The sequence below is a fragment of the Aphis gossypii genome, chromosome 2, assembly GCF_020184175.1.
Source record: "Aphis gossypii isolate Hap1 chromosome 2, ASM2018417v2, whole genome shotgun sequence".
NCBI classification, from domain to species: domain Eukaryota; kingdom Metazoa; phylum Arthropoda; class Insecta; order Hemiptera; family Aphididae; genus Aphis; species Aphis gossypii.
In genome coordinates this window covers 5,838,200-5,982,378 of record NC_065531.1, presented here as the reverse complement: position 1 = coordinate 5,982,378, position 144,179 = coordinate 5,838,200, and the positions used below count along the sequence as shown (strand labels likewise).

Below are 144,179 nucleotides of genomic sequence, written 5' to 3'. Positions count from 1 at the left end.
ACAAAAAGATTAATAAGAATCCTACTGGGGCCTGAGTATCAAATATGATACTCAGTTTAAACCGATTAATTTTATCACAGATTGAATTGTTATCATGAAATAAATAAACATGTGTAGAAATAATATCGATATTATCAGGGGTACGACACTCCCTATCTTTCCATGTTAAATAAATAGGCGACCTTGAATGCCTCCAAGTGCCGCCGGGGATACGACACTCTCTATCATTGTGTGTTAAATAAATGGGTGACCTTGAGTGCAGCTGGCACGGTTATAGTATATAACCGTGGTATAGCCTATTGGTTGTAATATAAAATATTACTATACATGTAGTTTATTGTAAACAAAAACCGGTACCAACTTCTAAGCGGAGCCTCCAATAATTCGAATATAACTTCAAGGCCGAGCCTCCACTTTGTTATCACACGGCAGAGTGTCGTTTCTTGTTTGTTCTTTGATATTATTCAAGAAAGTAGTGTGACCAACATGGTTTGACTACAATATTTCTCTAGGACGAGATTCGTCTGATAAGCGAGAAGCGTATATGATACTCAAGGCAAAGTTGGCATTTCCGTTAAAATTTATAGGACGAAATTGGATAGTTAGTTGTGTATCATATATGATACTCAAGGCAGTTAACTTGTTAAGCAATCAAGGGTGACACAATGAATGCTACGACGACAAAGACGAGCAGACGACTATAACGAAATGAAACAAAATAAATAAAAATAGTAATATTAATATCTGTAAAAAATAGTACCTATTATTTGAAAATGCATAGAAACGAAGTGGCAATCGCCGCCGACAATCGGCAATAGGTCACCTAGCGCACCAAAGCCTTGTATTCTGTGACATGAATTTAAAGGTAGGTGAAGTTAGCACTACAAAGAACTAAAAAGGTTTCCAACAAATATCCAACAACGTCCAACAAGACCTAGTAGAAGTTGTTGGTAGGTATATGTTCGATAAGTTTTTGGTACTTTGTAGTGTTGGACATGTACTTGGCACTACAAACTTCAGAGTCTTATAATATAGCTTTTCTAAACTTTTCCAACAAATTTCAACAAATGTCAAAAAAAGTCCAACAAGTCTGAGTAGAGTTTGTTGGTATGTTTTCAATAAATTTTTAGTACTTTGTAGTGCTAACTTCACGTATCTGAAATTTAATAGGGAACCAGTCAGCAAGACAAGGCGGAGAGCGAACACTGTGATTCCAGATTTCAATAACATTTTTCATTAAAAAGTTTGCACATTTCTTTTAATAACATCATTTATAAAAGTACAATCACAATGAATTTTACAAAAGGATCATCTGCACAATATTTCTGATGTCTGCAATATTTTATTCATTAATAGATTCATTAGATCATTAGTTATATTGTCTGTTAAAAATCACCAGTATTTGCATGGTTTTAATGGATAACTTCTGCTTCGAGATAAATAAATACTACCGTGGCGTCGTTATTTATTTATTTTTATACAGCTCACGCTATAATATTGGCACTGGATCACAAAATTGATTAAATTTAATATATTGTGTGATTTTATTTCTATGCAATGGATTATTGATATATTTTCAAAAAATGAGAACAATAAGATATCCAGTAATAACTAAAAAAATATTACCGTTACTTAATTGATTATTTAATATTTTAATTCTAAGTTAACAGATTTTTAATTTAAATGAAATATAAATTATCTGCTCCTGAATATTTAAATTATGTTGTTGTTTAATAAAAAAAGGTTTTGTGGTAAAGATGAAAATTTTTTTATCTAAATCATAAAATATGCAAGAAGACAATTTTAATTTTATGGAAATGTAAGTAGAAACGTGACTACGGGTTTAGAGAGTGGTTTTTTTTAAATTACCTATTTATGCTGGTCAAAACTTTTGCCCCCTTCTATTGAAACTAAAATGATGACACTGAACAAAATTGAATCTCAACGTCAAAATTGACGTTAAAAAATCTAAATTAAAACTTAAACCACAAGACGTCTTCAAGAAGACCAACCAGATCACCAATAAAAAGGATATTTCTTTGTTCATTTATATTTATTGTAAATGTATAACTTTGTAAAAATAGTTTGTACGTTGAAACAATTAATTAGTAAAATTAAAAAAAATTGAAATATCGTATAAATCACAGATAGTATTTTTATCTTTAAATTTAATAATAGATGAATTTACTTCGATATTAATACGAACTATACAAAATTGGTTCTGGTTTACTCAGATTCGTCGTGTTATACGCTTATAATATGGAGACGACGTGCAGAATAGATGTACATGACGTCCTCTTAATTCAATTACATTCGTATAATACAATACGATACAAAATATATTTTATTATATAACTTGTCATGAACATATACGGTACAAAGAACCGAATATCTCGTTTGGCGGTCCAAAAGCAGCGTTTGCGGTCGGATAAAGAGCAATTCTACCCGCGTTATTATTTTTTTTCATCGGCATCGATTCAGGTGGTGCGTGTTCTTCTGGCGGTCTTTTTAGTCTCCACGTACATTGTACCTTTGGCAGAGAAAACGTGGAAATATGTGGGTGGATTGCATAATAATATTAATAATATTATCTTTAACCCACAATAGACAAAAAATAATCATATTTTATTGGAATGCTTAGAACAACACTTATTACTAAGCCAACAGTGGTCCTGAATTCCTGATAAGCTGAAATTGGATCTAGAGAAATAAGATAAAATAGTAGTTGAACTTAGTTAACTCTAAGTGGAAAGGACAGGCAAAAAAGTTCAAGTTATTCAAGAATTTGAGCGCCTAATCAAAAAAACAAAAATAAAATTTCAAAATATGAATTTTATTTAAGACAGTACTATACATTAATTACTACATATTTATTTAACAAGTGTTTCTAATTTATTATTTATTCATGTATAATTTAAAATAATTATAAACAAAACTTAAGCTAGAAAATTCTTTTTAAAAATTATTTATTTTTATTTGAACTTTGCTGTTGGTCACACAATTTGCAGTGAATCATTCAATTTTATTTAATTATTTAAAGCTTTAAAAAATTCATCACTGACCTCTGGTTATTTTTCGATAAATCGCCTCAATTCATCATTATGTATCTGTACTTGTGAAATTTTAGGGATGAAGATTGTATGGTTCAGTATATTCTTGTACCTCTTCTTCGTCCAACGATTGAATATTATCTAATAAACCAGATAAACCATTTATTGGTAACAATAACACTAATAACCTAATTTTTGATAGTTAATTTACACATACGAGAGAAATATTAACCACGTTCAGCTGCATATTATAACCTTTTTGTTTCGGTGTTGAGATGGTTATAGGTATAGGGTACTTTCCGTACACGACTCGTATAATAAAGGTACTGTACAACATCTTTTGTAATTTGTATAAAATATTCGAACTTAACGCGCAAGGGCTGGTGGTCATGTGTCATAATCAATTAACAGCTAAATACCGCCATTAGTCTCTGATCCCTTTTCGGCCGGTCTATATGTACAAACGGCGACCACGATCCCTAAGATACTGTACACCAACTGCCCATCTATAAATATGTACCTAGTATACGACCACAACAACAGCGAGGTGACTGGTATTAACAAGAATTGCTCGGAAGATGGAAAACTAACAGAATGTTTCATATTATCATAATTATTATTTACTCGTGGATTACGTTAATTACCTCGAAAGAAGTAAACAATAATAACCAACAATCTATGGGTGTGGAACGGTTATAATATTATAAGGTATAATACACTAATACCTTATACACAAATAATTGTATAAAGATCATTTCACCAGTTTCTCGTTAGTAAGGCTTATATATTATTAATACTTCGATTTTCTTGGTTTTACTATAAACTATCTCTATATATACATATAATTCGGTAACCGGCCAATAAAACAACGAAAAACATGGAAATTCAAAATAATGAAACTGAATTATAGCAAAATATAATATATCGAATACTTAAAAGAAATAATACTACTGAATAAAATCTAGAATTAATGGAAAAATTTAATAATTGGATCATTGATGGTACATTTAAGTATTCTCTAACAATTTCCACTCAAATTTTTACACAATATATGTATTGATAACTAGGACAGTTGCTAGGAGTATATTGTCACCCTAGGCAAAACCATGTTTGGCGCCCTTTATCACCCTCACTGTCAATATTACTAAGTTTTCTAGATGTGTTAGAAATATTTTCATTTGTCAGAACTATTTCTAGCATTCGATATCGAAGTAGTATAAATTATTATTTTTCTATTTCTATTTATTAAAGGAACTGTTACCTGCTTGCCATAACTTAGCAGTTGCTTATTAATTACAATGGAACCTCAATAACTCGAACTTCTATATGCCGAATTTTCGATAACTTGAAGGAACGCCTTGGTCTCTGTCTTACATTGATGTGCTATCGTGGTTATCTGTAAGTCGAATTTTCGATAACTCAAAGTTTTTTCGCCACCAACCGATTCCAGTTATCGAAGTCCCACTGTATATTTTTGAACTTAAATTATATAATGATATTTCATCATATCATTACATTATTTTATGAGGAATTCCTATGTCTTAAAATGGCGTTTACATTTTTAAAAGTGATTTATAAACATTTTTAGTTAGTTTTAATTCAAATATCAATAAAATCCTATACGAGAATCATTAGTTATAAGTCTTACTTTATAAAAAAAATACTAGATTTTGTAAAATAATAATTGGTAATAATGCATTGTATACATAATAATATGTATAATATCATAATATGATATTTGTTAAAGTATAACAAAATATAAACATATTTTAAACAATTTAAACAATTTAAACTAGTCTAGACAATTTTGTATTCATCATAAACGAGATAATATAGTGATGCTGATTTTTAATCTGGTAATTACTTCAAATAATAGCTATTTAATAGCTAGCTGAGCACTTATTATAGGTACTACAGTTTTGGACCATGGGGTCCATTCATTTTATTAATTATAGAAGCCTATACATGCAGTTCGTACCATCACACTGAGCTAAAGCGAGCCACAGTGTCGCATAGCAACCTTTATTTATCATAAGGCATCAGCACGCTAAACGTAATGAACTTGGTTGTAAAAAAAAAAAAAATATATTAAATTATTATTATTTAATTTGTGTGCTAAGTTATTCTACACGGTAACTTGAAATCGCTTCTCTTTTCACGAAACATTTTATTTACCTTCAGTAATTCGTGTTATTATTTTTCAACGTTATTTCATATCTAACGTTTCATTAATGCCCGTTTATACTGTTTATAGGATATTTTATCTTAACGTGAACATTTAAGATTTAAGAAAAAACGTTTTTAAGAAAACTTTTTAAAAAAAATGACAAATTGTGTAATAAATTGTGATCATAGTCAAAGAAATGTTGAAATTTAAAACGAACAATATTACAAAATACGTGTAAACATAAATTACAATTGCACGTGATTTACCCCTAACTCATGCATGATGAATTTAATGTCTATAAATAGTTCAAAAAGAATCAAAATATTATGAAAATTATTTTATGTACAGAAAATTGTTCGTATAAAATGTAATAATATACGTAAAAGTTTTATGTCCCCATGAATAATGTTTTTGAACTATAACAAAATAATGAAAACCGTTATTACTCTCATCACAGAGCTTTCACCTTTACACCGCTATTTTTAATATTTTAAATTAAATTCTATAAGAAATTCTTACACTATATATGCCCGTCGTTCTTTCCTTTTAACCATTCAACTATCTTTATAGACAACAAACTCTTTGGCAAGTTTACAAAAATAATGATAAATCGGTTAATAAACATTAATTTGTTTCTACATTTAATTATAGTCGAGTTAACGATATTTTTGTACAAAGAATTTTTCTTTTATGAATAATTCAATAATAGTCACAAACCACTATAAATAATACCGTATTAATTTATAATAATCTTAACTTTGACAAAGTCGTGTAAAAATTAAAATCAGTTTTCCGTGTTACGTGTTCTTGATAAATAAAGCGAAAATTAAATTTAAACTATTATACTTATTATATAATATGTATACATATTACATATATATATATTAGAAACATAGAAATATATAACTATGTCGAATACTAAATATACCTATGAATAAAGCAAAAGCAATTTCAAACGTTAAAAACACCCTTGTATACGTTTATTAAATAATAAGCCGAGGTATGTCCACAATTGTAACGTTTTAAATTGTGCACACAGTTGGTCGGGTCCGTGCACACTGCACAGACTTATCCTGTCCTTTCAAATTTCTTCCCTCGTTCGCAAAGTAAAGTACAGGATTGTCCGTTAACAGCTTACATCATAACTGCGGTAAATGGTCAGTAGTAAAGCAAGTTATTCCTTCGGTACCAAGGGTTATTATGAATAGTTCTCCAACTGGCAGATAAAGCAAGAATTCTCCCTGACGATTTTATGTCTGTATATATTTATTGTCTTTTATCATATTGTTTAGCCAGTCCTTTCATAGATTCCATGCGCGATCAGAATGTTATTTCGATTGTTACAAAATCAAAGAGTTATAGAATCGTTAAAATATTTCCAAAAACACATATTACAAGAGTTTAAAAAGAAAGAACAGCGAAAAATATACGTAGGTTCAATAGTTAGCAGTAGAACTATCGGAAAGAGCACTAATGATTAGAGACTACTGCTGTAAAAACTGTTTGAAAACTGATGTGAAAAAGATTCAACCGGATATACTATAAAGAGTAGCTTACTACAGTAAAACAGGACAGTATGAGAGGAATTGACAAAATTATCTCAATGATAGAGAAACTAAAAAAAAATATGTATATTTCTATAATAGCATATAATATACTCGCATATTGCACTGAACTAAAGTAGTACCTACTGAGTTATCATTTAACTTTCTTTAATAATATCAACATTTTTATTTTTAATATTTCTTTTCGGAGATACATGAAAAAAAAAGTTTTTTTAAATCAAATATATTTTTAAATTAAATTTCGTTGTTAATACTTTTTGCCACTGTAGCTCAATAAGTACTTAAGATAAATATATAGTATAGTATAGTATATACCGTTATGTATTATGGTGTGTTTGCGGATTATTTTATGTAGTTAAATATTAATATTTTAATAAGTATCTACCCAATAAGTAGGTAGGTACTTTTTGAAACAGACTAAGTTCATACATTTTTAACTACATTTATGGTCTTATTATAATATAAGACGTTTTAAACGTTTATAATATACAAATACGTATTGACCACGACAAAATCGCCCAACGTTTAATAAAGTGCTCACTCTATCACTAATTCATAGGTTAGGTTTGGGTTAACCTAACCTAACCTACACATATAATATTCGCAAACAAATAATAACAATAATAATTATTCATTTTTTAACATTAAAGCTCATCATTTTATTATACATTTATCAAGTCATATTTTACATGAAGTAGATATATTCAATAAAAACCAACAGACGATGCATAAAAATATTTTTCTCTGAAGCTTGCTTTTTATAAATCTATAATAATATTCACATCAAACTAATAAATTATATATTGTAGAAGAATTTAGTTCAGGGAATCAGGGAAAACTGTTTGTAATAACCTATACCGATAAACTAAATAACAAAAATTAAAAAAAAAGTTACAACAAAATATAATACGTTAAAATAATATATTTGAATCACGAAACATTAACTCTTATAATATATATATCATTAAAAGCAAAGTTTATTTTTATAAGGTAAACATTATTAAAAACGTTGATGCATACCAAAAGACAATCTTTTATTTTTATTAGTAGTTTTTTTTTAAATCACATTGAATATTAGTTTTTACTTTTTCAAAGTTTGTTTTAAAACTTAAATTTTATTAATAGTCAAATGATTTTATACTGATTTTTCAGTTTTTTGATTTATTTTGAACTTTATTGTCATATAGACTGTTGATAATTTTACACTTGTTTATAAATGATGTTATTATAAATAAATTATATTAAACATAATGTAAATAAGTAAATTAAATTAAATTAATTTACGATAAATATATTTTGCATTTATATGCTGTTCTAAAAAATCGAAACACATCAAATTACATAACTACATCATCACGTTACCTATATGAAATAATGGAATTAAATACTAAATTTAACTTGGCATATTTTTACAGATTTCCTCATAATTTTAAAAAAGTGTACATTCGAAAGTTTTTTTTTAAAAATATTAGTGCTTTTTATTATTGCTATTAATGCATATTATTGGCTAATATCGTATTTGGATAACATTTTTTGGAAAAATAATGCCCAAAACAAATTATCTTTACTTAAAAAGTCTGTATTGATTAGTACACAACATTTCTATTGAGAATATTAGAATTCAAATTTAACTACATTCTATGTTGAATAAAAAATATAAAAAATAGTAAATGGTCGGTGTTTGTATATTAGGTACAACAATTGTTATTTTGTATTAGAGTTGGATGCTCGGCATAGTGTAACTTAAACAAATTTAACTGAATATCGGATCTAATAATTGTAGTTATTTTATTATTTATATTATTTTGTCTAAATTATTAAACAATAGTCGTAATAATTAATACATAACTATAAGTTAGGTAACGTTGAGAAATCATGTATTCATAAATTGTCAATGATGATAAACTTTATATTATTTTTTATTGTATTATGGATTTCTTTTAAAAATAAAAACATTTTTGGCTACATATGTCAAGCGAATTTATTTAATTTTAAACATTTTTAATGAAATAAGTTCTAAATTGTAGTAATATCCTATTTTAAATCTATCAATAATAATTCATAACTATTATTTTCTTTATAACTCATAGAAACAATACATATAAAAATATAATTTTTGTAAGTTATTCAAAGTTTTAAAAATAAAAAGCAAGTACACTATTATGGATTTTGCTGAATATATTGATGAAAGCTTTTTTAAAATCCATCAAATTTGTGGATTTACATAATTATCGTCAGTTTTAGGACTTTGATTTTATATATTGTATAGATGTATTTATAAATTTATTATGGCTGAACCTGCGCGGTGTGGCCCAAGCGTGATAAATTAAATAATGCTAGAGGATTCACCTTGTCTTAAATTCTGTTAGATATAAGCTACGTTGTGTATTCTATTACACATTCATTTGCTTATATAAAATACAAATCTAAAGTTATATCCAATTATAACTATTTTATTTTCTATGACCAATGGTAACCTTACACAATATTCTTTTTTTGTAAGTTCACAAGCCTTGTATGAGCCTCTCTTTAAACAGTTTAAACTTCAAAAATTTCCAAATTTTAGAACCATGATACTTCACTCTTACATAAGTGCGATTGACTTGGCTGATGGCTGTTGATCTTTTACACACACACACACACACACACACTCACACAAATATTGCCTTCTATGAATATAAAATATAGTTGATTATGAATGATGATTAAGTTTAAGAAAAATGCGTACATCCATGGGGATGCATATTATTTATAATCTTATCTAATTTACCTATTGATCACAATTCAAGAAGTAATTACTATAATAAGTATTGATTTTTAACTTCTTCCGATAAAAATATATTATCTTCATTGATTATTAAATAATAAATCTACAAATAAAGTTATTAATAGGAACACTTACTTTTGTAAATTAAATGCGTCTTTACGACCATAGTCCATCAACTATCATTTTTCAAATCCACTGCTAACATAAAAATCCTATGACTCATATGTTGACTCTGTCATTTAATCAGTTAAGTAACGTGAAATTTGAACTTGAATGGTGTCGACTATATGGTATGTGAACAGGTACACAGAATTACAACGAGACTATGTTCAGGGCTCGGATTTCATCGTTTCACGCAGTTCTACAAACTATAATTTGATTAAATTTTAATTTAATTTGCAATTAATGACACTATTACAACAAGTTCTTTAAGTATATATGTTTTTATCAGTACAGAGGGTCATTTTCCAAACCTTGTCGGAATTACCTGATACTTTATTTGGAGAATATAGGTTAGATAAAAATTAAGACTTGATGCTTTATGCCATTTTTAAAAGAATACTAAGTAAATTTCAGTAAACTGTTATATGATATATTCGTGGTTGTACGTGATTATAATTTACTTAAAAACACTTATAACTTTCATAAAACTGCTTTTAACATTTATAGATAGTTTTAAAAAATATTTTTTAAGTTTTACTACCTTTGATACGTGGCTATAATTTATAACCAATTGAATACTAAATAAATACTTAATACTCAATGGGTACTATTAATACTAATGTAATTAAAATACTAAAAAATCTGTAAGATTCTAAATCAGTTCTTCATGGAAACGTTATTACAATAAGAGTTTGATTTAATTGTAGTTTAACTACAAATCGAGAAGTAACAAGTGTCAAGTATAATAATTTGCTATAATATTATGACTAATAAGTAGTTAATAAATATGTCTATCTAGCTGTAAAAAAAACAAATATATATATGATGTGCTTACAGTTATTTAAGGCAAATACAATTATAAATAGTTACATTATATGTGCGCATAAGTATAAGTTATATTCTACACATCAATGTCTTAAAAAAAATTGAAATATTCGAAAATATGATGGTCTTCTATAGCGTTAATAGGTACTTAAGAATTTCAAAAATCATAATTTTTATGAATACATAATTAAAATATAAAAATGGGTTAACGTACTTGAAAAATTATCCTGTATATATATAATCATTGTGTGTTCTATTGGATATGTTTATATAATAGAAATTATTATTGTTGAACCCATTGATCCAAGTAGGCTCGCAAATAACTCAATTCCATTCCACAAATCCGCATTATTACACAAAATAATAATGCTAATTCTACAATCAAAGTACACGTATGGTGTATACTATCAGTATATAATTATATGATCAAATAGTGATTAGGTATATTAATAATGGTATTCAATCAAATAGTTGACAACATGCCGCAATCTTCATTATATTATAATAATATTGTACCCTTCAAAAGATATTATTTTTAAATATTTCAATGACTTCGATTTGTTGTAAAATTCATTATTGTAATATCATTGACTATAATATTATATAATACGAATGTATAATAGTATTGCTTGCAGTAATTGTAAGTTTCTCGTTTAGTAATTATCATTGCGGAGAAGGTACTTATCTGAATAGGGGCTGTAACAATATTAAAATAGGTATAAGGTATATAATAATATTATATATTATTATCATGAATGCGGAATAAATGAATTACATTTTTAACATGAAGCATAACGTGCTTAAATTTAAAAATGTTCAATATATATTATATTTTATTATACATTCATTAGTTAAAGTTACAATTTTATGTGGACGTGGAAAGGATATTTTTAATTTTGAGTAACCACTGGAATTCAATAATTATCTTTCTGGACGTGAATTATATTTACTTTAATATTGTGAAATAGAATCAAAGTTGTTATTACTTTAGAAATTAAATGCGTATAAATATTTGTCTATAATACATGACATGTAAATTTGTATTTTTATATATAAGTAAATTATTAGATATCTTTATATTTTTAGTTTTTACACTTCCTGATAATTGAACTTAATTAAGCTAGAAAACAAAACAATGGTTTTACATATTATCATTTATAAATATATTTTGTCACATAAAATTTTAATATTAAGATGAAATAAAAATATAATTATTTTAAACGGCTGCGATCATGCGATCAAAATACATAACAATAATGTAGGTACTCAACATAATTACTCTTTTAAAAGTTATACAGACATTATATATTTTATACCATCTAAACTTTACTTGATTTGCTGGCTTACAAATTAGATTATAAAAATTAGAACAGTAAGAGTGTATATTTTGGTAAACATGGAAACTTTTGATTCAGTTTCGTTATAATAAATAATTATGTACATGACTGCATAAGTCGAAATATTATAAGCTGTATTCGTATCATTTTCAAAAATCCTACTACTATTTACACAAGACATTTTTGAAACTACCCGAATTATAGTCACTACATCAGTTTTTAGTATTAACTCGTACATTTTTTCATGATAAGCCGTGCACTAAAAAATAAAATAAACTCGAATATTTCTCCTGATATGATAAAATTATGGTAACTATAATATGGTAATATTATAGTAATATATTATGGTAACTATACATAACTTATGGTATATCATGATTTTATTTATAAATTATTATTATTTATTCGTATAATAATATGTCAAAAACGATTATCGCAAAATAAACAATAGATGATCTAGCTCTATATTATAAACAGATACTAAAGTTAGTATTATAAATCTAAGTTAATAATTTAATTTAACCTAAAAGAAATGATTATAAAGATGTCGTAAAAAGTTAAAAATCAAAAATATGGTACTGACCATCGTTATAGATAATATTACTATATTCATTGAAATTTCAAAATTTTAAACTTTTTTTATTAATTATTTCATGAAACTAGGAACTTTAAAAGATATTGTACTTAATAAAAATTGTAAAAACAACAACGTCATTGTCGTCTGTCGAATCTTTATGAAACTGTTTCTCTTGTGTTGGTTATAACTTATAACTTATAATGGACAAGGTCTTTATAGTTTAAATCTCCATTTTGCAGCTAACTAAACTAAATCACGACGTTCACAATCCAAATAAAATATAGGCTATTTATTGTTGAATTTAAAAGTACGCGTTATTGAGAAAATTATTGTTTTAAAATATATTACTTTCATTATTTCAAATTGCCTTTGGCTGATTAAACAAAAAAGCTGCAAATAAATGTTTTTTCTTTTGATAGAATGTACAAAACTAATTTAATTGTATTGTTAGAAAAATAACAAACTCTCAAAGATAGTATTGTTTTTATATTTATTATAACAAATACATTTATTTTTCAAAAAAATGTCATTAAAAATAACAATTAGTTCCAGATGAAAGAAGTAACTGTGAACGTGTGACGTAAAGCACTCAGGAGGTACATTGTTTAAAATCTTAAAAAAGTGGTTTTTGTTCAAATACATTCATATAGAATATCATTAATAATATTTACTGTTAGTATTAATAAATCTACAAAACATTTGTGAACCCTGACAACTAAATTTTTCATTGTTGTGTTTCATTAAAAATGTTAAAGTTTTGTTAAGATATTATACGTAACAAAAGTATTATTTTTAGTGGTAGCGGTACAATATTATATACATTACAAAGAAATGCTAAATTATTGATAGTTATATAAAATTCGAGTAGGAAGGCATACCTACCTATCTAATAAACCTTAACTTCTCTCAGATTTTAAATATTGTTACATATTATTTTCATTATTTTTGATACAATAATATCAACATAACAATAGGTTACATTTAATTTAGTGAAGTACCCAATAATACCGATCTACTCTGATCAATCGTTTGTGTTATAATATTTATAAATAGTCCATACTTTGATGTACTCGTTTATTCTATTATTCATCATGCAAATAGAACTCACAGGAAGGTTTGGATATTGAATTCATATGTATACGTTTTAGTCGTTTTACCATCATTGGTTCAACTACATTCGTGAAATATACTAATGCTTTCAAGTTTCAATATTTCATATTTCTACATTCGACAGATTAATTTTGTTCAAATATATATGTACCTATGAACATATATAACGAGTAATATTATATTAATAATAACAACTATTATATTACATTATAAATTATGATACTCTATTAATGTATTTCATTGTCGTCGACCACATAATCGTTAGACGACTGTCATTAGCTCATTTTACAATTGTATTGCCTATGTGTTTCGAATGTTTCGATTTCGAATAATATACGTGAAACATTTAACGAAAGTGTATACTTCTTAAATGTATCAAATAATTAATAGGTACATCCGAATCCCGGCTATCCCAAACAGCTGCATGCATAAATTGTTACAAAATTGTATTTATGTTATTTAATAATATGCATTATGTAAAATACGAACGTAAAAGTACGATAAAAATTAAAACTTTGTTTTTATTTTTTTACTATTCGTATTTTAATGACTTTTACAGTTTTATACAACCAATATCTTACAGCAACGAAGTGAAATGTTTATTTTCTTTATCATTTCAACAAAAATGTAAACTATAAAAAATTATTGTTAGTTTTATTAAAAAAAAAAAAATAATATTAATTCAACATTGTTATTACTTCGAAAATTGTCATTATAAATAAATGAATAAACATGGGTAAGTGTAGTATAGTGCAGTGAGAGGAACGAATAATTTAAATTTAAATTCAATATGATTACTTTATTGTTATGTGTCAGCCGCGGGGAATTTCATATACAGCAATGTACTTTTTGGCATAGATCGTCAGAATAAAATAATATAGAAACGTACTATGTACCTACATCAGAAGTCTCAAACTCAAATTACCAACGGGCCATATATATTTATGTCAAAGATTTTTTACTCTTTTTATTCTAAATATAAATTAAACAAAACCAAAATCAGAATTTTTGAAGAAATAAATATTCATTGCGAGCCACATCGAAAGGGCTCGCGAGCTACGTGTTTGAGACCACCGATGTACATCAATTAGTGTAAAGTGAAAACTTGTTCAACTTATCTGCATGCAGTGCCTCGAGGCAATGACCATAAATGTAATATTTAATTTTCCAAGACTATAGTCGTATAGACTATTGAATAAATGATGTATGTGTTAAATGTTTTAAAAAACACGTCTCACGATATTGTGAAATATTATGGAAAATGTTCGATTAGGATTAATAATTCTTGGTGTCTACGAGGTTTAGTTGACAGAATATCGAAACACCGATTATGCGTATATACATTTTTTGTATTAATGGTAAAACTCTTTCAGTCGAATTAAATAATACCTGTAGGTATAGTATATTATAATATAGGCGAATGGAAATTGTATCGATGGTAATCTTATATAATATATGTTTATACACTTTATGTATCGATTGTAAAGTTGCTAACACCTCCATATCGACTAATAATAATGTATTTATTGTAAATTACTGAAATTGAGCCAGCAAACAAGAGTCAAAAACCTGTAACAAAAACTATACAATATTAGTTATTAAATCGGTATAATAATACACAAGGCCGCAATCATTCCATCAGGATCAGTAACAACTAACAGCTCAGGTATTCGCATTCACGATCATAAAAGTAGAATGGTGTTTTTAATGTTATAATGGAACAAATTTACAACCAATGTGGATAAAACGTAAGCAGTGTATACATAAATGCCCCATCAACATTTCGCTTAGTAATTCTTCAAGTGAGTAACGCTCTGCTATATAGTATAGATGTCGAGTGGATCTTGGACATAGAGTAAAATCACTATAATAGAGATGTGTTAAATGATTCTAAACGGAGATGATTTTCCACTGGGTGGTGAAAAAGGTGTATTATGATCTGAATACCTTAAAATTAAATCATGTACAGAAAATGCTAATTCAAATAATTAATGTATTTAACGTAATAATAATTGAACGTCGGGCCTGCTTACGAAAGGGACTTCCGATCCGTGGCCTAGACAGGTGCACTTGGTGGGACTTAATAAGCAGTTGCCCTGAAAATGGAAATTTTAGGTTTCCTCGTGAAAGACTGGTCGGGTTCAACCGTCGGCGATGAGGGATCAGTCGCTGTTCACCGTTTCGCTGTACATACCTAGTGTTAATAATGTCCGTGTCAATGCGACGTTCTTCAGGTGGTTATTGCTGGCCTCATCCGCTCCGTTACCGTTATTACGATAGTATTGAAAAGAGCTATCGTCAGTCGTCTTGTTAGTTTATCGTCTCGTTCTTTAATTCCCTTTCATTATTGTTGATATTGAAAGTTTGAAGTTGAAAGTAATACTGCCTTAAGTTACTTTAGTTACTAAAATACACTGATATTTATACTTATTGGCAATGATTCTCTGGCGTTGATTGGTCGTATCATCACCATGTGATGAGTGGTTTCCACGATGTGATTTTCCATCGTCATACTTCTATTTTATCTGACATAGAAAAACATGTTGTTGGTTGTCTTTTCTATGCTAGACGTTTGTGTTTAATTCATCATATCATGTCAGAAAGACCGTTTTCGTGTGAGTGTGTGTGTGGTTACCCTGTAACAATCACATGTAACACCCTCATGAATCACATCCCGTTTAGTGACCAGTAGATGATGTCAGATATCAGTACCGGCTACCGATTTTTAATAAGACATTTCTTAGTTTTCACGAAAACTTTACAGGATGACATGCAACAAACTTGTCGTCTAGAAAATACGAGACAATAATATATAAGTGATGTAGTCACGATAATTTTTAATAAAATATAGTAAAAATGAGACAGTGTTAATAGCAAGGTACTTTTCTAGTAAAATAATCTGCAACATTAACGAAGTAACTTCATAAAAATAGTAACGTCCCGACCACTACCGTTTATCATCCATATACACAAGGAACTTTTAAATGTAATCTACGCTGTGTAAAAACGTATAGTAATCACATAAGAACAACTTTTTGAAACGATACCGATACCAACACTTCGACGATGCTCTGCGTATCGAAAAATATCGATTGCACGAGACAACGCGTATATTATACAGAATATGATGATATTAAAATATTTTAATTTATTTTTCATTTCTAAAGTGTATATAGGTATATATGTATGTATTATGTATGTACAGCTCTACACAATATATCATTGTTATATGTGGATGTGTGCATATGTAAGTAATATATTGATTCGTCGAAACTGTCGAAGATACTAGGTATATATTATTATATTGAAGACACTACCGTACATCGCGATTCCATTGATGTGAAAATTATTATTTGTTCGACGATGCGTGTTTCATCGAAATTCCGTAGTTTCATTAGATCTCAGATGTACGTCATACACAGAGATAATTAAATATGTTTTCGTCCCAGCACAAACGAATCCATTCTTGATAACGCATAACTGGTAGTATTTACACCTATTTAATTATTATAATATTATATTATATGGATCTCTGACAGTACATGTATACATGGTTGTACAATGTACATATTAAGTACAATATGCAGCTTTATATGAGTACCTACTGTACAGCCTGCATAGGTCACTCGGGCAAACACTTGGGGGTATATATTATTAAACGAATTCGGTGCATAGACGAATTTCCTCTCAACGACGACGATCGGTATCGGGAAAGACAACTAATAATGAATTATCTAATTTAAATATGATAAATTATAGAAAACGAATTATTTACGTTGGTATTACTATAAACCTTCAACGGCAGACAAATTAACCATTTATTAGCAAAATTAGTATCTACAATGATATCTATTTATGGATAATGGATATATTTCAATCTTTTAAAAATGATTTTATATAGATGCAAAAGTCTGTATTCATTTAACGTAAATGTAAAATCGATAGTTTTAGCACAAAATGTGACTAAATTTTTAGCAAATAGACATGTATGTGATGTATGATATATCTATAACTTCAGCGATAACGACATTTTTTGTTTAATATGACATTTTACTTTTGCATGATAATTGCGAAGAAGTTTTTTTGTCCATATAAGTATTCAGTGGAATAGAACATTTTTACCTAAAACATATTTTTTAAGATAGACATTTTCAACAATATTATTAAAAAATTAATTCAAATTCAAGATTATTTATATTACTATTAATTCTTTAATTCTTTTTTATATGAAATAATTTAAATATAATAAATTATCTGTCCCTATTCTGGTAGGCAATAAAGTTTAAAATTGAAATTTCGATAAAAAAAACAACATATTATTATTATTTTATTTTGACAAAACATATAAGTATAATATTATAGTTATTTATTACAAAATAAGCCTCCATGTCGTCGGATATTTGTTTTAAGTTGTATTATATAATAAATCAGTGTCATTGATTATTGAAATGTAATTTGTTTTTCTTTGTTGAATTTTTTTTTTAAATTCAACAACCTGAAATGAATAAATTAATTTTTATTGTCAAAAATTGACACTTATAAGAAGTTTGCTGCAAATCAAATTACCTGTCACAGGACCGTTAAAGTGCCAACAGTTCTGTGCAAATCGTCAAGATTTCACAGTTCACATGTATACATTGTTGACTAGTAAAATTCAGTAAAACCACACTTCAAGATTGCATTTATGTTCACAACTCTCTCGTGTACGACTTATATACTCTCCGCAACTGTATTTTCATTATATTTTACTTGTATTTCACATAGATGGTCATTGCCCATTGGTTCTGTGCCACCACCTAGTAATTGGACTTTGTCCAATATTTTGAAAAAAACTTAACTGGATAATTTGATCTTCAGTTACTTTCATCTAATTCTCTCTACTTTATTCTTGGTGCCCGTGACAGTACGGTTAAATTCCTCTTACACGACAAAGAGTTACCAAAGATTTTGGATAACACTGATTAGGATCTAAATCATCAAGTTTACCTAACTATACGATGCATAGGTGTAATATAAAGGTAAATAAAAATCAAGAGTTTATTACTATTTTTTAACCGAGTCGATTCAAATCATAATATGTTATTTGGAATTGGAATAATTTGAGAAATAATAATTTCAGATAACATACTGCTTTTTATACTGCATCTAAAGATAAATGATTTTCGACCAAAAACACATTCCTATGTGTATAATAATTATCAATTATGACACTGTGGATAGAATAAATCAGTGTAAATTAGGTTTCATAATTATTTTTAATCTAATGATCATTTTGTTTCTAACCATCGTTGTGCAATGATCGAAAAAACATTATACTGCAGTTCATGGCGTCGATTCAAGATCATTAATTGCAATACACAGCAGAATGATTTTTTTAGAAAATATCATTTGAATTCTTTATCAATTCTTAATTAATATATTTTGATACTTTTATAGTTTTTGCTTATTGGTTTATCAATATTAAAATTTTACGGACCGTAATTATATTTTTAATCAATTTAATTTCTGCGAAATAAGTTCGACATCACTTGAAAGTATACTTGTAACCCGTACATTTTTTTGTAATAGTGACCATTATAATTAAATTAATATGAAGTAGAATTCTGTTTTCTTTTTTTTTTTGGTAACGTTTATACAAAAATGTAAATAACCACTACGCTGAGCAGTTATAGATGTCGAGTATACCTCGTCATTGATTATGTCACTTGAATAGTGTAATGTATGTGTTAAATTTGAATTAAATAATAAATCATTGCATACAAAAAATAATTCTAAGCTAACACGATTTATCAGTCTAGATTACTACATAGGTACTCGTAAAAGTATATTTCAAAATATTTTTCATGATATATGTTTATAGCAATTTATTTCACTATAATATACATACATAATATTTATATAGTATGAAAAATGTTTGTGAAATAACGAGCAACTTGTTAATTTTTTAATTCCAGTAATGACAACTAATGAGGAGCTTTGTATTAGATATTTAAATCTTTGGTTTATAAATATTAAAAAATATAGCTATTATAATTTTAAAGGATTAGAGATAGAAAGCAGTGAGATACCTAAAGAGTTTACACAGTGATAATTTTCACTCAACTATACATTAAAATATGTTCATGATTTGTTAGTTTATCGCTTAATAATATTCAACATTCATAAATAATAACAAATACGGATAAGTATTTTATTTTAAAATAAAAATATTTAGACTAGACATAATTGAATTTATTTGGCAAAAAGTTAGTATCGACGTAATAATATAGGAAAATATAAAGTACCTATACTCTATTTCAAACGACATATATACACTTTTTTTTATTTTCAAAAAAAACAATAAAAGCAATTGTTAAAACAATCCATGTCTTACAAATGTACCTTATAGATTCAATATTTATTACTTTGTAACTTTAAGAACACATCGTTGTTAAACTAAATTTAACGTTAAATAAATACCGAACCCAATAACCTACAATACATAATATTGTAGTATAAGTACAGGCATGCCGTAGAACTTGCATTCAAAAGCATATTTGTGTTCTACTGCGACACTTATGAGTGAAAATAATATAACCCTACCACTTAATAGGTATAGGTACCTACATTATAATTATTATTGTAGGATGTTCATAGAAATCATTTAACATCATATTAAACCGTTTGAAAATGATAAGTACATTATCATTTGCAGACAACTACTATTGAGGTATATAAGTTCTCTATCTATGTATAGTTATCTACATACGTTTTGGGTGGACGGGTAACTTAACAATTAATTACATACCTATCTACCCTTTGGGTAGACTTTAAAAGTTAAATAAGCTGGTCACATAACTCGATGAGTTCTCAACACTATGTAATATATTATATAACATGTTTCTCGGTTATCAATGACAATTTATAAATATGTGTAAAACTCGAAGTCTCAAATCACTCCATTTTACCACTAAGGCACACAAAATAATATTACATATAAATGGGAGTATAAAGCATTTAATTAAGTCCAACCACCAAATTCTGACTTCAACATCGTTTTTAGCATCAGAAGCTATATATATATAATATATATATATATAAACAATTTAGATTTAGTCAAGGGGTACTGGGTAGTGAAGTTCACTTTAGCTTAAGATTAGAATTACATTTAAATTATATTATATTTAAACTTGTATAATAAAAATTATAAGTGCGATATGATCATATGAAAAATATTTTAACCATACATTTCTAGTGATATTTTATAATTTTCGTTATTAACTACATATTTCAAAATGGCATATATGTAGTTAGCTCCCGCTTCACAAATTCAAATAATAAGTTCTAAAGCTTGATTTTTGGTTTTTAGAATTTGTAAATTTGAAGCTATATGGTAAAATTAACTAAAAGTAACCAACTATTTACACCAGCACTCATCTCAACATTGTCTAAATTATACCAAACAAATACTTGCAATTATTTACAAATTCGAAAAAATTGAAATGGAAATATTATACACGTGTTATAATATGAAATTATTCAATTTATTTTAAGTTTTAAAAACCGTTGTACAGCCGTCTAAGTATTTAAATAATTATAAATATCATTCCATTTAATTTGATGTAAACTATATTGTTCAGCCTGTAGTAGATATTATATTGCCAAGAAAAACACAATATAGATACATAGGTACCCACTTATCAATAGAAAATTATTATAATTTTATTGCATTACAGCATAAGTACATACATTTTAATATGTTAGGACTCAGTGGTGGATTTTCAATATTTTTGGAGGAGGGGGGAGGGGGGTTCTGAAAATAATACATATTTCAAAAGCATTGTATATTCAAAAAAAAAGTGTTTACTTTTCAAAAAATTATTTCAGTATAACTTAAATTGTATAACATTATATACCCAAGCGTCTAGGGAGTCTTGACCCTATGGACTCCTCCTCCTGTAAATCCACCACTGTACATGCGACAACTCATAGTTCAGTCCAACATCCACGTTTGTTAGCATATATACTACATGCATGTCACGTTTGTATATCAAGATATGAAGATAATACATAGATTGGTAAGTGAAAACTTAGTCGATTGTCAACATTAGAAGAACAGAAAGCTGTTTAATTGTTATAAAAAAAAATCGCAATTCATTATAAAACGATATCATTCACTGTATGTCTGTATAGTTATATAGTGTGCATAATATGATATACTTATAGGTACGGTTTTTCAAAACGATAAATTTGTTTTTAAAAGAAAACGAATCCTTAAACAATATGTACATTTCGATAAAACTTATGTTTATTTACATTTCTATACAATACTCAACTAAAAAAACTATTTTTTCGCAGGATATCGAAATTGAAATATTGAATACACTGTAAAATATATTTTATTATTACCTATATGATCGTATGTACATTACAATAATAATATATACAATATTACAATGCCTAACTAAACATATTTTTAAAATCCATTAAAACAATACTTTGTATTGCGTGAGTATATTGCGTCTTTACAATACGTACTACTCTTCCTAATTTTATATTTTATTATTATATTTTAGATTCTGAATGTAGTGAGGAATATATTGATTTTTACAGTGATGTGTGTTTTTTTGTGTCTATGTACACCATAACTTGTTGAAATAATGCTTCAATTCAAAAGTTCAAGGGGAGTTTCCGGTAGAAAATTAAATATCCTTGGTGCATTATAGAAGTCAAAAATTAGAAGTTTTCAGCAATTTTCAAAAACAAAAACAAAACAAAACAAAAAAAAAGTGACAGAAAAACAATAATTTTTACGCAAAACCAGTTTTCAAAAAATCGATTTTTTTTTTATATTATTGTAACTCAATAACGAATCATTGTAAGTACTTGAAATTTTCATTAAATGTTTAGCGTCATCTATACACAGTTAAATATTCTAGATTTTTTGAGCTATTTATAGACAACAGAAATTTTGGAATTTTCTAAGAATTTTTTTTTGAAATGTCGATAAAAATTGTGAATGAACTTGAAAATTTAATACTAGATTTTTCATAAGTTTGGCTTACAATAATTATAAAAGAATTGAGTTTTTACCAATTGAATAAAATAGTATTAAGTTTAAATTTTTACGAAATCAAAAATTCACGCTTAAAACAACGGTTTATTATCAAATAATTTTAGATTTTTATTAAAGTTAAAATTACTGGTCGTAGAAACTTAGTCTTGAAAAATTCACCAATTATTTGAATTAGCATTTTCTGCTCATGATTTAATTTTAAGGTATTCAAGTGTCAAGTCATTTAAACACCTTTTTCACCACCCAGAAAAAAATCATCTCCGTTCAGAATCGTTTTTCGTATACAATGATACCTATCATTACATTCAAATTTTGTTATTTCAAATTATTCATAAATTTATATATGAAGGCTATATAAGAAAGAATATATTATATTTAATACACATAATTTGTCATTTGTATATACCAAGTTCATTTTAAAATTAAAATCCGAAATAATATCATATTGTTACTAAAACGAATTAATATACTATTTAGTTTAATTATTATTATTATTATAAGCTATTATAACGATTACCTATTATTTTAAGATGATTTTAATGTTTATACACGTACTGCTCTAATTTCGAGCAAGTAAGTAAATGGATTGATACTTAAGTCAAAAATGTTATTGTTGAATTTCTACTAGTCGTTATAATATTAAAAAAATTATATGATACAACATTATTTGCGTATTTAATATTTAAAAACACTACCTAAGTAGGTACCTTGTCCAATTAATTTTTTGTAAATTATGTATGTGGTATGTATATGTAACACTACTGTACACATATGTTTCATTAATTGACTACATCTATTAAATTTATTTTATAAATAAAGACTCCAGCTGTTAATAGAGCAGAAAAAACTTTTTTGCCTTACAGAAAAAGTATTAAAATTAAATCTTATGAAATAATAAAATAATTATTGACGTCTTTTGTCATTTTTATCAAGCCATTCCACATTGTTTAAATAAGAAAAAACATTGAATTCAACAAGAATTTCATATTCCTTTTACTTCTAAAAATGATATCCAGTAAATATAAATCACATTATTTTCTTTGTATAACAATGATAGTTTTAAACATTGAGGAGCTATTTTTTTAATTTTTTTTTTTTTTGTTTTGGCAACGCTCATTAAATATATTATGCTACTTCAGCAGATTATCCAAGTCAAGCCAGTAAAGAAAGTCGCGCTTATGAGAAATAGTGTTTGTTATTATTTTCGTAGTTAAAACTTATAATAGATATAATAATACTATGATTAGTATTATGATTGTAATACAGATTGTAGAAACTATATTATATTTTGTTACTTTAGACATATTTATAATTTGCAATGACATGTAACATGTATTGGGTAACTCGTAAAAAAAATATTTTCACTTAACTGAATTAAATAAATATACTTGTAATAAAAATATGCTCTACATAATATAATACTAGAACAAGTTTTTACTGTAAACTTTTTTTTTAGAACACCTATTTACCTATATTATAGTAATTATATATACCTACACACAGTAAATAAAACTAATTGTTGTGTAAAAACATATTAAAACGGGTTTTATTTTAATTTTATGAAAATTTAGAATTTGCAAGATTTATATAAGTACTTCACCTATACCTGCATTATATTTTTTTTTAGACGATAACTTAAGTATTTTGTTACGTAATCTAAGGTCAAATACTTTCTAAATATGTTGATGTTTAAATATCATCTCTAACGTTGAACAGTTTTTTTATTAATAACATATTTAGAGTTAAAAATAGTAGAAATGTACCTACATTAAATTTTATTAATTCTACGCCTACGTTATAGCTAGGTACTATTACATAGTATATTTTATACTTTTATGCCAGTGAATACGAGCATAAAAGACGCTCTAAAAACAATACAAATGAACAGATTACCGCCTAATTGTTTAAAATTTAAAATGTGTACATTTATCTTAATTATAATGTAATTATAACGATAAAAAATTATAAAGATACAATTAGAATTGACTAATTTATACACTTTTAAATGTTAATACGATTGAATGAATTAGGTTCATCATTAATGACTGCATCTACATTCAGTGTGATTTATTTCAAAAGCGAACAATTATTACAAATCATATTTTTAATTAGGTATATACACTGAAGCACAATAAATTTCTAACCATTTTAATGTGTTTAAATATTAAATAAATATAACTGTTAAGATAGATACTTATTGAAATATTTATTAGATGAGTATTAAATATTTTTACTAACGTTGTAACTAGTGCACTTAAATCATATTATTTAAACTTAAAATATTTATAAAAATATGAAATATATATTGCTCTAATATTTATTTATTATAATATTTTGATACCTAGGTCTACCTCAATATTTTTATAAAATATTATAAAATTAGAAATATTAGTTGTGTTTATCAAATAATTAATCCACAAATAAAAAAACATAGGTGCAAAAATAAAGGCAGTAGGTATACAATATTATAATTGTATAGGCTTCAGCTTCCGTCTATTTCAAATACTATTTTCACCTCTGCTAATAGTAATACACTACCTAGTACCTATGTTAGATTAATTTTTGCTAAAAGCATTGCATTTATAATATTTATTAATATTTAATTATTGTATTAGAAGCATATAATATTGATATTAACTTTTGAGCCAATATAGACTTAGCATACGATTATTTGAATAAATATAAATAAGTATTATAAATTAGCATACAATTTCATTGCGATATTTTTTTTTTTTTTTAATAAACATAATAGGCACCTTACATCATAAACGAAATATTCAAAACTGAAAAATATTTTTAAATTACAACAAAATAACTAAACTAATTGATCTTCTTTGTTTAAATAACTAATTTTGTCCAAAATACGATACGAGAATAAACAACTTATTAGATATCTTGTAAATAATTTTCAAACATTCACTATAAAATTGAATATTTTTTAAAATTGTAACTACAAATCAATTTTCAAAGTTTTATAATTTTGTTTTAAACTGACCTTTGAGTTGTTTAAATAATAAAACTCCAGGGCATTTAAAAATATATATATAATATAAATAAATATATTGAGAAAATTTTAATTTAAACATTTAGTGAAAGTTTCAAGAAACTACAGTTATTTGTTTTTGAGAGACAACAAAACAAGAACCGTAAAAATTTTTCAGTATTTTCGACCCCCTCCCCGGATGATAATTTTTAAAAATAGGTTCTGGGAATTTTTAATTGTTTTCTCTTAAAAGTACCAATTATATTTGCATTTGTAGCATGAAAGGCACTCAAATAATGAATAATATATTTTATATCCACGATATTCAGTAATAAAATACAAAGCGCACAATAATTAATAATTATTAAATAAAATTCTACTCCTCCGCTAGTATCCTGCCACTTTCAAAATCACCTGGTGAATCTCACAATAAATTAAATAGACACTAGTCGATTAACATTTAAAACAAACAAAAAAGGATGGTCAAGTGGGTAACGCTCTGCTATACAGAAGGTATCGAGTACAGTATATAAAGTTTGTCACTGTAATGGGTGTGTTAAATTTAAATGTAATGATAGATATCATTGAATGCGAAAAACGATTCTGAACGGAGATGATTTGTTAGACTATAATATATATTTTCTACTAGGTGGTGAACTGGTGAAAAATATGTTTCATGCTTTAATAACCTGAATATTCCAAAATTAAATCTTCTACAAAAAATGCCAATTCAAACAACTAGTGTATGTTTCAAGTTTCTACGACTTATACTTGTTGAATAATAACAAATATTTTAAATCGTTTATGAATAAATTGTTATCGTTAACATCATCGGGTAGATTATTGACACATTAGTCTGTAAATCTAATAAATATATACTAATTATGGGACTTTGTGTTGATTTAATTTACAATATAATTATGGGGTTGGTCATTATATTATCCTATCTTCGTTATAAAATTTTAAATGATGACACTATTGGCACTGGCTCAACTTTTGTGGGAGATGGCGGTGACCAATTTTTATACTTAAACCCGCCAAATGAAATACACGTCAGCGATAGCGTCAAAAATCAAAAATGAAATCATGGTTAAATTTGAACAAAAACACATTCTAGAATATTAATAGTTCAACGTATTACATAACACATAACCAATCGACAAACAATTTTGTATACCTACTTAATTTGTATACATACAAATGTGTATCAGTTTAAGGGATAAAAATGAAAGAAATCCATTATTGGAAAATAAAGGCCACCTAAATAGATATATTAAAATTCTGAAATTACATTTTGTTTGTATGAAAAAACGTCGATGTTTAGTTGAATATTGTATTCATATATTACGTTACATACAATAAAAACGAAAATACCTACCTATCTCATCGATTTTATACGATTTCAACAAACGTCCAATAAATATAAAAAGCATAAGTATCAACTGCTGACCTTGAAACACAGATTGGTACATTGCACACAAATAATTTAAAATTATTTTCTGAACTATATAGTTTACCAATGAATACCTTCATAATAAGTATAATATTAAGTTGATAAAATATATTTTTAGTCGAAAGTTTAAAATCTCTAGGGTCATACATAATATATAATATTATACCTACATAAGATAATATAACGTTTCTCCAGATAATAGTGCAGTGCGCTGGAATTAAGGGCTACAACATTTTCCTCGAAAAATGAAATAACTGAAAGAAGTACCTAATAGTTAATATCAAATACACAATCCGATTTCGCAGAAAACCCCTAATAAATAAATCTACAATACTTATTAAAAACTTACCATCAGAGCCGCAGCTAGGGGGGGGGCTAGGGGAGTCTTTTGCCCCGGGCGGCAAATTTTTAGAGGCGGCAAAATATGTAAATTATTGAGGCTGAGTGATGGAAAGAGAGGCAGCAAAATTAGAGCTTGCCCCTCCTAGAATAATGTGTGGCTGCGGCCCTGCTTACCATACTAATTCAAGTCTATTCTATGCATATAAAATAAAACAGGATGTTGGAATAAGATGAAACACCTTGTACTCGTATTTAACTTTTTGTATGTACTACGAATATATTGAATTTATTAATACAATTTTTAATTTAGATTTTAGGTATTAAAAATAAGTTAATTATCCTAAGTAACCTAAATTACATTAATGTTATGAAAAATAATCAAGTAACTATTGGGAAAAAAGAATGTAATATGTTTCATCTTATACTCCTACTTTTTTTTAAAAAAAATAAACATGTATTATAGATTCCTAACACCTGAATATTTGTAAAAATTATTTACAAAAAATTATAATTATTTATATGAAAATAATATTTATAGTTTCACTAAATTGGTCGACCTAGGAGGAAAATAGAGTAACAGTAAATTATACTACATTAGCTAATGTCATATACGATACAAAATATACTGAAATACTTGTACAACGATAGTGTTTTAAAAATCATAATCACTGATTAAGTACGGATTAAAGAGAAATCCGTTTATCCCAATTTACCTCTTGTAGGTAGGTGCTCATTTTGCACCATAATTATTTCTAAATTATGTCGAAAATCTTAAATACGATTATAGGAATCGATTTTTTTTTTTTATATAAAACGTAAATATTAAACATCGATATCTGTCAAGGATGCCACAAAATGTGGTTGAATTACCGACATTCAAGATGCGTTGCGCGCAATTGAATACCTCGTCGTCTCGTGCGCCTCGTCTGCCGAGTAAATCAAAATTTTTTCCAAAAAGTTCTCCTCCCAGGCCTTGCCGATTTTATATCTTTAACTGCATTCTTTGGATCCACCGCCGTTTTTCCGTCGTCTTCGTGGGTTTTCGGATCGACGCGGTTGAATCGCGACACGAGTTCACATCACGCAATGTTAGGTTAGACAGGTTAGATCTACGTAGTCGATATGCGGTGTAATAATATTAAGAGTTGGACAGTGAGTCACTTTGGAAACTCACGCGATGAGTTTGTGGTTGGGATTTAATTAAATTGTGTTTAAATCGTTCAACAAATGCCCAAACTCGATCAAAGAAAAAACAACATACTATTACAATTACGACTCGTGTATAGTATTACGTTTGTGTGAGGTATATTATAATTGATATCAGTAACGTGGTATAAAGGGTTTTTAATCTCCTCAGACGCATTTGGTATGATCGAAATAATCGAATAGTGTATGAGTACAATAAGTTATATGATGTAACTATTGTAACTGATGTAAGGCAATGGCGTCCTGAGCTTATTTTTTTAGGGAAATTGCCCCAAACAATTTTAAGTGGGGTTGTAATTTTGTTAGATCGTAACTATATTCTTATATTTAACTATCATTATAATGTATAAATATTATAATGCAATATTTTTAATATTTAATAAATAGGTGTATAGGTTTTTTTTATGGATGAGTGGGTGGGTGGGTAATGGGTATCTTCAATGTTTGCCCCTGTGAAGAAAATGCTCGTGACGCCACTGATGTAAGGTATTTATTATACGTAGGTGAAGTATAAGCAATATTATTGTAGACGAAATGTCGAAATACGTTTAAACAAACAAAATAAGAATATACACGCCATTTAAAGTTTCACTACTCACGAATTAGGTAAACGATTCATTTGCGTATAAGAGTGTTTGACGCTCCAGTTCTCAACAATAAGTAAATAGATGATGGTTTGCACGATTAGAGGTAGGCACATACCAGGTACTAGGTAGGTAGTAACGAGATTGAATCTCGTTCCAGCGGATCGTCGTCTACGACACATTGGACGACACAGCGGCCTTATTTTTTTACGTACCTATTGGTAATTATTTTATTTCTAAGTTATTTTCAAACGTTGTTGTATATATTACTATCAATACGCGTGTATACATTTTCGCCCGCGTTTTGTTAATTAATGAATACAATTTCAATTTTTTGAGTAATACTCGAGCATCTCATATTGTATATTCGATATACATTTAAAATTTCACTTATTATACTAATCTAACCTAACCTACGTAGTAAGAGTTAGTTTTTATATTTTAGTCATCGAATAAAAATAGTATGCGAGCAACTTTGAGTCTTTGAATATCACTTATTAGGTTTTTTGATTATTGAACCTATGAAAGCTATTTACATGTATTGAAATTTAATGAAATTGTGACAAATGTTTAAAGTAAAAAAGTCTGAAACATTTTCCATCTCAATAAGAGCACTAATCAGTAATCCATAACAATTAATCAACAATAAACGATGATACACTTATTTCTTAATATTTTTTTTTGTTGTTGTATACATATACTTATTACAAATATATACTATATTACATATACTTATATACTTGTTACAATACTTCATCTAGGTATAAATTCTACTTTGATGAATATTATATACAATATACCTACCAAACTTGTATTGTATAGAATCGGCATATTGGAGTTTATACAAAGTTATGATTTTACTTACTACGCCCGCGTGTCCGTAATCCAACGTAGTCGTTACCTGTGGGGTCTTGTTGCGTGTAAGTTGATTTTCGTCGGTGATTCGACTGCAACTTTTTTTGCTTGCAAAACAGCACCAGGCTTATTTCGACGTCAGGAGGGGTACAATTAGCCATAGGTGAATAGCATTGTCGCCCGTCGGGCACCTATTATAACAATGGACACTGGTCTGGTTGATGACCGACTACTAGATAGTCAAATTCACATACTTTTACGCGTTCAAAACAAGACCGCCAAAGTATCGAGCCACCAAATCAGTGGAGCCAACATCACAAACAACGTTATCACTCACCTCGTCGCGCTTTTGGCCATCACAAAACTAAACTTCTTAGTTCTTACTAGTTAGTATAGTTGGTACTGTTAGGTGTTAGTACTTCACTGACTTCACTAGACGTTCTCTCAAGTCGTGTCTTCGACATAGGGGTAGGTACATCGAATAAGCGAGTTACACGGCTGTTATTATATTATAATGATAAATTAGCAGTATTACTAGTATATTATTAGTATTAAATATTGTACAGCATTTACCTATCTAAACGACGACCGATGATAGAATAGGTATATTTATTATTTATATTACCTAATTCCTTGTGTTCTATACCTTTACAAGCGGTGGGTAACTGGATCGTAAGTTCCACCCAATGTCCATATTAGAATTTCGAATAAATCACCATTAATACTTAAAAACTTTATAAATTAATTAGGATATTAACTTAAAATGTTTAAATAATGTGGAAACAAACCTAAATATAAATGTTTAATATAATATATACCTATTAACAAAGTAAAAGTTACATGTTAATAAAAAAAGGTTGGTTTTTTGTGATAATGGCGATAAAAATATTATGATATAAATTATATTATTTAAAAAATAAAAATATATTAATAACTATATTGTATACAGTATTTGTGTTTTCTTGAAGAGCTGAATATTACATTCATTGAACGTATCCAGACCTAAACTTTTAGCAATAAATACATAGGTAATAATATGCCAACGACCCAGTCGATAATGCTAATTTTTTTAATAACGATCAATAACAAAAAAGAAACAACGTTGATTTATTTAATTATTTTTAAACAATACGTAAGTATTCAAATATAAATATACCTACCTATAAATGTAACTTACCATTAAATTATCAAAATATAACAAATTAATAGTTTTATTTAATGATTTTAGCATTTCCAACTAATGTAACTCTGGTCTCTGGAAAAACACTAATAAGTACTTGGAATGGAAAGCATTACATTCTTAGCATCAAATGGAAAATGATTTAAAGTTAATCTTATTTATTATTCTAAATTACATTTTTTTTTCTAATTAAGTAATAACATTGTTAGTAAAAATCTATGTGTAGTTACCATAAACCTTAGACAATGCTAAGTACACATGAGAGAGGAATAGAGATATAGAGGGATCTAGGGTATTTGGATAGCATAAAGCTATAATAATAACAACAATTAGACAAACAAATATATAATATAATATATATATATTATACATATACATACATACATACATACATATATACGATTATTATTTTATTTTTTAAAATTTTTTATAACTAGAATAATTTAATTTTTTTCCCATGGTAGAAAAAGGAGACTGTAACACAGCGTTCACAAACACTGGACACTTAAACACATATTAATAAAATGCACGTTTGTATACAAAACAAATAACAGCGCGCGAAACGTCGTCAAAATTAAACAAGAACAAGATAACCGAATACATAATAATATCTCCGACACATATATATATAATAATAATAATTCATACAAAATGCAACGTACGTAAATAATTATCTTAGTCCTGACTGCATGCATACACAGATATTATAATTCTATTACAAACGATACATTGGATTCATTGGAAAAAATGCACTCAACGGCTGATGGACAGATTGTGGAAAAAAAAACTGCATATCTTATCGCCTAACATCACTCCCCCCAATAATAAAAAATATCAAAATAATATATACTCCTGTTGTGTCCGGGTGAGGCTGTCGTGGTTTTTTTCCCTGCGTTTTACTTAGCTCTTTCTCGGTCTTAATTTATTTTTTGTTTAAATATTATATATATTTCTTATTTTTATTTAAATTTTTTTACAGTCGGCTTACCTACCAGTGGTGTTATGGAAATATAGTTTATAAATCATTATTTATATTTTAATTATTATTATTCGTTTATTTAATTTTTTTACTAACCCTTTCACCAAACTATTCTATGATAAGTTTTGAAATAAAAAATTTAATTTTTTTAAGAAAAAATATAAAGCGTACAATTATTCTATAAATATTATAATGCTAATTTATGTGTTATTTTATTTACGGCTTATGGGTGATCTAAATACATACAAAAACATATTATTTTTTTTCTTGTTTTTTAATTTTTATCTAATGACTTGAACGCCTCAAAATGTGTTAGAACCCGAAATTATTCAAACAGAACTTTATGGAACAACCGATTATACATACAATCAACATGTGTAGTTTAAATTATACATTATCGTTGTTTTAAAGAGAACCAAGTGTTATATTTTGTGTAAAAAGTATTTTTCTTTAAATTAAAATTAAAATCGACAAGTACATGGGTAAAATATTAAACAATTGGGTTTTCTTGTCATGAGCTTGTATTAGTTTTTTCTTATGTAATTCTAATTAAACAACTATTACAAGCTATAAAAATAAATATTAGACATTTATAAAAAAAAAATTTCGTCTATGCGTTCATGTCATAAATACAGTGATTATTTTGTCCAAGAAAAAAATAAAGCCCAAAAATGAGATTATTAACTATAAAAATGAAGCACTCAAAGATATAATAATAATAAGAAGAATAAAAACTAAAGACAAGCACAATAAAGTTATTTTCATTATTATCTTGTAATATAAATTTTTGGTTAAATGTAAAATAAATATGACGTTATTTTCACAATTTTAAATAGCCAAAAAAAAAAAAATTAAAATAATATATGGTTTATATTATAGTTCTAAAATACACATAAATATTGAATAATCCATAATTTTTTTTTTTGTTTTTTCTTTAAGTTGTAAAACGTGTATAATTATTGTAAATAGGGATTGGTGGATATTCAGCAGTAGTAAATAAAACCCCATTTACGTTTTTGTACAATTAATATAAAATGTGTTATCATATCAATCAGCCGTTTTAATTTCTACTATAACTAATATACATTTGTTGATATATAATATGACAACATCGGTAATGGTTCAAGATACAAACGGCCGTCTGTACGGTTGATTTAACTACTATTACAAATACAAAATGAATGTATAATTATTATAAATTTAAAACAAAAAAATAGATACGGGAGGAAATATGCTCACGAATCTACAGATACCTATTCTATAATAGTAATAATAATGTTTAATAATCAATTAACTTTCAATTATTCTGTATAATTTTTTTTTGTTTTTTATTACATATTCAAATGCCCATGAAGTTGCTTTAATAATAATAATTAGTGTTTCACGACATTTTTATAACCGAATAAATTCAAATTTTAAGTCAATAATTGTTTATATTTCCCCCAGTAACCGAGCTATGTATAATGAATCTTTGGTTAAGCGCTTCGTAAAGCTTGGGGTTGCTTGGTCAGAGCGTTCTTGTTCTAAATATATATCATTAAATTTAAGTATAACAATAAAACTGTATATAAACTATTGTGTAGAGTATAAAATACAAAAAAATATTCTATTGATGTGAATCACAATGTTTTAAGTCACAGACAGTTATTTTGAATTATAATTTTATAATTATATAATGCCCATAATAAATTGAGTATGTGTTGATTATTAAGTATGTAAGTCTAGAACAAGATGCTGGAGACAAAATTGTTAAATGTCAACAATATATATTTTTTATATTATTATTTATAATTAAATATAGTATAACAATTATGTTATGGACTAGACCTCCTACTAGTCCATTTAGAAATGCTACTGTGGCATTGTTTAATTTATGTAAGTGGGGGATGGATGGATTATCGCTAAATTTGTAGCCAGGTCAATTTTTCAACCTAGTAAAAGAGCAAAAAAAAAAAAAGGTAATAATAGATTGCGTTTTGTTTTTGTGGGAGAAGATGTTATTTAGAAATAGCAAAAAATGTTTTAATTTGTTTTTAATTTTGAGGGGTGTTGTAACTTAATTTGAAATTTTGTATCTCCATTTTCTATGTAACCCTCCTGGGAAGGGAGTGCTACATCCTACCATAGTTATTTTTTTTTTTTTTTATAAAATTTTTATAAATATATAAATATATATATAATATATACTTTTTAAATATAAAAAAAAATTAACAAAAAAAAATTAATAAATTAAAAATTAAATAACTTTTAACAATTTATCAAAAATAAATTTAAGGAAAAAAAGGTATTTTTTTTTCAAAATTTTGTCTCCCTCTTTTTAATTAAAAAAAAAAAATCCCTAACTTTAATCATGTATAAAAAGAGCCGATTGTGAAAGGTAGATAGAGGCAAAAATCGTCTCTGTCTATACCCTAACAATCGTTTGTACTCTTGGTCACGCAATCAGTCACATCCCCTCCTTTGACCTATAAGGTCAACAGTAGCTCTTAATTTGTTGTGAGGAAAGACAGCCATTAGTTCCTATAGCAAATAAACCGACAAAAATAATGTATCATGCTAATATCATTATTTATAATGTAAAAATATTTAACGTCGGTGGAGGAGATATATTTGCTAGGAACTAATGGTAACTGTCATCGACTCACTGTTGTGGTGTTTCTGTGGGTCTGCTGTTGCGTTGTTGTGGACGTGGCACCGGATTTGCTCCAGATGCAACCATTGAACGAATTCTTCTTTGAGCCGACTAAAAATTAAATTGTAAGCATATTTAATATTTATTAAATAAATGAATTAATTATTCAAAATATAAATATGTTATTTACTTGCGTAGCCAAAAAGTGGCCAATAATGTGTACAGTAGTAGTATCTTCTGTACCATCAGTTGATCCTTGTGTTGGCAGTTTAATTATGGATCCAGTTACTCTTTGTAATTCTCTAACATTTGATCCTCCACGACCTATTATGCGACCAACTTGGCTACTAGGCACCAATATTTCTACCGTCAATCTAACTTCTTCATTATTTGGGACAAAACCTTCATCTCGCAATTTGTCAAATATCATACCTTGAGCCTAAACAAGAGCAACAATTAATTATTTGAAATGAAATGTAGTGTATTATAGGTAATTATTAAGACTACAAAGTTGATGACACAAAAAAAACCCAAAAAAATAATAATCTATACATAAAAAAAAAAAGAAATATGACCTCAATATGTTGTAAATGTAAAATTCAACATTAATATCAATAAATTATAAAAAGAAAAAAGTTGTCAATTTTTTTTATATTTGTAAAAATAATAAAATAAAAATGGTTATAATTAGATTCTATAGTATTAAAAATACATTTTTAGTTAAGAAAGCATCAACTAAGAGCTTCAAAAAAAAAAAAAAATGATCCATCAAGCCTCAAGATAGTAATTTATCATGATAAAAATATTTTATATTATACCTTCCACTGAGAATCAGCTGTACCAACAATTGTCACTTTTCGGCTAGCTTGCTGTGCGCTGTTTGCGTCACCTGCACTACCAGTTGCTCCTTGTTTTTCATTTTCTGTGGATGCAACTTTGACTGAAGCGCCACTAAATCTAATCATACTACGGATATTAGAACCCTTAGTACCAATTATAGCACCAACGGCACTGTTTGGAATAAACAAAAATGCTGTTTCCTAAAATTAAATAATATTTACATGAGTTAAATAAAAATAAATCAAGTGTTATAAACGTATTTAAAATAATTTATAGGTGTACCTGAACATCTGCAGCCAAAGCTGGATTAATTGGTGGAATGGTAGATGGATACATGGGAGGATATGGTGCTGGTGCAAATTGTTGATAACTAGTTGGACCACCGCGGCCTGGATAAGTTATACCTGTTGCTGACATCATTGCCATTGGATGAAGTCCAGGGAACATAACAGTTTGAGGCTAAACATAAGTACGCAAATATAATATACAGTAAATTTAACCATACTAATATTTAAATAATAGAATAGTAAATACTTACAGCCATAGATTGTAGATCGTTTTCAAAACTTTGTCTGAGCTTAGCGCTAATTTGAGCTTCTGCTTTAGACATATTCTCTATTGAGCCTTTGACAGTAATTATTCTTTCGTAGTTGAAGCTGTTGATGTCATTTATGCTATAATTATTTTGAATTGTTGATTACTATCTAATTAACATGTTTGTACTTTTTACTTACCTAGATACAGTAATTTTTGTTTCAGTCTCAGACATAATTCTCTTGATCGTATTACCCTCCTTTCCGATTATTCTACCAATCAGATTATTATGAGCCAAGATCTTCAGTATCACATCGCTAAAAAAATTAATTAAAAAATCCATATTAGTTTATAAATGTGTAACACATTATTTCTTGAATTTTATACAAAGAATTATTCATAACAATTATAACTACCTTTTATTAGTGTTTGTCGCTTCTTGTTGCATGACCTCCAAAATTTTACGACATGCATTAGTGCAATTCTCTGGATTACCATAGATGGTTATAGCTTTTTCCAAAGATCCAACATTATCTTTCCTATGAACATCGACCCTAGAACATAAATTAATATTGTTATTAACTGATTTACTTAGACAACTTTATATTTTAAATTAGGTAATAAAATAATACTTAATAACATATATTTTACCTGGCTCTTGTCTGTTGTGTTATTTGTCGGATTGTAGAACCACCACGGCCAATGATTGCACCAACCATATCGCTATGCACAAGTATACGTAACGGGAACTCTGTTTGTCTATTTCCAATAGTAGGAGTGGCCCCAGGAGCACCATAGGTCCTTTGTCTTATCGCACTACGATTTCTCCTTTCCATGGCTGGTTCAACTTTAACTTGGCAACCCTCAAGCTCTAAACCTGGCAAATTGGCTAATGCGCTATAAAAATAAAAAATACACTTAATTAGTACCTAGATATAAAATGACTATGTATTATACCAAATGACACATTTGAAATTGGAAATTAGAATACCTAGTTTAATAATTGTACAATTCTATAACATTCCACAATCATGTCATAATCATTATAAAAACAAAATTTACGATCGATATCATATTATAAAATAGAAATCAAAAAGGCAAAAAATATGAAATATCGAGGAGACTACTCCAAGTCCCAAGCCCAACGTTTCTGGACAGTACACGATGATATGGTAAGATGGGTAGTAATAATTTGTATGCTCACTTGTGTGCTTGTTCGGTGGATTCGAATGTGATCTGTATGACCTGTGTAGGTCCATCGCGTTGACTGAGCTTCTCGATGTCTTTGACCTGACCAAACTGCAGGAGTATCTGATCCAACTGTTCGAATCGAACGGTGCTGGGCACGTTACTGATTACGATCTTGTTAGCACTGTAACGAGAAAAAACACAAGACTGAAGATTATTGAGTGCCGGAACGAGTAAACTGGAAGGTGGTGGATCACGTGTGTCCGCCGGGGTGTATATCACAACGTGTTGTGAAATCGTGTCTAGGGCGCGGGAGGTTGACGAACGACGGTGAAGCAAAAAACGTCGAACATGTACCGAAAATAATGGTCGACATTGTTGCGAAACGACGTCCTCCACCGCCGCCGCCGCCGCTATCACAACGACTTGGCGCAGTACTACACCTCCTTAATCAGTAATTCATCAGTCCTACCCTACACCGCCCTTACAGTGTGACGGTTTCTGAGTTTTTTTATCAACTACCGTCCCGCACGAAATTAGACATTGTCACATTGACTCTAGGTCGTTGACCGTTGTGCATCCGTGTTACACTTTTATTATTGTTTATTTAATAGCGTTGTTGTTCAATAATCGTTATTACTAATAAATAGGTATAGATACTGACTAGTGTACTACAAGTCTACAACTGACAGTTTTACTACTGCTATATTCGCATTGTACATTTATACACATTATACGGTTATCGTCGTCATAATGTATGATGATATTATTGTTATTATTATTTGTGTATAAAAATATCATAAAACGACAAAGTGTGCGTGTGTGGTATGTGTATTCGGTCGTATTTTTGTGTAGGCGTACGCTACTGTGTTAGCGTTATCGTCATAGAGTTTTCGATTTCGCAAGCGTCGGCGCCCGACAGGCCGACGGAAGAGACGAAAAACGAATTACAGGGCGGAGGGAGTGTAGGTGGCGGCGCCGCGAATGCGGTCCGACAGTGTTGCCACGTCGTCGCCGTCGCAGGCACTCGGCGTTTACAGCCAGCCATAAGTACACGTTGCCGGTGTTTTTTATTTTTACGTAACCCACAGCGCCGGACATGGATCCGCAGTGCCCAACAGTGTGGCCGGCGACCGCCGATTCCAGAACGCTCCCGTTGGCCGTTATCCATCAATCGTAAATACTAAATAATAATAATGCTGTTTCGTACCATCGTTGTTAATGGCATTACCGTGATTCGCGGGGTATAATAAATTAAGTTAAATAAGGATACTAACGAGATTAACGAAACGAAAAGTAATTGACGTAGAAGAATTTAATAGCCCCCTCCGAGTGTGGCGGATCGAATCGATCCACGGACGAAATAATATTATAATATGATCGTGGTAGTAGTAGACAGCTGGTACTACTTTTAGGACAGAGCACGGTTTTGTTTGTACGCCGGCAGTGGTGTGTACCGTGTAGATACCATGTTAGCGGTATACTATGTTTGTGGCAGCCCCGGTATGGCGGTATCAGATGTCGAAAACCCTACCCAACATAAACCGCCGTCCTTCCTTCAGTAGGTACTTCCGTCAGTTTACACAAGTTTGTTGTATATAACGAGCGGGACATACGACTGTACAATTTTGGTCAGACAAAAATGAGAAATTAGAACGATCGTTGTGAAAGACGAGTCCCTGTCTCATGTTCATCCGTAATAACGCATTTATAAGGAAAATTCAACGGATTAGCAAATCCGCTATACAAGCAACACAGTAATCCACCCACAGATCGAAGAAAATTCTACTTACCGATTTACAAAAATAATTGTTACGATAATTGGACAATGGACATACATAAACATGCTCGTATGAGTGCGGAGGCGTAGGAGGAACGAAATTATTTTAAACGACTGCTTCATAGTTAATTAAATACCTTTCAACGAAGACGCAGACAGTTTACATCTCTAATTCTTAACGAGACAGATTAGTAGACAGAGAAAGAGAGTGATACGACGAGTAAATAAAAAATTATATAACGTAGCGCTTAGGTCGTATGATGACTCACTCCTTACCCAGGACGATATCCTTAGATATATAAAATAGGTATATCTTAGACTATTACAAATCTTTTACGTCTCAGTATGTCACCGAAACAGTGTGAAAAAAGTGCATGATATGTTGTTATAACGCAATTAGATAGTAATCAGACTACCCCAGTAGAAATTATTAAATACAGATATGTGTGTGTGAGTAGTGTTTTGCACATTACTCACGCTCAAATACAAGACTACCAATTCATAGCGGAATTAAAGCTATGGTTTTTTAAATAATGTATTCCAATCCCCCCCATTTAAACACTAAATATATATGTAAGATCAAATCGAAAATCCGATCAAACCCACTATAAACGACCATCGAATTTAACGATGTCAGTAACTAAGTGTCGCGTAGTAAGGCTTTTTTAAACATATATTTTTTCTTGTACATTCTCCTTGATTATTCATAAAACATGTTTAATTCTATCAACGAGAAATAAACAATAACACCTATAGTTTTTCTATATGAAATATGATGATTATAACTACATTAATCTTATATTCTTATACATTAAAATAAAACATATTTTTTATGTTTCTTGAAAAAATGTATACGAGTACACGACTTTTCACCAAATTATAAGTAGTTTAATCGACGGATTTGAAAAACTTTAAGTCATAAAACTTTTTAATAAATCGCCCTAACCATATTTTAATGAAGGTAATTATAGATTTGTAATAATGTAATTAAGTTTTTGTCCTCTCTATATAAAAGAAGAGTTATTAATTCAGCAGATATTAAAAATATATTATTGATGTAGAAAACTGTACATATTAGATAATATAGACTTACTATAGTACTCAAGGTATATATTACATATTATATAGAGTATAGACTATAAAATCAAAACAATTATTAGCCTCATACCGAAACATTACACCAGAACATATTATAAGGTATACCAATAACACTTTATTTTCAAATGACAAAATACATTGATAATACCTAATACCGTAAGAAAAAGATAAACAAACAATTACAGTTGCAGGCGAGGAATGAAACTCCAAGTAACAATATAATCTTTTAACTATATTGTCTGGCAAAATAGCACATATCCAGTCAATAAATGAAGAAATTGTAATATTTCGCACTACTCCTATGAATCACACAGAAACCGTCGCTACGAACGTCGTCTAACAATTGGACTGGTTTACTCTAGTGACTTATACACCAAGAGTAGTAAGATAGGGTGGCGCTACCGAATCAACGAAGTCTGATTTTTAATTGATATTAAAAATTCATAGGAATTTGAGATCTACAAGAAAAATTAATACTCTCATCTCGAAACGAATTAAATACTTATTATAATTAATTTATGATTTTGATCACGTTCATAAGTAATTCTCGTAAAGTTGTATTATCTGATCAATGAATTTTGATTTTGTATAGGTAATATGTTAAATCACTTTAAACTTTATAAATTGACAATACATCGCAGCTATACGTTGACCACTCATTGATTATATTTATTATTAATTATTATACAATATTATTATTGTGTCGAATCAAATTATGAAATTCAAAAGACGTAGGGCTGGAGCTACATGTTTACCCAAGTTACCCTTCACCCCATCACGCACACACATACATATTATTCAATCGTTGTGGATTTGACGTTCGCAATAAATAATAATATAAAAAATCGAGAAGTGTATACAAACTATAAAAAAAAATATCGATCTATACCTACATATCGTATTATTATATGTTGGCGCGTTCAATTTCGGAGGCATATTATATTATGATGCTCAAACTTATAATATATACAACATAATAACGTCATTATAATTGTATAGCTATAAATACATAATATTATGTAATAAGTTGTGTCAAAACGTGTTATTATATATAAAATTCACAATACTGAACAAAAATTCATAATCCATTTATCCCATTCAACACTGCATCACACGAGAATACGCGTAGGTAAGGCATTAAATATATGGGTATGCTAAACCGCCATTTTGCGACTCGTTTATCAATGATAAAATAAACGCGGCAACTTCGTAATTCCATAATATTATATATGTGATAAATGAGTCGTAAAATGGTGGCTTAGCATACCTATTATCTATAGTGCCCTAGCGTAGGTAACTGTCACCTAAATAGTTGATATCAATACATTTATAATGCGTTTAATATGTGCCTAGGAAAATACACTATTTTAATTTGATTCGTTATAATTATTTTTATTCGTTTTGAAATGATAATATCACCACCACCCGTTAGCAAAAAAACTGCCAAAAACCTTCATCACGAATATGCGAAAGCGTTTTTACGAAATATTATTAGGTGTAGGACGATTTGTATGTTAATATACTCGTATTATGTTTCATGTTCAAAAGCATTAAAAACAAAATATTATTGGTTCAAATTTTATCTGGACTGGATATTAAAAAAATCCTAATGATTATTTATTATTTATACAATATCAGATTTGTACTGAACAATAAAAATATATCGTGTTCCCTGTATCCATTATAAATAAATTATTCAAATATTCAATATTTGTTCTATTTATTCACATAATTGCTCGCATAATTGTTAATACCTAATTAAAATGTACTAAAACGTATAATTCGCTATAATTTTTGTTTTTACTGCGTACAAACAAATACAACTAATATTTATTAATTTTTTTTAATATGAACTATATTTGTCAGCTCAATACTAGAGATAATATAATATAATAAATGCAAGTAAATGTTAATGTCATGAAGCCAAAAATAGTTTGAAATAAGAAGTATGATTTGAAATGTTTGTCATAGTCTATAATATATGGCTGTATAGAATTTACGGGAGGAAACGTCCTTATATATACGCGCCGATGAGTTCATAAGCTTCATCGTATATCAAATTTCAATAGCTCTTCAACAAAATAGCTTATTTATAAAAGCTCTCGAAATCTCTATTTAATAATAAACGCAAGCCATATGCATATTGTTATATAATTCAAGTATCTGTGCGTTTCTAACAAAAACGCAGTCATTAAAAAGTTGCAGAAGTTACGCCCATAATGATTTAAGGGTAATATTTATTTTTTTTAACTGTAAAAGACAAATCAATATTTATTAATTTATTGGCAACATGCACAATATATGGTATGTATGTATATTGTATGTATGCGCACCATACCGTCATACAATATTATATCAAATACATTTACCGCTGAGGTTGGTTTTATTTAATTATAGTTATATCACCTTTAAAAATATTGTCGTTATCGTATAAAAAGTGACAAAAACGAAGTATGAAGTTATATAAAATTTAAATTTAAAAAAATATAATCACAAAAATATACATAGCGGCGACAATAAAAGTTTATATAGGTACTTATTTGTTTTAGGTTCAAAGTATTAATAAAATGTATAATAGTTATTAATTCTATTTAAAATTAGAGATATTATAAATAGCTAGGAAGTAATTTACATTTATCAGCTATTTCTATCGTATCCTGTATATTAATCTTACCGATTGCAATGACTTCAAAAACTTATAATAATGATTTTATCCATGCGCATACACAAAACAAAATAAAGATAAATATCGTGTTATTCGTCTTGTATATCTTTAGATATTATATAGGTTATAGTATAGGTATAATGTATAATAATTTTAAGTATTTATGTTAAAATTTCAATAAAAACATAAAAAAAAAAATGAAATAACTATTAATTCATTCAGTTTGATATAAAATAACTAGTATGCATATATATTGCATACATACATTTCAGGGAAAATTATCGTACAGATTAAACTACATTAAAGTTTGTAGGTTGATACTATTGAAATATATAACAGGAAAATAAAGATACAAATATATATATATTTATTATAAGTATATTATAATAGGGCGAAGATCAAAAAAAAAGCAAAAACCTTATATTTTGGAAAAATGACATAGTATAGCCGGGTTAATTAAAAAAATTACATTATATTTTATGTAAGACTGGTTTCTTTCGATTTCAATTTTTGTGTTTAGTTAAATGTCAAGGATATGTATATTATATCATATTCATTATACCTAGAATATGGGCTATTGTATTGAGAAACGAGGCAAGCTAAAAGACATAAATGGGCGGATCAAAAAATAGGGGGATATTGTAAGTCGACCTTGAAATCTTATAGGCATTGGGAAGAATTTGTTTTGTGCACATGCCGCCAAGGGTCATTGCCTAGCATTAGAAATAAATACTGCCTACACACGCACACGCTGGATATATTATAGGAAAAACAATATTCTCGATAACGTTCGTTTGAAAATTCGAAAACTATATGATCCAAAATAACGTTTTAATAAAATATGTATTTATAATACTGCAACTCCAGAGGTGAAAATTAATATTAAGCTAACTAAACCAGATAACTAATTGAAACTAGCAGAATTTAACAAGTTAAAAATGAGGGAATAATATTTAAAATACCGCCATGTAAATGTTATAATGTTACATATTTTATTTAACTATAATAAGTATAAGGTAAAGACATTATTTTTCATAAAAACGGTAACTTGATATAGTTGTTTCATATAAATACATAATACTCTGAACTACGTATATAATAATTCACATTTATATAATGCACCTATATACCTACATTAAAAAAGAAAAATAGTTTATACTTTATTACAGAAAAACATGACTGCATCTTTAGGAATTATGAATCGAATTTTTAAAACAAACATTATTAAGGAAAACGTCTTATTTTTTCAAAAGTCAAAAGTCAAATATTTAATATTTTTAACAAAGATCCTATAAACGTTAAACGACGGATTTAATTTTTGTTTTTTAATCGTTTAAATTTTATTATCTTTAATACAGTTTACTTAATTTAAAAGATTAAAAGTATAATCTATATACATGTATAATGGTATACTGAAAATGGTGGTGAAAACAATTCGAGATATGAGTCATAACTCATAAGTCTAGACTTTAAATACTTAAATGGCTGTGTCGATTAATATTAAATATATTGCTTCAAAATAGTTTTAGAGTACTTTAAAAAGGATTTGTTTTCTTTTCGTTCAATCTTTAATATTTTGATCTGCCTGTGTGCTATGTTTCATATGTTACAACTATAAGTCACGCCATGTTTAAATAAGCCACAGCGCACACTTTTAATAGTATAATTTTATAATACTCTTGGTCAAAATCATTCATGTTATGATTTTAATATTTTAAGTTATTTATAATACAAGTACATGGTACATATATACGTCATGTTAAGTGTATGTATTTGTGAGTAAAGAATAAAACTAAATAGATTATTGCTGAAGAGATATTAAAATAACTTGGTGGAAAGATGGACTCAAAGGGTTTTAATATTATTAGACGAACTTGATCCAGACATTTAGATTTTTTAAGTGTATAAAATATTACACAACATTTCATAATATTTTGAAAACCGTTTACATAAAATTTCAAGTTACTAAGAAAAAAATATACGTATTATACATTTACCAATTATGAAAAAGTATAATTTTCGATACTATAAATTATACATTTGTAACAACTAATTCATTGATACGAAAATAGTTCAGAATAAGGGTTAAAAAAATTAATGTTAAACAAGAATATTAAATACAATTAGTTTTAATTAAAAATTACAAATATTTGAAATAGTTCTATTTAATTGACAGTTTTCAATATTTTAATCTAAAATAACATTCATATGGATTCGATTAAATGCTAACAAAAATAAATATTTAATCAACAACAATATAATTAAACATTCATATCTATCTGCTCAATTATTTATTAGACTTCGATCACAGCACTATTTTTTTTTGTTATTTAATTTTTAATAAATGTATTAAAATTAATGAGAAATACACTTATACAATGAATTATGTTTTTTACTAATGAAAATTTGAGAAAATAAATGTAATAAAAATAGTGAATTTAATAAAATTTTAGTTATATTAAAATGCAATTTATACATCTGAACTTCACTTATTAAACTATTAGTACATTATTAATCACATTATTGCAATTCTTCACCTAAATATTAATAGAAATTAATAAACTATTAAATATTGTATGCTATGCTATAAAATCAATGCTTAGTTACCTAACAAGCGATGGTAATCCATAAAAAAAATCTATTTTAACAAGTATGTACGTAATTATAAGTTTTAAGTTAGATATTACAATTTTTGGACGTACGTTATACTATATAAATAATTTAAATATTAAGAAAATGCCTATTTTTTTATTTAAAAAAATATGTTAGGTATATTGAAATAACAACGTTCAAAAATCCATAAAATATCGTTAAATAATGTTATAATATTACGTAATATTAATATATGTTAAAACTGGTACTTTATTAGCTAGGTATCATAATTGTACTTGTCAACTCAAGAATTTTGTAGGGAGAGCCAAACGTTAGTGCTATAGGTAACTATAATATTGTTTGTGTACAGACTACAGAAAATGGCATGCAAGGTTAGGTTAGGTTAATTATGTCTCAGAGAAAACAAGGTAAGTTTTCTCCGAGACATAATTAAAATTTTAAATAATAGTAGTATGCCATAATCGATGAAATAATGAACCATAATACCTCTGTCCTCCATACTGGCATACATATACCTATATAAATATTCTGTTTTAGATGATTTCAACTTAAACAAACGAGAAAATTCGAAAATTTATTGTTATGATGAAAGCCGAGAAGAGAGTTTCTGCAATTAAAACCGTTACTAGACACAGACAGCTAATAAAATACAGACTGTTTTTAAAACAGACAATAAATTTGACGAGATCCAACCACCCAGGCCACGTCGATAATATTTGCGAAACGAAATAGTTTTTGATATAATGAGTGTTTCGTGATTAAATAATCATCATGTATTATAACCGTTGTTTGATTAAAATTATAATTAAAAAAATAAAACTAATCAATAAATTAAAAAATCACGTTTGAGAAGCATTTCATCGTTACTGATAAGTATTTCAAACTTATAATAAATAATATAAGATTTTATTTTATGTTATTCGGCTATAATTATGCAGTAAATTCACTAAAATCAAAATAAAATATAACACGAATTATAAACAAAAGTTGAAAAAAAAAATGCAAAACAAATCTATAAACAATGTAACATAGTTTCTTTAATACATGGTTTAATCTTGAAAATCCGATTAACTGTTTATATCTCTTTAGCGGGTTGCGCATAAATTTAATATAATTATTTAATTATTTTAATAATTATTTACTGGCCCCATTACGAGTTAGACGTTAATTGGACTGTCAAATATTTGAAAATGTGTTAAACTCCATTGTATGTTTATAGAACCTCTAAGATATAAAATAAATAATTTTATACGTATTATAATACACAGATAATATTCTAACTTCTAATCGCGATTGTTTTTTTTTTTTTTTTTTAATTTAGGATATCAGAACTGAGAAACAAATATCATACAAAATACAATACAAAATAAATAAAATATATATAACGAACTAACGATATAAGACAACGAGTAAAAAGTTATCTATATAAAAAAAAATTTTAAATCTGGTTGAACTGTGATAACTCAGATAAGTAAATATAAATGACGAATGGTGTTTTCAAATAGAATAAGACGTATAGTTTGGTGTATTATAACACGTCTCCAAATAATAAGTATATACCCTTCTATATAATATGAACTATAAGAAATATTAAGTCCCAATAAATATATTATTCTACAATTTAGTGTGGAGGTGGCGATTAGTATAATAATACTATCTCTAATAATAAATCATAAATACGATAAACGGGCGCGCAACGACTATTTTGTAGTTACTGCATGCGCGTATAGTACAATTATATAGGAAATATGAATATTATAATACGATCTATTACTCCTTGTGGCGGCGACCACCATATCGAAAACACCGGGCCGTGGCAGCAGCATCGTCCCACGCGCAAAAAATTACCTCCTCCCCCACGTCATATTATTCGCTTACCCCTTTCACCGTCCGCCCCCACATTCAAGCACACGCGCTGTCGAGACACACGAGCTATATGTTCGCATATATAGTAGGCGGCGCGGGCACGTGATTGTCCAGCCGCCGGTCCATCCCGTACGCAGGATCCACACCCCCGCGCTGTACAGATTATTGTGGATAAAACGCGTGCCCCATTGTACGCGGTTTGCACGCACACGCCAGTTGAAATTATAGACGGGATGATAAAAAAACGCGAAACACACGGAGGGCACCCGCACTGTATATATACACACGCACATAACTATATGACATACATATATATGTAGATATATACGCACGGTAATGAAATATAATATGCGAATCCGACCTCCTATATCGACTTGCTACTGCAGTCGGAGTGTTTTTTTTATTCCTATATTTTTATTGCCACACCGCCACTCACCTACTATTATTTTTCGTTATTTCATCTTTTAGCTCTTTTTACTCTGTTTTAGTGCTCGAAAGCTGATTAATGACTACATATATACAATTTGTGAATATTTTAATATACACACAACATTAATATATATACTCCTACACAACTCGCCATAGTATACATAGGTGTCTATATAGACATATACCCTCCCCTTCTCCTGGATTGGAGGAAGAGGTGATTAAAAGTTGACAACGGGGATACCACCACCGTTGCAATATTATCGATTAACGTGATATATATAATAGGTATACATATAATATATATTATATTGTATACATACCTTGACGTACCCTCACCCAAACATCACTACTGTGCAGCGTGTATGTGACGCCGACTAGGTCGTTATAATATTATACCTGCCATCCCGATAAATTTGTATTTTTTATTATTACTCGAGCAATTGCAGTAAAATCATATTTTTATTACGCGTTATACTTGTTATTTTACCGTAAACGTACATTTTGCTCATTTAGGCAGGACTGATGATTTCAAATTCTAATCTGTTTAATAAGTGTGAATAACGAACTAGAAAATTGGGACAGGCTTAGTAGGTTGTCGATACGGCTAATTGGAGGGAAGATATTGGAAATCTAAGGATCATTTTATATCGACTGTTCTAAAACCACTTAGTTATCCATTGAAAATTATGCGACGAAGCATATTATGTACCTACTATGCGCCTGTGTATAAAAGCAAGCTAAACGTGGTATGAGATTTGATATCATCATTCACAATTCACAATTATTATAATATACAACGACAAGGATCGTAATGTAATTTAAAAATCAATAACAATGATGTTTATAGAATACATATTTCATTGAGTTATTTATAAGACATCGTCGCAGTTTCTTTATCGAAATCCATGTAGAAAGGTGGTGTAATAATGTACTAACCGAAATATATTAATTTATCATTAATATGAATAATCATACCGTATGCATATTTATTCGAAAAAATAAAAAAAATATATAATATATTATACTTAATATACAAATAAAATTTTTTTATTCGAATACTTTTCTATGACAATTAGTGGCATTATGTATAATAATTATTTAAATACAGATAGGTAGAATATAGAAAATTAAACTGAATGTGCTTAAGTAATTTTAGTGTACCTAAGTTAATCAATCATATTTAACATTTGATTAAAAAAATATTTTACTCGATGCCAATATAAATTTATATTATAAGTAGGTACTTATTAAATTTTGGATCGGATGGTATTAAAAAGGTATGTACGTTTATTATTGACTACTTTTTCAGATCTTAAAATTTATTAAAATAACAAACAGTAAGATACATTCAGACACATTAACAGGGGGGTGTTTTGAGTGTTCAAACATAATTTAAAACTTGGTTTTTATGGTTATTTACTTATTCTATATTTTAATATTATTAAATATTATATATTATTATAACATTACATCGCGTTTGTGAAAAACCAGCTAAAGCAAAATAAAAATGTAATATCAACAAATTAAAATAATTAAAAATGTTGTACGTTTATACTTAAGTTCTACTTTTCAAAACCCCCCTAAAACTTTTTTCTGTGTACGTCATTGCCCATTGGATACATTATACATTATACCTATTAATTAAATAAACATATTAAGCAAAAACATTAAAACACAGTTACGAAGAATAAATAATGACCAGTATAGTAAATAATAATTAACGATTATATAGTTTTGAGAAATTATAATCATTAAAAATTAATTTACCTATTGTACAAACAGATATGTATAAATAGTGCTACACATTAATATTTTTACAATAAATTATTATAACATTTTATGAGTTTTCATAAGGATAATGAATTTTTAATATTCTATTCAATAATCTTCTACTAATGAATTCAAAGTGCAAATCATTTATCAATCACATATATTTTTCATACCGGACAGAAACCGGACAGTGTGTTCCCAGACTTAGCCAAGTAGCTAAGTTTGGTGATATATTTTTACCCGAGAAACCTAAATGAAAATGAAGAATATATTTTGTAGACTAGATATTTATTACGAAGAAGACCTGAATAAAATATATTATAGTCCTACTTCATAGAAAAAATCGTTAGTATAATCATGTCGTTATAAGATTAAAAACTAAAGTAAGACCAAAAAAATCGGTAATGATCAGAATTCAAATAGCATTTTGAATTCAAAATATAAGTATTCCGTTTGCATTCGAGCACACATTAGTTTCCAAAAAACGTATCTACGTATATAAATAAAAATAAAATAGGTATAATATAAGTATAATATAAATTTTATTTTATTTACACATATATGTGTACATAAATATTGACTTTCAGTTATTAAAAATATTACAATTATAATATAACATATAATATTTTTTATTTTAAAATATTGAACAGTAGCATTATTAAAATGCATACAATAAAAGAAAGTTGTTTACTTAATATTATTGATTAATTTTTAAAACTTATTATTTTTGTCATGTCAAAATTAGATATTATTGTTTGCAATCTTTCAGTTAATCGGCTTTCTTATCATTAATATAGGTATGCTAGAAAGCACCATTTGCGCCAAATATTGTAGCTCGTTCAAATGCTCTATATTCAATTTACATTAAAATATATAAGACGAAATTAGAATATTTATTTAGTTTCAAAAACCTCCAAAAACAGTACTTCATATATACTTTGTATGGGCCCTAGCAATCGAGCGACACCCAACTAAAAACTCTAGTCCTTTTTTAAAAACGTGAATTGTTCGACATACTGTACAAGGACGAACGCCAGCAACAATAGACGGATAATATTTGCTTTGATATAAACGGCCAAAAATTCGAAGATTAAAAAAACACTATTTCCAAGAAGCCCTGCCAAGAATAAAAATACACCCCGTAAAATCACACAACAGCATGGGCATACTACCTACAACGAAGGTATGGTACACCGTATTCCTTGAAAATACTACAGAAAATAAACAAGTTGACACCACCACTACCACCATTACTACTACCCCGGAAACGTATGCTACAAATTTCAAGGAAACGCGAAGGCTTGGCGTGCGTGGCTCGATGCGTCCAGCGCATGCACGATAATGAAGGCAGGGTTATATTAGGTATAATGTACATTTAGATTTTCACGCACAACTCGAAATAGACGTAAATAAGGGCCATTAAAGAGAAAGGTCGGGCGGAAGACTATATAATTTTATATTTTTTACTGCCCACACTATAGTCGTGTGCATCATATCGCGTACACACGCGAGCGTATAATATATAATGTATGCACGAAAAAACTAAGAAAGCACAGCTGCAGCATTCTACCACGTTTCATATATTACCCGAGTGTTATACATTATATATTATATCCATTGCGAGCGCGTCAATTACGGTCGCATTTCGAAAACGACTTCCGGTCATTGACCACTGCCGAAACGCGTATAGAGTACGGTCAGCGCAGTGCGCACGGGAAAACAGGTTGTCGCAAATCCTGCGATTCAGTATATACGCATCAGAAATTTGAAAGCTAACACGTAATTTTTTTCATCTTTGCCAGTTTGTGAGTTGAAACGATCTAGAAGAGCTTAGTAGACGTTCATACGTTCAAGTACTCCACACCTGTCTGGCCGGCGTTAATTGCATAAGAAACAAAATTAAGTCACAGCGTATTAAATTGCCCGGGCCTGCGCGTCATTGTATTTTGTCGGCACCCCAATTTCATATATAATTATTTTCGAAGAGGAAAAAACCGACGTGCTGCCGCCATGTTTCACGGGGTGACGAGAACCCTAGCTATACGAGTAAAAGCCTCATTCATTTGTCCATCACGAGCCACGCACACGCAGAAGCGGTCCCCCTCATTGACTACTGTTGCCGCCACTGTCACGACCGCCATTGGTCCCACCACGATAGCGTCACGCGTGATAACCGCAATGCGATCCCCGCTGCGGAGCGACAAAATTATTGAAAAAATAAAACCGTTTACTACTCGTCTATTAGAGAACGCGCATCTATTTCCACAGTACGTAAGTACATAAGAACCAGACCTGTACATTAATCGTCGCAATTTGCCTCGCAAAAATCGAACGATAAACATAATCAAAACTACAGCAGCAAAGGTTCAGATATTTATAAATTATAATATAATAGTTTACCTCTGGACGGCCGGCTGTCTCGGTTGGAATTGAGAACTAGGTTGGCCGAACGCGTAACCGTTGTAATCTTGAGTGTTACCCTGGTTGGCTTGCTGTTGACTCTGATCCATGTCGTTCGGGGTCATAATTACGGAGTGCGCCTGGTTCGAACTAAATACACACACAATGTTACACACAACACAGCCAACAGTAAATTACTTTAATATTCTATTATATGTTCTACTCTACTACAATACAATTGGGAATATAATGTAATCATTTATCAGTTATCACACACAGCTCGCTGTTACTGTAGCTTAAAGGAGCACGTGTCGCAGCGGCAATCATCGTCACCGTCTCCTATCCGAGGAGTTCATTCACGATCTCAATGACCTTACTCGTATATATTATCATATAAACGAGAGTATATAAGTTAGAGTCAGCCGGTATTATGGACGTGTAACGATGCAACCGTGTCCATAGCAGTACACGACATTTCAAAATAACCTATAATATTCTACGAACGTACATAATATCAACGTATCGCTCTGGAAGATCGACAGACGATTTTTACGACTACTATAGACCCACCAACGGATATACTTGTTGGTTAGAGAGGTAGGCGACGGAAGATTTTACCGCGACCGTGCTTCCACGTAAATCGATCCCCGTTCGAACGCGGCGACGGCAGCGTCGACGACTAATATAAACGCCCGACCGCCCGCGCGCCTCCCTCTGCCACCGCCGCCGTAAACGCATTACACGCGTACGATAAACTCGGCACGCCGCACACGCAGCCGGTCGTCGTCGCGCGTTTGCCCTTCTCCTCCAACGCGGCGCGTCCTCTACACGCACGCACACACGAGGAATGTGCGGCGAAGGCTCTCCTCTGTCGTAGCCGGTTAGAGTGTGTGTTGTGAGTTTAAGTGAGTGAGTGTGTGTGTGTTGTGAATATGAGAGAGAGAGATATATATAAGTGTGTGTGTGTGTGTGTGTGTACATCGCACATATTATAGTGCACGGCAAGAGGTGTACAAATCGCATAGTATTATTATATTTACGCCACAATGTCATCCAATATGCACGAGACGTTTGAAATGAGCGCGTAAAAGTGTATAATATTTTTACCTTACACGAGAGCAATAATAAAAAAAAAAAATAATACAGTAATAACATCGCGTACACGCGAGGCAGGTATGACGAGACAAGGGAAGCGTTTTTTCCCCAGACTTCACCTGTGAGCGAAGCGCGCCGTTCGCGAGGGGGTGGAGACGATCGGAATGTCCCGGCGGCGGTGAACGTCGTAAGCCACGTGTGGGAAATGTGACTTGTCGCGTGCGTAACGCAACGGAAAACCGCTACTGAGGGTGTAATACAATAATATTATATTGGACGGAAAAAAACGGACGACGACGACCCATATTATATACTATTGTTTTACCGTTTTCTTTTTATACCCGAAAAATATATTTAAAAAAAATGTATTAACGTGAGACGGAGGAACATAATATTATTCTAGTACCCGATCGACCGCGGTGGTGTCCACATATTATGTAGCAGCGGTGGCGGAGTAAACGTTTTCGAAATCGATCAAAAGCATTTACACCGCCGACGCCAGCGAGCAAACAAAATATTAATAATAAAGATAAAAAAAACTACGTACTGTTGGCTGTGTAATACTAATACACCAAGGTAGTACCTCTGGTACCTTTACATACACACAATCGAAGATGACGACGGCACAAAAAACAAAAATTATTAATCAGCGTTCGTTTTTTATTTTATTTTTTATATAGAAAATATATGTTTTTATTCCGGCGATGGCGACGTAGTTTTACTGAACCGCTTTAAACAGCGATTATCACAAAACGCGAACGTCACTTAATTAGACGACAAAAAACTAATTTTTAAAATAAACTATTAAAAAAATATATATAAAATATTTATGAGTCGGATATTATATTATTTTACAATTATAATATATACTGAGATACTACACTATATTATTGTTGTTAATTTACGTTACTATATTACCGGGTTCGTGAACAAATACCACTAAAACAACAACTGACGGTACACACTTAATGACGAAAATTTAATTTAATTTATATTTTTATTAAAATATAATAAATAAATGTACTTTAAATTTTATGATGTGATGGATTTTGGTCGGAGCGCACGGCGCAAAAACAACGTTACGGACGGACGGGCCGCGGTAGACAGAGAGGGAGAGAAAAAAAATACTTAAAACTCGTCCGAACTACTACATAATATATATATATAAAACGCAGTGTGGCCAACTACGGCGGTGTGTAGTCGGCCGCCGCCGACACCGCCGTCGACGACGTATGATGTCCCGAACGTAAACGTGTTTTTTTTCCTCTCTTCCTTGCTCGGTATTTTTTTTCTCTATTTCATTTATTTTTTACTATGAAACTCACGCCATTCATTATCGGCGTATACTTTGAACGGGATAACATCGGACCATTTCGGGAACGTCACACGAACCATGGTCCGATTGCTTGCGGCGTGGGGGTTCAATCGGTACAAATACAATAATAATATAATACAATATACGTATAATTATGGTATATTATATTCGTAATAATATTATTATTATAATAAGATGCACTTGTGTATACAGTATAATAATAAAACGCGTATAGATATATTATACAATATATTGTTTATTTAATGGCCCCTCGCGATGTGTACAATGTTTCCACAGTAATATATATATATATTTTTTTTTGAGGGGTGGGGGTTAGTTAAAAATTCGAAAATCCTGTAGAATAGGTTATTGTTTTCGTTCGAACGTCTGTTATAAGAACGACGCAATAAAACACAATAATATAGTAATAATATTAATTTATTATAATATATTATACTGTGTGACAGTGAGCGGCGACGAGTTTCGCGTGCATTATGTATTTGCAGAGCAAAATATTGCAGTTAAGTACTAGAATTATAAAACCATCTATAAAACGGTGCTCCTCCGCCGTGACATTTCTTTGACCTTCCGTGCGCGCATTTGTTATTTATTTTTTTACGACACTGGTTTCTTGCAAAACGCCGGCGACAACGCTTTCCCTCTGAACATTTCTCTCGGTGAGTTTATTACTCCTATTCTAAGACTATGAAATAAACGCAAGTGAATTTACGCGTATAAATAATAAGTAGATAATATATGTATAGACCAGTAAACTATAATTATATAATATATTAGTTGATAAATATACGAGAATTGCCATCGCCAGTAGCATTTTACAAACACAATAATAATATTGTAAAACCAGAAAAGAGCGTCAGCAATAGAAACTGCAAAGTGACGGGCTGCACGTCTGCGTGCAGGGATACTAGGGATAGGTAGTACTTAGAAACTGTGTAAAATACAATTTTCACGGTAGATATTTCTAAGAATGGTTCCAAGCTGGATTTACCTGAACCTCTCCTACACCAAACAAAATAATAAAAAAAATATAAATTCCATTAATCAGGTCAGAAGGCTCACAAAGCAAGACGATTTCGTGTAAGATGTTATATGAGTCTTTAGAATGCGATATTCTCCTCGGACACAATGAATATATATATTATACTATATATGTGAACGAAATAACGTACCTATATATTGTATACCGATGTACAGGACAAGGGCAAACGAGTAACGACGACGTTTGATAAACATTATATACATATAATAAAGTAACGTGGTGGGGGTGATGGTGGTGGTTTTGTGCGCATAAAGTATAATAAATATTTCGTATATTTTGCAGGTCAGGATTTTCAAACTACCTGCAGGCTGCAATAGAACGAGGCAAAAGACCTTGCGCCCGGATTACATCAACAAGCAATATCGAGAATCAGACGACAGACATCCCGTCAAACCTTGCGTTTTAATATTTTATACCATTCATATACACATACAAATATAGTTTGCAATAGAGTATATAGGTATTATAATAATGAATTATAATAACATAGATGTGTTGTTATTATGTTATTGTTATATACTACAGAGGAAGTGGATTACGTATAGATAAATTCTCATTAAATCATTGAAATCACGATTAATGGATAGTATGTAGCCCAAATGTATAGCACAAGAGCATATTATTATAAACAATGATTTCATTCAAAAAAATAAGAAAACAACTCATTCAAAGCACAACGGCGGTCATGTGTTATTACTTATTATTCGATTATGTAATTATTTAATATATATATTACATTGTACTTAATATTCCCATAATAAATATGTACTTAGCTGTATATAATTTGTAGGAAAATAAATATTTTGGACGTGGCGTTCCGTGCCTAAATGTTTTAAATGGGATAGGAATACCATCTGTTTCCGGTAGAAAATTACACGGGGGTATACGAAACACAAAAATAATGCCAATTCGCGTACATAATTCATCGTACTAAATTTGTATGCCAATTAAACGTCAAACATAAGAGTTGAAAATACTTTGGTAAATTTATGTCCATACAAATACACAATACGTATGCGGTTGTATCATACGTGTGTGTAGAAAATATTCGTACATAGAAAAAATTAATTCAATTTACACAGTCACAAACAGCACCACAAGGTATTAAGTAAGTAAGTAATTTATTTAAAGAGTAGTAGATATTTTTTGAAAATGTCGAAATTATACCGACTAAAATTCGAATAGCTTATCATTTCGAGTACTTCGACCCATTGAAAAAAAAAATCGTACACATAATATATTTATGTAGGTGCTGCACGCGTGCGCGTACACTCACACGTGCATATTATTATTTTGTAGTAAAGACTGGATGACACACGAGTCAAGTATTTTAATGAATATTTGTCATGTACAATGTATATGTGTGTGCGTGTGTGTGTTTCATATATATATATATATAATCATTATATATAAATATGTTCTCTTCTTAGGTTGTATACTAACAACAAATAAACATGTACATTACATTAAATAGAAAAGAGAACAGTCACTTAAAACGTATCATTCTTAAAATATCAATACACGTTACATATTATATAGGTACACAGAAATATTATTGTAAGTATATACTCCATTAATGGGTAACACAAATATACATCGCATCGGAATCATAAGAGAAAAATATGAACGAATAAGACATAAGAAAAATAATCTGTTTTTAAAATTATTTCAGCTTAAATTTCTAATTAATACGTGATAACAAGATTACTTAGTTGCAAGCTTATTGAAACATAATAAGGCACACTAAATACATTAAATTTTATTTGTAACATAATTTACGTTCAACCAACTATTCCTAATTATTATAAGTAGGTAGATATCAAGAATCATTTATATTCAAATTTATGGTAATAATTAAGTCGAATTAACAAATTTTGTTGATTTTACAACAGACGACAATCATTTATGATCGAATTGAACGCAGATAAAAACAAATTCAATTTTCCCAAATTAGATACTACTATATTCAACTATGGTCAACTATATTATTATTGTATATATGTACCTATTTTAAGCCAGTATTAATTTTTACACTCTAATATTGTAAAAAATGTATGCTTTATTACATTACGCAAACTTATATACAAGACAAAAGTATATAAGTAAAAATATATATTCATTATAATATGCAGAAAGTTGTGTAATGAATTAATAATACATATATATATAATAATAATAATTAATAACATACATAAAGAAAACATTAATATAAATGAAACTGCCATCGATTTATGTTTTAAAAAAAACCAAATTGAAATTAAAATAAATTTATTCCCACTAAGTTTTGAATCGTTTATCATACGCGCGCACGCCGTTGCGTGCACCCTGCTTGAATCAACCCTCATGGAATATACTCGAACCATATATATATTTATATATCTATCTATATATATATATCATATGCAAAGCACTCGTCATCGTACAACCCATCCGACGGATATATACACGGGGAATATAAAATATATATATATTATGTGTGTGTGCGCATACAGACGCGAAAAAAATGCCATATAATATAATACGGCCGGTAATGAAATCCGTTCCGTTCGCCATTTTGAGTGCGTATAATAATTGATGTTTTTTTTTCATTCTTTTTTATATGTGCTTTGCACATTTCACCACGCGTACATTGTATGCGCAACTACGTACATAGAAAATGGCGAATTCGAATTAATTTTTTATTAAAATCAGTAAAAGTATTACATGTTATAAAATTCCATATATATTATTTCAGATAGGAACGTAACACAGTATAATATACAGTATACAGACACCCTCATACAGTGCAGCAGCCTATTTCATAAGGTCATATAAAAAATACATTATACCCGATAACATACCTATACCTACTATTTTTTAATGCATTGAATCTGTTCAATAACTAGTATTATACATATTATATAATATATATACAGAGTGATTCACTAAGCATGCTTAATGCTTATCCCTATTTTTTTCCAATTAATAATAAATTTATAAAAATATTATTTTTAAAATTGTTAATCAAATATGAGAATTATATTAAAGATTTTTTAGTTATAGAGTATTCTGTGGTGATATAATTTGCTTATATTAACACATGATAACCACCCTTTTTTAAGATTTTTTAAAAATGTTGATGTTAATAAATAAAACTTCAAATGTTTATAAAATTATGCAGTTAGTATTAGAGTAACAGTTTTATAAAAGCTGCATATTGTACTTGTATTATAATAATTTCAAAACTAAAGTGATAATAAACACAAATTTTCCGAGTGGAATAAGAACTATAAGCTAAATAGTTAACCTATTTTATATTTTTTATAAAACGATTACTGTATATAAGGACTATTATCCATAAGGTACCTACATAAAGTTTAAAAACGCAGAAGCTTTTTGTTCGAGTATACATTTAAATCTGACAACGAAAAAATATCATCAAATCAACATCTTACAATAGAATAAGTGTGTTTCCATTTGGAAAAAAAAATAAAGTTTGTATTGTCACAGAATACTCCTTTAACGGTAAAAAAATCTAAGTATTTTAAAACATGTACTTTCAGTGTATTTAAAAATTCTAAAACTTAGAACATTAATTATTATTTAAGATTAAAATGTTAAATGAGTGAATATGCTCAAGCCAGGTATATCGAGTAGAATTAAGTTTGTTTTCGAATATCATAATTTATATTTTTTATTTAACAACAAACAACAATATAAAAAGACAGCGATTAGATAAAAATATATTTATCACATTGACTACGTAATTATTTTAAAAATCGCAATTTCATTCAATCGTTAGTACCTAATTATGATACCATCTCGTTTAAAATAAATGTTATTCATTAAATACTTAATTACATTCTCCCGTTGCAACATGCATCAATAACTATGTGTGAAAAAGCTATTTATTTAGTCTTTTCGACAATTTCAAATATTGTATACGGTATTTTTTTTATACAAATATGAAATATTCTGGTAAATGCGCTAGCGAATGATATCATTGAGCTATTGTCTAAATTCGGTTAATTGCAGTCAAGTGAAATATACATATAAATATATTATAAATGAAAACTATATTATTATCGTTCACAATTTTACAATTAGGTATTTTATTTTTAAATTTATTTGAAATACAAAAATATATACATTATTTATTGCAACAAGTATAATTGAACCGTGACATTTAGTTTTATACGATTAATATCTATGTATATATATATTTAACCCTAGTTAGGATAGATGGAGTCGCCCGACTTTCAAATTATGCAGTAGGTATTTATTAGTTATTTACATAATATAATAGTGGTTTTGGCATATATTATACAGTATAAGAAATAACTAAAAACTGTATAATATATTTAAAAATATATAAATTAATACATTAAAAAAGTATACGGGAATATAATATAATGTACATCAGATTAATGATGTTTCCCATCGACTTAAATTATTTTAGACAACAAAATGTGACAAATTGTATTAAATTTATACTTAATGTTTAGCTAGCTAAATATAAATTATTATTTGATAGAATTATATTATTAGCTGATGGTCTATAATTAAAAAAAAATTGTTATTTTCACAGCTGTTAGTATTGCCCAAAATTCCATAGATATCTACCAGTATTTTTGGGAATTCCTGCTGGAAAGGGAATATTCTATCTAAAAATTTCTGGGAGTGCTAACCCTAAAAACATCGAAAAGGGCATAAAACAATTCACTATATCATGTTTCTAGTATACATGGATTTCAAAACAAAGTATATTCTAAAAAAAGTCAACCATACGAGAATTAACATTATGAAGGCATGTAGGTATTAATACAGTGATTAGATACCAAATTATCTTTGTTAAGTCGTCGTGATTCATAGTTATAACTTATAACTGAATTATAAAATACAGATCGTCAACTAATTCACTCCAGAACATAAATAAGTAAACTTATTATATGTTTACTAAAATATACAGTATACTTATTACTTACTATGCTTATATAAGCAGGTTATAAACATTTTTTACTGTTTCGCTTTCGTCACGAAACCGAATAAATTGTACTTAAACGTTCATCACTGCACGCAAAATACACATTATAATTATAATCATTGATAGAAAAATTTGACATTTTTAGTTGTGCTTGTTTTGCAATGCATATATATTAGGCACTTAAGTACCTATGGGCTATTATACATTATAATATTCGTCGACGAATACATAGGTACACATATACATAAATATATTATTTTGATAAAAATAACAATAACAGTAAATGTAACGTAAAACGATATGAGGATAATATACATTATATATTATTATTATATTAAAACATCTGCACGTCGGGACCGCGCAAGAATATAAAAGATGCGATCGCTCAGGAATTATATACCTAAACGAACTACTCGTAAGTGCGTGCATAGGATATTCCGTATATTGTGTATACAATGTAGGTACCTACATGCAAACGTCACACGCAAGATATGATATACAATATAATATTATTATACTGTATAGTGTATAGGTACATAATAACCATGGCGGTTAATGTGTGAAAAACCGTTAAAAAACTATACACACGCGTCAAAACACTGAATACCACGGTTGTCTTCTTGGCGAGTAAGACGGGGAAAAAAAAAACACCGGAAAAAGGCTCGTGCGTTTCGACACACGTGTTAAGATACATAACATCGTCGCACTACCCCGTCCGCGCACGTACCTACCCGAAATATATTATTATCATTATTATGTACCCACAGTGTATCGGCCAGTGCTGCGATGCACGTGCAAAACAAGAGCGTGCGCTTTTTTATTTTATTGTTAAAAGGGAAGTGGGTGCCCCCCACACATAACGCATTATCCGACCGGAGCGTCCAGTACCGGTTCGGCTCTTTTATTTTTCCGTTTCCAAAATCCGACCACCAGTTTTGTGGTGTCCGTCGGGCACTATATATTGTATATCATTACCACCCCCGCGATTGTCCTGCGCCCCTATTTAAATGCCTCGCGCACACGTCATGTACACCGTCATCCAAATATAATGGTCAGGGATTTCCGCACGCCCGCGGTCCCCTCGAGTGTACGAAGCGGGCACGTTCTCCGACGCCCCCGCCACGTCCCGTCCGGCTCGAGCCCGACCGGTCGGCTCGTACATATACGTACGACGCCGCCGCCCACGCACGTACCCGAGTGACGGGGACGGCGCGAGCGAACAATGCGGAAAAATATAAAACGGATTCGCGCCGGGACACAATGGCCGCACTGACTGCACACTCACACACGGGCATATTATTATAATACAAACACAGACGGTGTTATAAATTTATAATATAATAATAAATAATACACACACACCACACACACACACATATATACATATATATTATATTATTATAATAATTATTTTAATATAAATATATATATCATGACGTGTAAATGGCGGCGCACGCGAACGAAAGGGGTAAACCGGGGCCCGACAAATTTTCGCGTATAAAATAAAATGGCGATTTGATACCGCGGAGGAAGCGCGAATGTTGCTTTTTTGCTAGAAAAAAGTGACTTCGACCTGTGATATATAAGTACATTGTATAATATAGAGCTGGAGAATACATTATGATTGATCGCACACAAATCTACCCGCTTAAACACAAAATATTATTATGACTTTGTGTAGTATAGATCATCATCACAATATATAATGTTATAATACATATCAAGTATCAGTACTTGATCACTAGGATCAAATCATAGTTTTTTCGACCATCAAACTTTTGGCGTGACGCGGCGAGCATTTTAAAATAATGTAATAATAATAAACGACGATAGAACAAAATATGTACATACATATTATACACGCGTGACTGCAGTCTAGTAACTGCGACAACAGCTCGTGGTCCCCGGAATTTTTGTACTTGGTTTACGGTCGTTTTTTAGTAACGATTGTGGTTCCGGTGGGAACGCGCGGGTTCTCAAACGGTTGAAATTCACTTCTGGACCACTTATATAATATAAATAATATAAATGAGTGTTATTTGTAAATTTCGACTATTATACGAGTACACGCCACACAAGCTAAATTATGTAAATTTACGACATTATTTTTTTCTTAGCAGTACGGACTATGCAACTTGCTTTTGTATGATATACTGGTTATACTATATAAGTCGTAAACATCATAATGTATACCTCATAGGTCTAGCGGTCGCACACATAAATATCGAAGGAAATCGCGCGTGAAAATTGCGACGGGCGTGTGGACGACGACGAATGTTTTATTATAAGCGCCGCGGCTGTATATTATTTACACGATATAATGAATATAATGGTAATATTTTCGTTGAACCAACCGATGGTTTTCGTGAGGTGGGCCCTGTCATAGTTCTGTAGCAGGAGCGGCCGAAACGAATCGACGTTCCTTTATAATATACTCGTATACAATAATAATATAGTAGGTATAGATATGGTTTGCTATTTAATTCCGAGGGAACGACCACCGCCGCGGCGCGGTCGTTATAACTACGGACTGTTATCATCACGCGTGTATAAATTGTTCGAATTATCAATTTATTTTTATACATAATATATACTATACCTACTGCAGCTACTTAGACCACACATATATTTAATGTGTACCTATAATATATCTAATCGGACGAGTATATAATATAATGTTTACCAGGCGTTGCTCAACGTACACCACTTCACATTAATAACATTAAATTATCTCTTTAATTTCTTAATTAGGTACTAAAATCACAATTAAATTTGAACATCAGTGTAGTGAAACACTTATATATAAAACGATCAATATAGAAAACAATTTTAATACACTTATACACGTCTTACTACCTATAAATACAACGGACAAGTATAAATAATAGATATAATATAATGTAACCAATATAATTCAGTAGCGAACTTATGAAAGTTTCTACATTACTATATCAATACGAATTTGATTGAAAAAGTCAGGCAGTACCTTATAGATATAGATCATAAATTATGAATATAATACACGTATGTAATATGTCTAACATTAAAATGCAAGGCTGCTGATGCTCGGTTAATAACAAATCCAACACTGACTTAAATACTGCATGCACTTCATGCATATGTAAATATAAACTAAATGGTTGATATACAATGATACAACTTGTGGCAAAACAACTTTTCATAAAAAGACTATTCTTTTTCCCATTTTCATTTGTTTCACGCGTGCAACAAGTCAATAAAACACTACTGGCCTTGTGTGCAACAAATATAACGAACAAGAAAATAACTTTTGAAAGTCTCATGCATCTGGTTTAACTTATTTGATTTATTTTTCGAGAATATTGGCACTAGGAACACTAACAGATAAAATATAAAATATCATCTTACACGCAGGAAAAGACTAGAGAATAAAAGATTAATAGCATCTCGGTAGACACATAAGTACTGCGGTACAGATATAATATGATATATATGATGTATACTTATAGACCATATAAAATTGCAAATTAAACAATATATACATGCATATGATAGATTATAGTGATATTATATCCGCAAGTATAGAATTTCAAACTATACGTAATGAGCTTTTTTATTATCTATAAATAAAATAGGGAGATAAAACTCATTTAATTGATGAAACTATACAAGAACATATGTCCGGGTAAAGTAAATAATGATTAGTTTTAAAAAACAAATAATACTTTTCGTTAAAAAAAAACTGTTTCATTCCAATAGGTATTTAATTTATGAATATTTTAATTCATCAACGTACAGATATTTATCATTTTAACAAATATATTTATATACAATATACATTTACAATCTACATACATATTATTATACCGTATTACATACTAAACTTGAACACTCCATAATAAACTCGCGTACAAAACATTTGTATTATATATATATACTTAAAATTTATATATATCAACACATTTACATTAGTTTTTAATTACAATAATTCATTTTTATGATTATATAATATACTTTAACAAATTTAAATGCACTAAAATGTTTAAATGCATATACAACAGACAACTCAATTTGCAGTGCACAACTAAACGCTGTAGATTAATTATAACTTTTAAAATAATTATAGAAGTCAATATTTTTTTAGTAATTTTTTCAGTTATTTTAGATACCATGGGTAATTAGTATTTATATGATTATACTCACTGATATGTTTTGGTGTATACTTATTGAGTTCCAGTATGAAAGAAAAATATACCAATTGGGAAGTATAGTTAATAATTAAGTACCTACCTATATCTCACTTCAGAAAATTAAAATACATCAATAAATTGTATTCGTAGATTGTTTATTTTGTATGTGTTGTATTGTGAATTTCTATAGTTCTGTTTGAAATAGGAATACTATATAATAAGTACCTACAGTTTAACACTGAATTAGTATGATAACCAAACCTGACAGAAAAAAATAATATGTAAATAACAACTATTAAATTCATCTGCTGATGAATGAATTAGTAAGTACAATGTAAACATTTTAAATTTTAAAAATTTCTAAAAATTAGAGTAGGTATTTTATATAAAAAAAAATATATCGTGGTAGAAAAACATTAAAATATGAGAATCAATGATTCGATTGTATTAACCAATACGTGAACATATCAATAAGAATTCCCCTTTAAACTCAATTTCGATTCTAAAATCTGCTTGCCGAAATAAAGAAAAGGAAATTATCAAACTTAAGGGTGGCTAGCTAGCCTATAACATGCATTGACGACTTTGCATCCTATATAAAATTTGTATATAATTTTATAAACTGCGGTGCACTAAAGCACTAATAATAAAGCATACCTACAGCGTATTAACTCTATGCATATTGTATAGTTAGGTAGGAAACTATAAATGGCATTGATACGTTCGTAATTTATTCGAAGAAATTGTATTACTGGATTTTTTTTTTAAATCGTTAACCTTTGAAATCTTATATCCATGTCCAAATTACAATATGAATTATAATAAATGCCACTAAAAATACGTAAATGAATATATGTTTAATAATATACATACAATTATAATAATTAATAAAAAAAAATAGCAAATATGTTAGTTGTACAAATGTCTCCCCTTTTAACACAATAATCATAATAGATGGTTATTATAACATAATAACGCACGTGTAAAAAGAATAAGTGCCTTGTACGTCAGAATAATAAAATAAAAAAATTACTTGTGAAATTATATAATTTAATTTTTTTTAGATAATATACGTGCACACTGCACACATACTTCTAAACGGTGCTTTATATATAAAGACGGAGTAAATACAATAAAATTTCGACCGAAAAAGGGCAAGATTTCACAGACACGGAGTTTAAGAGGGACAATGACGAGAGGGATGTATTACTATTATTATATATTCTATGCACGTTTGTGTGTGCGTTCCTTCTCCCAGCTTGTATTCACGTATTCTTATATAGTATATACATTAGACATAACACAATAATATATAGTTTCAAAGAACGATAATCGGGGTGCATTTTGGTATACATATATCTATGTATGTACGACGGTGACAGCGTCGTCCTATGTGAAGATGACTGTTGGAAATTCAATGGTTCCCAAAATGTACTAAATTGTTTGTCACCTTACTAATAAACAGAACTTTTTTAATAATTAATAACTAATAAGTAATGAATAACGTAATCATCTTCTTTCTGTGTATACAATAACGACGAAAATTAATACTTGTTGGGAAGATGAAAAACAAGTCACGACTCACTGTGTATACTATATCACCTATTTATGGAATGACGAAGTTTGTGAGGAAAAATAATAAATCATGTAACATTTTTTTTCTTAGTGTACAGCCACGAGGTTGGTCTGACAATTGTCTATTATTCTAACACTTTAAACAGTTGTATACGAGGTAAGGTATGCTTAATCTGACTTTACGTTTAACTATAATAATATGTACCAATATAATAGTTCATTCACGCGTATAACAAAATAATATAAAGTACTTAATTAATGAAATAAGTAAAGCTGCTGTAATTGTATTAATGAGAAATATGAAATATATATAAATATATATATATTACTTATAGGCGCAAATAGACCACAATTTTTTGAGAGGATTCAAGTTTCTTACAATATAGATGACAACAAATATAAGGCATATAGACACACTACCAAATATAATTATCGGCAAACAAATACACAACAAATATTTATATTATTCTATATATGTATTTTTACATTTAATATCTATTTCATATTATATACTAAGAAAATGGAGTAGCTATTAAAAAACATGGTAGTCATATTCTTACCACGGTTATTATCTTTGTTTATATCAATTACTGTATAACATAAATAAAATGCTAAAGATTTTTTTTTTGTTTTAGAGTAATTATTATTGTTGAATTACAAAATTATAAAAATATTACATTTACTTAGTACTTAAAGGTACTTGATGAAGACCTGATAAGGAAAAACTTTATAGCTTTGAGGATGTCTCAATTCTCCAAAGCCTCGCCAAACACCAAGCATAGCTATATATAATTAATGCAATAATTTCTTTTACCTTGTTAAAAAAAGGTCGTTAACATACTAGTTAGAATAACAGTCCCGAGTGTAAATTATATTTTTAGTTTTTTTCTTTAAATAAGTACAAGCAAAAATATTAGGTGGGTCTTAGCCAATTTACTAAAAACATAATTTAAGAATGCACACAGGCATTCGTATTACCATTTATTTATAATTTTTAAAAACTGTCAACGGTTAAAAATTATAATATGTATACAATTTATATGTATGCATATAGGTATTTAAAAATATTTAAACGAGCAGAGGACGTAGTTATTTAAAAATACTTAAATATCATATTAAATAAGTTTAAAATATTATTTAATTTTGTCTATATTATTAAATACCACAGTTATTCTATAGTAATAATATTAACAGTAAAAATATTTAGTTTTAAAATTCAGTAAATTATAAATATAGCTCAAATACTAGTAAAATATTTTTATATTTTATAAAATATAACATGGCAAATTGACATTATAATATACTTGTAGCGTTAATCGTAGAATATGAGCCGATTTATTTTGGTACCTAGTTTATTATACATTACTTAAAATTGCTTAGATTAAATGGATTCTTATTTAAAATATTGCTAATTATTTAACATTTGTAAATTACATAATTAATGTGCTTACTAAGATAATATGCCATAGAACTATAATAGCCATACACGTAGACATACCTATTACGTTAGATTTGAATAGTAATTAATTACTAATTATAGTTTATAAAATGTAAACATAAATATTAAAAATTCCATACCTAGTGGTTCACATTTATTGAACTCAAATATTGCGATGTTATAAATGAAAGATACTGTGGTTGCTTAAACTTAATTTCAGAGAGGATGAAGAGACACGATTTTATTGTAGTTTAATAACATGACAAATGAATAGTGTCTACATTGTACCTATCATATTACAAATGAATAATTTAAATTTAATTAACTAATATATTATTTCATTTTATTTTAAGTACTCTGTGGTATTATATTTTATAATAATAGTATATACGAGTATACTTTGAACCTTATTTGATGTATAATTAAAACTGCAAGTGTACACAAATTACCAATATTATACCACACCTAACTTACGATATAGTTTACTATAGATACGCTATACTAAGTATACTGACTATAGTCAATTATTCAGTGCAGCATAGATAAAAGTTACTCACTTTAAGTAAGTAATTAATTTTAAAACCAATAATTTGCATTATCGTAGCTCAGCAGCTATATAATAGGTACTTATACAATGCAATGATAAAAAAATAAATGCAACAAATACAATATTGAAGATTGAAATCTTTGGACCTTTACTTTCTATTTTATATACATATTTACATGGCTGATATAGAAACTGAACACATCTACACTTTTAAGGCTTTATGAGATAAAAAGCAGAATTAAGTCTATAATATTAGTTGAATGTATAGAAAATCAAAAAATACAAACTAAATTTAGTAGATGTAAAATTATTAAGAATAATAATTTCATTTCATTTCATTGAGTAATATATATATATATATATATATATATATATTATATATACGTATAGTGTCCACATTATTAAACTTATATTCTTATTTTTAAGGTAACCAATTAGAATTCAATTAATTTTAAAAGAAATTTTTTATAGACACTATAATAGTATCGATAAAATTCCTTCGTATTCTTTCAAGTTATTCTATATTAGTTCAAGTATTCTGAGATTCCAGATAGACGAAATAAATTCTGGTTTTGAATATTTTTATAAGTTTTTAATTTTTTATTTATTAAAGTAAAAAAATTAACAATCTATAAACAAATAATACAATAAGTAATAATTTTATTGTAATGACATATTTTTACTAGGCTGGGCGGCTTGAGGGAAAGGGGCGACCATTGCTACTACTTCCAATAAGAATTCGATTTAGTTTGTATTAATGATAAGGTCACGAGACCATTTTCGTTTGGTAATGGGGAGGGTTGTCAGGTATTGTAAAAGAAGCTAGATTGGCGATGAGAGGATTAAAATTATTTAGGACGTTTTTGGTGGAATTTATTATATTATGCCAATGCTGATACGTTTGAACATTGAAATCATGATGTAGAGATCTATTGCTGTTGTACCAAGGAGAATTAATTAAGTTTTGATCAAAGTTAAAAAGAGTAAATTTAAGAATATGTTCAATATATAGTGCCTTCCTTAAATATTTAATTCATAAATCCATTTCTATCTTATTTGTTATTTTAATAAGCAATTATATGTATAAATACTTTTTATTATATAATTATTTAAACGTCCCATATTGTAATACATCTATAATAATGATATATTTAAACTATTTTAGACTATATTTACGGTAAGACAATAATTGAACTTAACCTTTTAGAAAGTAACACACATACTATATATATAGCTATAAATAATGACGGAATAATAATTATTGAGTTATCAGAAATTGATCCATATAATATATTAATATATATTATAATTTACGAAAGGTAATATGTTTAAATAATGTTGCAATAATATCAAATGAGTTTAATGATTAAGTTTAAAAAAATTTTTAATTACATTATGCTAATTGAATATTACTGCTTTAATTAAAACTCTAAGTTGATACGAATACAAAAATATGACTGATGCATTTGAAAAATATAATATACATATATATATATATGTATATAGGTATATATCTTATATATACTGTAATACTGTATAACAGTAGATAGCATAAATGAAATGTTTATATCATCTGTTTTTAGTCGATATCGGATAAAATAATAAAATAATAATAATAGAAATTTTAAGAAGAGTACTTAAGTCTAAAGTTTAATCAACCACAAACAAGATATTTTAATATTAATTGGTAGATAGCATAATTAATATATGTAGCTATAGGGCACTGTTCAAAACATTATATACAACACAAACGGAAACACTTTTATACAAGAATTAAGTCATTAAAATTCGACAAATCTATATTAAATATTCATATTCATATAATATAAAAGTGTCTACTCGTAAGTCGTAACTTACTATACAACCAATGGGAGCTGTATACAAAAATATAACGGACCATGGAGGGAAAACACCACATTTAGAACATGGTCAGCACTAGAACCGAGTTAATACGATATTGTTGCACGCGGAAGTTGTTTAGTATATATAATATACCTAGTAAATTAGTATACTATATTATAATCAAAGATAGTAAACCGAGACATTTTTTAAATCTTGAATGGGATTCAGTGATTCACACACAAACACTTACGAGCTGCAAGCTTATATAGCAGATGCTAACTACGTGTATAAGATTTCTAGTCGAGGATAAAACATAACATTTTATAACGTAACATAATTTATAGTCATAAATAAGTGTATTTAAATCCTCATACAGAGGATTCGTGTAAGTAGGTACGCGTGTATATGTACACAAGAGATATGCCTATTTTAATAATAATAGTTAATTCCGTTATATGATATATATACCTACGCGAGTATTTATTTATAACACGTATAGAGGAATGGGGCCGTAATAGGAGGAAAGAAAAAAATAGGAAAAACGTATACAGGAAGAACACACGCACAAACACGACGGAGGGTGAAAAACGACGTGTAATTTTATTATTATTTCCAATTTTTTCCCCGTCGTCGTGTGTCCGCGACCGGTGTGTGCGTGCGCGCGTCCGATTGGGGTGTAGAAACAAGATGGCGACAGCGGCAGATGCGGATTGAGTCGCGCGGGGATTAAACGCGCGCACCGTCCGCCGAAGGGTTGCTGACGCCCAAACCCCTCCTCTTCATCCCTTCACAAAGCACACGACTCACCCCCTCGCACATCCGTCTCACACAAATACGCGACTACCGCCACACATGTACGTATAAACACGAACACACGCACACACATCGAATTCCATTGTCACGTTTGGCAACACAACAGACAGAAATATGATGCGCCGGCGTCGACCCCTCCGTGCTTCACCAATACAATATTGCAGTTAGTGCATGTGTAAATGAAATAAAATGATACACGCGTACCTATATATGTATATTATTATTATTATAATAATAATGTATATACAATATATACTTACTTAAAAGTTACAACATTGCGCACCTATTATAAAATGTTTAGTATATATAATATAATAACATATAAAATGTGAAATAACTATTCGGACAGAGATATCACACTTTTATGTGGAAACAATACCTGCGCCGGAATTTCTTCATCGCCGCGGTCATTACTTCATTCGGAATAACTTAACACACAACACAAATAGGTATATACATCGAACGACCGATTTGTATATACATTTCACATTTTTTTTTATATGTTTATATAAAATACGCACGTATAAGTATAATGTAATTTGTATACACGTTTGTGGTTGTCTGTTTCTTAATACGGAGATTTGAGGAAAAATATAGCGTTAGATGATGACCCAGCTAGGTATATTTTACAATCTAATATAAGATACTTAGATACACTATATATAATATATTATATACTGTTACTATTTAAGTAAATACTATTAATAAAATATTATATTGTATCTTTATTTTAGTCAGTGCTATACTCAAAATGTTTCATCAATATTTATGTATATTAATTATCGCGCGTATACAACTTAACGTCAACTTCAAAACAATAATTAAACAAAATAAAAATAATCCACAGTGAGTTAAATTATTATCAAATTCAACTTCAATTCCAAACAATATATACTCTTTATTTATTATTTTAATGACGTGGGGTGGGTTATCTGAGATGGATTCACTAGCTTAGTTAAATATTAGTGGATTTGCATGATGATTGATTTGGTGTAGAATTTTTTAGTAGTTTTTGTCAGTAATCTGTAGTCAAAACTGTTTCAATTTTTAAGTCTATATGTGTAATGCAATTTTAAGACCTACCATGTCAAAGATGTTATTTGACAAAGATTGAATGAAAGACATGGATGGTACGTATTAGGAAAAACTTGAAAGGACTTATCCGAAATGATTTTGAACCTCGACTTAGAGAACAATTACGATAAATTTGAAAATGTTGGTATGCTATTGTGAGATCAGGATATTATATGATGAGAGAATTGCCGTTTTATCAGTGTATCTATATAAGTATATCAATGTGTTTTATTTTAATTATTTATTTACTTCCAATTTAAAAACAGTTCTTAGTAAGCTTTATTTAAAACAACTTATAATTTATAAAATGAAGATTATATATAATGACCGAATATTATAAATTACAATTATATCCATATTTTAGATTTGTACCTATTTAAATATAAGCTATCCAGTATTAACTACCAATAATCTAAAGTATACGAAATTCAAATGTTCAATAGTATTATAGTTAATGTATATTATGAACTGTACCTAACCTATTGTATGGTAATATAGGAATTACTGACAATTGGCATAGTAAATCGCTGTACCTATGTTTAAACAGTTGTACGACAACTTTTTTTTTATATTTTTAAAATAATTTTAAAGTCTTTTGTAGTTATTTTTAAATATTATTGAAATACAAAGGTTTCCAATAGTTTATAATTTTTACAATCCAATTATTTACTTTAATCTTATTATACACAAAAAGGATTTCAAAAGCATTTTTATTTTGTGATTTTTTATACAATACATAATTATAATACAACTCAATAAACATCTAAACTAAACCTTGAAGCAAAAATCGTAAAATTGACCCATTTCAACAAACAAAAAGATTAAATACTTCCGTCAAACCAGTGGTTTTTTTTTTTTTTTAATAACGTTTTAAATATTGTTTGGAAATACCTATTGAACACAAGTATTTGTATGCCAATTATAACTTATAAGTAAAAACTGGATAACGCTGCTCTGCTGTACAGGAAAGGTATCGAGTGGACCTCGGACATAGAGTAGAGTAGGTAGATCCCTATAATAGATGTATTAAATTTGAATCCAATGATAGGTATCATTGTATAAGAAAAACGATTCTGAAAGTAGATAATTTACCAGCCTACAATATATTTTTCAGTGGGAGTGAAAAAGGTGGTTTATGTTTTAATGAGCTGAATACCCCAAAATTAAATCAACTTCTTTTATAATTATTGTAAGCCAAACTTATAGGTAGAAAATTTTGTATTACATTTTTAAATCTTAGCTACTTATACAGATTTTTTTATAAATTTTTAACCACACAATAATTTGCAAATATTCATGATAATGACGAATTTTATCAACATTTAAACTTCAAACGATAATAAAATAAATTATGCCTTTACTGTATTCTTATAATTTTTAAATCACTATAAGATGTTGAACTTTGTATTAAATTTTCAAGTATATTTACTTAACCAAAAGTTTTTTATCGATGTTTATAAAAAAAAAAACTAAACAAAAACGAATACTTCAAATACCCATAAATATAGCCTTAAAATAAACGAAATATTTTAAAAATTATGTAAAGAAAAAGGCAATTTAAATAACTGGTGACATGTTCACAAATTTTTGAAAATCATTATGGTTAGGTTAAATTCTGTAAAATTCAAACACTCATAACATTTTTTTCTAGAATTACACGCTTCGAGTTTTCTCTATATAGCGGTTTGAAGGAAAACTTAGTGTTGGGGTTTTTAACCTTAGATATAAATACAAAATTTTTTACAAATTTTCAACTACGAAATTACTTGTAAATTCTCGCGATTTTGACATATATCGTAAAACTTTGAACTTTAAACGCTTATAAAAAAAAAATTATAACTAAGGATTTTTTATTTTTTTTTAACTGTAATAAGAACAACTCATAAATAACCTTGTATTAAGTTTACAAGTTTTTTTGGGCGCCCAACATTTTTTTATCGAAATTTAAAAAAGAAAATACTTAAAAATACGAAAATTTCAAATGTCTATAAGTAGCTCAAAAAAATTCAAATATTTAGATACAACTATACATAAAAAATCGATATTGTCGAAAACTGTTCGTTTTTCCGTCACTTTTTTATGGTTTTTTTGCGTTTTCTTTAAAAAAAACTACTGAAAACTTGTTATTTTTATGTATTATACTGTATAATACACCAAGGATATTCACTTTGCCATCAGAAACCACCCCTGAAGTCTTAAATTGAAGCATTATTTCATTAAATTATACGGTGTACACAGTGTACACATACACAAAAACAAAAAACAAAAAAACATATCATTGTAATATCAATACATTAATCACTTCGTTCAGAATCTAAAACAATGTATTTCATAGATTATAATATAAAAAACTTAAAATTTAGTCATTATGTTTTCTATGTATAAGAACATTTTCTTAAATTATTATAAGACTGTATACCAATAACGCAAGAAAAGGACTACTACTAAATTGTGACAAATTATTTTTTTAACGTTTAAAGTAAAATCATGAAAACTTTCGAAAATATGGAATACAGCCCTAAAAAAACCTAACCTAACTTGATACATTTAATTCGGAATAAATAAATAGATATAACGATAAGAAATTTATACTTGATTCACGGTCGCACGTACTTTTATGAAACGCTCGATCTAGGTAACGTGCTGATAAAAAAGGTAGGTATAGACACGTATTATCATACGGCTAGTTCTCAGTTTTCCGCCGTTTTGTTTCTTTGTTTTATTCACCACTTTTTTTTTTTTTACTTAAAAAATTAAATTATTTATTATAGTTATTACATATAACAGTTTTAATTCAAAAAATCGCAATATAAAATTGCGTACATAATTAGGTACCTATATTATAAAATCATAAATAAATCAATGCAAAATAAAATTACAAGTCCACTAAGGTATTACATTATAATTTATAATACACATAAACTAGATTAATTCAAATTTGTAAATGCATATAATTAACAATATTGTATGAGTATTGCCATTTTCAAAATAAATCATATTTGCAGCACACCATATCAAACAAAACATTTTAACTATTAGAAATAATTATTCTTTTTATTAGTATCGATATAAATAATTGCATTTATACCAAGACGTAGATAATATTAGTACCTATATAGATAATAGGTAGGTAGTACCTAAGTACACTACAACATTAATCATTATATTACACCTTGACATTGTACATATATGTCATGAAGTCAATAATCGATAACCAAATAATAAAAATAATAATAATAATAATTAATTATATAAAATAACAAATAAATAAGTTAGGAAATAATTATAACAATAGACGGTGAGGTAGTACACGGTAGTAAAATGAAACGGCGGCAAAACGAGATACGAACCACCTATACATTATTGTCCAGCGTAGGTATATGAAATACTTCAGTCATACAAAATAAGTGTACAATCTTTATAATTCATAAAAAAAAAATAATGTCTTATTTTTTTTTTTTACAGGTAAAATACACACAAAGAATTGTTTCTATTTATATTATCGGAAAAAAAAATTATTAAATTAATGCATGAACAGTTTTATATTCTAAGCGGGTCGAGGAATGTACAAGTAAATTGCAGTATTTTAAATCAAAAGATTATTTCTATCTAGTGAAACTTGTAACTTAGTCTTATAAAACAGAAATAAAACTTCAACATTAAAAGTAATTTATCGAAGATAATTTGATGAAATTGTTACTTTGAAGGGTCAAAAATGAAAAATTTCTGCATTTTGCTTAATAATTGGGAAAAATTAACAAAAAGCCACGGTAAAACGGGAGTATATACGTCACAGAAGTTTTCGGCAAAATTGGTTTTCTATTTTTGATTTAATTGAAAAACCTAATTCAGAAAGAAATAAAATAACCGTAAACTAAATGTTCACTAAAATAATATACATAGGTACAGGCATCAAATATTTTTTAGATTAGAAATAAAATTCAAAATATTTTTGTTCATTTTTTAACTTTTTATAGATATAGGTACACATTTATTTAAAATTGTCTGATGTTTTTTTGGTATTTTTACGAGCTGTATTAACAACCTTTTTTTTTTTGATCAAAAACTCAAAAAGTTTGACATTATAATAAACAAGATTCCTTAAACGTTGTTCTTATAGCAATTTAAAAATATCGAAAAACATACATAAACACAATTTGAATTTATCCATTTGACGTTCAAATTTTAACGAAATTGATTACATAAAAACATAATTTTATTAGGACAATTTAACATATAATTCATTATATAAAGTGTCCTATAATATACTAATACTATCAACGACTAAGTACCTACACTTGAAAACTACTTTACCGCTTATAAGCGAAATCCTCGATTTCAGATTCTATGCGTCTTCGATAAATGTATTAGTTATTTTGTAAACTACGTGGTATCCTTCATAACTCATTTTTAGTTAATAATTAAAAATATTTTTTTAACATATAGCATGGTTCCTGGTAGAAAATCTTGCTGTACTTTGGGAAGTTAAAAATAAAAAATTCCTCATAGGTACCTACTTTTCTTATATCAGGAAAAACGATAGGTTAAGCACCGAACTTAACCAACTTCATTCGGATTCAACAACGAATGACTGTTGAAACTTTTTCTTAAAATACTTAAATTAAAATAAATCGGTACTTTTTAAGTAATTTATAAATATTTAAAAATGTTTTTTATAAATGTTTATAAACCATGTTATGTTCAATAAAATAGCTTGACAATTAAATAAAATTATAAAAGGTTCTTCAGCTTAGACAACGACATTGGTATTAAGTTGTAATTCAACAAATATTAAACATTCAACAATCACCTAAACTATTATTTTTTATTTAATATAACAAAATTTTTTAAATATTAAGAATAATTTTAAGCTATTAATAGAGATTTAAAATTTTTTTTTATTATTATTCGAATGTTAATAAAAATGTTCTTGGTCAAAAACTTGAACATTTAATACAAGATAACTTGTAACAATTTAAAATTTAAATATTTCGACAATATATTCGCACCCTCTTTTTACATAGACTTTTGAAGTACAAATTTTAGGAAAATTGGATAATTAAAAGAAAAATAATGATTTTAATTATTTTTTTCTAATTCAAAAAAATATTATACATACATAAGAACCAAATAATTTCCCATTTTATATATTATTATTAATAATACAATCATATCTTTAAAAATATAAGTGCAGTCTACAGTATAATTTATAGAAAAATAAATAAAATATCTCTAGAAAAAATACAGGCTGATGGATCTTAGCCCTGAAACGTTTATTATACAAAATGAATTTATTCATTTAATTCAAATTTAACTTATCCATTATATTGAACTATTCAATGGCATACATACTGAACACCTATTACAAAGCAAAATGAATTCCCAACTTTTTTTTCTCTTTAAATTTATTGTTATATATAAAAGTTTTTATTTTCTACATTATGACTACTATCAGCAGAATACAACCATGTGAAATTGTTTTTCCATATTAATTATGAAAATAATAACACATAAACAAAAAATAAATTACTTAATAATGTGTAAATGGTCTACTATAGCTATAAAATTATAACTCTTTGCTATTAAAGTTGCCTATTTAAAACTCCTTAAAAATCAAGTGTATGAATTTGATGAATTATAATATTATATCTACATACACATTTAATTTATATAAATTATTTTAATTAAAATTGATTTATAACTTATGTTGAGTGATGTATAGTATATGTGATTTTTTTACATTTTTTAATGTGAAAGCACATTAATTAGTTAGAAAAAATTAAAACATATAGCTTATTAACCATTTAGAATTTAAAGAAAGATTTTACTCTTAAAAAATGATATCATTTAATTTTTAAATTATCTTTAACATTATTAACTAAAATAAGGCAAAGAAGTGTAAACTAAGTTTTAAGTTAAACACTTAAACAATTTTTTTTCATTAACTCAAAGTTAATATGGTTGGCTCACTGCAATTTTTTTAGTAGCTCACTGGTCTGATAGGGCTTGACTTAGTAGTGCTTAATCACAAAACCCATACTTATAAATATCAAATAGATAAAAATTTTAGTTTATTTAATAACTATAAGTTAAGTTGAATACTCAGATTTACTGTAGGTAATACATTCATATACACTAACCTACCCGTGTACAAGAATACTATTGAAATTTGAAATTTTAACATTATACAAAATATGTGGTATTTGAAAATCAAATATCACTAACATAAAAATAAATTTTCAAATTTATATGCAACTATTACAGAAGCATTCAAAATATATATCAAATCACAATTTGTGTTGTTCATAAAAACAATTTAAGTCTCAAGTTTGATTCAAAGATATACAGAATTCACAATTTTAATTTTACTATTAATTAAATTTATTATACCGTCATAAAATAAGAAGTATTACATACAACAATGTTAAGTACCTCTATTTTTAATACTAATATTTAAGATTTAATAATACTAAATAGATTATAAAACATTAAGTTAAAACAAAATATTTCTGCTTATTAATAGATGAGTACCTATTATGTATTATCAAACTTTTAACAGAATATTTTACGATTCCAATCAAGCTATCGTGATTGTATGGCATAATGTATGTAATATTTATATAGTACTTCAATCAATGTAAAATATACAGATGACATGAAATGATATTCTTGATTTGTAGTATTCAATTTAAAATACTTGCTTAAGGATTTTATTAAGTTACATTGTTTTATACAGGTAAATCAGATATAAAATATATTAAAATAAAAAATTGTTGGTATGATTCTTAAAATTTAACAAAATCGTTTGGTTTCAGAGTGCTTAAATTTTACTAACGAAATACAAAATATTTGCCATATAATTAAGTGAATAGTTAAACAAGGAGTATATTATAATACAAAGATAATTAAATACTAAAAGTAGTCTTTGAATAAATTAACAGTAGTTAATAAGATTTAAATAAAAGGGTGCTTAATGTAACTATCAAATAATATGCCAATTGATTATTACACAGATATCATTATCACCATACTTAAAATAGGTATTTATCATTTATGAAGACCACGCCTAATATATTTAATAAAACTATGACTTACCTTGCCTTTTTCACCATTTGACTATGCAGGCCATTGTAAGGTTCTACAGCCAGAGTTTGATCTCGAAGCGGCATACCTATAATTATTTAAAAGAAAGTCATATCAAACTTGTTTTTCATTCATTCAAAATACTTACCGTTAAGCTGTGTCAGAGCATACTCGGCAGTGGACGGTTCCATAAAGTCAACCGTTGCACATGCTCCACCAGACTTAAACATTATAGTACCACAAGGCAAATTCTTACTGTTAATAATCTGTCTAAGAGAAGGCTCGTCTAGGCCACGAATATTTCGAATAAACAGCAATTTACTCATAATAGATGAAATATTGTAAACTAAGTTTAATGTAAGAAATTTATGAAAGGACTTTAGGACAGAAAACAAAAAGGATAAAAGAAAAATTAAACAAAAAAAAAAAAAAACACTGAATAATAAAATTTTTTAGGAAAAATGAGATTAGTGGAAATAATTTTTACAAGGATATCGAAACCGCTGATAAGAAAACGCAACGTTTTTCAAATATAACCTCAAAAGTTAACATTTTCCTAGGAGATGGTGTTAAGACGAGTTGTACATAATCACTGAAATTTAACTATAATAATACGCTATACGCGATAACATACGTCATATTCGAAGAGGATAACGCCACAGAATTTATTTTGTGATAATGGGAATAAAAAATAAAATTAAGTTCTGTGTTCAATAGATTGATAACGTTAAAGAAAATTTTAAATTTTGTTTAAATTCTAATAGTTTTTTTATTTAAACGTTTGTTGTTGTCGGGAGATGTTAATATTTGTTTAATTTTCAGATTTATGAATCCTCATTATGGAGACATACTACGTGTGCAATGGAAATCTAGTTAAACGAGACACTGAGATTGGTAAATAAATACCTAAATTATAACATATTCTATTTTATAAACCAAAGAAGCAAGTACATTATTTAATTTTCAGATTCTAAAGATATATTTGTAATTGAAGAACCATTTGAAACTTATGACAATAATATTATTCAAAATGAACCACCACAACTTGAAGCTGATATTCTTGAAGAATCTCGTAATTATTTTAAATTATTATTACCTAATTAACATTCATTGCGTAATATATTTGAGTATATTCAATAGTTGAGTATGTTAAATTAATTGGTATTTCAAAAATACATTTTAAAAAATTGAGAAATGAAAAAATGAATGTATAATTTGCACTTATAAAATAATAGGTGTAGGATGTTAACAAAAAAACGAATTGTTTAATTGAAACCCTTTACAAATTATAATGTATTTAATAACAAGGTTGATGCCAATTAACGCCATTCATTATAATCGAATAATGTTAACTGACATCATTTGGTGTCTCATGAGGGAAAATCAGAAAGTCAGGAAATATTTTTTACCCAGTGATGTAGTTATTACTTGGGATATAGACAGAATGTGGACAAGTTATTATGTTGAATATAATTATTATCATTAAATTGAAATACATTCTGGATATAATAAAATAAAAATTTTAAATGTTTCTTTGATTTTGGTTGATTTATTGTATTTTCTAAATAGCTGGTCTTTTAAGATTGTTTTTTACCCTTCTTAATAAATTAAATACTTTTGTTACAAAACAAAAATTAATACAGAGTACCATACAAATGCACACACAAAAAAAATACAATAGTATTAGTACTTATTATATTTATATTTTAGTTGCACATTAAATCCTGAAATGTTCATGCCTGATATTTACCAAGTAACTTGCATTTTGTCATTAATCTTAAATTTAGTTGGCTTAATTCTTAATTAATTGAAACTAATGAAGACATAGTTATTAAGAGCTGGTACACATTTCTGATATTTCATCATACAATTAATTTATTGCATGAAAATATTATCGTACAATATTATAAATAAAATGGTTATAAATTGAGCTATCCATATGATCGTGATAAAATGTCGTACAATGCCTCGAAAACTGCCAGAAATGTTTTCAATTTCTGCACAATAACAATATCATACACCAAAATATTTCAATTAAAGTGTACAAAAATAAACTGATTAGAACACACAAACGATAATTGTCGTTTTAAAACATAGAAAGTTTTTAGTATCTATTATGTCTTATATTAATCTATAGATCGTATGATAAAATTTTGGTCATATGACCTAACCAACGCCTTATAGTACAATAAATAGATTATACAATAAAATATTGATCCATTTGTTCCGGCTCTAACTCCTAAATTATTGCAATATAATAATTACATTAGCTATGCATATTCTAAGCAACTAAAAATGTGATATTTTGTTGGGTTAGAAGTATAAAAATTTATTTATTTGTTTTTATAAAGGTAAAAGAAACTGCCGAGAGTGGAGTCAATATGAAACAAAAATTCTTTTAGATATGTTTAGGCGAAATGTTACTCAAGTAGGACCGATGAAAAAATTTAAAAGTAAAAGAGAAATGTTCAAATATATAGCACAAACAATATCTACTAAGTTAAACATCACCAGAAGTGCTCATCAATGTGAAAATAGGTAGGTATATTAGTTATTATTATTTTTTTTTTTAATAATTATAGTATAGTTGTTCAGTATTTTGAAAAGATAAACTGAATTGGTTTTAGGTATAAAACGGTAGTAAATCAACGAAAAGTAGGATGTTCAATAATACAAAAATCTAGATCTATTGTTGAAAATAAATTAAATGAAGAAGAAAGATCTCAAAATGACGTATCAGCTTCAGTATCAGCAGATCATGATTATAATGGACAGAACTCTGAAACTAATGGTAACATACCACACTCAAGAATATATCTTTTTAACAAGTCATAATTTTCATCTTTCAAGAATTATGATTTTGTAAATACTAATGAAATCATGAAGTAAATTATTAATTTTTTAGTTCAATGCACAGTAAAATCTACAAATGAATGGGGCAACGAGGATACTAAGCTCCTAATGGAATTGTACAAAAAAAACATTTCCAAAGTTGGACTGGAAAGAACATTCAGGACCAAATTAAAAATGTTTGAATATATAGCAGATACCATTAACAATATACTAAACATCACAAGAACTGCTGAGCAATGTCTAAATAGGTATTTTTTATTATTATGTCATGTGAATTAAAAATAAACTTGGTTAATTTAAAATAAAATATATGTTTAAGATATAAAACCATATTTAGAAGAAAAAATTTTAAACAGAATAGATTAAACAATGATATGTCCACTGTTATAGAAGATAATTTAAATAACAGTGATAATTCAAACTGTGATACACATTTTGTTGATGGTAAGTTTATCACTAGTACTATATAAATTAAGTTTTTACTAATAATATTTTATCCACAGATTTGTATGAGTCTGAATTTAACACTCACATTTATGATGGCAAAACATTAAGAAAACTTGTTAAGCAGCCAAAGATAATTCCTAAACTATTACCTAAAGAGCCTAATACTAGTCAAGACACAGTATTGACAAGAACTCTGAAGGAGATTGCCAACCAAAAAGAAAAGACGCTATTAAAAATTGCAGCAAATCAAGAGCGTGCAGAAGAACGAAGGCATCAAGAAACTCTGACACTTATCCGACAACTTGGTTATATTTTATTATATATATAATTTCAGGAAAAAAATCTTTAAAGTATTAAATATTATAAAAATTATATTAAATTTTTTTACAAGTTTAATTCAGTATACATACAATAATACAATAATTAGTATTCAAGTTTTTAAAAATAAATTGTTATGTTAAAACAATAGGCTTATAAGAATGTCATACCCACTGTATTACCTATTATCAAACTTAAAGATTAAAGGATTATTCCTAGTTGTATATTTATTTTACAATATTTTAATTTAAAACAAATTATTAGATTTACAATGCCTTACATACTCATTAATCTATTAAAAATTAAAATATTGTTAAAAACTTACCTTTAAAGTTGATAATAAGTCAATTCATTCTGATATTAAAGCTCACAATGCAAACTTAACTCTGTTAAATGCATATTTACTCAGCTATATGTTTGTAATAAAAATAATTAGTTAAAATGATATGCTATTTAAACCCTTCATTTTATTAGCATGCAACTACACAGTTTATATTCTTTAGAAATTATAATTTTTGAAAAGAAATGTATTGATTATATTTGAAAACTGAGTTGAGTGTGCAACTTGAACTACAAAGATTTTTTTTCTGACTAATATTATATATAGTGTATATCATAAATACCTAACAATTTTACATAGAAAATAGAAATTATATTAAAATATGATCTTTATGATATACTCTGTATAAATAACATTGCCTAAAATATTATTTATTAACCTTAATAAATAATTTGTGATGTTTATTGTAATTTAGGTGAAACTATAGTTCGATTCATTGGAAATCAACAAGGTGTTACATCTGAACAGCATTATTAAACAATAATTTATTTTAAAACTTGACTGTTATTAATTCATTGCATATTTAGAACTTGAATATTTTCAAAAAAAAAGATTGTGGCCTACACATTTTAATTTTTACTTATAAAAGCAATACAGAATTTAAAGTATTATGTATATTGGCACTAATATTTTATTTTTCAACAAATATAAAATTTAATGTTTTGATATTAACTAAAAATCATATAGTATAAATCAAAGTTTTTCTAACAAATACTATTTTGAATAAAAATAAATGAAAAATAATATCAACTATAACCTAATATGCCCTACCTAAATATGTATTTAATATTTTTTTTATTTTTATTTTGTAGAAAAGTTATATTTTTGTAAATATTAGATTATTAAGAATTCAATTGTTAATTGTTAAGTTGTGATATTTATGTCATCTCATTGGTTCTAATTGGACAAACGTTTGATTTTATTTTTATATATTTATAAATTAAAAATGTATTTTGTTTTCCTAATTTGTTTTATTCGTCATCCATACTAGATTTTATTTTATTATTTTTAGATCAAAAATATTATTTTATCCATAATTTAATCATGCATTTATCGAAAGACAAAAAGTTCCAAAGTTTAAAGTTAACGTAAAATCAAAACTTATGATAAAAAAAAAATCTATCATCAAAATAAAATACAATAAACATGTATGATGCCATTTTTACAAGTTTCCATTTCAAGAAAAATTAAACAAAATAATATAACATAATATAAATTACGTTCTTTTTTACTCATGTTTTGTTACTAGATACTAGTCAGGTATATAATCCTTTATAATTAAAGATGTATCAATTAAGTATGTTATAAAATTACCTATACAGTTTTATATAATAGTAATATATTATTTATTTTAGTCTCAATAAATCATTATTTTAAATATTAATTATTCATTCTTTTTCCATTTCAAATCAAATAAAAATTCTCTTAGATACTAAAGTCATTGAATATATTAATTAAATTTTATAAACATGTTATTTTAATTATATTAATAATGAATATTATGTCATAGGTAATTAATTGATTGTAGTGCTTCAAATAACAACTTGGTCAGTTTCAAGTCATTTATATAATAATTAATTATGATTTTCATAAACAGATCAACTTTCATTTATTTTTTTCATTATTTGCCACATAAATTGTATCATATATATCAGTTCTTCTCTGATTTTCTGTGGGTATTTGCTGCCTTATGTTTGCTCGTATACCAAAGTCTGTAACATGTTTTGTATGTCACAATTGAACTAGAAAAATTAACACTACCCAAATGAACCACAAGCTATATAGTTAATATATTTACCAAGATCTATGTATAAATCCATATCCTTTTCAGTAGCTTCGTCTATAACTTTACCCCATGGATCCACAATCATTGAATGACCCCATGCTACATAACTAGAATCAGTATTTCTGGCCGGAGAAGCAACAGCTACAAATGCTTGATTTTCCATCGCTCTAAACCTAGTTAATAAACTCCAGTGCAATGGTCCGATCTCCGTACAAAAGGCACCAGGGTATATTAACATATCACATTCTTAAAACAAAACTTCTTTATAATGATAACTCCCTTTAATAATATTTATAACTCAACTAAATAACAAACTTTGTTTTCTATACAATGCTGCCATCTCTGAAAATCGTATGTCGTAACAAATGCCTAATCCAATCTTAAATTTCCCCAATTGAAACGTATTAAGTGAATTACCTGGAGAAATGGTACTTGATTCTTTAAAGCAAGTACTACCAGGTATGTTGACATCAAATAAATGCACCTGTCAAAATATCTATTTAAATATTCTGTAACTTAATAGAATGTATAATATATAATAATAACATGTACAATATATAATAATATATATTTATATATATAAATAATAAAATACATCCAGCGCCACGGTCGTGGCGCGAGCTAAGTAAAAAAAATAAAAGCGGCGGCACGACAGTGTATATTATCTCGAAGCAGGAGTTTCACATTAAAACCGTGTAATTTCGGTGTTTTTTGTCAGATGAGATAATTAATTATCTACTGAATCAATTTATACCTAGTAAATTGCAAAACATGAGGAAAATCATGTAGATGATCCTTTTGTAAAAATCATAAAAATCGTACTGTTAGAAATTAAGTTATCAAAGGAAACGTGAAACATTTTTAATGAAAAATTATATTGAAATCTGGAATCACGGCGGCCGCTTCTCGCGTTGTCGTGCCGACCGGGAATAAACACTAATATATGATATGATAAATAAACATTAATATAATTAATATTAATTAATATATTTATTATTATTTAGGTATAAATGATAAAATTGGTGATATCAAAACAAAAACCCTCCGTCTAACTCCGTGTAAAAATTAGCTAAGTAAAAAAAAGAAGAAAAAAATCAAAAAAAAAATCATTGTATAACCAAAACTTTTTTCGCTTCATATAGAATTTATAAAACCAGTAATTTCAAAGCACTATAAAGATGTGATATCATAAATAAATGCTAAGTAAACTGAATTTAAGTATATTTAGTCTGTTTCGATAATTTATTTACTTGGCGAGGAAATTTTTTACTTCATACGATACAATGATACAATATAAGAACCGTGGCGCTGGATGAATAATTAGACAATAAGACATTATAAATTAAAAATATTACAGTTAACATTTCTATACTAATCAAAATAATACTCTACAACCAATAATAACACTTTACACTGTATACTCTATATTAATACTAAAATTTCCTCGCCAAGTAAATAAATTATCGAAACAGACTAAATATACTTAAATTCAATTTACTTAGCATTTTTTTATGATATCACATCTTTATAGTGCTTTGAAATTACTGGTTTTATAAATTCTATATGAAGCGAAAAAAGTTTTGGTTATACAATGATTTTTTTTTTTGATTTTTTTCTTCTTTTTTTTACTTAGCTAATTTTTACACGGAGTTAGACGGAGGGTTTTTGTTTTGATAATACATATATTATGACTGATGAATATTGAATTCAAACATAATAAGTTACATACGTATTTAATGAAATTTATTATTTCAATATAAGTATTTATTTTTACTTAGAAGAATGTTTTTTAAAGTTGTAGATAATTTGTTTCAAATTTCTCAATAGTCAACTAAAGATATATTGCAAAAAATATGTTTAAAAGTTAAAAAAGAAAGTTACATTTCGAACAAGTCACCAAAAAAATTATATTATGATAAACTTACTTGTAAATTATAAGTACCTATCTATATGTATTAGTATTTACTATTCTTTTAATGTGTCGGTATCTAATAATTTTTAACAGTCAGTTTAATTAATAATACCTATTATTCAGTTATATAGTTATTTACTTTAGAAGTTTAACCTTTGTCATCAATTACAATAATTCAACTACAGTTCTACACTATTGAGTTATTTGAATTATGAAATCATCTAAAATTTAATTCGAACCTTTCTATGTTTGGCTATCATATTTCCATCAGGATCCCAAACTGTACATGTATTGTAAATTTTTTCATCACATATCTCTGGAATTGAACCTCCAACAATATACACTTTATTTGATTTGGCAGCTTGAGACAGAGCTTTACATGTTTCACCACCAGGAATAGCTTCAGAGTATTGCCTGAACAGAGCTAAAAATAAATAGAATACAAATTTAACTAAATCTCATAAACAGAGTAAATACCTATCTATAATGTATCTAAATAAATAATTTAAAAAATATTCAATTTAATTTAGGTAAGTACCTACCTAATTACTGAAATCATTTTTCACAAAAATTAATTTTATTTTAAAAAAAAAAAGCAAAATAATATTTCAGATTTCCTTATAAATATAATAGTAGGTACATAAATTTCACTTATTTTAAAAATTATAAATGTATTATTTTACTATTTTATTACCTACACAAAAATGTGTATATAATAGATATAGATAGTGAAGTAAATAGATAGCTAGTACAGCTTACTTTAAATTACTTTTTATAATTTAAGTTAAAAATGTATCTTTTTTTGTAAATTATATAGGTAGGTACCTAATTTCTTTAAAATGTGTTTAATTATAAATTTAAAATTAAACACAGGGTTATGAAATCAAAAAATTGGTGTAGAGTCTAGACTGCATAATAATTATAATTGTAACATATTAATCATATACCCTAAGTAATTGTAATACCTAACTGAGTAGTGAGTAGGTACAATATAAATTATGAAAATGTTTTTGATTAAATTCAAAATTTTAATCTAGATTATTGGTGAATCAATTTTTTATAAGTAGGTAGGTATCGGTAATTTGTAACAATATATAAACTCACAAAATCTTAGACATGGTTGATAAAGTTAATATTATTTTTTATGGTGTAATATTAAACATTTATACCAGTATCATATGGAGAATTGAAACATTCAGGCAAAATGACTAAGGTGCAGCCATTAATCTGTGCTTTTTGTATTCGTTTCACTGCAATGGCCACGTTTGTTGGTTTGTGGGCTACAACGGTCAGTTGTAATATGGCAACCCGAAAATCTAATGTAAATAACAGATAATTGTAAGTTCCTTTAGCTACCTATATTATTAGTTTAAATATCACCTGAATGATTTGTAGAAGTCATTATTCCTCTGGTAAATAAATGAAGGAATAATTATTAAAATGACATTAGTAGATCTTAAAAAGTCAAATGTTAGTCATAAAATGTAGACTGGGAGTATTCAATTCTATCGAATAGACAACTCAATTGAGTAAATGCAATATTATTAAAGGACATCTCAACGCTAAAAACAAGTTTGCTTAGATTTAAAGTATGTCATTATCTAAAAAATATGGTGTGGGTCTCATACTTAACACTATTTATTTAATGAAGTACAGGCGTTTGAAAATATGCGTGTGACGTCATAGAACCGAAGTCGGAACAGCAGCGTATGTTTTACGTGCAAAAGTGTCTAGATTAACACAACGATTTCAAACTATATTATATTTTTACATTTTTTTTCATGTAACCTCAAGTGTTTTTTTGTGTTTATGACACTGTAGGTGCAATTAAAATGTTGATATACTTTCTAGTTTTTTCATAGCAGATAGATAAAACTAATATCGTAAATTTTTAGTATGTATGCAACAACAAGATATGTTCAATTTTAAATCACACCATCGTCTTAAGCACATAAACATAGTTAGGGTTATGAAAAAAAAATTTTAAATTCTATTTTAACTCATTAAAATCATTGTGTAAATCAAACTACTTGTTTACACGTAAAACAAACGGCTACTCAGTCGTTGGCTCTATATGACGACACGCGGCTATCCATCAACTCTCATTATCTCGTAAAATAATCATTTTTTTAACTTCAAATTTTTTCCAAAACGTTTTTAATTGTGTTGACTACAATAATACACTAATAAACTTAAAATTGAAAAAATAATTTGTGTTATGTTGTTTTTAATTATTATACATAAGGCATTACAGATTTTAGCAATATGACCTTAATTGCTTGATTATATAGGTCATGGTAAGAGATATACGTATGTATATTTATGTATAATATTGTAATGGTGAGGTCCGGGGAAAATTATCTGATAAATTATGAAGAACTAATGAATAGATAGAGATTAAGAGGGGGTTTACTCAAAAACTGATTTGACCGAGTACCTACCACTTAATGCATAAAAAATAGATAGATGATAATTTAAATAAAACATAAGTAGGTACCTACTTACCTGCAACAGTTTAAACACTGAACTAATTAATATTACTTCAGAGTCCTCACTTATCAATGAAGTTCCCTTCTGTAGTTCTATAAATTTATTCCAAATTAACAAATAATTAAATAATATCTTAAATAGTTTTAATTATTATACTATAGTACTGCACCTATAATTCAGTAGGTACCTATTATAAGTTTTTTAATACAGGTTATAATAGGTTTATTTTTTTTTTTCGTATAAAATATAAATAATTATTTATTTATTAGAATAAGTCGGTAACTTGTGAGTATTTTGATTTTGAGTGCAGTGATGAAATAGTAATTTTATAATGATTGTGTTGTGCTTATAATATGTATATAAGTTTACAATAACACAATTGTCTATAAATTGTTTCAATTTTTTCCTTTGATGTTGGTTTTGAATAGAAAATTGGATATAGTTTATTTTTTCTAAATCAATTTAACCAAATTTTGATTAAATTGATTTTTTTCTATTTTTATAATTCAAAAACGAGAAATTAACATAGGTATTTCAATTTTTGAAAGTTATTAAATCAGAAAATCAAAAATATGGTAAAGTTTTTCTCAAGAAGACTTAACGAAAAATTCAAATCTATTTTCAGAATTCTTATTGCTTCATTAAATCAATTGGTACCTACGTTGGAACTTGGAAATATAACATTTCTATAATCCTAAAGTAGGTACACGTGTGTTTGATAAAAACAGAAAATTACCGCTTCAACTTCAGAAGAAATATTTAATATATACAAAATAATTTGTTAATTAATTACATAGATTTACAAAGAAAATGTATTTCTGTCATATATAAAAAAAAAAAAATAGAATTTCCTACAATATCCGAGATCTATAGTGACAAATTTTAATGTCCTCTGATTATCAATACTCAGCCTTGACGTAGCCGGTTTGAGGCAGTCGAGAAAAATTGATAAGCTGATTAATTTACTTATGAATTTAATAGTATTATAATATAATAATTTACTTATACATGCATCGAAGAAAACTTATAGGAGAAGTGTAGTGAAATAGCCTAACTATAACGCCGTGTAGTCATCATTTTTAAGTTTCCATTTTTCATTACAATAGGTACCTATATTTATATAAATGTATTATTGTCCTGAACTTTTTATTTAATTTACCTTGATAAAAATAATTTTCATATTTATAAAGCTTGAAATTTAAATACAAATTTTATATTTTTTTTAAAATCTACATAGCTTGTTCAAAAATTTAATGAAATAATGAATAATTTCTCGTAAATTGTATTACTTTTGGAATCTAAAATAATTTTAATTTATAAAAATATGTTAATTTTTTATAATGATTAATAAGATGAATATAAAATACTAGGAAGTGGATATAATACTGATCACTTATAGTTCTACAAAACTATGTCGTATTCCGGGTTATAGTGTTAGGCTAGTACTTTTGAATAGAAAATAATAATTATAGGTATAGTAATTCTTAAATTTAACACTCGCATGTTGTAATTACCTAATGATTCTTTTTAAACTGAAAATGAGTTAACAATTTTTAAGATATTTCACTAAAAAAATTTAAACATCATTATACCTATAGAAAGATTTTCACGGGTTTTTTATTTGATTAAAATATAATATAATCTGAAGTACCTACATGAGAAATATATTTTTATACTCTTTTAACTATTTCTATATAAAATAATATTAATGCTATAATAGTAATATTTGTAAATTATAGTCTATGAATGGAGTAATAACAGTCATAGTATAGAATTTGATTTAAAATTTAATATTTTGCTATTCAATTTTGAATTATTTATTCATATTATGATTACATTATGGAGCTTACGGTATGTCTGGTATTATCCCGTCTTTTAGAAGTTTTCTTGAGGTGAATTTTGCAAGTTTCTATACATTATTTGTACCAACGGTGATTCACTCAACTTCATAAAAACCATATCAGTCACTTTGTTAAATTGATATATTTATACTATTTAGCTTCTGAATATTTTACAAAATAATAGATCTTTACCTACCTACTAACAGCAACTACCTACTTGAAAATTTGTGACTAAAAGCTCAGAGTATCATTACTAGCCACCACATGTGCACAATAATCAATTAATGATCACTTATGCTTTATAGATACTTATTAGACACATTATACATTCCTATTCTTTCTATTACTTCTGTGTAATTATTTTATCAATTAAGCTTATTATTCAAACTCGAAACAGATAATTAACAAAATAAATAATTTTTTCAGTATAACTATTAATAACCAATAGATAAGTATAAAGTGCGTAAACTTATACACACAAATAGAATTTTAGGTATTCAATTCAGCTTAAGTATGTATATGAACATATTAGTGGCGTATTTTCAACATTTTCTGGGGAGAGGTCCACAGTTTACATAATAATATACATAATTAAATAATTTATATTAACTATGAGAACTATATACCTATTGCCTTTATCACACATTATATTTAGCCGTAACTTGGAAACTGTCGTCAGAATACACAGAATACCAATTTCTATACTTATTACTTTACTTTACTGTAGGGCTATGTATAGGTTTTTTTCTCTGGGGGGGGGGGGGGATCCAGTAACCCTGGACCACCCCCGTAAATATGCCACTATATATGTTAATAAAACAATATTATATTATATTACAGCAAACTGTATTGAAAATAGCAACAGCTCATTCATAAAACGGACTGATGTCCAGGTGATGCAGTCTCTTAATAGTTAATAGTAATAAATATGAACAGATTAAACTTCACAATTTTTTTAATATGCACACACTGTACAACAGCTCTCATAATATTGTTGAGATATAAAATTTAGACAAGATAAAATATCAAAGAAATAATCCCCAAATTATAATATAGTTCCTAAGTATAATACACAAATAAATTTTAACTATTTCTTCCAATTTCGATAGAATTATATAAAATTTAATTTAACAACAAATACTTAAAATTAAGTTATACAATAGAAAAAAAAATTATATTTTTTTTTAATATGTCTTAGTACTCATTCATATGTCTAAGATAGTGGTTCTCAACCTTTTTTTTTATTCATGTCACCTTTAGCCACTAGAATCAAACACTGCGCCACCAAAACATCAAATAATAATAAGCAGTCTTGGCTGTATATTTTGAAATTATTCTTTTATTAAAAAAAAAATACAGTACACAGGAAAAAAAAAGGTTCAAAAGGTTGATAATAATATGGTTTTTTTTTTCATAAAAATTAATTTTTTTTCCTTTTCCCGTTGATATTTCGTGTCATCCCTAAGCAGGGTCCATGTCCCCCCAGTTGAGAACCACTGGTATAGGAGTAACATATAAATCATTATTATTCATTTCATTATTGTTCATGAATAAATCATCATCATAGTTAACTAAACAAGCAGTTTTGGAAGTTTTTTTTGAGCTTTGCAACAAAAATATATGTATATATAAATATGCTTATATATTATAAAAATGTTATTATTTGTATATATATTACAGTGTTGTTTTAATAATATGACTATAGTAGAATAAGCAGATATCAACGCATACAACTCCTTTAAACACAATTTATGTGTGTCATTTATTGATATATAAAAAACCGTAATTAGTAACATCAAAATTAATCACAATTTAATAAATACACAAAAAAAAATTGAACTCTGAACTCATAAAAAATGTAAGAATCAATATTTAAAAAATATAATATATATCATAATAACCCATGAGTATTTATGTGTGACTTATGTCTGTAAAATAATATCACGGGTCAAATAGCGCAGCTGGCAACCAGAACACTTAATTCAAAACTTAGATAGAATTAGGTTACCAAATTGAAAAGTATAAAAGTTATATTTTCTACAATTATACAAAGAAACTAAACAAAATAATAAAAGTAACGTAAATATTATACTGTAAATAAGTTTGACGTATTTTTTTTTACAAATGAGACATACTTAGGTTTTTTTTAATTAGGAATGAAAAGTTAAGGCCTTAAAAAAACTGTTGTTTAACCATCTTCTTTAGGAGGGGTAAACCAACCTATATATAAAAAAAAAAAAAACGAAAATATTATTAGTTATTATATTAAGAATAAATATTATAAATAATAAATATACTATTAAAATCAAGAATTATTTTTAGATTTGTAATAAATTATTTACCATTTTTTTCATGTATTTGCACAAGAGATTTAAAAGATTGCTGTGCTCTGGCTAGAGAGTACTGACCCTAAAATAAAATTAATAATTATTAAATATGATTGTCTTATAAACATTTATATTATTTAAATTAATAATAAATTTTAGTTTTAAATAGATTTTCACATACTACTGGATATGTTGCATGGGCTACCTGGTTCATAGTTTTTGGAATACCAAACTGTATTCTTGCTTTTCCTTTAACCAAAGTAGCGGCAATTTGCATAATCACTGCTTCAACAGTATATGCTGAGCTCCATCCTTGTTTAGTAAGCAATTCCATACATATTGCACCCCCAACTAGGACATAACCACCTTGTATGATAGGATGAACTACACGCACAAATGGTGGCTCAAAGGGATATGTCTCTTTGAATGTAATATTTAATAGCACAAAGTCTTTTCCTTCTTTCTCCTTTAATTTTTGTAAATCATGGTATAAAGAAGAATCTGGATCAACTGTCATTAATTTAATATTCCACTCATAGATGCTGTCGCAAACAAGTTCCACGCTATACATTCCTAAAAATAATTATAATTATTTATTATTGATACACAACATATTTATTTTATAGTTGAAAAAATATGATACACCAATTCATTATTTTTGTCTATCACATGTCACAGTTTACTGGCTTTATAATACATACAGTTAAACATATTTTTAGACTATAACAATTTTTGTAATCTGTTGGTATATACATAAAATAGTGTTTATATTACACACTAGGCATTACCGGTGGGTTTAAAGTTCAGTTTTTACATTACTGTTTGATTTGTTATAATGTAAATAATATTATATTACATACATAAGCAAATAACTATACACAATGTATTTAATGTTATTTAATTTAAACAATCAATATAATTAAAATATCAAATCTGATAATTTATTAATCTGTAAAATATTGTTGGTGTCGCTTAAAATGGGTACTAAGAAGATTAATGATCATTAAACTAAAGAACTAAAATTTAAAAAATATTATTGAATTCTTTAAAAACATTATTTAATAAAAAATGAATTGAATCATACATAGATTTAGTATATTATGAACTGTATTAGATTTCATGTGTAAGTCAGTGCAATAATAAAAATATGTAGTAGTCTGCTTCCCCCATGTTTGGGATGAATTAAGTAAGCAACTTGAGATGGTGGATCGTTGTTGTTTAGATACATAGCGATTTGTGCTCTTTTGGTATGGGTAGTATGAAATTTTATTCTATAATTGAAGGGTTATTAAGAAGTTAATTATGATTTTTATTCTGATTGAAATGAAGAATGTAGTGGTTTTACAGTACATATCTGTTGTTATGCTTTGGAATAGCAGTCCATAATCATAAAGTTGCAATCTCATTTTGGGTCATTAAAAAATTAAAATATTGATATAACACTTTTTATAAAAAGGGTCACATAAAAAATTAGGTAAACATATTGAGTTGCCAATATACAAAGATTGAGAACCACTGCTTTGGAACAGCAAATTTACTCTTATCTTCTACATGGCGTTTATTAGCATATTTAATGAAGTTGGTACTTAGAGACGTCAAAAGTAAAAAATTCGAAAAATGTTAGCATTCACACTAAATATTTATACTAGTTGATTACCTTTACAATATATGTATATTAATTTTAATATAAATATAATATAATAAATCCATCACAATAATCTCCTATTAACTATTTGTTCAGAATCTTATTTTTGATTACAATAACTAATCATTGAATTCATATTTAACACAATGATCCAATGACAAGTTACCTTTAAAAAAACATACAATATAGTTCTCTGGTTTTAATTATTATCATTATTCTTTGTAAACATTTTACCATTGTTTTGTTATATATAAATTGTATCTGTAAAAGATTTCAATAGTCAATGATAGCAAACACCATCTTAAATAAAAGTGCTGGATTTCATAACTTAAGTTATGTTTAAGTGGGGCAATAATAAATTGGTGTAACAATTATTCTTTTAAACAAATGACCTTATATATAACATAAATATTTATTACCTTTTTTGAAACTATCAGATCTGTATATATCTCTAAGCTCTTTCATAAGACGATCAGTAGCTTGAACAGATCCAGTTACAGCCCCTTTTAAGTAATCTTGACGTTGGTTTTGTCGTAATCTTTCCAAAGTTTCCAAGTGTTGAATTTCCATATCATCAACCTTAAGTTTCCACAGTTAATATTAAAAAAATAAATAAAACAACAAAATGGTGTTATAATTAATATGTAACACTGACTTGTTTTTTGGTAGATTCGGGGGTAGATTCTTCCATATCAAGTTGAATATATTCTTCGACTTCTTCTTCTTCGTCATCATCATCATCTTCTTCATCTGTAAGTTTACTAGAGCAAGAGGTAGAAGTTGATGCCCCAGAACTGGAGGGCATTTGTATCAGTCTTTGTAACTCGGACGGTTCAGATAAACAATATGTACGGCACAATTCACTAACCAATATTCCAACTTGGTTAATAACCTATGGAAAAATTGCATTTTATAATTGATATACCTTACAAATTTTCAAATATATATGAATAATATATTTTATAAGTAATCTGTATAAAATTATGTAGTTATATACTTATAGTATAATAGTATAACTTACAGAATAATTATAAGGGATGTGATCTCTAGCTTTTTGAACCTTCAAACTTTTAAAAATTTTGAACAGTGAGCATAATCAAGTTTGAAATGTTCAAAATATGTTCAATTTTAATTTTATATATTTATTTAAATTTGCCATAGTAAATCAAAAAAAATTAAGTTTCAAGATTACAAAAACTTAAGTTTGACTTATCCCCTATTGGCCTATTATACTACTTAAAAATTATAAATTTCATTGACTCATATTTACAATTTTTATTTTTAGGTAAATATATTTTAATCTCGATTTTAATGCAGTCCAAAATTCACAAAAAATAATATGGGCATAATTAATATTATTAATGATATTAAATAAACAGCATCTGATAAAAATCTAGTAAAATAAAATAATAATGATTTTACCTACTAGATAAAATATCAATATTGATAAGACTATGTGGTTTAAAAGCATAAAATAATAGTTGGGAAACAGCTACAAAAACTTAATACAAATTATTGTGAAGACTGTGTTTCTATAAAAGAAACAACTCTAGATTATTAATACTAATTAATTTTATTATTTTATTAATTAATTTTTGTTTGTAATTTTGAATAAAATGTTAATTTTATTATATTGAATAATTTACAATACATTTTTAAACATTTTATTCTAGTTTATTTCAAAATAATATACTGCTATATTTTCATTATATAACATTAAGAATAAGAAAACAATAGATAATGTTGCTTTTCTCTTTTTCTGTAGGGGGTATGCATTCAGATTTCAATAACTAGAAGATAGATCTAATATTGATTATAATTCGTCAACAGAGCTATACAATAGGTACTCAGTTCATTAGTTTTATTTCAGTATTCTTCATACGTCATGTGAATTACTGATGATTTGAATTTCTAATATTTATTATTGCATACAATTTTTATAATTGTTTTATTGGCTATATCCCAATATGCGGTTTATCAATAAATGTGGACTACTTAAAAACACGTGTATTTAAAATAAAAAAAGTAGTTTGGCAAGCTTTTTTTTTTTAACTTAAAACTTCATGTACTTTTTCTTGGTCATTTTTTTGATACCATTTTATTTCACTACCACATTTGTGACAATATGTTGCACAAGATAGCAGGCCATAATCTTGTAAGTATTTAACAGTGGATATAAAATTCTTTTATATACACATTTTAAAAAGCTGCCTATAAATTATAATCTACTATACTAGGCGAGATACTAGGTATTTATTTATATACATAACAAACAACACTAAACCATTTAAACAATTTTTTACTGACAGTAAACTTTCACTTTGACACGGCTCGCTTATAACTGGCGACGTAGATTAAGTAAATTATCTTTAACTATTAGTCTTATCGATGATAGAAATAGGGAAGTATAAAAATGTATAAAATGGTATAAAATATTAGTGCAAGCATTTTATCTCTGGTAAAATACAAAATATTAGTAGACCACATACTATACTAATATTTATAGTTAGGTAGGTAGAGCGTATTTTGGGAGATATGTTTTATTTGTGTTTTCATGCATTGGTTAACAGGAAAACATCACAAAACTCAACATATTATAATATAAATTAAAAATAAAATAAAACATTAACATTTGAAGCAACTACTAAGACCTACATTCTTAACTATAATTATTTGTTGGTTAATTGACCAAAATCTACTACTCAATTTTTAATTATAATAATTTTATTGAATTAAGCAGTGTTGAATATGTTTTTTTAAAGTAAAATATTAATAGATAACACCAGAATAAAAATAGTTGTTGATATCTATCTCTTAATACACCTACATTGGGATATTATGAATTAAAATATAAATAAATAATAATTATGAAAAATAAATAAAAATTTTTGGTCTACATAATATGAGTTATTAATTTTATTATCTAAAACCGGATTTACACTAGGACAAACATGTTTGACAAAAATGTTTGTCCTAGTGTGTACCCAGCTTTACCTTTTCAATATTTTATTAAAACATAAATTAGTAGATATTTGTTTTACAAGCATTCTATTGATGAACCACTTTTACTCTAAACAACATTAAGTGTTTAAAGTACAAGAACTAATAATGTTCACCTGTTATTATAAAATATACAGTCCAGGTACCTATTAAATTATCCTTGGAATTTTATGTGAAAACATATGTTTAACTAAATGATAATAAATATATTTTAGTCTGGGAAGGATCGATAAATGAAAAAATCTTTGCATATTTAAGAAATAAACTGTATAACATAGAATGTTAGTATTATCTTTATCCACAAGCAGTATGTCGATTAAGTATTAGACAAATACTAAAGTGTACTCACATGATTATTGAGTCCGGAAGTCTGACCTAGCTTTTCGATAGCATTAGTCACCTTACAGTCATCGGTGTCAGCAAACCAGACAGGTGGAGTGCCAGGATATGTCTCCTATAGACAATTTAGTGTATCAAAAAAAGAAATGAATAGAACACGACAGACAGATAAACATGTATAGAGTTTAGTCTGTTCTGTTTCAGTTTAATGCTTACTGTGATGTTACCAATGATCTCAAATTGTCGCCCGGCTGGGCCAACAAACTTGCATATTACTTCGTCAACGGTGGCTGTATGCACCTGGAATCGATCATGGTTCTTGGGGAACGTAGACTCGATCACTTTGATCTCCTGTTTCAACACGTTCAGGCAAGCCATTGTAAGCCACGCATCGACACCTGGTCGAGCGATAAAGACGATCTATTGCCCGAATATTGACCGGATTACCGGACGAACGTGGTCGTGAACCATGTCCGGTTCGTGAAAGGTTAGCTTATTATACAATGGTAAACGTTGTCCGAGAAAATGAGACTAGCACGGCGGAGATTTTAAACGGTAAACACAAACGAACGAAGTATTGTCGTTATTATATTGTCTTGGTGGCTGTATCCATCGGCGCGAGAGGCAACAGAACGCGGCGATGACGAGGACGACGACGGCAATATTACCTGCGGCAACGAATGGACCGCGGACGAAAAGCAAGTTGAAAAATATGCTGTGCACACGGTATCGGCGGGTATGTTACAATAATATCTGATATTTTATTAAACAGCAAAATGTAATGAAATAACAATATTATTATTATTATTATTATTACGATGGTGGTGCGAGCTGCAAATGATAATAATATACTTTTTTAACGCGACCGTCTGTGTCCGGGAACGTAAAAAAAAAAAAAAAAAAACAAACAAAAACAAAAAGAAAAACGTGGAGAAGAGATAAAGGAACGCAATATATTATTCGTGAGCTATTATAGTATGTATGTATATATATTTATTATTATTAACGTATAGATATATTATTATTATCGTGAGCGTGTGAGAGTGTATACGTACCGCCGCCGCGTAATATTTTCCTTTCGGGGAAAATATAAAAATATATTGCGTTTGCGATCAGATGGACAGCCGCTGCCGCGGGTATTGGTGCTTGGCGGACGGACAACGGTGGCGGGCGGCGGCGACGGTGCTACAGGACGGTCGGGTGGTGGCGCCTTCGGGACGGTGGCGGTGGGTTGTTGTTGTCGTCGACGTCGGTCGAGTTCGGCGCTCGGCGGTGGCTGTAGACTGTAGTGGTACCACTATAAACCAACCGTCCGGTTTGCCGATAGAGAGCGTTACCCCGCCACTCACGAGACAGCCTCTCGTCAAACCGGACGGATACCTTCCGAACACCAGCAGCTCCGTAGGTACTATTCCATACGAACGAAGTGCGGCCAGCGAAATTAAAAGTGTGACCGTCACGCTTCCGGTGGCAAATTTCCTTCAGGGTTTCTACAATATCAATGTCTCCCCTGCGTGACTGCGTATAAAATATATCATACAGGTAATTCGTAAAACTCTTAGAGCCCCTGATTTTCACGAAAACGGCCACTAGATGCGTGACGATCACACTTCCAATTTCGCTGGCCGCACTATATAACGTATTAGAGTATACTTTAATTCGTTGTACTAGGTATCTCGCTATAATCTCTGTACAGCGTACGTTAGTACATCCAACAATAATAATCGCGTTTCACACATAGACCTTAATACTAAGTACAGGGCCGTATTACCGCTTAGGCTGTATAGAGCTTAGAGCGGCAAATTTTAATGGTCGAAACGAAATAGCAAATTTTACCTATGTAAATTTGGTGGTAAATTAATTTTAGCTTATGGGCGGCAAAAACCTTAATCCGGCCCTGGCCAAGTATAGAGTAGTATGAGTATACTATTTTTTTATAGTAAAAGGTCTATGGTTTCACACACCTGTAGTGCTGACAGCTATACCGCACACCTGCCGCCGCTGTGGTAATGGTAAACATTTCGAATATTATTAATTATTATGTTTTACTTATTCTTGTCGTCCTCACTTACGCAAGATTATCTTTAAACTTGTTAACGCCGTCTGACGACCTCGGCTAGCACCTGACTCTAGACCAAGCAGACCATTTTTTAGTGAACCGATATCCACTGCGCGTAAGGAATAAGGATGCGCAAAGTATATCGATATTATCGTTTCATCGATATCGAGTGTTCGACATATCAAAACTAAAATATCGATGAGATATTTATCGATATATATAATTACAGACTACCATTATTAGCACAGGTCTATCAATAACCGAATATAGTTATAGTACATAGATTATAATATTATGCATAGCCGCATAGGTAATATTATCGATATACCTAAATCATAGAGTAATATTATAGTGATGTCTATTTAATGAAAAAAAATAATGTACCAAATCACAATGTATACGATAATATTACCTCATTCATTATTCACGCCATATTATTATTCTATGAATTATGAACTGTAAGTGGAAAAAAGAAATTTTTTTATTGATTTTCTATAGATATTTTGATCTGGAGATCATGCAGGCCAATCTTATCTAATAGTGGTATAGAATTTGGTCAAACCATATTAATTTTAATAAGAAAAATTTTTATAATTATTTAATAATGAATAACCGATACTACTTTACAAATTATTTTAATGCAGCAAATAACGTTTTGGTGGGGCGCACAAAAGTTTAAGCGGCCAGCATCCGTGAGGACATTTGTCGGGTGTTCACGGCTAGTATTTAATTTTGCGGTTTTTGCCGATGTCGTGATAGGGTAGAAGTGGACGAAAGTTGTACGCCGAATAGTTTCTACCCGAGTCGGTTGAGGCGAACACCCAGATCGCGCTACGCACCTGTGCGCGGAGTGAATGTAGCCCGGCGACAATGTAATCATGTTAAGTTTTATTAAATATAGTAGAGTATTACATAATGATAATTTGATCATATAACCGCTAAATACGCTACGAAACCGACTGCCTTTATGATTTTGTCGCAAAAACTACGACTTCTGGTCGGTGTATTTTATCGGCCCGCTTGCTGCCCAGATGCCAGATGGTACCTACTTTGTCTGCTTTGATGACGATCGTATAGTTGTAGTTTTACAGTCTGTTAGAAACGGTATTGAACAACTGTACCAGCTAGTTGGGATTTTGTAAAAACGATTCTAAAATTTTACATTATAATATATAATTCATAAAAATGTTTGTATAAGTAGGTACCTAGCTAAGAGCTGACAATTTAATACAAGATTTTCTATAAGTTTGGCTTACAATAATTATAAAAGAACTTAAATTTTGGTGTACCGGTGTACGTGTACCTATTCAAGCTATTAAAACATAAACCACCTTTTTTCAGCAACCACTGGAAATTATATCCTAGGCTGATAAATCATCTCCATAGTCCATTCAGAATCGTTTTTTGTATAGGTACAATGAAACCTATCATTGTATTCAAATTTAGTACATCCATTATAGTGACCTACTATTTTACAGCAGAGCGGTACCCACTGGACCACTCTATTTTTATATTATTGTAACTCAAAACGAATCATCGTGTATATATATATATGAAATTTTCACCAAGGTTAGGTTTATATTAATGTTATTAATGCGCGGCCAATTTTTCAAAATAATCAGGATATTTCGAGCTATTTATAGACAATTGAAATTTTCAGTTTTTCTAAATATTTTTTTGTGAAATGACGATAAAACGTTTTTAGAAAAAACTTGAAAATTTAATACAAGGTTTCTTATAAGTTGTTCTTATTGTAATCAATAAAAAAAAATAAAATAAAAAACCGTCACAATTTTTACGAAATATGTCAACATCGCGAAAATTTGGAAGTAATTTTGTAGTTGATAATTTATAAAATGTTTAGTATTCTTGTTGTATTGTATGTTTAGTAAAATTTAACATAAAGTTTTCCATTAGTTTTCCTTCAAATAGCTAAAGAGAAAACTCGAGCGTCATTATAGAAAAAAATGTAATGAGCGTCTACATTTTAAATTTTTACGAAATGAATGCAAATCCAAGAAAGTGCATATTCAACAGATTGAAGAGTATTAGCACCAGCCATACAGTATTGAGTATGAGCCTGCATCTTTTAATAACATTTAATCGTTGCTTATTATCAGTGGGTGGATTTAATAAACATAATACTACAGCAATTAGTTCATACTTTTTTTTAATATTAATATTTATATGCTAATACATAACTGTAAATAACACGGAAATGGTAAACTTTTGTTATGTCTCACATAGATTCTTGAGAAGAAAGAATAATATTATTTCTTCACATATAATACATCGATATGACATACATTTTCAGATAAAATATTGATCAGTTCATTTTAAGTGCATTACTAGAAAATTGAAATACTTAATTGGTAGTGAACTGGAGAATAGTACTCATATTAAGAACATGGATGATTAATAAATACTAAGTGTAATGAAAAATATATTATAAAACTTTATTGTTGAAAAATTAGATCTATCACAGCAATATCTATTTATAATTAATATATTATATTTATATTACTTGGTAACTACAATCCCTGAATTTATTAAAATCGAATAATTACAATCACCAATTTACAAACAAGTACAATTTTTATAACAAATTTATTAAAAACCACTCATAATAGAAGACATGAAAATTTGTTGAATGATTTGTGGGATGTTTTTGAGGTCCATACATACAAAACTTTTACCGGCTGGTAAACTTTTAGTTAACCTGAAATTCATAAAATATAAATATTTTTATTAAAGTGACTAACTCTTTAGTATTTATTATACTAAAAACGATTATTTATACTTTGCTAATAATTACAACATACATTAAAAAAAAATTAATAATAATTATAAAAAAAGTGATGCGCAGCAAACGAGTTAAACGTGTTAAATAATATATTACTTACACATCAGCTTGATCACCAAGTGATCCAATGAAAATTGCAAAAGATTGAACATCTTGACTCAGATTAAGTGCGGCAGCCAATCTTTCAGGACTTATATTGTATCGTGATAAGTTAGCATCCGATAATAATATAATTATAGCTTCATCGAAATCAGTGCGCTCAGCTTCCAAGGTTTTTTGTGCATATACAACAGATTGAAGAGTATTATCACCAGCCATACAGAATTGAGTATGAGCATGCATTTTTTTAATAACATTTAATCGTTGCTTATTATCAGTGGGTGGATTTGATTTATCAACAAATTTAAGGGATTCAGTCTCGCCTGAATGACCAACAATATCATAACTAATTTTGTCTTCAAAACCACTAAGTGCTTCCATCACCATTATAACAGCTTCAAGTTCACGGTCTAAACGTCCATCATAGCTGTTGAATCTATACATACTGCCAGAAACATCTACGATGAACCGTAAACGTTTTGGTTTTAACTGAGGAGCCCCAATCTGTGGGTCAACATTACCTCGTTTCCGATAAATAGAACGTTCGCCAATAACACCTAGTAAATTAATAAATACATAAGTTAAAAATTAAAAATTAAAGTATTTTAATATTATTACCTTCTATTAATTTAGTATCATCCAATTCGCCAGATGTTTGATGCTTAATCCATTGTCTTTCTTGGGATTTGGCTTGTAACGAATTAAGTATCACTCTCAACGCCTGGACCTAAACAAAAAATTTATTAATTTTAACAAAATTGATTTTATAAAAGTAACAAATATTTTTTTACTTGGTTTTTAACTGGTAAAGAGTATTCATTATATACTTTATCATCATATTCAGTCATTTCTATTTCTTTGAGACGTTCTTTATATGCCTTTTGACCCATTTGTCTTGCTGCTTCTTTGACATGTTCTGGTACAGCATCTTTTTCTGCATCAGACACCTGTTGGTATATATAAACATACATTTTTTTTAAAAAAAATTGAAGATGTTTATAATAAAAATACATTTAAAACTATAGTTTTAACCTACTTGAAAAACTTTATGTTTTGCATCTAGCCTATAAGGACCTCCTTTTCCACCTAGTCCAGCTGTGTCCCTACCACCAGTACCACCAGCCCATGTGTTTCCACCTACATGAGGTTCGTTTTTTTCATCTACTTTACCATGTTTTGGGCTGGAAACATCAAGACCACTTTCTTTTTCCACAGTGATTTGTAGATTTTTTTTTTCTATAACAACATAATTCATTAAAAATTTAACTATTACAATTAATTGGATCACTTACGAGTTGGACCTGCCCAAGGTGATAGCTTTATTGGTAATTTATGTTTATTGAGAACATTTGTGATTACTTCTTGCGCTTCTTTTGAAAAGCTGTCAAAATCAAATACATTTCTAATTGCATCTAATAACGAATCTTGCGGATAAATTTGCAAATGTTTGATTATATTAACTGCTTCTCTAGTTGAATATGGATACGAAACTAGGTTTTGATCAAATAGCTGTCTCAGATCTCCAAAAGCAGCAATTACTTGATCAATAACTTCTGGAGAAACATCAGGCCCATAGCTTTTCAATAACTGTGTTTCAGATTCACGGCTAGGATTGTCAACAATATGGCAACTAAATACATCACCTAGAAAAAAACATTCAAAAATCAGTTTATTTTTAATTTAAATACAATAATAAGTATGTACCAAGTGTACTGAATAAATTATTTCCCAAAAATGGAAATCCAGGTCGATTTGCTAAGACTATCATTCGAAAGTCTGGATGAAGTTTAATCACAGTATTGTCATTTACAATATTAGCATTACTGATAATTTGTCTACCATCAGCCAGTCTCATATTACCAGTTTCTACAAGATTTTTTAGTACACATGTGACATGAGCTGGAGCTTTGTCCGCTTCGTCTATAACTAAAACATAACCATCCTTAACAGCTTTAACTAATGGTGAATCTTCAATTTGCAATACACCATCAATTACTGTTTGTTGACTAGTCAACGATTGTACTGTTGTATCCCTAGAAAAAAATTAATTTCTGATAAATAAACAAAAAAATTAAATTAATAAACTCATACCTATGAAGTTGAATGTATTCTCTAGGCCTATTTACTAGTTGTAAAAATCGGTCAACTAGTTTGTTTTTACCAACACCTTGGTTTCCAACTAACAAAAGATGTTCCCCCAAAACAAAGTCTTGTAGCATAATTTCTAGTTGTTTCAGATGCTAGAGAAGAAGTTTTATTTAATTATATAGACATGTTTTAATCAATACTATTTTGGCGAATTGTATTCTTACTTGAGGTAAATCGTAGAATAAAATATTTGGAACTTTACTAGATGCGTTAGTTTTATACCGAGCAATAGTTGTATTACCAATAGTTAAGTTGTCATTATCATATTTACAGTTTATTGAAGAGTCCTGTACGTTTTCAAATATTGGTTGAATACTGCAACTGTATAATGTTTTTTCCAGCATTTGTTTTGTTAGTTGTGGTAAAAATCTATGGTCAAAAAAAAAAAAAAAAAATAATAATAATAATAAATTTAAAATATCAAGTACAAAAAAAAACATACTGAGATAAACAAGCTTTGTTTACAATACTGTAAAAGTCTGAATCAGGATATTTGTCAAGCCTTTTCGAGATTCGTAACAATTGACGTGTAGATAAAGATGGTGCCAAAGAATTCAAATAAATATCAGTTGATTCCCGAAGTTTTTTTGTAACAGCAACTAGTTTTTTCATTGGTTTTACACTATTTGGATACTTAAAAAGAATTGTATTTATTTTTTTATAACTTTATAACTTTTACTAAATTATTCCAAAATCTAAATCTTACAAGATGTTGTACAATTTTCAGTTCCTCTACAGCAGACAAAGGTCTAAGTTCATGAAATATGAACATGTTTAGTACTTCTGGGGTGATCCATTGAGGAATGGTGCCACCTAACACATACAAAATGATTTAAATATTATAAACAACACATTTTTTTTTTGCCTTAAAGTAATATTAACCAGGTGGTTCTGCAAGTGCCATAATTCTGAAAGCTGGATGTATACGAATAATATTTGATTTGTTCATAACATCTACTCCCAACTTGTTTGCCAGTTTGTCATATCTGTCTGATCTTAACAGCCTAGTACCATCATAAAGTTGAAGATCTCGATCTTGAACAAGTCTAAAAACATAACACATAAAAACTACTATTTTGTATGTACAAGTTGTCAAGAAATATGTTTAAATTAGGTACGAATGTACAATATAACTAACCTGTGTAAAACGGATAATGTTGATGAATGCAGTCTATGAAGGCCGTCGAGGACAGCTAATTTTCCCTCAATGGCAGCAACCACCAACGGACTATACTTCCAAACAGTGTCACCGTTTGGTAGTGTGGTTCTTTGTTGGATTAAATCTCTTGCTGTTAAATCCTATAAAAAAGTATAAATATATTACAAGAAAAAAAAAAATTTTGTTAACCCAAACCTGATATAGAGAAACAGTTTCCACGTTGTAATGAAATGTGGTCGCAAACCTATTCACAATTGCCGTCTTGCCACTGCCTCTTGGTCCAATGATGCATATGTCGGCTACCGAATGACTGAGTGCGAGATCCGACAGTACGGCGTTTTGATAACCAGTGTCTACGAAACTCGGAAATAATTCGGTGACGTTCGGGGAAGTCGCGTTACCGGACGGTACCTATATATATATATACAATATTATTATATTAAATTAATTCGAAAGAAATTTATAATTTCATGTACCTTATATACATTATTAGATGAAGTAATATTATTATTTATTCTATATTTCTGATGCACCTACCGTAAAACGTTTGGAATTGTCTAGAACAACTTCGGCCTCGTTTTGGTTGTTCGGTCCTCCGACGGACACAACGTGACGATTGATCGGTTCGTCACCATTTTCGGGACAAAAAGAAGACAGTATGCCGTTAACGGAACGTTTGCCGTCCGGGTTCATGAAGCTTTCGTATGGATAGATACGTTTGAGCACATTATTTGGTGACACGGAAGGGTTGTTGTACTGAAATATGCGACTACAGTTTACATAAAATACACACGAATCTCTGTCAGGAAGCACGATAATAATGTAATACAAGTAAAATATATATTATTATAGGTTTACGAAAGTGTTTATATTACATATAATGGTGTAGCAAACAGTATATTCATTATCAGGCACACACAAAATGTGTACCTATAGGGACTAAAAGCTATTTAATTAAAATTTGGGATTTTAAAATTATGCAAGGTACGAATGACTAAAAAATAAATTTTAGTGACCGTATGTGAGTATATCATAGCTCATAAGTATTTTACAAGCAATTAAATTATAATAAAAATATAAAGATTATTAAAAAAAATTGAAGTGTATTTTTCGTTCTTTACAAAGATAAGGGTTAAGACATCACACTTGCATATGCGTGTTGTCTTCTTTTTTTGAACACATAACAGTAAATTGTATGTTCAGAATAATACATTTTACTCCGTTCCGAGTTTTAAAAATTTAGAATGAATGATTTATTAAAAAAATTTAAAAGTAAGATAATTAATTATCTAGGGCATCTTGGAGGTTTTTATTGATAAATATTTGTATATTGTATTACGAAACAAGTTATAATGCAACCTTTATATTTTATAATAGGTCAATAAATTCTAAATTAAAAAAAATTAACAAATTTAAATTGATTATCGTGAAGTAACATTTTGTCATGTTGTATAATTATAACTTTGTAAGATGAAGGCAACACCACAGCATATGCGGTTGGAGTCTTCTTAAACACGTCAAAATATTATGATGAGGATTCCTACATTAATTATACTTTTTATTTTACGAAGTGATGTGTTTTTTTTTTTGTACTTACGATTAGTTTAGCAACAGCGGGCACGTTTTCTATTGGGAAACCGTGCAATCCCAATTCACTGGACTCTGGCGATGCCAGAGCAAAAGCGCAGGATAACACTTTTTCTAATTTGTCTTTGGGTGCCGTCGGGTACTCAGCAGTCAGATCGTTTAGCATGTTCTAAATATTAAATTATAATTTAATTATTACAAATAGAAATAAATAATAGAGTCATTAACATAAATTCACTTCCAGAAACTTTTGAGGTAGGTACTAGACGAGCCCGCATATAATAGCTTTAGTCACGCTATAAACATTATACAGGAGTTTAATAGTGACGATATAAAAATACAAGAATTGCTATATGGCGGTTGCAGTGGGGGTTGATCAAAATGTTCCGTTTGACGACTTTTTCCACTCTATAATTGTCATTAGTTTAACGGCTTGGAAACATGATTTTTTTTTAAAACTTTTTTTGGTTTGATTGCAACCAACATTAAAGATAATCACTGTTCAAAAATAAATAGAACTGTCGATACAAACATTAAGCACCTTTTTTAAAACTTGGAGTTTTTGTCTATATAGCTTTCGAAACTTTTGTTCTTTATTTTACAAAATTATAACTAAAATAGTTCTAAAACTGATAAGTACCTATATGCGTGTTATTGATCATAATATTTTTAATATTTATACATTTATTACATAAAATAATTTGTGTAAATAGCAACTAAAACTAAAACTTCACGGGAATAAAAATATAAGTAGTTGATATATGTATAATATGGTTTGCTAAAATATCATATAAAAGTACATACATAAATATAAAAATTATTTTAATATAAGAATAGCCTTTAAATTTTAACGCATGTCATATATAATATATATTATGACTATTATGTGCTCTGTTTAATAACACTTTAGGTTAGGTACACAAGTTATATATTAGGTACAGGATATACATGGTAAACACGTTGTCCTCGACTCTTTAGGATCTTTAGAGAATTCAGTGAAAATATAGAGAAAAACAAATAAAAAAGTTGTATACTAGATATAATACTTATATAACTATTTTCCCAACTATACAATTGTTATATATTTGTATAAAATGTTTTTTCAATATGTTTTTTGTGCGACCTACAGATTATTGTATTTAACATTTTCCTTACAGTTATTTGTTTTTGAGTTTTTATGATGCAGTTAATATTTAAAACAAACATCAATGTATTTTCTAATAAATTTAATTTGATTGCTAAAATTCATTAATCCCATGATTTATGATTAAAAATAGTTTTATTAATATGACAACGACCTGCGTTTTTTTTTTCAAGAATTTAAAAATAAAGCAGAACAAAAATCATATTAAATTTTCATGGATGTTTGGTGATCAAATTTTTATGTAAACATAAAAAATAACGATTTTAGTCGTTGAAAAAATATTAACTATGAAAACTTTAGGCATTCAGCTGTTATACTATAGTTATCATTTTATAAAAAGAATTTTCAAAAGGCAACGATCTTATTTACACTATTTTACGGTACGTCGGTATAATGGTAGGTATATTGACTAAAAAGTTAATGAATAAATGCTATGTTTTTGACAAAAATTAATTCAATCTATGATAATACAAAAATAAATATATTATATTATGCCATAGCAATAATAAAATATCTTAATTAATAACATATAGGAATAAGTTACATACACGCCACTTCAAATTAGAATTGTTTTCTTTGAATTCAAATTTAACACATCCATTATAACAGTAACCTACACTCACGGAAGAGGTTTATTTGATGTTTATTATACATATTATTATATACGTAGTAAAGCAACTTTTACGGTTTTATATATATAATATAATTATGCATGTAATTAAAAAAGGAGTTTTATCTGATTTAATTTAAAGTTTAAAAACTAATTATATTTTAATTAAATCGTTTTTTGTTTATCTAAATTGTTATTAATTATTACATATAAGTTTTTATATAGTAGCACATAAATTTTAAGTTTGAACATAATTAATGTAACCCGCATCGGGTTGCAATTTTCAATACTTAACAATCATTAGATATTTTCACATTTTAAAATACTAAATTATTAATAATCCAATTTTTATATAACTATGATTATCATAGACACGTAGGGGATTGTAAACTGCGCCCGAGTTTTTATCAAGTGCAAAAAGGTGATATGTTAAGTTCACCTAGGTAAAATTTAAAAAATGAAAAGCTATATTTTAATTATTTTTGCAAAATTAAACAAAACTACTAATCTAAAATTAAAATCTCTAATTTTTAAATAACTTAATTCTAATACTTAATTCGTTATAGCCATATAATTTATTTATTTCGTATGGCGATACAACATAAACAATTAATAGGTAGAATAAAATTAAAAATTAAAAAAATATATTATGCATAGGTAATTTAGGAATATATTTTGGATTACAATATTAGGATAAATAATATTATATTGTTGATATATAATATAATATAAATCAATTGCAGGAGTTTGATCACTGTTATAATTGTTAATTACATTTTATAATTTTGATATTTAAAGGGTTCATTTATACTAGTTAGTTTAATATATGTTTCTATTTGAATTTATTTGAATTTTTCTATAACTATGAAAATATTTGGATGAGGTGTATAAAAGCTAGAATTAAATTGAGAATGAAATAACTCACAAGCATTAGTGGTTAAAATTGGTTTTGCTGATGCTATAGAGTCCGGATTTCGAGTGGATATATTAAGCTTCTTCACTTATACATATATAAATATATAATATACATCTACCAACAACTCTGAAAATCGTATCATTTTTTCGTCATCAGGCTTTGATTTCATTCAAAAATTTACAAAATACTCAATAGATACTCAACAAACTTCTTGCAGGACTTAGAAATGATAAACCATAGCATTTAACAATGCGCCATTTTTAACGCAGTTTAATATACATTATATCTTTTAGCATAGATACTAATTCGGTAGCAGTTTACAAAAAAAGGTTATTTGAGCGCAGTTTACATATGCCCATACGTAGCTAGCCAGTAGCCAGTATAGTTAGTTATGGTAAATACTAAATAATTAAAATATACGAAAAGAGTTTCAAAGAAATTCCAGCTACCAGCTATAAATTATAATTGCAAAAACGTCATAGCCGATTAACGTAAAATAGTTATTATAGTTGAGGTATTAACATAATATTACTCACACACACGCATGTAAAATATAAATACTACATTCAACAGTAAACAATTACGAGCGATTAAAAAGAAAAAACTCTAAATATGCGGCACCTATATATATATTATATACAATTTAATGTGTGCTGTCTTATTAGTTCTCCGACTGCGTTTTGCGTTTATCGTCACGGAAATTTCTATTTTTTTGTTTTTTATTCATACCTCAATAAATGCTACCCACGGAGGTACCTATACAATATAATCTATGTTTATTCGTTTTTGAAAACCGTATAATAATGACACTGTCACATTAAAAAAATAGACTACCCATGTACCGCTACTATATATACATCACCCCGCCACACTTTGACGACGACCGTAACCGCGCGATGCACGTCTCGGGGAAAAATAAAACGCAGGACGACTTAGTCGTGGGCGAGACGCCCGTGAGGGGTTGGGTAGGGAGCACGATGGATGGCGTGTGCATGTCTAAGAGTCGTTGATTTCACGATGAGGGGGCCGTCATTTACGACACACACGCGTACACGTGACGTTTACACAAATGTGTACGGCGATTTTTTGAATTTAGATATAATAATACATGTACAGGTTCGTTTAGTCGGCGTTCGGGAGCGCACGAGTCGGAACGTTCACGAACGCGACTGCCAATATTATGAAGACGGCCGACACGGACCCATACGAGTTTTTCCGCTGGAAATCGTCGTGTGGACGGTTGGTGGTTCGGACCACCTGGGTGAGCGGTGTCCGGCACGTCTTGTTGTCCGACGACGACAAATCACTCGAAAAAGAAAAACGGCTGCAACTCCGGCGACGAGCCGCACTCGTAGACCGCGGGACGCAGAACTCTAGGACATTCGATGATCACGACGACGAAGACGCTGAACGCAGTAGCAATGACGACGATAATTATGTGGAGCGCGTGTTGCAGTGGTTGCAGAAGCCGTCAGTGGAGTTGGACGCGCGCCGGAAACCCATGTCGGCGCCGGGCAGCGACGCTCGTGGTTGCAGACGCCCGGCACTTGTTAAGACCTGTTCGATCCCGGAACGCCATAGCCAAAGGTCCGAACATCGGCAGGCGATTGTGATCCATGACGAGAGACCGACGATGAGATCCAGAGTAAAAAGTCGTCATAAAACCGAATTGCACGTCCACATGCCATCCGTACTACAAGGTAGTTGCCCAGCTACCACAACCGCGGATAACAATAAAATCACTCACGTCAACGAGTGTACAAGCGAGTCTAGTTTTTTGGAGTGTAATATTTAAGTAGATACATGAAATCTCAAAAAAAAAAAAAATAAATAAATGTTTATTTCAATTCAATGCCATAGCCTGGACGCTGAGGGGAAGAGACAACTGGGGGTGAGTGGTTTTTTTATACGGATTTAGGTGACATGATTTATTTTTTAAAAAAAATATTTACATATAATTCGAATATTTTTACTTCACTGACTACTGTCTGACTGTATATAGATACTTTCTAAAGAATGCAGTACCTAATATTGCATTTAATGAAGTTAAACTGGCTTATGATTTATATAAAGATAATCAAAGTTTAAAATTACTTATAGGTATAATATATTATGTAAAAGAGAATTCGAGTATTGAGCTGAATGTGGCCCAGGGATACCAAATATATTTATAATTATATTTATAATTTTTCCTAAATCCTTATATTAAAACATAATTAAAAATGTACTCAATTGACAATTTACCAGCGACAATAGACAATAGTTTCACCTCATATTAATTTGATTTTAACTAATAAACCAATTTTGTTTATTATTTTTGATTCAAAAATAAATTTGTAAATGTTTTTAAATGTTTGTTTAGTTAAAATAAAATTGTTTTCCTCCACAAAGAAGTGTCTCCCTATAGAATTGCGCCACTGCGGTTAAATGTATATGTAGAATTATATATAATATGATCTTTAATAATATTAGGTAATTCTGTAGTTGGCGGGATGAGATATTTGTTATACTGAAAAAGTTATAACATACAACAAGAAGAGAACAAATAATTTTAGTCGTGTTAATAATTTTAATTGCACTATATTATACTGGTATCAGTTAAATTAAAATCAATGAAATAAATAAATAATTTATACACCTAGCTATAAGAATATTATATACATCAGTTTGTATAGTGATTCTGTTAAGTATTGTGTTTAATGTTTCAATGTAATTTAGAACCTACACTTTAAGACATTTTTAAAATGTTGTGTTGAATAAAAATAAAATATTAATACATTTTGATAGTTAAATATTATTTAGTGGTAGATAAAATAATATTTTCAGCAGAATGTATATAATTATTTGATCGTAATAACAAATAGCTTGTTTTCATTTTATCATGATGCATTTATTTCCATATACCTATGACTGTTTTAATAATTATTTTATTATTAAATAAAATATTTTTAAAATGTTAAAATTTTTGATGTTTATAAAAATACTGTATGATTAAACAAATATATTTATTCCTGTTAAACGATAAATACTTCTTTAAGTTAAATGAAATATTTTCTAAGTAAAGTTATAAGTAAAAATTTTATGTCAAAAATGTCATATTTCAAAATATTAATATGTAAGTATGATATCAAAATTAGTTTCGTTATATGAAATTAAAATTATTGCTGCATTTAAACATTATCTTACCGCATAAGATGGTGTCATAATATGTCTAGCTTGAAATCGTGAACGTAAAGGAGGATCTAGAGGAATGCCATTATATGTAGGAACTGGCAAACCAAGTGCAATAACAAAGAAATCTTCACTGACACGAACCAGATTCCATTTTATCATGTGCTCTAGCCCGTGTTCCTAGAATAAGTATACACATATTAGTATTTAAACCTACATTAATTTAATAAGAGTAATCAATAATTTTTTATTTTTACTTTTAATAGTTTGTCATATGTTTTGGGTGCTACTAAAAATCTACCATCTTCTAAATGAATTTCTCGGTTTTCAAGCAAGTTGTTTAAAATTGGTAAAACATTACGTTCTGCTTTTTCAATTCCATCAAGAATTAAAACATGTCCTTCAATTGCAGCTTTAACAGCACTCTATAGAAATAATTGTATTGTAAAAGTATAATATATTGACTATAGAGTAAATTAATTTTAAAACTTAAAAAAAAATTTACTTGGTTGATGTACTTTGCAGTGCCTCCAATAATTTCTCTACGCTGTTTCAAATCAGCTTCAGTAGTATCTTGAGACAATGAAACAAACTCAACAGATTTATTAGTAAGCTCTAAGTAAGCCAAAGCTAAACGCCGCCTGAGAGGTCCAGGTTTTCCAATCAAAAACATGTCTTGACCAAGAATATCTTTTTGAAGCATCCATCGCAAATGGGACATAGCTTCCTGGTTGCAGGTCATGTCAACTGTGAATAAAATACAATTTAGTTCAAAATTAAATTATAAAATATAAATATTATAGATACTTAATTTATAGTTTAAAAATATAAATATGCAATAAAAACGAGTCAAGTGAAAATTTGAATGAAAACAAATTAATTAAATGTACAGATAATGTACATAAATCACAAAATAAATAATAATGGAAAATAATACTTAACCTATCCCTGGAAGATACACAGTATCAAATAACAATTATAAAAAAGTCTAAAGAAAGTAAAAATATCTATTCTATATCCATGGTTATAGTGAAAGAATAACTTGATAAAATTTGAGCAAAATATTGGAAAGTATTCATTCAGGATAAAAAAAAATGATAGGAGATTATGGTGGCGGTGAGTACTAAGTGTCAGATGAAGACGCATACAATAAATAATAAGCTATAAATAAATTTATAAATTTGTATTACTTACGATAGTTAATAGGAACAAGTTCAGGAGTTTTTGATGCTTTGGTAAGTTTTTTCACATCACCAATGGTAATTTTTAAAATACCTAGAAAATATTAATACTTAGTTTATTATTACAAAAAAAAAAAAAAAAAAGTAGTTTTTAATGATTTAGGTTAATATTTAAAGGTTTGTTAAATGTTATAATACCTTTAAAATATTTTACTTCTAAAAAAACCTTATGGTAATAAATTGTATTAAAAATACTGTTTAATTATTCATTTAAAATTAAATTAATGAATTACCTTCATCATCATTTAAATTAGATCCTTTTTCAGTCCTCTTTCTATCATTAGACATGGCTTGAATTCGTGTAAATTTATTATGAGTGACAAATTGTCTATAACCCACTCTATATTTCCATACATTTGCTAATATCATAGACATTTAATACCTAAAATGAAAAATATACATTAATATCGAATTCAAAAAAAAAAAATAATAATAATAATGATAAAAATGTGTTTATGTAAGCTTTATCAAATTATTAATGTATAATTAACCTTTGCATATTTTAATCATAAATCTATAAATCTATTATTTTTATATATGTATAATAATTTAAATATTAACTAATAAATTACATGTATAATTCTAACATAAAATGTATAATTTAATCATTTTTTTCAATTTTAATTTTATAGGTAATATTTTTATAATTTTACAAAACTACATTAATTATCATGACTACCTTAGAACCAGTTATGTATTTAGGGGAGGGGGGAGGGGCTTGGGACCCGGGTGGTAAATTTTGGAGAGTATTTTGATATAATACATTACCTAGGTCATTTGGGTGATAAAAAAAAGTAATGGCGCTCAGATAATCTGGGGGCAAAATTCCTAAATAAGTCTCTGCTTGGAACCCTAATTGTATAATAGTTGTTTTGCTGTTTGATAAGGTACAAATGACATTATTAAATAAAATCAGTTTTTATTAAAACAATGTATAATTGTTTACTGTACCACCCATTAGTGAATAATTTAATTGATAATCTGCCAAAAATATTCAAAAAAAATTTTTTTTTAATAATATAACTGACTAATGACTATAGATTTATTAATACATTACAATATATAAACACATTTTATTATTTAATATATTATAATATTTGATATCATAGTTGTAGGTATAATTATATAATAAACATAGACTATTATGAATGCTAGATACTTCACATATATAAGTAATATATACACTAGTCAACTAAATATTTATAAATATAGCAACACGTAAAAAAAAAAAATTATAATATAAATAAAAATATTACTTCTAAGTGAATTGGAAGGAAATTAAAAACATAACCATTTAGCAGCTTGGGATACAATTTATGTAATTGAATAAATTGTATAGGTACATTTCATAAACTTACTACATTCAATTATTGTTAAGATAGTAATAATTATTGGTTAATATATAAACTGTTGTGTTTATAAGTTTATAATACCATAATAGTATATTTTTAATTATTTTAATTATAGATGTTATAGCTCTTAATGTATTCTTCAAATGTCATTTAAAGGATTCATGATCGAAACTTATAAAATCTGTCAATAAACTTGGTTCAAAATTATGTTAGATTAGAATGATAGAGATTAAATACTAAACATAATATTACTTTTCGGATAGATAGTTATTAAAATGTAGTTAGAGAAATATTATAATGTAATAGTTATAGTTAAGAGGAATAACATTACATAAAATAATATAAATTACACAACATTTATGAATGTATTATAAAATATTTAATATAAAAATACATTTATATTACCGTTGGAATACTGATCTAATTGATATTGACTGTAATTAGAATAATTTTTAAAGTTGTATTATAATTGTTATTGTAATATACAATAATTAAAATAAAATAAATATTTTTTTTATAGTTTTCAAAACTATTTTTCACAATTAAACCATATTATTACATTACGTATTAATTATCTATACTCTAAAGTTAATTATATTTATCTATGATCTATGCAGTATACTGAAAAGTATAGATATACAGCACTTACGGAAAAGTTACAAGTTTCGAGGTCAGAATGTTATCAGTTTATAGTTTATCAACACGTGTGTGATAATACACGACTATGGTTAAAAATGGTCCACAGAACATGTTTTTCTCCCACGAACAGATTGATATCACACTATCAGCGGTATATAGTTGTATCACTTGTATCATACACGTGACTACGCGAGTAGTGCGTTATTTTTTTGTTTTAGTTATATTTTGTTATGAATTTGAATGTTATTACAATATGATATTGACTACGATTTAAGATTTTAGTCCTTTGAGGATTAAACTAATTGACTAAGAAAGTAAAATACTGTTGATTCAAACGAATTAAAATAATTTTCTTGACATTGCTGTGTTATTTCAGAGCACAGCAGCATCATGACTATGAAAGTGACATCGAAAACGTTTATACGCAAAACTAAGCGTGGTAATATTTTAAAGGTAAGTGTTCGCTACCGTTATAGTTCAATATAATGTATTTACTCTTGTAAATAATTCATTTAGATTGTACGAGAACACTATTTGAGAGATGACATAGGTTGTGGTTCAAAAATATGCAAGAAGTGCAAGCACAACAACGAAAAGCCACTCGTCAAACATCAATCTATTAACACCGATTTCCCAGATAAACATTATTTATTAGTGGACACAAATGTAGTTTTACATCAGGTATTTATAATAGTAACAAGTTTCTGTTTTTTTTTTTTTTTTTTTAATGCATTATTTTGTTTTTTTGATAATATTTTAATCTGAATTAATGTTTTCAATCGAAACACTCATTTTTAAAAAATATTTTTATAAGAATCCTTTAATATTCAAATAATTTTTATTAACCATAGATTGATGCACTGGAAGATGATACTTTGAAAAATGTTATTATTTTACAAACAGTACTCGAAGAAGTCAAACATCTCAGTCATAGTGTTTATAAACGCTTAATGGATATTATAGGAAATTATTCTAGGAGTTTTTATGTGTTTGTTAATGTTTATCATAAGTAAGAACAACTATTCTTTATATTACCTAATTTAAGTACATATATTTATTTATAATACAAGTATTTAAGTTTTTAATTTTGTTTTGGTTTTCATGGTTTTATTGATAAAATTATTTGATCATCTTTTATTAAATAAACCATATTAGTTGGAACAAATGATAATTGATAATCTTTTTACTGTTGTTTTAAATAATAATTGCATAATATTCTATTTTGATATTTTAAAACAATTTGTATTGAATGTTGATAACTAGTCATTTGATGTATTATTTGAAGATTAAAATTTATTATTTTATCTTATTTTTTAATAATTTAAGGGATACTTATGTTGAACGTGTTCGAGGAGAAAGTCCGAACGATTACAATGATCGTATGATCAGGGTAGCCGCTCTTTGGTATAATAAACATTTGGACGATAAGATAAAAGTATTATTATTATCCAGTGATGAAGCTAGCAAGGCTAAAGCAATCAATGAAGGAATACCTACAATGTCACGTGAGTTTGTTGGAATTAAAAATAGTAATATTGTTGAGCAAATTAATAATATTGATTTACAGTTGAACAATATGTTAGTGGATTAAACAACGTTACATTAACTGATAAGCTGTCCAATCGCTCTTGCATGGTAGAAGAAACTAGTAAAGAACCAATTTTTCCTCCTCATTTGACCCCAGCAATAATACATCAGGGCATAAAGTCTGGAAAGCTAATGCAGGGCACATTTTTTGCATCTACTGATAATTTCCTTGAAGGAAATGTTTTTGTAGAAGGACAAGAAAAGAATGTAATTTTGAGTTATATTAAAACAATGATATTTTTTTATTAATTTGATATTTTATTTTAGATATTGTTGCAAGGTAGAGAACATTTAAATCGGGCTATTAATGGTGATATTGTTGCCATTGAAATGCTTCCAGAAAGTCAGTGGAGTGCACCTGCTAATTTAGTTCTTGCTGATTATGGTAAAATTATTTATCTAGGAAGTTTATAGACATTATATTGAATACTTTGTAAACTTAATAGATGACTTGGACTTGGAAAATAGTTTGGATACTGTTGAAAAACCAAAAGAAAAGTATCCAACAGGTAAAGTAGTTGGAATAATAAGAAAAAAATGGAGACAGTATTGTGGAATTATTCAACATAGTCTTGTTGAAAATGTAAGTAGATGTACATATATGTAATCATGAAGATTAATAATTATACCAATAACTATCTGTTATTGCTTAAAAATTAACGTTTGATTACTTTTTATCAGGCAACTAGGCATTTATTTGTACCAGCAGATAAAAAAATTCCAAAAATAAGGATAGAAACTAGACAGTATGACAAATTAAAAGATCAACGTGTTATTGTTGCCATTGACACGTGGCCAAGAACATCAAGATATCCATTGGTTTGTGTAGACTATTTATGTTTACTATTATTTTGTGTGACTACACATAATTGTATAAATTATACTTACAGGGCCATTTTGTTAGGTCTCTTGGAAAAATTGGTGAAAGAGAAGCAGAAAATGAAGTTATATTATTAGAACATGATGTTCCACACAGTAAATTTTCAGATGAAGTTTTAGGGTGCTTACCAAAAGAAACATGGACTATAAGTGCCGCAGTAAGTATTTATGGCTATTTGAATTTTATTACCCTATTAATAAAAATTATACACTATTTCAAGAGCAAATACTAGATTTATTAAAAAAAAAAATTATTAATAGTAAGTAAGTAGTATTATAACTATTGGTTATTGAATTATTAAAATTTATATTTTTTTCTTAATATGAAAATATAAGTTTTTATTCATTATTTAATAAAATCGATATTATTAAGATTCCATCCAACTATTATGTGGTTGGAGTAATAAGTATATATCTCCACTGTTATTATCTTCATTATCTTTACAAAGATTCACTGAGCTGTTAAAGTCAGGAGATTCGATAAGTTGTAAGTCTTCTTCCATACTACTTGTCATTAAATCATTACTCATTGATTCTTCATTATATCTATGCCTATAAATACATCGATAATCTAACAATGTAATATATTCACATATTATAAGTTTTGAGATTTTATATTATAATTAAATTATTAAATTTGCGGTTCATACCTTGTATTTTGATTAATATTTGGTTGATTATTTAAGCTTTCCACCATATCTGTGTGATCATTTTCGTATCTCATCCTTATTACTTCATTGACTTGTGAGTCAAAAATTATGTTCTCATTAGTTAAATTTTCTGACTGTCTTATCCGTTCTATGTTTATTCTAGGTTGTACCCTAAAGTTAGTATCATGATTGTTTCTTCGAGATCTATTCGAAATACACAAAATTGATGGTCTACGATCTTTTACTGTATGTGGTATTTTAATATCTGATTTCTTGGATGGTTTTTCATTTAAGCTTTGGACAACTTTTATTCCATTTTCTATTTTAGTAACTTCTTCTAAATTAATCTGAAAAATAATATGTTCAGTGAATGATTGATTTAGTTTTGTATTGTAAATCAATAAATCTTTACCTTATTTAACTTTATAAAGTCTTTTAGAGACTTAGTATTTATTGAATATTTTAAGTTCAACATTTTAAGAGTCATTAGACGATCATATATCTCAATAATATTCTTTGAATCTAACTCTGAAAAATATTTTAAATTGAGTAAAATGCATAGATACAATTTATTTTATGATTTTAACTTACCCTTTTTGTTAAGTTTCTTGTCCAAGTCATTATTTATGATGTTAATACTTTGTTGTAATTCATTCATAATGTTATTTTCAATCATAATTTGGTCGTGACGGCGATGATGCTTAAATACTTGGTCTGCCCTCTGATCAAATTTTATTTCATTTTGCAAACTAAAAATAGTATTATTATTTAGTGTAAAATGGAATGTTTATAGTGCTTTTGTGAGTTACTCTGTTGTTGATGGTTTCAATAACATTTGACAACCTTCATCGATATTCAGACAACAAACTAATTCATTTAATTTATCAATAATATCTATTGCATCATTGTTATTTGTATTATCAAGGTTTAATTCATACGGATTTTCTTTAGCCATAACTACTTATTATAGTAATTAATTTTTATAGTTTAACTATACAATTAAAAAAGTATATATAATATCATTAATATAAACGAAAAAAATGTTTCCGTTACCATAGACATAATCATTAATCTCTAGACTCTAGCATGAAATATATCTATGTTACATATCATATAAAATTAGTTAGGTTAGGTTACTTATTCTAAGATTTATAACAAGGTGTATTACAATATATATCTCCTTGGTTTTATAAGTTTATAACCATGAACTGTAGAGAATTATTCTATGCCAAGTATGCCATGCACGTTAAATGAATGATTCTGAAATGGGTTACATCTTCTAAGAACACGTATATACTAAAAATAGTACATTTGTATTAAAAGCAGACCATGATTTTAATTTTTGAATATCTACATGTCTACATTATCTACATGTCAAAACAATAAAACTTACTATAAAAAGGAAACCTATTATTATTTTTTTGTTATTTGGGTAATCAAAATTAATACCAAGAAGGTTGAACAATATAAAGAAAACTTTCCACCCTATTTAGTATTTTCTATACTTGCAAACATGTATAAATACATTTGTTTAAAATGTTTAAATTGTATAACAGTGGTGGCTCGTGGTATGGTATACAGGAGCACGTAAAATTATTAGATTCCAATAGTAATATATAATTGATAATTATGCATATGATCTGTATTAAAAAAAAAGTTTTTGCAGTTTTTATGTTAAGAAGTGTGTCTATAAACGATTAAATAATTTGCAAAGCACCGGGCGGCCGTGTAAGAGTTAGTTACATGCCTCGATTTGTCGGTTAATAATATATCATTGTTTGAGGTACATTTATTTTAATGTGTGCACCATTATTAACATTAACATTATCTGGATAATGTTGATACTTCAAATTTATAAAAGAAAAATTACACATTAGCCAACACGGATGGCTAATGTCAACATTATCCAAATGTTAACATTATCTGTAATATATACATTATACACGCCTGATTAAATCTTATTTTTTGGGTAAATCGAGCATAGTTTAGAAGTCTATATGAAATGATTTTTCATTGTTCTCAAGATATAGTGAAAATAGCTCATTCAACTCTAATGTCTACAATTTCTATTACTATTGTATTAATATATTTATCTATTTTTTATGTTCTCTTTTTTTAGGACTTGGTGGGCAGAAAAGACTTCCGTGATCTGGATATTTGTTCAGTTGATCCTCCAGGTTGTACAGATATTGATGATGCATTACATTGTATGCCTTTGGAAAATGGAAATTTCCAAGTTGGTGTACATATTGCAGATGTTACACACTTTGTTAAACCTGGTACAGCCATAGACATAGAAGCTAGTCAACGTGCAACTACTGTGTATCTAACTGGAAGGCGTATTGATATGGTACCAGGTAATATTTTTTAATAAGCAAACCCCCAAAATATTAACTTTTATTTTACTGTATGTGTGGGTGTATGACTACCTATAATTAATATTATAGTATGTTAATTAATGTTTTTAGGTTTATTGAGTTCAAACCTATGTTCTTTACGTGGAGGAGAAGAGCGTTTGGCATTTTCTTGTGTCTGGGAAATGACTCCAAATGCAGAAATTGTTAATAGTTGTTATACAAAAAGTGTTATAAAGTCAAAAGCAGCTATGACTTATGATCAAGCACAGTTAATAATTGATGATCAGAACCAAGATAATTCGATTGCTCTAGGATTGAGACAGCTTAATAAGTTTGCAAAGATTCTTAAAAAACGCCGTATTGATGCTGGGTATTATATTTAATTTATGTTTCAAATGACTGTCAATATATTATTTATTTAATTATATCTATAATAAAATACATTTATAGAGCATTGGTTTTGGCTTCACCTGAGATTCGTTTCCTCGTAGACAGCGAAACAAGAGATCCATTAGATGTAGAAGTAAAACAGTTAAAAGAAACTAATTCAATGGTAGAAGAATTTATGTTGTTAGCTAACGTAGAAGTTGCCAAAAAGATATACTCAGATTTCCCAGAATTTGCTGTTTTAAGACGTCATCCTAAGCCACCACCATCAAACTTCGAGTCTCTCATTAAAGCAGCAGCACATCTGGTATAATCTTTATTTTATCCTCATAAATAATTTTAATTTTACATGTTTATTTTAATTTATTGCAGGGAGTGGAATTAAATGTGGACTCCAGTAGAGACTTAGCAAATTCTTTAGATAAAGCTGTTAAACTAGATAATCCATTTTTCAATACAATGCTCCGTATTTTGGCTACTCGGTGTATGTTACAAGCTGTTTATTTTGCTAGTGGCACAAAAACCTTTGATGAATTTTTGCATTATGGATTGGCAGCTCCTATTTATACTCACTTTACATCTCCTATTAGAAGGTGAGTACCTACCAAAATACATATTTATTAAAAAATTATATGTAATCAAATATTAAACTAACTAGGTGTATTTTATGAAAGTAAATTAAAAGTAAAACAGTTTTTCACTATTGGTTCACTCACCAAGTACTCCAATAATCAAATGGCCAAGTAATTTATTTAGAAAGTGTTCTAGCATCTATTAAATTTATTAGTTATATTTATTAGTACATTGGTTTTTCTTTTAACTTGTCATATTTACTAATAATCTTTGAGAAACACACTAGTGATCATTAATATTATATAAGTGTATTATTCCCATAGTATGGAAATTAACTACTATTTTCTATTCCAAAAAATAATACATAGGCATACATATACATATAATATAATGGCCGGTTTCCGTTCAACTTCACACATCTCTCACATTATGACAGGTAGTGAATTTTGGAAGGCAAAAGAAGTGTACAGAACTGGTTAGGTTAAAAATAGAGTTTTAAAATAGAGTATAGTACACAGTATTGAGCTTTGGCCTAGTACACTAGTTGTGTGAATGTGGTTTAATTTATATGCATAATCATACTTGATATTTATTAGTAATATTTTAATAATACATTGTTTACAGAAAATAATTAGTTGAGCATTAATACTGATCATTTTAACTTGCAGGTATGCAGATGTGCTTGTTCATAGACTTTTGGCTGTATCTATTGCATCAGATAGCACTACGCCTGAAATGCTTGACAAACGTAAAATTGAAGGACTGTGCCAAACTTTGAATACCAGAACTCGTATGTCTGCTTATGCTGAACGTGCATCAGTTGCTTTAAATACTCATGTAAATCAATTATTTTATACTAATTAGTAATTCATTAAATTGAAAAATAACTAAATTAATCAATTTTTTATTAGATATTTTTCCGTGGAAAAATTAGAGATGAAGAGGGTTATATATTGTATGTTAGAAAAAATGCTTTGCAAATACTTATACCAAAATATGGATTAGAAGGAACTCTTTTCTTGTCACCCCGTAAAGGACAATTGCAAGCTGCTACATTTACATATAATGAAGATGTAAGTTGATTTTTTTTTAAGCCTAATGCAAAATAATAAAAATATTTACATTATCTTATTAAATATAATTAATAATTATTATTTAAAATTAGGAGCAAACCCAGCGGTGTGGAGATATAGTTTTTCGAACTTTTGATCCAGTAAGTGTTCAGTTAAGTCTTGACAGCAGCAATGTTCAACATGAAAGAATTGTTTTGAAGCTCGTCAAACCTGAAATACCAAATTTCAGTGTACCATCTATAAATACAAGTACAGTTAGTGTACAACAACCACAAAAGAATCCTCATGAACCAAGTGATTCTCTATGTGAACCACAACTTAAAAAAGCCAAAATTTAAAAATGTATTTTGTTTACTTTGTTACAAATAAATATTAAATAATATCATAAACTTAATACTATAGTCTATAACCATTGTATGTAAATTCTACAAAATATATTATTATTTATTTTACATTCATTTATTTTTAGTAATTATATACTTGACATTTATTTGGTTATTTTACAACATTGACATCTTACGGCTTTAATATTAAATAATAAATACAACAATGTAAAAATGTGTATGTAATACAGTTTTTCACCTCTCTTTAATTAATTTAAATTATTTATTTTTTCCTTAGATAATTCAAATACACGGTAAATTTTAAACCTCAATAAATCGAATTTTAGCTCAGTCCCCTCAATTTCGAATTATTGAGTAACGACTATACATGTCTTGTTTTTTAAAAGTTTACTGGTGTTAAATATGGTGTTTTTATGAGAATAAATTTTTGTAATTCACATGAAATACATGATAAAGTATAAGCCAATGCAGGCGCAACCAATTACGTCAACACTCAACAGCGATGTCTATTGATTAGTAGAAACTATAGTTCTAGGAGGTACAGAATAGCGTTATTCAAAATTCCTTAGAACCACTTCATTCATTTATTAGGTGGGTTAAAAGTTTTCATTCTCCCTTGAATTTTTTAATGTATATCCTTAACGCTTTTTTTTACTAAGATTAAACATTGTGTTCTAAAATTATTATTGTGTAATTATCTATTTATGGATATGTTATAACTTATAAATTACTATTTATTTGTTTTCTTAACCTATTTTTGAATCTGACATTGCTAAATAAACATATCATTATTAGCACAAGTGTTTAGAGAATGCGTCATTGGTATGTGTTTTTTCAATCTTACAATTTTTTTAATTTTTTGATATCACCAATACCAATACCTACAAATCATAAAAGGTTTTGTCGCTTAAAAATTAATTATTTTTGTGTTTTTCTATGTTGCATATTATTCCAAAATCTCTCTCTAGAATAAAAAAATTGGGTGCTTAACTTAGACTATAATCTGAGGGGGTCCTTGCCCTCGTGAAACGGCTTTTACTATGTTGTACGTTTGTAAAATGGAGATAACGCATATAGGCGAAGTATCCTCTAAAGAGAACATACCATACTTATATATTATGTTGATTTCGATTTTTGATTATGAATTAGTGTAGCAAGGGAATTTTTTTTTTTTAATATTGCCCATGGTCGAAATATTTCAACTATGATATTGCCCAGTAATGATTTCTTAAAATATCCACCGTAGAATAAAACAAGTGTATCCACACTCCACAGTTAGGTAATAACGACAAGAGTAGATGAATTATGAGATAATTTGTACATTTATTTATGCGACTTTTCCTACGCAAGTCACAAAACGTCGTCCCACGGATACACTGTTTTATAATTATTATTATACGACCGCTATCGGACAAAGCTGCTCTGCCGTTCTCTATGGAAATAAAGTATTTGCATTTTGCTATTTAACCATAATAATTATTCGTGTTTTCTTCTTACGAGAAACTGTAAATTATTATTTTTTCGGTGACTTCTCTATTTTCGTGTATGGTAATTATTTTATTTTATAAATTTATGAGTTTACCTGGCCGTTAAGTCTACAGAAGTTTTCGTACGTGTATGCTGTAGTACGCCGCACCACCAGTAGATAGATCTGTCTGTTACGATTATAATACAGTTCGGTAAGCAAATTATTCGATGATTTTGAACAATAAATTGTGATTTGTAACATAGGTTAGGTTTGTAACCTAAGTGTTATTACTATACAGTTTTATTTTTTTGGAAATAACGGCACAAGACCATTGTTGTATGCCTCTATATGGTAAGTGGATAAATATTTTATAATATTGTTCCAAATAATGATCTCAATAAGTTAAGACTGAAGTCCTGGGTATAAAATATTATAATATAATTATTGTATATTATAAGATAATAAGAGTTGGGAAATCTTATGGATAATTCCCACAAAATATTTACAAGAATATTAGTTTTTTTTTTTTAGAATGGCCATCTAAGACTAGGGACTTAGGTAATTTGAAAATATTGTTGAAAGGTAATGTGAACAAATTTACATTTATGAACTGTTGTCTGTTTTATTGTAAAACGTTTTCAAACAAGAAGTTTCGTTAGATGACATAAACTTTTCACTTATATAGTTATATGATAATATATATATATATATATACATAATAATAATAATGTAATATGTTATGATAATAATAGGTATGTCATATGTTTGAAATTTGACATGTTCAAAAATTCGTATTTTTGAAAACTTATTTATTCAAATAGATATTTTTCAATTTTAGGTACAATTATAAAGTTATATCTTAAATGTAACAATTATTGTAATTTACGGAATACAAAATAAATATATATATACATATTATATGGACCAGAATGTCCTATAGGTATCCGGAAATGAATGAAAATGACTGGTAGGTAATAGGTATATACAATTGTTTTATTTGGTAGATACTATATTATGTTGAAGTTACAATATTATTTATTATGTATGTATAATGTACATTCCTATACACAAATACATTTTAAACTAATTTAATTTAATTAAAAAAAAAAAACTATGCTTGAAATTTAAATAAATTCTACAAATTTCAACTTGTCGTTTCTTCGTTGAATGTATATAAGCCATAGCCTGCACATCGTTCTCGATCTCTGTTCTCGTATCTAGCAATCAGTCGAGCTCACTGATCGTCTGGATCGACAGTTACATAATATGACAGCAAAGCCACGGACGATGCCGAAGCTGACGTTTCCGTGTACCGGACGGTCTTCGAAATGATAAAGTTCTTAAAATTCAGTATCTGCATGGACGGTATATTCCGTATTCGTCCATGTTTCGGCAATCAATACACCAGAAACATAATATTTTAAGTCGTCATAAGTTCATACGAGTTTAAATAGAAGTGAAATAGATGTATAAACGCTATAATAGCTGCTAAGCTTATACTTACCCGAATTAGTAGGAACCAGCCTATTTATTTTTCTATTCCACAATTTTGAAACGTTTAAGTACCTAAACCAATATTTATTCGATCAACTCTATTTACTATATATTTTGGATATTGAACAGCTTGTTTAATTGGACTTTTTCTCACTCGCATAATTGATTTTTTTTTTAATAATCATAAGTATCTTTTAAATATTATGTTAATCGTTGTTTTGCTTTGCTTTGATTTTAATTATTGGTTGTAATAGGTCCACCTATCTTGTTTCCCGAGAAAAACAACTCATTTTTAGGTACAATATAATTATAATATTCATTTATTTCCATAAAGTAATAATTTTATACCAACCGCATAAGCTTGTAAAAATAGTAAATACCACATAAGATATCTATTATACATGCTTTGCTAATAAATTTAATAATTTTAATTAAGCTGTTTGTAAAATTTATCATTGGTAAAATACTTTTAGATATAGGTACCTCAAAAGTTTCATTTGTTATCGAGTTAGGTTGTAAATTTGTAACAATAAACAACTTCAAAGTTATTTATAATTAGTCGTCGACATCAATATTTTGTTGGTTTTTTTCTAAAAAATGTTACAGTCAATTATAATGTTTGCTTAATTATATCTGCTGTTTGTAGGTAGTTCCAATTATACATTATAATTTTTATGTTTAATAATCATTGATCGAGCGGTTTCTCTACTGACTTAAGAATTAATAATTGTTTACTGCATAATGCAGTATTTGTGTTAGTTTATCTTAATGTTTTAGAAAATATTTTTATATTTTATTTTAGTTTTTATCATGTATAAATTGTATTCACAGTGTCCGAATTTTTGCACGATTCAATAAAAAACATATGTCTACTGTCTTTTATTTTTAATGCTGTTATTATTTTATATGAATAAATTTTTTCCACTCCTTATCAACAATTTCACTCCAAAACTTTAATAAAACTTTAAAACCTCTAATATCAAATCTATCCTCTCTCGGTATACCGAATAATTCTCCCTGAAGTTTAAAGCGTAACTGGCCACGTGACCTAAACAAAAAAAACTTCAAGCTGAAGTAGTGTCACTGGATTCCCCTTTCACTCAAGCCGTCAAGCCCTGTTAAAATGTATTATTTGTATTACTTACTGTATTTTTGGTTATTATACAGATTGTAAATATTTGTTTCGTTAAATAAATAAAAAATTGTATTTATTATGTTAAAATATAATTATTAATTCTTATAACTACACTACTATTTTATAATATTGATGTTCATTAAAACAAAAAAACATGTATTTTTTAGTGACACAATTATTAGACTAGTAATTATTATGACCATATACACCTACCTAATGATAATAGTATTTTTCATGAAAAAATAAATAAGTAATAGTTAATCAGTTTATAAAAGTATTATTTCATTATTAATGGGTATTGCAGATATACGTGAGAATTTTGTTATAGCGTGTAATTTTTGTTACGTACCTACTTATCGGCTAATATAGAGTTAAGTCAATAACTAATGCTAATCAAACAATAACCAATTAGTAGGTAAATATAAAATAGTTATTATTATTATATGTAATAATTTATATTGTATACCGTATGTAACATACGCTAGTACATAAAAAACCAATTTTCTATGTAAGATACTGAACCATTTACATACAATTATATTATCAGTTTTATTTTTAAAATTTAACATAATAGACTTTTGAACAGATAAGAATCATTTTTTGAATACATAAACATTTAAATACAAACTTTCGAACATGTTAAGCTCGTCAAATAGGTGATCTCGTTGTGTTTTTATTGATTATAAAATATCAAGGCTGGAGCCAGCAAAATATTTATTTTTTTTTTTATGGAGGGGGATTGAGTATAATTAATATATTATATTATGTAATAAAATATGAATTATAATAATATAATAATAAAACATTATAATTTTGGGGAATGGGGGGTTCAGATCTAACCTACCCCCTCCCCCCCTTCTGGCTACGACTTAGTATAAAATAGGTATATACTACATATTTTATAGTGCGGTTTCGAACTAAGATGCGTGGTGATTAAATCTGTTTCCGATGTTTTTTATACTTCCTACTAAATATTAACTATTTGAAATTCGTCAACAAATGGTGATGATCTTGATTTATAACAACAGTTATTATTGTTGTTAGTTTAAAAATATTGAATATATTAATTTTTTAAATTTAATTCTTATAAAAATAACCTTTAAACAATATAATTTAGAAACCTCTACAGTGATGTTTTGAAGTATTGGTATATTGGTTTATTGATTTTCATTGGTGTTCAATAATTCTTAACACTTATTGTAAAAAATAATAGTATATACTATACGTTTCAAATTCTAGCTCAAAATTTGAACAAAATACCTACGTCCTACACGATTTTATTTTGTTAAAATGTTCAAAAAATTATGCTAAGATTATTATATTCAGAATTGAATGAACTCTAAAATTTATATATTGGTTACCTACCATGTATATTAATAATCCCCTTTATATGTATATTTTAGAAATTTTTGGTCTGCTTATTGTATCTGAAACACATACATATTCTATCCATACGGTGAAATATGTGTTTTTTCTCGATCAAGAAATTTTTTAGTATCAACAAAAAGCAGAAAACTGTCAACGTGGGAGATGAACTCAAACGTTCACTAATAAAAAATTTAGAAATCTTTAAGCATGTGCCAAATGAAACTGTTTGTCGTATCGACGACGTCAAGTCGACATTAACCGCATTGCTATTATTATCTGTACACGAACGGAGTTCACTGGACCTTCAACTATTTGATCAAAAATTAAAGTCTCTTGTGGAATACTTTAAGCAAGACGTACTTTTACGAGAATACACGAAACGCGTTTATTCCAAGCAAGTATAATATTAATTAAATATTATTATCTTAATAACGTGAATTATAATATACTTTCAAATATAAGATTTATAAATATATAATAGCTGGTACCTATATTTTATCTTCGAACCTATATTATATTGGCACGAATGAATCTGATTGTGTCTTGTTCAATAAATTATTACGAAATTTATCCGATTTGTTATAAATCTGTTTATATAGTTATCTTGTTTTAATTTTTCTTTTTTTTCTTATGCGTGTTTCGAATTGCAATTAAATTTTGAACGTTTTAATTAACGGTATACAAACTTTATTTTATTTAGATAATTGTATTTATTACCATACGATAGTTGTTGGCACGCGCCCAGAACGTTTTTATAGTAGTTATACACGCATTAGATGACATATTTTGTTTGCTTCAACATTTTTCGTTTGACCACTGTTCAGTTTAAAGAGTATATACTCGTATAGCTATGTAGCTATAATCAGCTAGGTAAAGCAGACTTTTTAAGTGGGCGAAAAAATATTTTTTAATTTATGTGGTTTTAGATACAAATTATACAATAATTTTTATTTTACAGAGATGAGCTATATCGTTATACTGTAGTTGTCAATGAACTATTCCAAACTTCCGAGTTATTAAGTTCCCAACTAAGAAATATGTTATATTTAAACAATAGAAACTCTCGGATTGCCGAAATGACAATTGAAATCACCCAGGCATCAAAACAGTTGAAAGAAAAAAGTAATTTTTCGTCTGTGACTATATTATAGTTCAATAGTAATTATTTAATTTAAAAGTTAAAATATTACATCTAATTTAAGTATGGTACCTTCAGTTGTGTGTCTAGGAGGAAAAAGTAAGATATACACCCTCTCCCACTATTATACTGAAATCTTATTGAGGACGTAGCCCATTCGACTCTCGTTTTACAAAAAATGTCAATTTCCTAATGTTTTTTTATAACATAAATTCCTTCCCATTTCATACAGACATAGGACTGAGAGATGTGGTTAAAAATGTGTTGATGTACATTAAGTAAATTATAATAATTGTATAAACAATCATATATTGTTGTAAATTAAATTATAGCGTTAAAAATGTATGTACGTACATGTAAAAATCATACATTGGGTAAATTTTTTAGACACAATTTTTTTTGTATAATCTGTAGTCAGAAAAAAAAGCCAAGAAAAAATCCACGGAAAAAATAACCCTTAGAAAAAAAAGCCACTTAAAAAAAGTCAAATTAAAATAATTAAATATATAACAATTAAAATTAAAGTATTAAATTAGGTATTATTTAAAATGTTTAACACATTTGGTCATATTGTATACTTACAATCTATATATATAATTATTATATATATATATATATTATATATATATATATATATGTATATACAATTATTAATACACAGGTTATATGTTATTTTTTACTATACAACAGAAAATAATTTACGGGAAAAATATTTAAAAAATAGTTATAATTAAATTTATAAAAAATAAAAATTAAAGTATTAAATAACTAATTTTCCCGGTATGTTTAAGAACGTACATATAGCTCTATATAGCTCTCAAAACATAATTTGGGCTTATTTTTATTGGAGTTAATGATTACCATTGTACGTTAAAATGTTAAATCAAGTCAGACTGAGAGAATAGATGTGTGAGACTGAAGTATAGTTTATAAAACAGTTATATCTATAATATGCAATAAATGGCTATAAATAGGTAGCTATTATTAAGTATTTAATAATATAATTTACTATAATTAATACAACTATTTTTAATAATTTAATTTATTTTTTCTGTGGCCCTTTTTTCCCATGGCTTTTTTTTTGTGGATTATTTTTTCCCGTGGCTTTTTTTCCCTCGATTTTTTTTCTTGGCTTTTTTCCGTGGTTTTTTTCCTACATTCGTATAATCTATACGTACTCGTATTATGTTATTTGATGAAAATTCGTCTATGATATTTTTATTTTTTTAACGAGCTGTTTTTCTCAATTTAGGTATATTGATGACATTTCATTTTTAACCTTTTTCAACGGTAGCCGTTTAAGACGTATTATTTAATAACTTATAATTAACTTTTTTTTGCAGCAATAAAAAGTATATGAATACGCCATTATAATTATAGGTATTACCTATATAGTTTATACTGTTAAGCGATACTCAATACTTATTAAGCGGTATAATACGATTGAGCCTGGCACTTATTGGAGTAATATTTTTGGTCATCCCATCCCTGATTATATGAAAAATATAAATAAAAATATTTTTCATAAACTAATTAAGTTTAACTTATGGCTGTCTCTGTACCAAAATTTAAATGTCCTCATTAAATAAATCATATTTAATAATTTTGTAAGCAATTTTCAATCTTATTATTTTTTTTTTGTGTCGACGGTGTTTTTTTTATAACTGTTACTGTGCTCAATTCTGTTCAATTCTTTGATAGTATTTTTATGATATTTACTATAAATTCAGTTATGTTTTTAACAAAGCTCATTGAGGGAGGGAGATAAAATATAAATATAAATAAACAAACTGTCTGGCCATTTCTTAGTCTCTTAATCATTGCAAGTATTAAATTATATATTATTGTAACTTGTAAGTACTCATATCATTAAAGTCAATTTAATTGTATTTGTATGTTTACTGTGCCTACGCACTGTGTAGGAGAAAAACTCTGCGTAGATGTAGAAATGGCGATTAAAAACCGCATGATGCGCAAGTGGTCCATATTACAACTTTCAAGAGACAATCAATCATTAGAGGAATTTCTGAGCGAATTAACTGTGAGTTAACATTAAAATAATTGTGCATCATAAACCTATGATTATTATGAAAACTTTACACGTTTATTAAGTATTTTATGTGAGTGTGATACATTGATATTATTATATGTAACTATGTAACTTATGTAAGTAAGTAAGTTATAATATCATAATCATTTATTTTAACTTTGCATACAAAGAAAAATTATTATCGACGATAACTAAATGTACCAATAACTTAACCGTACGGACGAGCTCAAGTGTTAATATTAATATTTTATTATTTTTAATATACTTACTCGGTTATACATCAACTTAGTACCTAATACATATTACGAGATTGATGAAAACTAGAAAGATAGTTATAATAATCAACAAAAATATTGAAGTAAGATTATAACATATTTTTAGTTTATAAAAAGACAAGACAATACATTATAAAACCAATTTATCTTAGTCGAAAATATTATGGACGATAAAAAAAGTCATATAATACGTATTTTTCCTATACCTACATATTATTATACTATTTTCGTCATTGTAATATTGTTACCTTAGCCAATGAAGATGGATGAAAATAGATAAATATTTCGTTATGACATCTAGTTGTGTTGTTTTTGACGAATCATGTTAGGCATAGGTGTTTTTTTTTAGAGGTATAATTATTGATAATGACGTAAAAAAAAAGAACATTATTATAGGTATTTTATTCTGTATAACAATGTGATATTTTTTATATTTCTCATACACATTGTTCCGCATCAATTGGCAAAAACAAAAAAAATCTAGACTTTATATTTTATTCGATTGATGTTTTCATCGGTTAGTATGTATTTGATAAGTTATTGATTTTTAGGAAATTTCTAGATATAAGAATATTAAAATGGTATTACTTCATTTCCTTTTCTTAATTATTTGAAATCTCCAGCAGGATTATACACCTCTTAATTTAAAAGGTTGCGTACGAGTTGATTCCCGGGTCATTATATAAATTTTTCAATATTTAGTCAAATATTTCTGCCTATTAACGTAACCCACGAGATACTACGAGAATGTTGGCTGACAAGTTTCTCAAATATATCGTTCTTTTTGATTTTTAATGTACATATTTTAATGTAATTCCATTATAAAACTATCAAATCCTCCAGACACATCTTCGTATACCTAATAACTATATTAGGATATTAATTAAACTACACAATACCATGTTTATAATAAAATTATAATTGCTACATTCTTATCTGTACCTATCACACACAACACAAATATATATATATATATAATATTTATGGTTGTTTGTCGAAGGGTATGAAAAGGGCGATGATCTTGAGACAACAACAGGTGGTCGGAATTCTAGCAAAAGTGCAGCGACACGTTGATGCAACCAAAATGACACGTAACAGACGTGTGGCGGAGTGTTACGACGAATTTGACGATTCTGCAACCGAGTCACAACGATACATCAGTTTGCTCCAGGATGACGCCGCCGACGCCTCAAAAGTCATAAACGATACAGACGGATGGAATACACTGCCTGAAATCAGCTCTCGCGGGACATTTCAAGACGCACTATAGGTACTTTTGTATAAACATTCCTATAAGTTATAATTTATATTTTTTTAAATGTAAATAAACTACTGGTTGACATGGTCTTGAACTTTAAATATAGTCTCTTTTGACGAAATGTGTCGAGTTTATGCGCGTGATGTTTAAAATATATAATAATGATGATGTAGGGATCCATTTATGTTATATTTATGGCATTTGTGATTTTTTTATTAGTAAAAAACTTTTAGTAGGTAAAACTTCTGGATTTGAAACCGATCTTGCGTTATAGTACCTATAGGGTTGTTCTCTAACAATCTATTTATAATATACTACGTTACACTACCGTATCAAGCTCGTTGATAGCTAGGTATATTCATTTTTAATTTTAATATGCTTTTAATCAAATGATTTAATTTTACTTTTCGAATTTTGTTATATAGTGCCTAGTAACTAGTTATATTACAACTCATTTTTATAAATTTTATAATCGTTTGACATTTATAGTTATGATTCTATTATTATTATATTCTATTATTCTATTATGAATTTTGAAGGTTTTCTGTATTAAGCTTATTATAAATGTAAACTCGTCATAGACGAAAGTTCAGAATTTGAGTTGCAGTACGCCGGTATACCATTCAGTTGACTGGTGAAAAATAATTCGCAGTATTTAAATATTTAAAATCAGATATTTAATCTCAACTTCAAAGCAGTTCAAACTATATGCAATATAGTTTCTACAAATTTTTTATTATTTTTATCACAATGATTTTTTTTTTTAACTACGATTGGTAAATGTTTAATTACATGTGATTGAGAATAGAATAAGCAGGTAGGTATATATGGTGTATATGTTTTAGGCATATAATCAAATCAGGCATTTATTAAATGCCTAGACCCTAGGCCTATAGTCAAAGAATTTAATTTTTACGCAATTTCACTATTCACCAAGACATTTAGCCAAATGCCTAGTAATTTAATAAAATGACTAGGCATTTAACTAAATGCCTATTTCAAGTCAGGAAAATAATAAAAATGAAACATTTTGTATTATTTTAAACATTTAACTATATTTTCTATTAATTATTTATTGTTATTTTATATATAAAAAAAACTAGTTATGTATTATTTATTAATATGTAAAACACGTGGATATATATGAAATTTGTTTAATTTCATGCATATCGGTACTGTATGCATAACAGTGCCTAGTTAAATGCCTAGGCATTTGGCTGAATGTCTAGGGCCTAGAATCTAGACGGATAGTGAAAATTAAATTCTTTGACTATATATGCCTAGGCATTTAATAAAATACTTGATTTGACAATATGCTTACGACATATACATTTGCTAAATTTTGATAAAAATAATATTTGTTAACAAGCATTTAATGTTTCAATAATGGATAGAGATCCAATTTGCGAGACATTCCCTTTTTCATCTTACAAATAAAAAAAACTAACCGATACAATAGGTGAACTTACGCAAAAAAACCAGTTTTAAAAACACAAGCCAATCGCCTAGAGTGCAGTAAAATACTATCCGCGTATACTTGTCACTAACCGATCACTCAATTAGAATAGCGTCGCTCATTAAAGTCGAAATTTCAAACACGTATTAAATATTCCACATTTATGTATACACACGTAATAATAATTACGGGTTTTTAATGTTTTTATATATGTGCTGGGTAAGACGCGCCCACGTTCGTCACTCGGTAAATTTCGGTTAAACGCCGTGAGAAAATCAAACACCGGCGTGTGATCGTAGAATTTGACAGCTATATATATATATATACTTACAATTTACATGCATACTTATATAGGCGCTAGCCCTTAAAACGCGCGGACCTGCAGCACCTACGACCGCGGGGAGATGTCTGTGAATAACATATTATAATATATTATATATAGGTATTTATATAAAAAAAAAAACTATACGCGAGATAAGGTATTTAGCCAGTGTACATAATATTATATTATGGACAGTGAGATGTGTAAAATAAAGAGAATATTATATAATATTATCTACACAGAAATAAAAATGTGTTTATAAAATATTATATGCCTAGGTATGTTGAATATTTTATACGCGTAGGGCCATTAGCGTACGTACATATAGTATTATATCCGTCTGTCCGACGACGTCGGTAAAATCGTCTCAAACGGGTCCCAACGATTATCGCGTCACCTCCCGCTATATTAAATATACGTATTATACATAATAATATTACAATATTATATATAGGTACAAGCGGGTAACCGCAGCACACATCATTATATGCTGTATACGTCGGTCGGGCCGTCACGCGCGCTCGTGTGAAAAGAAGAACTCGCGAGATCGTGCTCGGCGATTAGGGTGTTTTAAAACACACTGCGCTGTGTCTCGAATTGACGGCTTGTTTGTATATTATGTGTACTTTATAATAGATTATATTATGTGTATGTGTATAAACGTGGTCATGGTATCTGTGTGAAACCGCTTCCGGAATATAGTATTATATACGCTGCCGAATCTGTCGGAAACCTATTGATTCGTTAATGGTCTCGACGAAGAAAATATTATAAACAAATAAACGATTGAATAAATAAACGTGCATGTGAAAAGCAACAAGATCTGCGGTGATCCATCGGACTCACTGGGGCCGTACTCTTCAACACGCAATCTATATAAATATATAGTAAAATAAGGTAAAATAATAGGTAAACTCCCTTTATATATATTATATAAAATATAGGTATATATTATACTCCCATTTCTATAATTACTGCAATATTTAATTATAACATTTTTATAATTGAATTATGTATGCGGCATTTCATATTATATTATTTTTTAGATAGTCAAAACAATCAATAACGATCCAGCATATTATACCTATCGCCAACTACTTAAGCCATAATTCCGATTTCGGTGACTTAAACGCACGGTGCAATGTCACCTAAACCGTATATCAATATGTTTCAGTACCCACGGTAAACATAATACAATCATTGTTTTTTTTTAAGTTTTTGGTTAACATTTTTACGTACACTCGAATATACATATTTAGAGAATATTATTATTATTCAATATAAGTCAGGGGTAACGATCGACCTATATTCATAAAAAGATCGACTGGTTGGCCCCTGCAGATATAAGTTCACAGCCCTAATATAGCTAAAATATTATATTACACAAGGTATTCGATTGAAAACTTATTTATACAGAATAATGTGTATTGAAAAAATAAGTTAAAAAGTATTAACATATGATATGCGAGGGTATCGAAGTCAGCGATAGCCGATTCTATCGATTATATAAGAAATGCATAATACAATATTATAATACACGAACGAGTATAATATATGTTATACATGTAGCTTATGAACATTATATTATAATATACTGCATTATCGCAGCCGCGATCAGTATTTAATTGTATGTTTTTTCATTTTATTTTTTATACGCGTTGTAGGTACATGTATTTTTAAACCGTCAACATCATTTACAAGACATAACAATAATATCGACATAACGCATTAAATGCAGTTGCGTCTTAATTGAAAATTGTTCATTATGACGTATCCCACACGCGTTATAATATTGGTAATACTATTTGCATTGCGTATACGAGACTGCAGCTAATGGTGAAATATACTTTGCAAATATTTTCAACTAAAATGTTCCATAATTTATCCGATCAGCGACGTGATTAATACCCTTGGAAAACACGAGTGTTTCGCTGTACTGCATTATATAGGCATATATTATTATAAATAATATATAATATACGCACACGCGTTTAATAATAATATATATATAATATAATACATTAGGCGTTATAAAGAGTTTTACGTATGAGATTTAGTACTACTGTCCAACGAAACTATCTGATCGTTTACCTGTTATTGAACCAATAAGTTTTCATTAAATGATATAAATCCAAGTTCTTACAACAAGTATTATTTGTTGTTACTCTTATTTATTGTATAATATGTGGCGCACGCTCAGCGGAGTTGAGAAAATTGTATCTGTTACTTCAATGTAGATCATATCTACTTATATTCAGCCGAGTACGAATGACGACGATATTTCATGTTCGATACGAACACACACACACACACACACACACGCTCGCGCATTCACATTTTGTACGCACTATTTTTAATAGAATATATCGTAATGATTTATATTGTGTTTTTCTAAGCCCTTCTTTATATCGGGAACATGTGTGGTTGTTATTATATAGTTCGATATACGTGCGGCGGTATCACTGAATCAGAATAACTGCTTGGTCGCGCGTATATATTATTGTAAATATAATATATTTATTATTTATGATTTCATTTGTGTAATCTAATACGGTCAAGTAAAAATATTAAAATAAAAAATGTACAAGTTAATACTTACATTAATTTATTATATTTTGGATCATATAACACGGTTAATTATTTATGATATTATGTATATATGTATATATAAGTTTCATGACGTAATTATAATAGACGATTGCGCAGTGTGTAGGTATATATATATATGTTATTTTTAAATCTTAAATTTACGTATATGGTTTCCTTAAGTATATTTATGTATAACCAATAAGTATATATGTATAAATAAAAGTCTGAATGCAGTATTATAAATTTAATTTCAAAACGTAATGTTATTATGGTTGATTATAAATTACTCAATATAATAGTCAGTACTCAGTATATAGTTAGCAACCAATGATTGAATGATAGGTATTATATTGGATGTTTAAATGCAAATTTTGTATCTATTTTATTCTTTGCGTTATTATATAACATGGCAATAATATGTATTTGTATTTAGTAAGATTTTGTTAAAGTAAATCTAAAGAGATAACTTCTATTGTAATTTGTAGTCGCTCGTGGGTATTGAAAGTACTGTATAATATGTCAAATTGTCAAGCTGAGAGTGGAGTATACAAACTATTCATACATATTAATACGTCTGATATAGAATATACAATACAATGACCGTGGGTCGCATCCGGTCCTATTAATGCTTTTTGATTTGGTCTAATGTATTTTTGCATTTTCAGTGTATTTTTTTTTTTTTTAATAGTATTTCAAATGCGGTATCAATAAAACGAATGTAATAAAATTTCACGACACAATCAATTGGAAATATTTATTGTCTTATTGATCAAATGCAATATTGCGCAATCACAATAAAAAAATAACTATTATAAAAAATTATTACATTATTACTTTTTATTAGTAGGTAGGTACCTAATAACTACACTAATAAAACCTGACACCGGACTGTACTAAAACTAAATTTAAACAACGTGAAAATCAATTTGTAACAAACGAATTTGTAAGATCGCGTTATTTACAGAATTAACACATATAATATTATACTGTTTGATAATATTATTGCAGGTTTATTTCATTATATAAACCCAAGTATAACGCTATATCCGAGAAAATCTAAGTTTAAAATTAAAATTTTAATTTGTATACAATATATTCCATTCAAGCAAAGAGCGCTAAAATTGTCGGCACTCGTTTACTTGTTCAAACGGATGAACAATAAACAAAATTAGTTACGTTGGAAAGTTATACGATTATAAGATTACATATTGTACGGTTGGAGCACCAATAACACTAAAACTGCATGTTGATAAGCCTAAGTATCAGGATCGTTTTTATAATTTTCTTCAAAATGCTGATATCTTGCCAATACGTCTGTCGGGGGCTATAAAAACTAAATATACATATTTGAATGCATTTTTTTTTATATATATTTACTTGCCATTGATTTTTTACGACTTATTATGATTATGCGTTTGTCGTATATAATATCTCTGCATATAAAAACATAATAATGTATAATACTATATCGTGGTGACATTTCACGACGTTCGGCGAATCGTCGTGTCGGTGAACATTAATATTATTATAGTACTTTGATTTAGAGATTCGTGTATTATGTATAGGTACATCTACTTATAAAATATATTATATAATGTTAATATTAGTGATGAGAAACTCATTCTCACCTATAAAACAGAAACAAGAGCATTGTTTCTTAAACTTTTTTTATCTATGGAACCCTTTATTATGTCCACATTTATCGTGGAACCGCTACGTTTTTTTTTTTTTTTTAGAATTTTAGTTATATTTTTATTTAGTTTTCAACAATAAGTTATTACAGATCGATAATAATTATAACCTCTGTTTCGGTTCAATAATTTTAATGCGTAAAACATTTTTTCCTTGCTAGCCGCTACTAATCAGTAATCTTTAGTTAGATTTTCTTGCAAATTTTGAAAAAAAAACACTTAAGTTTCGCGGAACCTGAAGTGATTTTAGCCGACCGAACCCTAGAGTTCCGTGGAACACAGTTTAAGAAACGCTATACTATATAGCAATTGCAATACTGAATATAGAACATAGTGGTGACTTCCTAGTCTTTTGCATTGGAATGTATGCTAAAAATAACTGAAAAAATTGTATATCTTTTTTTTTATATGTGTACGTTTATATGCTAAATAGGTATGAAGATGCAACGTGTATAGTGGACACTTGCTATTAACTTCTCACAATATTAAAAAATATTTTAAATATTATGTACGCACCTTTTGGTATACATTTTGAAATTTTAGAATGACACTATCGTGGGATAGGTACGTAAAATTGGCTAATCTATTCTTATATTTTGTCTTAAATTCTGAAAGTTAACTCGTGAATTTTTATTGTTCACTCGCTAATTATTGCAGATGATGAAGTGAAGGTTTTTAGAAGCTACGCCAAACTGGCAGGGCCAACTTCGTGTACGCGCATTATACAGTATTACAGGTGTCAGTGCACAGGTTGGTTGGAAGTCAAATTTAAATACCGAGCAGCCACATATTTCATCATAGACTATTCATAGTACGCATTTAAAAATATATATGATAAATATAGAAAATAAGAATAGTAAGAGATTACTAACTAAAGCTGTCACAACGGCTGTATAATGTATATGCTTATGTAGTATTATAGTGACGTGAAATTGTGTTATGCACGCGTACATAATATAATAATATATAATATTATTATATTGTGGTATATTATATATTGGAGGCAGCTGGCGTGCAGGCGGCGGCTTGATAATAATAACAAATATTATTATTGTTATATTAGATTATCCCGGCCGACAATGATAAACGGTCTTGGCGAGGTTTTTTATAACGTTTTTTCGTTCAGAGTGGCTTTGCTGTGTATCTATTGTGTACACACACGCGCGCGCGTGCATAAATATACGCGTGTTATTTATTTATTTGTTTTTTTTTCTTTTCACATACAGACAACACCGAAATCGATTTTGGACATGACGCTCGTGCCCGGCCACCGATATCGCACTAGCCACTAGCGTATTATAAAACTACCAAATTATAATGTAATAGTAAGTAGATATATGATATTATTATCGCCACGAGTATATATAGGCGAGAAAAGGGTTGAGAGGAGGTCTTAGGTGTTTAGTATGATAATCAGACGTCAACGGTTGTAAATAAATAGACGATGACGTCCACTGTTATATTATAATATATATACATACAGACACACGTGTATACGTAATGAATACCCTTTGTACCTCGTCCGTCGGCCTCGGAGGTGTAAAACTGTATCTATAAGGTAATGATTATCGTTGTTATAATATTACACAAGTTGCTATTTTGAATTACCCGTCGCCTCGGAGTCTCGTGATTTATGCTCGAAAACTACTTTTTCATTTCTCTTCGATATATTTTTTTTCGATCATTTTCAAACAGTCTCCGTTTATTCGGTTCCTCGTTCAAACACAAACACATTTTTCTCTCTCTTTCTCCGACAACATTACACGCTGCACAGTCTTTGGTTAGCGGGGTTTCTAAAAAGATCCGAAATGTCCGACCGAAGGCGCGCGGAGAGGCGTGGACAACCTAACTATACTCGGTAAATAATCGGTTTTTCTCGGTGTCGAGTACAAAATTTGTTTTAGCCATCAGCCACGAAACGTCGTCGTGTGACGGCGTCGGCGGTCATGTTCTAACCATACACACTACCTACCAAGTATAATATAATAATATATAATATCTCACCGCATGTGTCTTGGTGTTAATGTTTATAATAATACGATTTCCGATTTCGCCTCGAACGAAATAAACAAAATACGTGGTGATTTGTGTACTTTATTTACCGTAATCTTGTTTTTCGGAATAGCGTAATATTATGGTATCCGTCGTTTATATAATGGCGGGCATTTGAAATTTTTTTATCTACTCATAATTATACTTGTATGAGTTATGGTTTTGGCGTCACTTATATCAAATAATCTCTGCGTGTGTAAAAAAAACGATTCGCTGAATTTCACTATAATAATTTACGTATATCACGAAAATATAAAATATGTAGGTATAACACCTATAATGGCTATAACCTGTATAATATGGGTTTAATGTACCTATATCGGAACCGACACACTTTAAATATTCATAATAATATGTATTTTAGTTAATTTTCATTGGTAAAAATTGTACTCTAAAAGCGTACAATTTTTCGTATAGTTTTTATTGAAAATACGAGTACCACGAAAAGTGTCTTGAAAGTTACAAACTTTAAGTTAACTATAATGTTATTTTTTGCTGATGTTTGATGCATAAATCAATTAATAGTTAGATTATATTAGTTTTTTTTACGTTAACACAATATATTCTATAGACTAGTTTTGATTTAAATAAAAAATTCTTTTAATAATATTGTATTTTGAGCGAGTTATTATAGAACTGATACATCCTCCGGCAAATTAACTTAGTAGATATTAAATTCACTTCACAAGTATTACAAAAATAATTAAGATACCTACGGAAGTAATAATATAATGTTAGTCAAAATTTATTGCACTACCGTCCGTAGTAATATATAATATATTTTAAAAATAGCGCCCGTGGTCTACTACAGAAGCGCTTAG

General features: G+C 28.1%; 8 protein-coding genes across 15 annotated transcripts; 3 read left to right on the top strand and 5 right to left on the bottom strand.

Annotated features, from left to right (window-relative positions):
* Positions 1-31,547: 31,547 nt before the first annotated feature.
* Positions 31,548-79,415, bottom strand: LOC114130867 (insulin-like growth factor 2 mRNA-binding protein 2). Of its 5 annotated transcripts, none has more exons than XM_027995936.2 (12): positions 79,135-79,415; positions 78,999-79,074; positions 52,013-52,162; positions 37,408-37,575; positions 36,855-37,100; positions 36,620-36,757; positions 36,404-36,520; positions 36,208-36,325; positions 35,952-36,128; positions 35,648-35,869; positions 35,020-35,268; positions 31,548-34,940 (listed from the first exon to the last, which is right to left on the bottom strand). In XM_027995936.2, the coding sequence occupies exons 1-12, from the start codon at positions 79,310-79,312 to the stop codon at positions 34,839-34,841; spliced, it is 1,941 nt and encodes a 646-aa protein (XP_027851737.2). In that variant the 5' UTR covers positions 79,313-79,415; the 3' UTR covers positions 31,548-34,838. The 5 variants fall into 5 exon arrangements, with proteins under 5 accessions (XP_027851737.2, XP_027851736.2, XP_027851738.2 ...); XM_027995935.2 differs by having other exon boundaries at positions 36,208-36,343; positions 79,135-79,413; XM_027995937.2 differs by lacking the exon at positions 52,013-52,162 and having other exon boundaries at positions 36,208-36,343; positions 79,135-79,412.
* A 195-nt stretch (positions 79,416-79,610) lies between these two features.
* LOC114130869 (uncharacterized) lies at positions 79,611-83,440 on the top strand. Its single transcript, XM_027995940.2, has 8 exons — positions 79,611-79,880; positions 79,954-80,058; positions 81,338-81,524; positions 81,614-81,777; positions 81,892-82,087; positions 82,159-82,283; positions 82,343-82,591; positions 83,360-83,440. The coding sequence occupies exons 1-8, from the start codon at positions 79,826-79,828 to the stop codon at positions 83,419-83,421; spliced, it is 1,143 nt and encodes a 380-aa protein (XP_027851741.1). The 5' UTR covers positions 79,611-79,825; the 3' UTR covers positions 83,422-83,440.
* A 933-nt stretch (positions 83,441-84,373) lies between these two features.
* LOC114130863 (omega-amidase NIT2-like) lies at positions 84,374-88,434 on the bottom strand. Of its 2 annotated transcripts, none has more exons than XM_027995929.2 (6): positions 88,023-88,434; positions 87,812-87,958; positions 86,882-87,066; positions 85,034-85,214; positions 84,743-84,976; positions 84,374-84,656 (listed from the first exon to the last, which is right to left on the bottom strand). In XM_027995929.2, exons 1-6 carry the CDS (start codon positions 88,042-88,044, stop codon positions 84,550-84,552), a joined length of 876 nt encoding a protein of 291 aa, XP_027851730.1. In that variant the 5' UTR covers positions 88,045-88,434; the 3' UTR covers positions 84,374-84,549. The 2 variants fall into 2 exon arrangements, with proteins under 2 accessions (XP_027851730.1, XP_027851733.1); XM_027995932.2 differs by having other exon boundaries at positions 84,378-84,656; positions 85,046-85,214; positions 88,023-88,422.
* Positions 88,435-92,707: 4,273 nt separating this feature from the next.
* Positions 92,708-99,691, bottom strand: LOC114130855 (ubiquitin-conjugating enzyme E2 Q2). Of its 2 annotated transcripts, XM_050200454.1 has the most exons (8): positions 99,340-99,691; positions 98,501-99,037; positions 98,295-98,399; positions 95,601-95,837; positions 95,365-95,524; positions 93,482-93,873; positions 93,316-93,382; positions 92,708-93,193 (listed from the first exon to the last, which is right to left on the bottom strand). In XM_050200454.1, the coding sequence occupies exons 2-8, from the start codon at positions 98,660-98,662 to the stop codon at positions 93,162-93,164; spliced, it is 1,155 nt and encodes a 384-aa protein (XP_050056411.1). In that variant the 5' UTR covers positions 98,663-99,037; positions 99,340-99,691; the 3' UTR covers positions 92,708-93,161. The 2 variants fall into 2 exon arrangements, with proteins under 2 accessions (XP_050056411.1, XP_027851722.1); XM_027995921.2 differs by having other exon boundaries at positions 93,506-93,873; positions 98,501-99,690.
* Positions 99,692-102,778: 3,087 nt separating this feature from the next.
* On the bottom strand, positions 102,779-117,164 carry LOC114130854 (von Willebrand factor A domain-containing protein 8). Its single transcript, XM_027995919.2, has 22 exons — positions 116,979-117,164; positions 115,455-115,603; positions 115,175-115,255; positions 114,486-114,727; positions 114,238-114,405; positions 113,996-114,160; positions 108,150-108,308; positions 107,090-107,308; positions 106,748-106,963; positions 106,532-106,692; positions 106,276-106,439; positions 106,100-106,206; positions 105,836-106,026; positions 105,558-105,762; positions 105,337-105,485; positions 104,950-105,278; positions 104,538-104,888; positions 104,282-104,481; positions 104,037-104,192; positions 103,864-103,972; positions 103,247-103,802; positions 102,779-103,062 (listed from the first exon to the last, which is right to left on the bottom strand). The coding sequence occupies exons 2-22, from the start codon at positions 115,594-115,596 to the stop codon at positions 102,954-102,956; spliced, it is 4,179 nt and encodes a 1,392-aa protein (XP_027851720.2). The 5' UTR covers positions 115,597-115,603; positions 116,979-117,164; the 3' UTR covers positions 102,779-102,953.
* A 113-nt stretch (positions 117,165-117,277) lies between these two features.
* Positions 117,278-125,170, top strand: LOC114130856 (exosome complex exonuclease RRP44). The gene is given in 17 exon segments (XM_050199399.1): positions 117,278-117,526; positions 117,589-117,665; positions 117,729-117,893; positions 118,064-118,221; positions 118,539-118,717; positions 118,780-119,006; positions 119,067-119,201; positions 119,203-119,382; positions 119,481-119,618; positions 119,690-119,836; positions 122,448-122,685; positions 122,797-123,055; positions 123,136-123,379; positions 123,445-123,665; positions 124,314-124,482; positions 124,557-124,718; positions 124,811-125,170. Coding segments are annotated over 16 exon segments (2,931 nt in total). The 5' UTR covers positions 117,278-117,526; positions 117,589-117,602; the 3' UTR covers positions 125,057-125,170.
* Positions 119,966-121,370, bottom strand: LOC114130858 (uncharacterized). The gene is made up of 5 exons (XM_050199400.1): positions 121,138-121,370; positions 120,920-121,077; positions 120,741-120,856; positions 120,329-120,675; positions 119,966-120,230 (listed from the first exon to the last, which is right to left on the bottom strand). The coding sequence occupies exons 1-5, from the start codon at positions 121,281-121,283 to the stop codon at positions 120,047-120,049; spliced, it is 951 nt and encodes a 316-aa protein (XP_050055357.1). The 5' UTR covers positions 121,284-121,370; the 3' UTR covers positions 119,966-120,046.
* A 1,343-nt stretch (positions 125,171-126,513) lies between the features above and the next one.
* Positions 126,514-135,369, top strand: LOC114130857 (uncharacterized). Of its 2 annotated transcripts, none has more exons than XM_027995923.2 (5): positions 126,514-126,741; positions 130,563-130,921; positions 131,486-131,649; positions 133,588-133,706; positions 134,991-135,369. In XM_027995923.2, the coding sequence occupies exons 2-5, from the start codon at positions 130,623-130,625 to the stop codon at positions 135,258-135,260; spliced, it is 852 nt and encodes a 283-aa protein (XP_027851724.2). In that variant the 5' UTR covers positions 126,514-126,741; positions 130,563-130,622; the 3' UTR covers positions 135,261-135,369. The 2 variants fall into 2 exon arrangements, with proteins under 2 accessions (XP_027851724.2, XP_050057674.1); XM_050201717.1 differs by lacking the exon at positions 126,514-126,741 and adding an exon at positions 126,748-126,881.
* Positions 135,370-144,179: the final 8,810 nt, after the last annotated feature.

Bases quoted from the DNA above. Each gene is read 5' to 3' on its own strand.
- LOC114130867 (XM_027995935.2), bottom strand. From the start codon at position 79,312: ATGAGTAAATTGCTGTTTATTCGAAATATTCGTGGCCTAGACGAGCCT. The intron at 79,075-79,134 runs GTAAGTATTTTG...AAATAATTATAG, and splicing joins TGCTCTGACACAGCTTAACG to GTATGCCGCTTCGAGATCAA. The intron at 35,870-35,951 runs GTACACCTATAA...ATTTAATTTTAG, and splicing joins CTTTGGCTGCAGATGTTCAG to GAAACAGCATTTTTGTTTAT.
- LOC114130869 (XM_027995940.2), top strand. From the start codon at position 79,826: ATGGAGACATACTACGTGTGCAATGGAAATCTAGTTAAACGAGACACT. The intron at 80,059-81,337 runs GTAATTATTTTA...GTTTTTATAAAG, and splicing joins TGATATTCTTGAAGAATCTC to GTAAAAGAAACTGCCGAGAG. The intron at 82,284-82,342 runs GTAAGTTTATCA...TTTTATCCACAG, and splicing joins TGATACACATTTTGTTGATG to ATTTGTATGAGTCTGAATTT.
- LOC114130863 (XM_027995929.2), bottom strand. From the start codon at position 88,044: ATGACTTCTACAAATCATTCAG. The intron at 85,215-86,881 runs GTTCGAATTAAA...ATATTTTGACAG, and splicing joins TGATAGCCAAACATAGAAAG to GTGCATTTATTTGATGTCAA. The intron at 84,977-85,033 runs GTTGAGTTATAA...TTTTGTTTTAAG, and splicing joins AAAACAAAGTTTGTTATTTA to AATGTGATATGTTAATATAC.
- LOC114130855 (XM_050200454.1), bottom strand. From the start codon at position 98,662: ATGGCTTGCCTGAACGTGTTGAAACAGGAGATCAAAGTGATCGAGTCT. The intron at 93,874-95,364 runs GTAATAAATATT...AATTATTTTTAG, and splicing joins ATCTGATAGTTTCAAAAAAG to GAATGTATAGCGTGGAACTT. The intron at 93,194-93,315 runs GTAAATAATTTA...TTTTATATATAG, and splicing joins GCAAATACATGAAAAAAATG to GTTGGTTTACCCCTCCTAAA.
- LOC114130854 (XM_027995919.2), bottom strand. From the start codon at position 115,596: ATGTCTATGATATTAGCAAATGTATGGAAATATAGAGTGGGTTATAGA. The intron at 115,256-115,454 runs GTAATTCATTAA...AATATTTTCTAG, and splicing joins TAATTTAAATGATGATGAAG to GTATTTTAAAAATTACCATT. The intron at 104,889-104,949 runs GTACATACTTAT...GTTTTTTTCTAG, and splicing joins TAATTTATTCAGTACACTTG to GTGATGTATTTAGTTGCCAT.
- LOC114130858 (XM_050199400.1), bottom strand. From the start codon at position 121,283: ATGGCTAAAGAAAATCCGTATGAATTAAACCTTGATAATACAAATAAC. The intron at 120,857-120,919 runs GTAAGTTAAAAT...AATATTTTTCAG, and splicing joins CAAGAAACTTAACAAAAAGG to AGTTAGATTCAAAGAATATT. The intron at 120,676-120,740 runs GTAAAGATTTAT...ATTATTTTTCAG, and splicing joins ACTTTATAAAGTTAAATAAG to ATTAATTTAGAAGAAGTTAC.
- LOC114130857 (XM_027995923.2), top strand. From the start codon at position 130,623: ATGTGTTTTTTCTCGATCAAGAAATTTTTTAGTATCAACAAAAAGCAG. The intron at 130,922-131,485 runs GCAAGTATAATA...TTTATTTTACAG, and splicing joins ACGAAACGCGTTTATTCCAA to AGATGAGCTATATCGTTATA. The intron at 133,707-134,990 runs GTGAGTTAACAT...TGTTTGTCGAAG, and splicing joins AATTTCTGAGCGAATTAACT to GGTATGAAAAGGGCGATGAT.